Source organism: Theobroma cacao, chromosome 7, assembly GCF_053813885.1.
Source record: "Theobroma cacao isolate CCN51 chromosome 7, ASM5381388v1, whole genome shotgun sequence".
Classification (NCBI taxonomy): Eukaryota; Viridiplantae; Streptophyta; class Magnoliopsida; order Malvales; family Malvaceae; genus Theobroma; species Theobroma cacao.
The window spans coordinates 11,572,997-11,717,175 of NC_142645.1; the positions used below are offsets into that span (position 1 = coordinate 11,572,997).

Here is a 144,179-nt window from a genome sequence, read left to right on the forward strand (position 1 = left end):
CAAATAGAGGAACAAAAGATCGATAAATAGATAGAAAGAAACAAAAGGAAGGAAAAGGAAAGAGCAGAGAAATGAATGATGCCGCAGCAAGTGAAAGTAGGAAAGGTAGAGAATGGGGCAGTCGGTAGGGTAAAGTGCAGAAAAAAAAGAAAGGGAGCAACTGTCAAATCCTGTTCTATAAAATAATTACGTCATTTACATGCTCAATAGAATGTTTGCAGATTTAGAAAGTTCGATAAATCGTTAAAAGACGATATTGCCCCTAATTGTACCATTGAGTCGATTAAGCCTCGAACTAATTCAAATAGGAATTTTAAGGTGAAATTAAGAGTTTCACAGTTCATGGATGACTCAAAATGGTAATACGGAGTTTGATGATCAATTTAGAGTATAAGGGTGAAACGGTAATTTTGCCACCTCGGGGGTAAATCGGTAAATTTTCACCCCCGACACTTGTCAAGACCAAGGGATTTTATTCATCATGGAAATGGATAAACATGAGAAATGTGTGGTGGATAATTAAAGAATTAAAAGTCAAATATTTAAAATTTGAGCCAATAAGGAAATGCCATGTGTCATGTTTTTATTATTTTATTATTTCTTTATAAAAAGGCAAAAAATCAGCCCATTTCTCCTATAGTGATCAACCAAACCAGAAGAGAAGAGAAACCAAGGAAGAACAAACCCTAGGTGGAAAAAATCAAAGAGAAAGTGTTGGAATTAAAGGATTTGATCAAGCAAAGGTAAAATTTCTTTGATTTTGCTAGTGATTTACCTTACCCATGCATTTTTCCTTAATTTTCATGGTTAAATTACATGTTTTCATGATGAAATTATGGCTGGTCAAAATGGGTATGGAGAGAGAAAGATGTTGGAATTGTTTGATTTTGAGTTATGTTGGTGTTTAGAGTTAGTTAAACATGTTTAGAAACAAAACAACAAGAAAAGAATCCATTTTCCCCATGAACCTTCAATAGCCGAAAGTTCTAAGAAGAAAAGTGAAGATAAATTTGCCTAATTGTGTGTTGATTAGTTGTGCTTAGTGAATTGAGGGATTGGAAAAGAAATGGAGAAAGTTGAAGTGAAATTGGACGCATTGGCCAATTTATTGGATGAAAAATCGACTTAGGTCAATACCGGGTCTAGATGGCTACCTGTGCATTTTTCATTTCATATCATGCATATATATCGAGCCTGAAATAGCTTATGACTATTAGACACAATTTAATTGAAATATGTGCCATGGATTATGGTTAGGTGGTGAGCCATTAGATACGAGTAAAGGACTGTACTCGCGGACTAAAAATAGGAGTATATCGACTCCTAGAACAGTGAGTAAACTTACTATCGTCTTAATTATCTAGAGTAGATTTATTTAATTATGTGATTTTATGGAAAAATGTTTTAATTGTAAAATTATTGTGTTTTATGGAAAAATGGGATTTTATAAAATAATTTTATAAAAGTTTTAAAAATTTAATAATGATTTCAAAAATAGAGTAATTGGAGACCTATACTATGATTGTGTTGTTTATCCATGATTTTACATTAAATGGCTTATGATAAATGTGGGTATGACTGGTTATTTTTATGATTTAATGAATATATGAACTGCTTTGATTTGCCTTGAATGTGTTAAGTGAGTCATGTCATACTATTGTGATTTTATTGGTTGGTGGATTATAAAGTGGGCACTGCAGTGACGGGGGTTCCGTGGGCTAGCCTAATTAGAGGGGCACGGTTCCCAATTCTTGAGCTTACCTCGATTGGAGAGGCGCGTAGGATAACTCCCGAGGTAGGATTTGAGTACACTTCACGCTGGCCACCACGTGAAATTGGGACTCAGCCAACGTCAAGGAACAGCTGTGTTGTTAGAGGTGAAATGTGTTTGTGTGTGTGACAATAAACAGCATTGGCGGTCTCGGTAAGATGCCTTCGCGGGGTATCCCCGAGAATGGATTTTTGGCAAGGGCTAAGTTTTTGAAAAGTGCATAAGCCATGTTGAGTAATTGGATGAAATCCAATTATTTATATGGGTTGGGATGAATTATTTTAATTGTCTCCTATTACTCAGCTTTAGATTATTTTGATGATATCTGTCTACTCACTGGGATTTTATAATCTCACCCCTTCTTCCTATACATTTTTCAGGCTCAGGACAATTTGTTGATAGTTGATTAAGACGAGAATTAATCTCGGAGTTGCATCTTAGAAAGTAAGGGTTCGTAACCCTACATCTTCTTAGTCAGTTGGGGGCCCACGTGTCACTGTAAAAGTAATTTTATTCTTCAGTTATTTAATTTAAAATATGTATGAATATATTTAGCTTTTACACCATGTTTTTGGCGAGTTTCGGTATTTTCGAAGAAAAATCACGAAAATGCCCCTATGAGCCAAAAAATAATATTTTATTATTTTAATTTGGAAATAACTTATGATTTTTTTTGAAATGTGAGATTTAATAACTGTCGCTCACTAGGGAGATGCAGAAGCTGATGCTAAGCCTTACGGGGTTTCGATCGGCATTCGGGGTAATGAGTGCCTATCGGGACGTCGCGGTGGTTGTCACGGGCTCGATGGGAGTTTCGAATTGTGACAGCAACAGCCGGCTGTGATTAAAAATGACAGAGGGAGTGGACGGCTGTGATTAGAAGAAAGAAAGGAAGTGGACGGCTGTGAAAGGAGATGGAGTGGACGGTTGTGATTAAAAAAAGGAAAGGGAGTGATGGCTGTGATTAAAAAAAGGAAAGAGAATGAGTGAGTGATGTGGGCTGACGATGACGGATGAGTGGGTGACGGCTGAGTAGAAAATAGAAAAGAATGGATATGACAGCTGGATCAATCAAAGAAATAAGCATTTAAAATTTTTTTTTCTTTTAGCCCGGTGGGCTGGGTTGGTCCAGCCCGGGATAATCCATATTTAAATGGACTGACCCATTTAGACCCGATTTAAATATGAGCTAAAAAAATATCAACCAACCCACCTCATATTTAATAAAAAATGAATTGACCCGATGGGTCAAGCCCATTTTGACAGGTCTATCGACACCCATGTGAATATCACATGTTACAAAATTATTGGTGCATCCATTTATAGGGGATTTTGTGACATTTGGCAACTGCATGTGAGTGCCACGAGTACATATAAAAAGAGTCTCAATGCATTTATTTGTTCATAAGTAACTTATGGGGTTACTTACTCAGATAATCAAGATTCTTCTAAAATAATGAAAGAAGACAATATTTCAACCAAAAAATAAAATTGAGCTATAGTTTGCAAAATAAATTGTAGCAGGATCAAAGCATCATGAATTAATTCATACTTTTTCGATGACTCGGTGTACAACCTTCAAGTTAGGACAATTAATCACAATTAAGTTGTCACGACCCGGTACTCCCCTCGAGCCCGTGACAACCGCCGCGGTGTCCCGGTAGACACTTATTGCCCGGAATGTCAACCCGAAACCCCGCAAGGCTTTACTATCAGTTTCTCTGTTCCCTTGTGAGCAACCATTGTCAAATATCGTGTTCTAAAATATTTTAAGCTGTTTCCAACTTTAAACAAATAAAATATTAATTTTTCGTCTCACAAGGGTATTTTGGTCATTTTTCTCAAAAATTTTAAAACTGGCTAAAACGTAATATACAAGTACAAAACACACAATTCATATTCAAAATGAGTTTAAAAGTCTAAAATCTTCATTTAAAACGAAATTATGGTTATTTGAATATAATAAGAAAATAAAAGAAATATTAAGTAAAATATTCTAGTTTCTTATAAAACAATATTTATAGAGTTATACGTGAATAATTTTTATAACGTAAAAGTTAAATATATTTATACATACTTAAATACAGTAAGCCAAAATATTTAATTTAATTTACAATAACAAGAGTGCCCCCGAATAAACAAAAGTAAAGAGGACTTTGAACCTACGGTTTGGAAAATGCAGATCCCACTGTAGTCCTCGATGAGATCAGCTATCTACAGTCTATACTGAACCTGAAATGGGTGGAAAAGAGGGTGGTGAGATTATAAAATCTCAATGAGTAAACAAACATCATCCTAAACATCTAGAGTTGAGTACATGGAGACAATAAAGTAAATCATCATAAACTGGGTTATAGCATTAGAACACATTTTGTTCGAAACACGTAAAGAGGCTTATGAATCTCATAAAAATCTAGGCTTGTGCCATAAATCCATTCTCGGGGACACCTTGGCCGAGGCATCCTACCGAGACCGCCAAGGCTATTAAAATTCACATTTCACATAAATCATGTTTTTGTTTTGAAAACATAGCCGTTCCTTGGCGTTGGCTGAGTTCCCCCTCACGTGGTGGTTTAGCGTGAAGTGAACCCTAAACTTTACCCCAGGAGATACCCTACGCGCCTCTCCGTTCGAGGTAAGAATATAATGGGGTTTACCGTGCCCCTCTAAAAGGCTGGTCCACGGAAACCCCCTACTGCAGTGATTAATTAATATATAATCCACCATATAATAAAACTCAATAACATGATATGGCAATTTTGTAATTCGTAGTTTTTCAAGGTAACCAAACAATTCGCATTTCAATACAATTGCCAACTAGCCAATCATGCTCAATTTATCATAAGCCAGTTAATTTAAACAATCAAATTGCCACAATTAACAGTCTCCGTGTACTCTATTTTTCAAAATCACTATTAATTTCAAAACAATTTATAATTTAATTTCATTGAAACTCATTTATTCATAAAACATGAAAATTTATCTTTTTAAATTCCTTTTTCCATAAAATTCATGAAAGCATCTAAAAACCACCCTAGATAATTAAAATGACAGTAAGTTTACTCACAATGTCTAGAATGCGGACTTTCGAAGCACTCTGTCTACTGGTCCTCGGATGCAATTTCCTTGCCTTTATCGGAGGACTCACCACCTTGACACAGTACAAAATCAAGAGTTTCACCAAGTTGGTACTAAATCAAAATTAAACTAATTTAGACTACCAATGCATGATATGGAATGCAAAAATGCACTGGTAACTATCTAAACCCGGTATTGGCCTAATTCGTCTTATCACCCGATTAAATTCCTAACGGGTCCGTTTAAACTCCAATTTAATTCTTTTCAGTTTCTATACCTCAATTGCACCCAAATTAACTTAATGTCCCTCAGTGTGGTGCAAATTATCAGTCCCAACAGCAAATTACGAAAATACCCCTAGTGGGTAAAAATTCGTATTTTTGCTCCGAAAATTCCCATTATTTTTCTAGGCTCATAATTCATCATTCCTTAACCAATTCTCCTAGAATAAAATCAAACTCATCCTCACTCACTACATGGTAAATTCAGCCATTAATGGTTGGGGGAGAAAATAAATTCTTTTCTTGTTGTTTTGTTTCTAAATATGCTAAACTAACTAAAAACACTAACATAAATTAAAATCAAATAAATCCAACAACTTTCTCTCTCCTAACCCATTTTTCCAGAATTTAATTCATCATGAAAACATGTAATTTAATCATGGAAAATAAAGAGAAATGCTTGGGAATAAGAAAACTCAAGCTTAATAGAAAAAACTCACCTTTTTCACTTAATTTCCTTGAAAATTCACACTTTTTCTTTGATTTTCTCTCTCTAGGGTTTTGTTTTCTGTTTTCTCTCTCTTCTTGCTGGTTTGGCCGGCCATGGGGTGGAAGATGGGCTGATTTTGTGCCTTTTAAAAAGGAAAATAATAAATTAATAAAGGCATGACACATGGCATCATGTCATTGGCCCGTTTTTAAAATTTTAAAAATTTAAACATTTTATCTCCACCACATGTTTAGTCAAGGGTCAAAGATGAAGACAAGGAAGACCATGTGCTGGAAAAAATATCCTGGTGGTGGAAAATTACAATTTTGCCCCTGAGATGGCAAAATTACCATTTTACCCCTATACTCCAAATTATACCGAAATTAAAATTTTTCACTTCTAAACCTCAAATCATACTTCAATAAGTCAAATTATACTCTAATAAGTCAAATGGGATCAAAAAAAATCTTTTCTAAAATTCCCATTTTGTCCCCAGGTGGCAAATGACCATTTTGCCCCTAGTTAGTGAAAATTCCGATTTGACTCCAAATTGATCCTCAAACTCCAAATTACCATTTTAAGTCATCCATAAACTGTGAAACTCTTAATCTCACCTTAAAATTCCTATTTGATCTAGTTCGAGGATTAAATAAACTTTGTTGTACCTCTAGGTACAACACCGACTTTTGTAAATTTTTCGAGACTCTCCTAGCATGCAATCATGCTATCATCACATGTATGTCATGAATAGTATTTTATAAGGTTGGGCTTTACAGCACTACCCCCCTTAAAATAAAATTTTGACCTCAAAATTTCACTTACCTGATTCGAATAAAAGATGTGGATATTGGTTTCTCATCTGGCTCTCGACTTCCCACGTTATCTCCTCCATTTGAGCATTCTTCCACAATACTTTCACCATTGGAATGCTCTTGTTCCTTAGCACTCGATCCTTTCGATCTAGAATACGTACAGGCTGCACCTCGAACTTCAAATCCTCATGCAATTCAATGGGAGGTGTCTCTAAAATGTGAGAGGGATCGGGAACATACTTTTTCAACATCGAGACATGGAAGACATTATGAATTCGATCTAACTCTGGGGGTAATTCAAGTCTGTAAGCCACTGGCCCAATCCTTTCAATGATACGAAAAGGTCCAATGTATCTTGGATTGAGCTTTCCCCTCTTCGCGAATCGAATCACACCTTTCATCATCCAATAAATACCACAAATTATCACAATAGTATAATCAAATAAGATTTAATACTTGGAAATTTCAAATTATTACCTTTCCAAGGAGAAACCTTAAGAAAAACTTTATCGTCGACTTCAAACTCCAAATCTTTCCTTCGTTTATCCGAATAATTCTTCTGCCTATCTTGAGCTGTCTTTAATCGCTCTCGGATAACTTTGACCTTATCGTTTGTCAAATCAATCAATTCCACATTCACCAATTTCCTCTCACCTACTTCATCCCAACAGAGCGGAGTTCGGCATTTCCTTCCATACAAAGCCTCGTATGGTGCCATCCCAATACTAGACTGAAAACTGTTATTATAAGCAAACTCCACCAATGGCAAGTGTCTGTCCCAACTCCCGATAAAGTCAATGACACAAGCCCGTAACATATCCTCCAAGGTCTGAATAGTTCTCTCAGATTGACCATCTGTCTGTGGATGAAAGGCAGTACTAAATCTCAATTTAGTTCCAAGAGCTTCCTGAAATTTCGGCCAAAATCGAGAAGTAAATCGAGGGTCTCGATCTGACACAATAGAAACTGGGACTCCGTGTAATCTCACAATCTCATCTATATAAAGTCTTGCCAGCCTCTCAATAGAATACGTGCTATGGATAGCCAAGAAATGGGCGGACTTAGTCAATCTATCCACAATCACCCAAATAGCATCCTTCCCACTTTGTGTCCGCGGCAAACCCAATACAAAGTCCATAGTCACATGTTCCCACTTCCATTCAGGAATCGGTAAAGGTTGAAGAGTACCTGACGGTTTTTGATGCTCCGCCTTGATCTGTTGGCATGTGAGACATTTCGCTACAAACTCTGCTATGTCTCGTTTCATACCCGGCCACCAATAACTTTCTTTAATAGTCCGATACATCTTGGTGCTTCCGGGATGTAAAGCGTAGGCGGAAGAATGAGCTTCCTCCAAAATAGCTCGTCTCAACTGATCATCCTTAGGAACACAAATTCGGTCTCTAAGCATGAAAGTACCATCATCGCTGAGTCTAAACTCACTAGCTTCTCCATCTTGCAGCTTTTGAACTTCCTGTTTCAACCAATCATCAGATTTCTGCAATTCTCTTATCTGATTCAACAATGAAGGTCTCACGACGAAACTAGCAAGTAGGGTTCCATCCTCACCATTATTCAACTGGATCCCTAGAGATTTCATCTCAAGTAACATCGGAAAATAAGAACTCCGAAGTGTTGCTAACGACGATGAAGATTTACGACTTAAAGCATCCGCTACAACATTTGCTTTTCCAGGATGATAATCAATCACTAAGTCATAATCCTTAATCAACTCCAACCATCGTCTCTGTCTCAAGTTAAGCTCTTTCTGGGTGAGCAAATACTTCAAACTTTTATGATCAGAAAAAATCCGACAACGCTCACCATATAAATAATGTCTCCAAATCTTCAATGCGAATACTACTGCTGCTAACTCCAAGTCATGAGTAGGGTAATTCGTCTCGTGCTTCTTCAACTGTCGGGAAGCATAAGCTATTACTTTCTCGTCCTGCATCAACACACACCCTAATCCCAACTTAGATGCATCGCTATATACCACAAATTCTTTTCCACTAACAGGAAGTGTTAAAACGGGAGCGGAGGTTAACCGGTTCTTTAGCTCCTGAAATCGATTCTCACAAACATCATCCCACTCATACTTAACTCCTTTACGAGTTAAACGAGTCAGAGGAGCTGCTATCAAAGAAAATCCCTGAACAAATCTCCGGTAATAACCGGCTAAGCCAAGGAAACTACGAATCTCAGTTACCGTTCTCGGTTGCTCCCATTGCAAGATTGCCTCAATCTTCTTGGGATCGACATAAATTCCAGCTCCGGACACCACATGTCCCAAGAAAACCACTTCCTTCAACCAGAATTCACATTTAGAGAACTTGGCATAGAGTTGTCTCTCGCGCAAAGTTTGCAACACAATGCGCAAATGGGCAGCATGTTCATCATCATTCTTCGAATAAACCAGGATGTCATCGATGAATACTATCACAAACTTATCCAAGTATGGATGGAACACCCTGTTCATAAGATCCATAAAAACTGCCGGGGCATTAGTCAAACCAAACGGCATCACCAGAAACTCATAATGCCCATAACGCGTCCTGAAGGCAGTCTTAGGTACATCTTGCTCCTTAATCCTCAACTGATAGTACCCAGATCTCAAATCAATCTTAGAGAATACCATAGCACCTCGTAATTGATCAAAAAGATCATCTATCCGGGGTAAAGGGTATTTATTCTTGATGGTCACTCGGTTCAACTGACGGTAATCAATACACAATCGAAGAGTGCCATCTTTCTTCTTTACAAATAGGACTGGTGCTCCCCAAGGAGAAATGCTAGGGCGAATGAAACCTTTATCCACCAAATCTTGCAACTGGGCTTTCAGTTCCTTCAACTCTGCTGGAGCCATTCTATATGGAGGAATAGAAATAGGTGCGGTACCCGGAAGTAAATCAATAGGGAACTCAAGCTCTCGATTAGGAGGTATTCCCGGTAAATCATCAGGAAATACATCAGGAAACTCATTTACTATTGGGACATCCTCTAACTTAGGTTCCCCCTTTGAAGTATCGATCACGTATGCCAAATAAGTCGGATACCCTTTTTGCACTAATTTTGAAGCTTTGATGGCCGAGATTACACAAGATGGTAATACTCGACGTTCCCCTACAAACATAATCTCTGCTCCCTCCGAATTTCGAAGAACAACTTCTTTTCGAAAACAATCCACGTTCGCCCGATGTGCAGTTAACCAGTCCATACCTAATATTAAATCAAAATCCAAGATCTCTAGAGGAATTAAGTCACCCCTAAATTCTTCCTCACCTACCCTTACCCCACAGTCTCTATAACAAGTATTTCTAATCAACTGTTCTCCTAGAGGGGTATGCACTACAATTTCTTCCTCTAATGGTGACAGGTTTCTATCAGTAATTGATGCAAATGTCGTACTCACATAAGATCTATCTGAGCCAGAATCTATCAAAACATAAGCATCTTTATCAAATAAAGACATAGTACCTGTCACTGCTCCAGGTCGGACTCGTGCCTCATCTTCTGTCACAGCAAAAACTCTTGTCGCGGTACGAGTCTGTGGTCTCGAAGGTGGATGTGACGGGGTATTACTCTCCACACCAGACCGTATGGCTACTCCCTGTCTCTGTGGTAACCCAGAAGAATCTCTCCTCTGTATATCTGTGCGAGCTGGTGGAGATGATGCAGCTACAGTGGCTCGTCCTAACTGTGGGCAATTACTCCTAATGTGACCCGTCTGTCCACATTGGAAACATCTTGTTGGCCCTCTACATAGCCCACTATGATAATTCCCACAATTTCTGCATCTGTCAAAACCTCCGAGACTCTTCCCAGAACCAGTCATAGCAGATCTGCTAAACCTCGAAGGTCTCTGCTGTGATGGTGGAAATGGAGGTCGAGGAGATGTCACGGAAACAGAAGTAGTGCTCCCTGAAGTCGCTGAGTCCTTGCCTCTTTTTACTGGCTGACTAGAAGACATACCAGGATTCCTCCTTTTTGCAAACTCAGTCCGAATCCTTCTATTCTCAGTCGCGAGCTTCTCAGCCCGTAAAGCCATCTGTACCACCTCCTTATGTGGCTCCCTACCAATCACTGTCATTCGCTCTCTGATCTCATTACGGAGCCCTTCCTCGAAATAGCTGGCCTGATCCTGCTCAGATTTCACCAGATCTGGCACATATAACATCAACTCGTTAAAACGAGTCTCGTACTCCTCTACAGTTAGATTTCCCTGTTTCAAACTCAAAAATTCTCTCTTCTTTTCTTTTTGATGGAAATAAGTGAAATATTGACCATCGAATTCCCTGAGAAAATCGGACCATGTCTGAGGAGTAGCGGAACGGGACTTCACCGAATTCCACCAAGTACGAGCCCTCTTCTCTAATAATCTCGTAGCCACCATCAGCTTCATGTCATCATCTAATCCCATATCAGAGAGAGTCTCGGACACCTGATTAATCCAGTCCTTTGCCACAGTGGCATCCAACTCACCAGTGAAAGATACACAACCCAATTGCCGAGCCTCCTTCAGCTTCTTGGAAATGGATACATCCTGTATTGGTGGTGGAACTAAATGAGTAGCTGGAGGCACTACAGGTGGAACTTGACCAGTCTGAGCTTGACCAGCCATTGCTGCAAAGAAAGCTGCCAATGCCTGTGCTGCCTCAGTAGGCATGGCGGGAATACCAGTAGGTGGCTGAGGAGATGGAGGATGTGGAGGACTATCGGCCTGCTCAGCAGCAGGTGCTGCCCGAATGGTAGATGCAGCTGATTCCTCCTCTACTATATCTGGCTGATGACGTTGGGAACGACCTCTTCCCCTCCCAACCGATCTAGTGAGAGGTGGGCGTCCGCGTCGAGGAGGCATTATAATCTATAAAAAAATACGAGCAAGTTTAGGTAACCTTAGGCTCTATATGCAAATGCATGCATTCTATTCAACCTAACCTAACTTAACTTAATCCGGGGCCACACTGATATTGTAAATATTTAAAACAACTTTAAAACTAAAAACTTTGATCTTGAAAACCAAAAGCTCTGATACCAATCGAATTGTCACGACCCGGTACTCCCCTCGAGCCCGTGACAACCGCCGCGGTGTCCCGGTAGACACTTATTGCCCGGAATGTCAACCCGAAACCCCGCAAGGCTTTACTATCAGTTTCTCTGTTCCCTTGTGAGCAACCATTGTCAAATATCGTGTTCTAAAATATTTTAAGCTGTTTCCAACTTTAAACAAATAAAATATTAATTTTTCGTCTCACAAGGGTATTTTGGTCATTTTTCTCAAAAATTTTAAAACTGGCTAAAACGTAATATACAAGTACAAAACACACAATTCATATTCAAAATGAGTTTAAAAGTCTAAAATCTTCATTTAAAACGAAATTATGGTTATTTGAATATAATAAGAAAATAAAAGAAATATTAAGTAAAATATTCTAGTTTCTTATAAAACAATATTTATAGAGTTATACGTGAATAATTTTTATAACGTAAAAGTTAAATATATTTATACATACTTAAATACAGTAAGCCAAAATATTTAATTTAATTTACAATAACAAGAGTGCCCCCGAATAAACAAAAGTAAAGAGGACTTTGAACCTACGGTTTGGAAAATGCAGATCCCACTGTAGTCCTCGATGAGATCAGCTATCTACAGTCTATACTGAACCTGAAATGGGTGGAAAAGAGGGTGGTGAGATTATAAAATCTCAATGAGTAAACAAACATCATCCTAAACATCTAGAGTTGAGTACATGGAGACAATAAAGTAAATCATCATAAACTGGGTTATAGCATTAGAACACATTTTGTTCGAAACACGTAAAGAGGCTTATGAATCTCATAAAAATCTAGGCTTGTGCCATAAATCCATTCTCGGGGACACCTTGGCCGAGGCATCCTACCGAGACCGCCAAGGCTATTAAAATTCACATTTCACATAAATCATGTTTTTGTTTTGAAAACATAGCCGTTCCTTGGCGTTGGCTGAGTTCCCCCTCACGTGGTGGTTTAGCGTGAAGTGAACCCTAAACTTTACCCCAGGAGATACCCTACGCGCCTCTCCGTTCGAGGTAAGAATATAATGGGGTTTACCGTGCCCCTCTAAAAGGCTGGTCCACGGAAACCCCCTACTGCAGTGATTAATTAATATATAATCCACCATATAATAAAACTCAATAACATGATATGGCAATTTTGTAATTCGTAGTTTTTCAAGGTAACCAAACAATTCGCATTTCAATACAATTGCCAACTAGCCAATCATGCTCAATTTATCATAAGCCAGTTAATTTAAACAATCAAATTGCCACAATTAACAGTCTCCGTGTACTCTATTTTTCAAAATCACTATTAATTTCAAAACAATTTATAATTTAATTTCATTGAAACTCATTTATTCATAAAACATGAAAATTTATCTTTTTAAATTCCTTTTTCCATAAAATTCATGAAAGCATCTAAAAACCACCCTAGATAATTAAAATGACAGTAAGTTTACTCACAATGTCTAGAATGCGGACTTTCGAAGCACTCTGTCTACTGGTCCTCGGATGCAATTTCCTTGCCTTTATCGGAGGACTCACCACCTTGACACAGTACAAAATCAAGAGTTTCACCAAGTTGGTACTAAATCAAAATTAAACTAATTTAGACTACCAATGCATGATATGGAATGCAAAAATGCACTGGTAACTATCTAAACCCGGTATTGGCCTAATTCGTCTTATCACCCGATTAAATTCCTAACGGGTCCGTTTAAACTCCAATTTAATTCTTTTCAGTTTCTATACCTCAATTGCACCCAAATTAACTTAATGTCCCTCAGTGTGGTGCAAATTATCAGTCCCAACAGCAAATTACGAAAATACCCCTAGTGGGTAAAAATTCGTATTTTTGCTCCGAAAATTCCCATTATTTTTCTAGGCTCATAATTCATCATTCCTTAACCAATTCTCCTAGAATAAAATCAAACTCATCCTCACTCACTACATGGTAAATTCAGCCATTAATGGTTGGGGGAGAAAATAAATTCTTTTCTTGTTGTTTTGTTTCTAAATATGCTAAACTAACTAAAAACACTAACATAAATTAAAATCAAATAAATCCAACAACTTTCTCTCTCCTAACCCATTTTTCCAGAATTTAATTCATCATGAAAACATGTAATTTAATCATGGAAAATAAAGAGAAATGCTTGGGAATAAGAAAACTCAAGCTTAATAGAAAAAACTCACCTTTTTCACTTAATTTCCTTGAAAATTCACACTTTTTCTTTGATTTTCTCTCTCTAGGGTTTTGTTTTCTGTTTTCTCTCTCTTCTTGCTGGTTTGGCCGGCCATGGGGTGGAAGATGGGCTGATTTTGTGCCTTTTAAAAAGGAAAATAATAAATTAATAAAGGCATGACACATGGCATCATGTCATTGGCCCGTTTTTAAAATTTTAAAAATTTAAACATTTTATCTCCACCACATGTTTAGTCAAGGGTCAAAGATGAAGACAAGGAAGACCATGTGCTGGAAAAAATATCCTGGTGGTGGAAAATTACAATTTTGCCCCTGAGATGGCAAAATTACCATTTTACCCCTATACTCCAAATTATACCGAAATTAAAATTTTTCACTTCTAAACCTCAAATCATACTTCAATAAGTCAAATTATACTCTAATAAGTCAAATGGGATCAAAAAAAATCTTTTCTAAAATTCCCATTTTGTCCCCAGGTGGCAAATGACCATTTTGCCCCTAGTTAGTGAAAATTCCGATTTGACTCCAAATTGATCCTCAAACTCCAAATTACCATTTTAAGTCATCCATAAACTGTGAAACTCTTAATCTCACCTTAAAATTCCTATTTGATCTAGTTCGAGGATTAAATAAACTTTGTTGTACCTCTAGGTACAACACCGACTTTTGTAAATTTTTCGAGACTCTCCTAGCATGCAATCATGCTATCATCACATGTATGTCATGAATAGTATTTTATAAGGTTGGGCTTTACATAAGTCTTCCAAGAATAAAAATGTGCAGATGTGATTCCCTAGACAAAAAATTGTGAGGCTTAGTAAATGATTGAGTTCTAAATTTTTCAACTTGCTTAAAGTGATCTTTGAACATTTATTAATTATAATTATTAATTTATTTTTTCAAAAAAATATATGAAACAATGATACTATATAACAAATTCCAATAAGTAATTAAAATTTTTTTTTGAAAGGTAGCTAATACAAAGGAAAAAACTAAAAAAAAAATATTGAATCATAAAAACTAAAAAGAGAGAGAGAAAAAAAAATACCTCAAAATAATATTTTTGGCAAAGAAATCAAATAGAGGAACAAAAGATCGATAAATAAATAGAAAGAAACAAAAGGAAGGAAAAGGAAAGAGTAGAGAAATGAATGGTGCGGCAGCAAATGGAAGCAGGAAAGATAGAGAATGGGGCGGTCGGTAGGGTAAAGTTCAAAAAAAAAAAAAAAAGGAGCAACAGTCGACTGTGATTAAAAATGACAGAGGGAGTGGACGGCTGTAATTAGAAGAAAGAAAGGAAGTGGACGGTTGTGAAAGGAGATGGAGTGGACGACTGTGATTAGAAGAAAGAAACGAAATGGACGGCTGTGAAAGGAGATGCAGTGGACGGTTGTGATTAAAAAAAGGAAATGGAGTAATGGCTATGATTAAAAAAGGAAAGAGAGTGAGTGAGTGATGTGGGCTGACGGTGACAAGTGAGTGGGTGACGGCTGAGTAAAAAATGGAACGGAATGGATAGGACAGCTGGACCAATCAAAGAAATAAGCATTTAAATTTTTTTTTCTTTTAGCCCGGTGGGCTGGCCCAGCCCAGTCGGGGATAAATCATATTTAAATGGACCGACCCATTTAGACTCGGTTTAAATATGAGTTGAAAAAATATCAACCAACCCACCTCATATTTAATAAAAAATGAACTGACTCGATGGGTCAAGCCCATTTTAACAGGTCTAGCGACACCCATGTGAATATCACGTTTTACAAAATTATTAGTGCATCCATTTATAGGGGATTTTGTGACATTTGGTAGCCGCATGTGAGTGCCACAAGTACATAGAAAATGAATCTCAATGCATTTATTTGTTCATAAGTAACTTATGGGGTTACTTACTCAGATAATCAAGATTATTCTAAAATAATGAAAGAAGACAATATTTCAACCAAAAAATAAAATTGAGCTGTAGTTTGCAAAATAAATTGTAACAGGATCAAAGCATCATGAATTAATTCATACCTTTTCGATGACTCGGTGTACAACTTTCAGGCTAGGACAATTAATCACAATGAAGTCTTCCAAGAATGAAAACGTGCAGATGTGATTCCCTAGACAAAAAATTGTGAGGCTTAGTAAATGATTGAGTTCTAAATTTTTCAACTTGCTTAAAGTGATCTTTGAACATTTATGAATTATAATTATTAATTTATTTTTTCAAAAAAAATATATGAAACAATGATACTATGTAACAAATTCCAATAAGTAATTAAACTTTTTTTTGAAAGGTAGCTAATATAAAGGAAAAAACGAAAAAAAATATTGAATCATAAAAACTAAAAAGAGAGAGAGAGAAAAAATACCTCAAAATAATATTTTTGGCAAAGAAATCAAATAGAGGAACAAAAGATCGATAAATAGATAGAAAGAAACAAAAGGAAGGAAAAGGAAAGAGCAGAGAAATGAATGGTGTCGCAGCAAGTGGAAGCAGGAAAGGTAGAGAATGGGGCGATCGGTAGGGTAAGGTGTAGAAAAAAAAGAAAGGGAGCAACAGCCAACTGTGATTAAAAATGACAGAGGGAGTGGACGGCTGTGATTAGAAGAAAGAAAGGAAGTGGACGGTTGTGAAAGAAGATGGAGTGGACGGTTGTGATTAGAAAAAAGAAAGGAAGTGGACAGCTGTGAAAGGAGATGGAGTGGACGGTTGTGATTGAAAAAAAGAAAGGGAGTGATGGTTGTGATTAAAAAAAAAAAGAGAGTGAGTGTGTGATGTGGGCTGACGGTGACGGGTGAGTGGGTGACGGCTGAGTAGAAAATGGATAGGACAACTGGACCAATCAAAGAAATAAGCATTTAAAATTTTTTTTTAGCCCGGTGGGCTGGCCCAGCCCAGCCCGAGATAATCCATATTTAAATGGATTGACCCATTTAGACCCAGTTTAAGTATGAGCTGAAAAAATATCAACCAACCCACCTCATATTTAATAAAAAATGAACTGACCCGATGGGTCAGGCCCATTTTGGCAGGTCTATCGACACCCATGTGAATATCACGTGTTACAAAATTATTGGTGCATCCATTTATAGGGGATTTTGTGACATTTGGCAGCCTCATGTGAGTGCCAGGAGTACATATAAAAAGAATCTCAATGCATTTATTTGTTCACATGTCACAATTTCGTTGATTGACAATTATATAATCAATTTCCATTAACTATGTTTAAGGTATTGAGATAAATACATGGTTGTTGAGTTCTGAATGAAATTTGTGGTACAAAAATAGATAAATTTTTAGTACAAGTGTCATGTTAATTTTTTTTAAAATGCACAGACTAAATATAATATTATCTAGTTATTAAAAAAATAATATTATCTCATATTAATATTGTATTAATTAGTATGAAAGTCACTAAGAAATATTTATAAGGCAACATTCACATATGGCATAATTGGAACATAAGGCAGAGGAGAAAATGACAATTGATAAAACTTTATGTATAAATAAGGTTATACAAATCCAAGATCTACCATAATAAGAATTTAGAACACCAACCGTCTTGATTTTTAATTCATGATTTAACAGCAAAACAATATTGACCAGATTGACTTTCGGTACTCAATGCACTAGAATTATCCTCTCTTTTTCTTTGTAACTCTCTAATGAGTGAGATCTTTATGTTTTGAATGACAGAAGAGGAGACCTAGTCTTTCCTTTATATAATGAATCCTTAGTCTCACTCATCATGAAAGATAAGGTTTCCTATAGGCCTACACATTAATTCCACATTTATTGTATACATGTATCACTATTGCATATTTGAATCAATAGATTCATGTATCTCTGTTACATACATGAATAATCAAATCTAATTATAAGGTATAATTAATTATCACTTTATCAAGACCAAGTAAGCTTAGTTTATTTTATAAAAGATAAAATAAATATAAATAATGTAAGTCAATAATTCTATATTGAGAACATCTAACCATCTCACACTTAGACTACATTATTTAAATTTTAAATTTTGAAAACACTTTTATTGAAAATAACTCATGGGATAAGACAACTTAAAACTTTATGAGCTCAATCAAAAATAGCTCGTCTTGAGATATACTTCAATAACCCTTCTATCCAATAAGATTTATGATATAGGAAAATAATAGTAACTACGTCTATTAAGATATAGCACCAATTATAATCACATATGTCACTAAATCTTATTGACATGAAGTAAACGTGGTAGTGTAGCAATAAATAACAACATATCCTTAATGATCTATAATCATATGTCTATTCATATGTCATATTCATATGTCAATTACTTCATTCTCTTCTTTATACAGCTCATGCATGTAAGTCAAATACTTTATGGTTTATTCACTAAACCTGTATGTCTATTTTACATGTCTCGAGATTATTTTGTGTGTCAAAGATATACTTCTAAGGCTATAAATTTATGTTCCAGCCTATGCGTAAAACTGACACATGTTTTAATTTTTAATATATGTAAATATGTATGTATACGAAAAATCTGTATGATTGAATATTATTTGAATAATCATTAAAATAAATTCAAATACATTATTAATGACATGTGCCAAACGAAAGCCAATAAAACACCATAAAATCCTCCCACTACGTACATCAAAAAACTCTAAAACACCCATATCATGAACATGTTTCTTAAAAGTAATAGGGCGCAATCTTTTTGTTAGTGGATCAAGCTTGATGAATGTCCAGCCTTGTGCAAACTTGGGCATACATCAAGCTTCCTACTACACAAGCATATGGTATTGCTTTTATTAATTCCCTTTTAACATCATTTTTCAGACATTGTGCCAAGTTCAAATTATCACCTTTAACAATTGGCACATCTCCATTTTTACAATCAACCATGAAAAATCTATTTAATACTCGATCAATATATGCACTTTGAGAAAGTCCCAATAAGTGACAAGATTTATCCTTATGTATTGCAATTCCACGAACATAAGATGTGAAATACCCCATACTTTGATATGGTGATAAATAAAGTTGATCGAATACAAATTGAGGTCAATTAAAATGTTTAGAAGTGATAAAAGATGAAAGGAGTAGTTTAGGATAAAATATTTTGCAAGTGAGAAAATAATAATAAAATAATAATAATTTTATCGGAGGAGAATTTGTGAGATAAAAGGCGATTTGGAAGTCAAGTGAGGCATAATAAGGTATTTTGGGCACCAAGGAGACAAGATAAAATTTTTAGAATAAAATGATATTTTATTAATGAAAGAATATTAAAATATTAATATTTAACCAGATGTCGAAGTCAATCAAGAAGAAGGATCATATGGTTGATCCAAGTGGGGGAGAAGATGACAAGCCCGACTCTATAAAAACATTTATCATGACATACATGTGATGGATAGCATGTTTGCATGCTAGGAGAGTCCCGAAAAATTTACAAAAGTCGGTATTGTACCTAGAGGTACAATAAAGTTGATTTAAGCCTCGAACTAGATAAAATACAGAATTTACGTTGAAATTAAGAATTTTAAAGCTGATTTGGAGTTAAACCAAAATTTTCACTATCCAGAGGCAAAATGGTCATTTGCCACCTAGAGACAAAATGAAAATTTTAGAAAATATTTTTTTGGCCCCATTTGACTTATTGGAGTATAATTTGACTTATTGAAGTAAGATTTGAGGTTTAGAAATGAAAAATTTTAATTTCGGTATAATTTGCAGTAAAAGGGTAAAATGATAATTTTTCCACCCCAGGGGCAAAATTGTAATTTTTCACCACCAGGACATTTTTCCAGCACATGGTCTTCCTTTATCCTCATTTTGACCATTGACTAATTGTGTGGTGGAGATAAAAAGGATTAAAATTTTTAAAGTTTTAAAAACGGGCCAATGACATGATGCCACGTGTCATGCCTTTATTAATTTATTATTTTCCTTTTTAAAAGGCACAAAAATCAGCTCATCTTCCACCCCATGGCTGGCCAAACCAGCAAGAAGAGAGAGAAAATAAAAACAAAACCCTAGAGAGAGAAAATCAAAGAAAAAGTGTGAATTTTCAAGGAAATTAAGTGAAAAAGGTGAGATTTTTTCTATTAAGCTTGAGTTTTCTTATTCCCAAGCATTTCTCTTTATTTTCCATTATTAAATTACATGTTTTCATGATGAATTCAATTCTGAAAAAAATGGGTTAGGAGAGAGAAAGTTGTTAGATTAATTTGATTTTAAGTTATGTTAGTGTTTTAAGTTAGTTTAGCATATTTAGAAACAAAACAACAATAAAAGAATTTATTTTCTCCCACAACCATTAATGGCCGAATTTACCATGTGTTGAGTGAGGATAAATTTGATTTTCATTCTAGGAGAATTGGTTAAGAAATGATGAATTATGAGCCTAGAAAAATAATGGGAATTTTCGGAGCAAAAATACGATTTTTACCCACTAGGGGTATTTTCGTAATTTGCTATCGAGACTGATAAACTGAATCTCATTCACAACCATTAAAGTAATTTAGGTATAATTGGAGTGTAGAAAGTGAGAAGAATTGATTTGGAGTTAAGTTGGAGATAATAGGCCGAATTAGGTCAGCACCGAATTTAAGCAGTAGTCGGATAAGTTGTATATCCTATCATGCATATATACCGAGCCTGAATTGATTTTATAATGGTCAAGCATTGATGTGATGAATTATGTATTATACATTGTGGATAGGTGGTGAGCAAAGTATACTGGTAAAAGTACAGAAATTGTGCTTGGAGACTGGGATTAGGAGTACATCGACTCCTAGAACTGTGAGTGAACTTATAATCGTCTTAATTATCTAGAGTAGTTTTATACAACTGAGTGATTTCATGGAAAATGGGTTTAAATGGTAAATTACTATGTTTTAAGAGAAATTGTAATTTTATAAAATGATTTTATAAATTTTCTGGAAAATCGAATATTGGTTTTGAAAATAGAGTAATTGGAGACTGCTAGTTGTGTTGCAAATTTATGGTTTTGAATTGAATGGCTTATGATAATAAATGAGCATGAATGGCTAAACTGATTTTTGTGTTAGAATTATTTATACTGTGTATTCAGCCTTGAGAGGCTAGGTTGCGATAAATTGCCATGTCATGCTAGAATGAATTTTATTGATTAGTGGATTATATATTAATTATTTACTGCAGAGGGGGTTTCGTGGACCAGCCTATTAGAGGGGCACGGTAAACTCCATTATATTATTACCTCGAACGGATAGGCGCGTAGGGTATCTCCTGGGGTAAAGCTTAGGGTTCACTTCACGTCAAACCACCACGTGAAGGGGAACTCAGCCAACGCCAAGGAACGGCTGTATTTTTCTCAAACTAAAAATATATTTTAAGTGTATACAAAATTTTAACAGCCTTGGCGGACTCGGTTGGATGCCCTGCGCAAGGTATCACCGAGTATGAGTTTTGGCACGAGCCAAAGTTTTAAGAAATTCATAAGCCAAGTTGATTACTCGATTTTTATGGATTGATTTTATTTGGTTGAAATAAGTTGAAAGGTAATGAAATTACAGTATGATCATTTATTTTAATTGTCTCCATTTACTCGACTTTAGATAGTCTAGATGGTATCTGTTTACTCACTGGGATTTTATAATCTCACCACCCTCATTTCCTCACATTTCAGGCTCGGGGAATTCCATAGTTAGCTGACTTTTACAAGGACTTTCATTTGGACTCGAATCGGTAAAAGCTGTAGGTTTTCAGCTTCCGATGCATTTTGGATAGATATGGGCCCACGTGTCACTGTAAAAGAAAGTTTATGCTTTGGTTATTTGCTTTATAGTATATATGAATATAATTATCTTTTACGTTATAAGAATTATGTAATGATAGTTTTATGAAAATTATTTTACAAGAAAATAGTTTATTTTATTGAATATTTTTATTATATTCAAATGGTCAAATTTTTTCTTCAAATGAACGTTTTAGATACTTAATTTTTTTAAATCATTAAATATATATTTTCGGCTTACCTACTACATTTTTAGCAAGTTTCGAGGTTTTCGACAAAAATGACGAAAATGCCCCTGTGAGCAAAAAAAATGTTATGTTATGATTTGGAAATGATTTGTAATCCTTCGTATTTTGATTATTTGATAACTATTGCTCACCGAGAAAGTGCGAAAGCTGATACGAGAGCCTTGCGAGGTTTCGATCAACATTCGGGGTGAAGAATGTTTGTTGAGGCTTTGCGGCGGTTGTCACGGGCTCAATGGGGAGTTCCGGGTCGTGACAAGATGCTTCTCCAAGATCTTTCATGTCAAACTACCTGGACAATAACTTCTTAGTCTCTTGTAGCATCTTTAAATCGTTGCTTGTGAGCAAGATATAATCAACATACAAGATAAGAAAAATAAACTCACTCCCACTAATCTTGAGATATATGCATCTGTCTACCTTATTTTCAACAAAGCCCAAGGAAGTGACCACTTCATCAAATTTAAGATACCATTGACGATAAGCATATTTAAGCCCATAAATAGACGTTTTGAGTCTACATACAAAGTGATCTTTTCCATCTTCTTTAAACCCCTCAAGTAGCAACATGTAGACTTTTTCAACAAGATTCCCATTCAAAAATACAGTCTTAACAACCTTAATGATTTTTCCCAACCATTTCTTAACTTCAATCTTAACGATCTTAAATTTATAAAGAGCTTCAGACTTTTCTTTAATTAAGAAATGAATATCATAACGAGAAAAATCATTAATGAATATCACAAAATATCTACGATTACAAATAATAGGGATATATGGTTCACTTATGTCAGTGTGAATCAGTTCAAATAAATCAAAACTTATATTTGACCCATTTCCTTTTATTTTGGTCATCTTGCCTCTATAGCAATCAACACATATCTCCAAGTCATCAAAAAGAAGAGTAGGCAAGATGTTATCCTTTATCAACCTTTCTACTCTCTCTTTGGAGATGTGACCAAGTCTTTTATGCCATAACATGGATGATGTTTCCTTTATGCGGGGCCTTTTGGCAACTTTTTCAACATTATATACGGTGGCTTAAATATTAGTAAGAGACAAACACAATCTATATAATCCCTAAGTTAAAGAACACATGCCAAAATCTTTTGAATCAGAACATATTTTAACAATTGAATCCTTAATATCAAAAGCATGACCAGTAGTGTCTAAAATAGAAACAGAAACTAAATTCCATCTAACTGATTGTATATAGAAAGTGTTTTCTAACAAAAGTATATTTCCAGTACTTAAGTTTAAGCAAACTGTTCCTACACATTCAATTTCTATCTTCATATTGCTGCCAACCTTGACTTTGGATTCATCCTGATTTAGCTTCCTCTTGTTTATGAACCCCTGTAAGGTAAAAGCTACATGGTTATTTACACCACTATTAAGCCACCAAGAACTAGATAGGACTTCAAGTAAATTAGATTCATAAACAACGAGAGCCAATGAGCTACCTACACGTTCACGCCTCTCAAGCCAAGCCTTATATTTGAGACAATCTTGTTTCTTATGTCCCTTTTTCTTGCAAAGGAAGCACTTAAGTTCTTTTTTTAATAACAGCTTTAGGACCTTTCATACTGACAAATTAACCATGTTCTATCTTTTTATCCGAAACTTGTCAAACCCTACTTTGTAAAACAATTATGATGTCATTAACATGCTCGATAGAATGTTTGTATATTGAGGAAGCTCGAGAAATCGACAAAAGACGATATTGCCCCTAATGGTACCATTAAATCGATTAAGCCTCGAACTAGTTCAAATAGGAATTTTAAGGTGAAATTAAGAGTTTCATAGTTCAGGGATGACTCAAAATGGTAATTCGGAGTTCGAGGATCAATTCGGAGTTAAATCGGAATTTTCACTATCTAGGGGCAAAATGGTCATTTGCCACTTGGAGACAAAATGATAATTTTTAGAAAAGATTTTCTTAGCCCCATTTGACATATTTGAGTATGACATGAGTATTGAAGTACAATTGGAAGATTTAGCAGTGAAAATATATGAATTTTTGGTATTTTTGGAGTATAAGGGTAAAATGGTAATTTTACCACCCGAGGATGAAATTGAATTTTTCGAGAGAATTTAGATCAAATTTGATTAAATGGGGCATGATATGAGTATAAGGAGTGAAAATTATGCATTTTGGTAATTTTTCAAATTTTGGGATAAAAATGTAATTTTTCACTTTTACGGGGGTAAAAGTGTAATTTTTAAAAATTTACTCCACCAAAACTTTGGAAAAGTCTAGAAATTTCATGGAAGACATGGATAAGTGAAGAGGATTGAGTGGTAGAAAAAGAAAGTCAAAAAGATGGCTAGAAAAAAATAAAATATTCAAAAGGTAAATAAAATAATAATATTTTATTAAGCCTATTAAAAAGCTTGAAATTTTCAGAATTCTTCATTGGGAGGGTCAGCCAAAACCAGCAGGAGAGAGAGAGAAATAAGAACAAACCCTAGAGTGAGAAAATTCAAAGAAAAAGTGTGATTTTTCAAGGAATCAAGTGTTTAAAGGTATGATTTTTCAAGCTTAGCTTAAGATCTATCATTTCCATGCATTTCTCCTTATTTTTCATGGTTAAATTATGTGTTTTGATAATGGATTCAAATCTGATCATATGGGTTTAGAGAGAGAAAGTTGTTAGATTAATTTGATTTTGAACTATATTAGTGTTTAGTGTTAGTTTAGCATGTTTATGAGTAAAACAACAAGAAAAATATTCATTTTCTCCATGAATTTCTCTAGGCCGAATCTAGCCAATGGTGTGTGAGGATGAGGTTGACTTTATTTTAAGAGAATTAGATGGAAAAATGATGAATTATGAGGTTGGAAATTAAATGAGAATTTTTGGTGCAAAAATTGAAATTTTTACCCACTAGGGGTAAAAGAGTAATTTGTGGTCCGAACTAATAAATTGGACCACATTCACAGTCATTGAGGTATTGTAGATATAATTGGATAATTGAAATTAAAATGGATGGAATTGGAGTTGAATTGGAGATTTTAGAAATTTACACCGTGTATAGGCGAGTTAGGTCGGACACCGTAATTAAGTGATTGTCTAAACATTTCACACCCTATCTAGTGCATACGCATGGATAAGAGCCTGAAATAATATATATTGATTTGACACAAATTATTGAATTTTTTGTGTCATGTATTGTGGATAGGTGGTGAGCTATCTGATACGGGTAAAAGACTACACCCGAGGATCGAGAATAGGAGTATATCTACTCCTAGTACAGTGAGTAAACTTACTATTGTCTTAATTATCTAGAGTAGATTTATTTAATTGTGTGATTTTATGGAAAAATGGTTTAATTGGAAAATTATTGTGTTTTAAGGGAAAATAGGATTTTATAAAATAATTTTTGAAAATTTAATAATGATTTCAAAAATAGAGTAATTGGAGACCTATACTATGATTGTGTTGTTTATCCATGATTTTACATTAAATGTCTTATGATAAATGTGGGTATGACTGGTTATTTTTATGATTTAAAGAATATGTGAACTGCTTTGATTTGCCTTGAATGTGTTAAGTGAGCCATGTCATACTGTTGTGATTTTATTAGTGGGTGGATTATAAAGTGAGCACTGTAGTGACGGGGGTTTCGTGGGCCAGCCTAATTAGAGGGGCACGGTTCCCAATTATTGAGCTTACCTCGATTAGAGAGACGCGTAGGATAACTCCCGAGGTAGGATTTGAGTACACTTCACGCTAGCCACCACGTGAAAGTGAGACTCAGCCAACGCCAAGGAACGGCTGTGTTGTTAGAGGTGAAATGTGTTTGTGTGTGTGACAATAAACAGCCTTGGCAGTCTCAGTGGGATACCTTGACGAAGGTACCCACGAGAATGATTCTGGCAAGGGCCAATTTTGTGAAAATCATAAGCCAGGAAATTTTAATGAAAAGAAATTGTTTGGTATAGATTGAAACAAATTTTGCGTTATGAATATTATTGAGATACAATGTTTTTACATTGTCTCCTATTACTCGGCTTTAGATTATTTTGATGATGTCTGTCTACTCACTGAGATTTTATAATCTCACCCCTTCTTCCTATACATTTTTTCAGGCTCAGAATAGGCAGTAGACTGTCAATTATATCGAGAAGTAAATTTCAGAGTTGCATCCTAGAAAGCAAGGTTATAGACTTAAACCTTCTCAGTTACTTGAGGGCTCACATGTCATTGTAATTTAAATTGCATACTCTAGTTTTCTATATTACAGTATGTATAAATTTATTTTGTTTTTATGTGCAGAAAATTAATATTTGATGTTTCAAAAATATATATATTGTTTTGCATTAAAATAGATTATTTTAATTAATATTTTTATTTTATTTTATTATTCAAAAAAAAGAGAGAGGAGTGGAAAAACTAGTACAAAAGCCTTGCGAGATCTCGAAGGGCATTCGAAAAAAGAATGTCTGTTGAGGCTTCCCGGCAGTTGTCACGGGCTCGATGGGAGTTCCGGATCGTGACAAAACTTGTTTAGGAGTATTAAGATTTGGTTTCTTACCTCTCTTGTGATGAGCCTTGATAACAAGAAAAACATTGTTGATCTTTTCAGTTTTGATATTTACTTCCTCAGCAACACATCTAGTGATGAGATCATTAATGCTCTAAGCCTCATCTTGTGAGTTGCAAGCAATCACTATGTACCCAAATTTAGAAAAAAAAAAAAAAAAGGTGTTCAAGGCTTGATAAACAATACAAGTATTGGGATTAGAAATATCAAGGGCTTTTAGTTTGGTTTGATAATATACCATCTTAATGATGTATTCCCTAACTCCCTTTATCCCATCATATTTCATGGAATATAGTCCCTTTAGAAGAGTGCTAATTTCGATAGTTAATGACACTTTATATCTTTGGGCTACTGTAGTAAACAATTCTCTTGCAATGGTTGTATTAAAGAGTCCACTAAGTAGGTATTTAGGAATTGACCTCTTAATAACAAGCAAATAGAACTTATTAGATTTATCCCAAGCTTCAAAAGCTTTCTTTTGCTCCGCAATGCTTTTAGTAGTAGGCTCTATAAGCCTATTGTTATTCAATGCCAAATCTATATATGTCATCTGAATGGTAAATTTAACATCTTTTTTCCAATTCCTAAAGTTTTACCTAGTCAAAATCTCAATGGTGGCCAAGTTGTTATTGACAAAAAATGTGACTAAAAATTTAAACAATGTAACTTAATTAGAATAAATAGAGTAATTAAAATACTCTAAAACCATAAATAAGTATAACCAAAGAGTCCAGGCACATTATCATGTAAACACCTTTAGGTTGAATGCATGACACGTAAATAGGACTTTTTCAGATAAAAATGGTTATGAGAATATAACACAGCCTTCGTAACTTACCACCTTTAGGTGAATAAATTACTAGGACTAGTCAATCCCCAATCACAAATGCTTTTATGTGTTACCCTCTAATTTTAATATAAAAACAGCACCTTTAGGTGAATGAATGTACACTAAAATCAGAGACATCCCTAAAACATATGGGGATGATAATTCCACAACACTAGCCAATTGGCCACTTTAGTGATTACGAATTAACTAGTATAAATGAAACTTATCCCATAACAAGATATTCTTTATATTACCCATATAAATTTATGATATGATTTTATTTACTTTATCAAGACTTTAATGAGTGTGGGGCATTATACTCTAAAATCATATCTACAAATGTAACATAACCATATAGGATATTCAGTCATTAAATCTTTCATCTATGTCACAAATAAAGTTGTTACATTGAAACAAGTTGAAAAATATCACTTTATATGGTTTTAATTATTCAAATTTGTACTCTATAACTTTATCCTGAGAACACATAAATATCTAAGACAAGTACATGCTACTTTCAACTCAAACATATGCATATTATTTTTCTATCATATTTATTCTAGAAATATCTCACCAAAATATCTATAATAATCATTTACATGCATATAAATATAAATACTAAAAGTGCATTAAAATTCAGAAAAATAGCACAAAATGTAGTGTTGGGAGAGTGCAGGGGAATAGCCAACATTTTCGAAAAAAAAATATGGGTTTAAAATTTATTCTAAATCACATAAATTAATGTTTAGTTAGATCCTAAATTCAAACTATGGTAGGCTTTGATATCTATTGATAAAAAAGTTTCTGTATAAATAAGGTTATACAAATCCAAGATTTACTTTAATAAAAATTTAGAACACAAAGCGTACCTAATTTCTGATCTATGGTTTGACAACGAAAATAATATTGACCAGATTGACTACTAGTCTTCAGTGCACTAAGATTTTCCTCTCTTTTTCCTTATAACTCTCTAGTGGGTGAGATCTTTATGTTTTGAATGATAGGAGAAGGAACCTAGCCTTTCCTTTATATGGTGAATCCCTAGTCCCAACCATTTTAGGAGATAGGGTTTCCTGTAGGCCTACACTCTAATTCCACATCTTACACATTAATTCCACATTTATTGCATTCATGCATCACTATTTCATACATGGACCGACAACTTCATGTATCACTATTGCATATATGAATCAACAAATTCTTGTATCTCTGCTACATACATGAATAATCAGATCTAATTATAGAATATAATTAAGTGTCACTTTATCAAGACCAAATAAGTTTAGCTTATTTTACAAAAGACAAAATAAATATAAATAATGTAAGTTCATAATTCTGTATTGAGAAAATCTAACAACAATTGTAGTTCAGATTGCACATGAACATCACATGCCTTCTCGAATAGCTGAAGCATGAAGTTGTGTGGGTCAAATCCATGAGTATCGATTGCATAAAACGATTTTTATGCAAAAAAAAATTATTTAAGGTATAGATATATCTCAACAAATACAAACTCTAGGAAACAAACGCAACAAAATTAACCCAAAGGACAGTTGAGATGCTGTTGATTGAATGTCCACACTCCATATATAACATAGCTTCCTTCATAGCTGGTCTTCCAACTGAGGAAACTGTTGCAACAGCCACATTACACCCTTCATAGCTGCCTGTATATTATATTCAAAATTAACCAATTAATTAAATAACAAGTCTAAAAATCTTATTTTCAAAGTTAGAAGCAAAACTTGATGCAATTTTAAGATTTTAAGCTTTATTATATATATATAGTGCCCATTTGGCCTAATTTTTTTTCACCTTGTCTATCTCTTAAAAGTAGAAATCAAGCTAAATAAAGATTTTGGGAAGCTCTTGAAAAAAAAAGCTTTTTTTAAAGAATAAAATTTTAAAAAAAAAGTTTCTCTTCTCTTTTTTTAAAAACATGGCTCCTTTTCAAGAGAATTTTTTGTTTTTGTTTCAAAAATGTCCTCATTCATTAAAAATAAACCCAACATTATCCATTTCTATTTTTATATGATTTATTATTAATTATAAATTTTATGTTATATAAAAATACTTTTATATTTCTAAAAATTTGTTTTAAATAAATAAAAAAATAAAGTTAACTTTTTTTCCATTGTGAACAAAGGAGTTTGTGATTAATAAAAATTTATTTATGAAATACCTTTTATAGTAATTTTGATCAAAATTAAAACTTATATAAGTTATTTTGTCAAACAGTTTATCTATAAAAAAAAGCTTATAAAAGTAAATTTACCAAACAAATTTAACTTAATTTAAAAATTATTACTTTTCATAAGAACTTTATAATAGCTTTTAAATTAAAAAAATAAAACCAAACAAGCTCATAGTTTTATTTCCTTGTTATTTGTTCTTATTAATTTGATTCATAATTTTATCAAGACTCTACTTTGTTACAGCCTGACTGATATTTGGCGTTTCTACTTATCTTGTTGTTTAAAAGGTTATGCATGTAATGGGTAGGGACGTAGGGTAATTTACATACCAAACCTGCCTCCCCAAGCTTGATTGAAGGTTCAGCAACATCTCGTCCATAACTGTTCAACAGGGAAATAATTTAATCTCTTGGACTATTACTAACATCGTTACAATCTCACCTAAAAAGAAGAATAAGAAATTATATATATAATATTTATTACATAAAAATTAAATACAAGATGGACTGAAATTTGATGGCTGATAAAATAGGTCCTCAAACACGATGACATGACTAATGATGCCATAGTTGAGCTCGTAGAATAAAATGATTATTCTATAACTATAAAATATGATACACATAATTATTATGTAATTTGGTTCGTAGAATAGAATAAGATAAGAATTATTATATATGACTCATTTTGATATTTAGTTAGAAAAAATAACGTTGGAATGGCAAAAGAATATGTGATAAAAAAAATATCTTTTATTATAATATTAATTTTTAATTTAAAATATTTATTTTTTATAATTTATTAATAATATTAATAAATTTTTATTCACAGCTTTAATATGATTATTTATTTTTACTTTCTTTTATTTTAAAAATATTAATAATTTAAAGTTTATTTAAAATATTAATAAATTATAAGCTATTTTCAGAGCTTAAGACTGCATGAGGTTGGATTTAATAAGTTCCAGTTCGTGATATTTGGTATGAGAGTAAACCCAGCAAACCTAAATCTTCACTGATGTAGGGCTCTCATGAGAGATATAAGGGTCGATGTAAACCCAGACTAATGTAAGAGTCCCTTCCCTCTACGGGTAAAGAGCTAGTGCAACGAGAGTATTGCACAATTTGATGGGGTAGAATGTCGTGGATTCCACATCAATAAGAGATGGGGTGGGTCTTGGGAGTATAAACGTAGATCTTTCATCACCTATCAAGTATGTTTTTTGGACTAGAAACGCGGGCTTATGATTTATAGACTTATTTAAACTCTATTTTCAAATTTAAGACTATATAAAGTTAGGTTTAAATTCCAATCCATAACACTCGAAATAACTAATACCTAAAGGGTTAGTGTTAATTATTTTATGTTTCTATGAAATAACTATTTTGAGGAATGACTATTTCATATTGCAAATATAAACCAAATGAAATAATAACGGTCACCTTAGACATGAGGCAGTAATGGGACAAATGTATATTTTTCAGCCCATCTAGCACTTTTCGTAATTAGACTAGAAACGAAAAATTCAAAATTCGACTTCTATTTTACTTGTGGGTAGATGTAACCACAATTGAAGCAATGCCAAAGTCAAGAAATTAGTAGTACTATATGTAAGAGCAGGAGAGAAATTATAAAATACTAGTTTGTTGCCCGTGTAATGCTCTCGAAATGGTAAATTTTTTTTTTTCAATTGAGTTGAGAATAGTTTGTGAAATAGATATGAAATATAATTATATTATCATATCTAATTGTTGGTGCACATTGACATGTACAAATATTATTTTACAAAATTATGAACCACTATTATTCTAGTCACCCATTACTTGTATTTTTTTTTATCAATTTTTATAAAATATCATGTCTTAAATATATTTTTAATGTTATATATTTTATTTTTATTTTTATTTTTCATTATAAACTTATATATTTTATTTTCATTTCTTAATATAATTTTTTATATTATATATTTTATTTTAATTTTTTTCGTTTAAAAGATAATATAAATTTTATTGACAGTCATCATGACTACTGAGAATAATAAAAAGACTCATTGAAATACATATGAAAAAATAAATTATAGCATTATAAAATATTTTTAACAAAGTAACAAAGTTGAACGGTAAAATTGTCGTTAACAATATTGCAGAGTGTAATACAATTTAATTGTATTGGTTTTAGACTTCAATCATATTACATTCATTGACTGTAATGTAATTCATTACAATCTTATATTACAGTGGTTTGTTACAAAATAAACACTACAATATAATTTAATTGGACAATTTGTAGGGAATGTGATCCCACCTCCTTCATACCAAATACTACCTAAGGGCATACATATATCTTAGCAAGACTACATATAAGTCCATCATTTCTTTCTTTTTCGTTTTTCCTCCATCTTGCTATGTTTGCAAATGGATACTAAAGTTATACCAATGGATATATTTAAATTCTCTCATATTGTTATTTTATTAGTTTGTATTTTTTAGTTTAGAAAGTAAAAAATAGAGAGTACATTTAAATATAAGAAAACTTACTTTTTAAAATTTAAGAATTAGCAAAATTAAAATTAAACTTTTACAAATAACAGTTGCATATTTTAATTTGATAAAGAAAATTATATTATATAATTTGATTGAGTAATTGACATGTATATATTTTTTTCTCAAGTAAATAGTTGGATTTAAATTTTTTAATTTTTAATGTAAAGAAAAGATAATTACATTTCAATTGTTATTTTAATATTTATTAAATATAATTTGATATTTAATAATAATTATTAAAAAAATAAAAAAAATATAATAACCATATGGAAGGAAGGTAGCCTTTGGGATTTTTCTTCAAATATAGTTGTAGATAGATAGATGATTGATTAGTCAAACACTTTTGTCTTCCTTGGTGGGTTTTCCATGGGCCCCAAGTGTATTAAATATGAGATATTGACCTAGCCATTTGGTTTGCCATGAGGGGTGGGAACCGAGCTGGTGGCTTAAAGCGGCCTGTGGCTGGGCATTTCTCTATGACTTTCAGACTGTCAAGCAAGGAATGCCTTGGAGTTTTCTTTAAATATAGTTACAGATCACTGATTAGTCAAAAGCTTTTATCCTGCAAGGCAGGCTTTTCGAAGGCACTAAAGTGTATGAAATATGAGTTATCGACCAGGCATTTGGTTTTCCAAGTGAGGTGGGAACGGAGTTGGTGGCTCAAAGCAATGTGGCTTGTGGCTGGGGCTTTCTCTATATCTTTGCCAAGTGTCAAGCAAAGAAGGCCTTTGAGTTCCTCTTTATATAGACTAGATTGTGTTCCGTGCGTTGCACGTGGTTTCTTTCTATTTGTTTTTTTTTTTTTTTCTCTCTCTACTTTTCTTTTTTTTTTTTTTTTTCTATACCTTTCATGTGGTTAAATGAGAAAACTCTTTTTGATCTTTTGTATATATATATATATATAGATATTGCTGTGTATTACCACCATAAAATCTTTGTATTATAATTTGGTAATTGGTTAATGACCAATCATTGATCATACAAGCACTCAACCCATTTAAGTCAACAATCCATATATGTTTCCCTTACGCAACTAGCTGTATTCAAATATTCCAATCATTCAAAATAAAAAAATTATAAAATAAAATAGAAAAAGAAGAAGAAATCACTTACATTATTTGTCTTATGCCATCTACCATTTGTAGTCGATAAAAACTGCAACCTTTGCTGTAAGGAAAAACCTTTCCCTTCCATTCTAATAAATTATGTTAATTCAATTAATATACCAAAAACAAAAAAAAATAAAAGTCTTAAATGGAAATTCAAAAATGGTCCAGTGCTAACATACCAAAATGCCATGCAACTCCAACAGTAGATGACTCCTCATTAGACGCGATATCATCAATAACAAGTTGGAGGTCCATGCTCATGGAATCAACGAAACTTTTGTAGGCTTCTAGGAATGCCTAATCCATTTATATATAATTGTAATTTTCGTATCAGGCAATTGAAAAAAAAAATTAAACTAAAGAAAGAAATGAAACCAGAGGAAATTTATATATAACCCGACCAGCCTTTAGTAGTATTTAATTTTTATTTCTTTATTTTTGATACATAGTATATTTTTTTTCTTTTTACAGATAAAAAATACATTTAAATACAGAATAAATAATATTGCTGTTAATTTTGACAGAAAAGGGAGGATTAATGTTCTATTTGTTCAATATTTACAAAGCAAAAAAAACAACAAAAGCAAATAATTCTTTTACTACGTACCTTGCGACCGACGAAGGGACGAGGAAACATAAGATCCTCATACACACATTTCTCGGCAATGAAGAGCTCTACGGACGCGAGATCATGGCTATTAATTCCTGCGTAGAAACTCCTAATAACTTCCACTGCACCCTGCGATCCCGGCAAAACGGTAGCTGGCGGATGATTTTCCACCGCCGAGGAAGATGAAGAGACCTTGATCATCAAGGTGTGGGGCATCCATTTTCTTTTCCTTCTTCTGCAGGGAATAAATTTATTGGCAAGGAGCTTTGTTGAGCAGGGAGTAGCTTTGTGGAGATGAAGGAGAGTGGGGGGTGGGGAAGGGAGGGGAATAATTCTAGAGTTAATAAGCAGCATGCTTGTTGACTTTAGGATGGGATGAGTCTGGGTATGTCTGAACTCGGGATGAGTTATATATCTTTTTCATTAATTACCAAACTTCCCATGCTACAAGTTGGATCTAAAATCAATAAAACATTTTTCACATTTATTTTTTAGTGAATAACTTTCATAACACGTTTAATTTTTTTTTAAAAAAAAAAGACGTTATGCAAGCATTGGGATTAAAATATGTTGTTATTTATGTATCTACTATATATATATATCTATAACAAACTTAAAGGAAAGCCCCAAAGGGGCTTCCTCTTTTACCCACGTAGAGGGCATAGGAAAAAGAGAAAAAAAAAAACAGATAAAAAGAGATCCGTGTGCAACGCACGGGCCATAGTCTAATATATATATATATATAGTAAACCTCCTGTACGTAAGGGGTTTAGAGACTAATACCTTTGTTAGTCTTTTGGAATTTTCAAAGGGATATTTTGGACTTTGCAAGTAAAAGATGTTTGATTCGGTATTTAATTTAGATATTGGGGTTATTTTAGGGTTTCTAGATGTCAAGCAAGGGCTTTTTGAGTTTTTAGTTATTCTAACCTTTGTTCTAACAATCACCAGTGGTCTCCCTCCCCCCTCTCACACTCAGCGTTAATATCTGAGAAAATCTCTCTTGCACCCTGATAAAAGTTTGCTCTGGATCCATCTCTCTCTCTTCCAATCTCTCAGTCACTCTGTATTCCACAACTTTCAGATTAAAGGATATGAGTAGTTATCAAGGGAGTTGTTTTGCTGAATGGATTCTGACCATACTAGATTCTTCGTGCTGCTAGGCAATGTGGAAGGTGCCATAATTGAGAAGAATGTTGGTTGTAATTCTGCAAGTGTTGGTTTGGTTCTATGTTCTTCAATCTTGGAAGCTAGTTTGCTGGTGGAAACAAATGGAAATGAAGACCCATGGAAAACAAAATGTCGAGAAATATAAATTTTATGAGTCTTTAAATCATAACACTTGAATGCACTCTAGGTTGGTGAGTAGCCTAAGAAGACACATGGTTTAGATTTCAATTAGAGTTTATTCTGATTATAAAGCTTCAACCAAGGGCAACATAAGCATCCAAACACTTTTAACATGTGATAATTAAGAGAGGAGCTAAAAAAGCTTCAAGGGAGATTTGAGATGAAATAGGAGTGGGAAGCCTATTAATCAAATAAGGTGTTGTTTGAAATGCATGTGATCAAAATTTTAAAAGCATTGAGGTAAACTGTAACAAGGTTAATCCTGTCTCTACAATATGTCGATGCCTTCTTTCAACCATTCCATTATGTTGAGGTGTACGTGGTGAGGTGGTTAAGTATAGGATTCCATTTTGTTTTAACAGTTGTGACATTTTCTGTTATTCACCTCCATCATCAAAATATATAGTCTTGATTTCAGTTTCAAATTGCTTTTCGATGAGTTATTTAAATGGAGAAAAAAAGAATGTAAATATCAAGTTTAAGTTTCATTTGAAATAACCATATGAATTTAGTGAAGTGATCAACGAACAATATATAATAAGAAAATCCTTCAACAGATTTTATAGGTGCAAAACCCCAAACATTGGTGTACATGCATTTGAGGGTTTTAAGCTTTTGAGGCTTGAGATATCAAAAGGGAGTTTCTGACTTTTATTGCAATGACAAGAATTACAAATTGACAATTGTTGGAGGAATTAAAAGATAGTCCAAATGACTTTAACATGTAATTTAATATCCTAGAAGAGGGATGTCCCAATCTGTTATGCTAGGTGTCTTACATCCCAACACATGATCAATTAGCAGATACTTTAACAAAGCCACTTCCAAAGCAAAGATTTCTTCTGCTAATAACCAAAACAGCTATAACTTATGACTCCACCATCTTGTAGGGCATATTAAAGATAAACACCATCGACAGATAAATGCAACTTAAAGACTTCATTTATCTTGACAGTAGCTATCTACCTAAAATGTTATCAAGATTAAGTTAACGTGTAAATAAGATTTCTTCTCTTATCACATCAAATTCAAATGTTGAAAAAATTTATCATCTATCAATAAGTTTTATCATCTTATCATTAGCATGCTATAAATACTTGTATAACTCACATCAATATGTGTGTAGTTCATTTTTTAATTCAATACAAAATCTTTTTGCCTACTTTAGTTAAGTTTTCTTTTGTGTTTCGAGAGTTGGTATCAGAACGGACTCTAAAATATTTGCAATGTGTCATTGAGGAGAATAAGCCCATGTGTCACTGACAACAATGAGCCCTTGTTGGAGTAAGAGAGGATGTTATATGCTCCCAACGACAATAAGCCTTTGTTGGAGTAGGGGGAAGATGTTATACGCTCCTAGCGAGTAGAGCCATAAATCCCAAATCAAGAAAAGATGTTGATAACTCTTTAATATAGAGTTATTTGAGCTTAATTTTGATAATAATTTAGCTTAGTTATTGTAGTAATGTATAAAAATTAGTAAGTTTTATTTAATTATTTTAAATTAGTTATTTTAGGTGAGTCAATCTAATTATGGTTAATTTTATACTTAATTTGGTGTTAATATGGTTAAGATAGATTGTTGTTGATTTCTTTGTGCTTTTGTAGGTGTTTGAAAGAAGAATTTTAGCAAAAGAAGGAGAGCAATTTTGAGGTGCAGACTTTCACTACATATATTTTAGTATTTTGGCCATAACTTTCTTTACAAAGCTTTAAATGAAGCGATTCTTTGACCATTAGAAAGATAAGAGAAAAATTTACAACTTTTGTGTTACCACTTTACCCAGTTCCACTTGTAGGATGGTCAAAAATCTTATCGAAGTTGACATGCTGTAGCAGTCTTAGAGCAATTATGATTTCTATTAATTAATTGGGTAAGGCTGTGATGTACGTAATCTGATGAGGAAATCTCAGTTGAAATTGACTTTTTTTTTCACCCAACTTGGCCTAACTTCAAAGCCTATAAAAACAACCTTTCGGGGGACTTAAGAAAAATGAAGAAATACCATATTAACAGCTAAGAGTCAAACTACAGAGTCATTGAAGCTAAGAAGAATTTATAGGATTCAAGAAGATTTGGAGATCAAGAACCCAATTCTTGAGTTTTTCTATATTTTCTTTTATTCTCTTATTTTCTTGGTTTTTATTGTAATGTTTAGATTTTATTCGATGATAATGTATGATTTAATGGGGAACTAAAGTTTTAATCTAAGATTATGATTGAACTCAATATGCAGTCTAAATTATTTATCTCTCTTTTAGTTATATTTGATAGATTTAAATTGTTTATTTTATTCTATTCTTAATGTTTCTAGTTGACTGGCCACCAATTAGATTGATTTGGAAACCTAGGTTAAACCTTAACAAAGGAGATTTAAGTAGACCTTGAATAGAATAGCGTATGATTGAATACACTTAATTGATTAGGTGGTTTGATTTGCACATAGAGTAGACATATACTAATAAGCCATACATAGCCAAAATTAGATGACAAACTTAATGAATCTTTCTTTAGTATAATTTGCATAGACATAGAGTAAATTAATTGGGAAAAGTATTTTTATGAAAAACTCGACAGAGACTTATGAATAATTTAGGACTCTAAGTTAGCAACTTAATCTATTAAACTAAGTTAAGAGAGAGAGACAATAATTAGATAAAGTATTGAGGGATATCATAATCTTAGGTATAGTTGTCATTCACATTTAATAAAGTAAATTTGCATAGATTAGTTTTCGTTATTAGTTTATTAATTTAAATTTTTCTTTTTTAATTTTAATTGTTTAGATAAAATTAAGGTGTGTTAATTTTTGTAGTTAATAATAAGGATTAATTCAATTCTCTATAGAATCGACATTCTACTCATCTCTATATTATCTTTACGATATGTACACTTGCATGAGTAAAAAATTGAACAACAGATGTTATGGTCTTAGAGAGGAGCCATGAATCTCACATTGGTGTTGGTACTAGAAAGTGAGATTGAACATTTAAAGGTTCACACCATCTTCAACTCCAGTGAGTCAAAACGAACAATACCTCGTAAGTTGCTGTAGGCTGTGACAATATCAACGTTCCAAAGGTTAAACACTTCCAATCAGTTCAACAACCCAATCGATTTATCAAGGTTGATATTTTCAGCACTGTCAAAATCTAATAAGTTTACCTTCTCGCATTTTTGTATTTTATTTTCCATAAACTTAAGAGTAGATATATGTTGCATTGGTTACCACAAATTCAATCCCTGATATTATCAAAGATTGATTTATTCTCCAACATGCGCTTTAGGTGTCCACAGAAAAGGAGTTATTCTACTTTAGATGTGGATAACTTAACTATGTTTTTTGTTTAGAACATTTAGCCTATTGATCTTGATGATCCTAAATGGGATGCATTGTTTAGTATACTGTCCAACGAACTATTTGACATTTACTGCTCTTAGAAGACAGCTTATGAAATTTGGGATGCTCTGAATAAGAAATATAAGATGTCAGAATTCAAAGATATGCTATTTGTAATTTTCTGCAATTTAAGATGGAAGATGATAAGGATGTTACAGCTCATGGTGATGACTTTCAAAAGCTTATTATTCAATCGAAAAATGATGACTTTCAAAAGCTTATTATTCAATCGAAAAATGAGGATATTGTGGTGCAAGACTCTTTGTTGCAGGTTGCTTGATTGAAAAAGTACTTCTAGAATTGTGGAAAGACTATAAGAATAACTTGAAGCACATGTCACTTGAAGATGTGCTCGTGCATATTAGAATTAAGGAGCAAAATCATATCAGAAACTAAAAGGAGAAGGCGAATGAGATGAAAACCAAGGCAAACTTCAAGGAACTCGAGCCAATCGTAAGAAACCATACCATCATAATCAAAAGGCCAACAACACCACCTTCACTAAAAAAAGGAAATTGCTATGTCTGTGGAAAACCGGGGCACCATGTTGCTCAATGCAAAAACAAAAAAAAGAAATGACACTGTTGCTAAAGCCAATCAAGTTGAGGCAAAAATTATTGTTTTGCTGGTTTATAAGGCAAACATGATGATGAGTAGACCTGGTAATTTTGGATACGATACGTTAACATGACATGAGAAGATACGGGTTAAACAGGTTTTGGGTTTACCCTTAACGTGTTTCGTGTCTAATCGTGTCTAACACGTTAAGACACAAAAATTTTCGTGTCTTAACATGTCAGACACGACAAACACATTTAAACACGTTTACTTAATCGTGTTATCGTGTTTAAACGTGTATACTTGACACATTTATTAACCTATTAAACATTAATAGTTAAAGACTATTTTAACCTTATATAAATAATTATTTGATGTGTATTTTAACCTTATATATGATAATAAATTTTATGTATATTATTTATATTAAATTTTATTAGATTTGATGTTATTATTATTATTTTTTTTTTTTGTTATAAGTATTTTTATAATTACAGATTTTAAATTTAAATAATAAAATTATATGTAATTGTAAATATTTTTATTTAATCGAATTAAACGTGTTAATCGTGTTTAAATGTGTATACTTGACACGTTTATTAACCTATTAAACATTAATAGTTAAAGACTATTTTAACCTTATATAAATAATTTTAAATAATTATTTGATGTGTATTTTAACCTTATATATGATAATAAATTTTATGTATGTTATTTATATTAAATTTTATTATATTTGATGTTATTATTATTATTTTTTGTTATAAGTATTTTTATAATTACAGATTTTAAATTTAAATAATAAAATTATATTTAATTGTAAATATTTTTATTTAATCGAATTAAACGTATTAATCGTGTTAAACTTGTTATTAATTGTGTCGTGTCATATATTGACACATTTAATAAACGTGTAAAACGTGTTAATCGTGTCGTGTCGTGTCGTGTTACATGTATATTAAGCGTATACGTGTACATGTTTTAAATTTAAGACACGAATATTAAACGTATTGTGTTCATGTTTAGTCTTAACGTATTTTATGTCTAAACGTGTCTGACACGTTTAAGACACGAAAACACGAATTATCAAGTCTAATGATGAGTGTGAAAGAATGGGTGATAGACTTTGGGTGTACCAAGCACATCTATGCAAATAAGAATGCTTTTGTATCCTATAGTTTGATGAAAGAAGGCAAAAAACAAATGTTCTTAAGTGATTCTAGGTCTTCACCTCTAATTAGGAAAAAGCTAGGTCCTTCTGAAGTTGGCTTGGGGGAAAATCCTTCAACTTAATGATGTGCACTATGTACTGGTTATTTGCTATAACTTGGTGTATGTTTCTCCCCATTTAAACAAGCTTATGGGCAAAGATGTCCTCCTAGGCTTGCAACTCAACTTGAAGTCATTCTGTTATTTATTTATTTATTTATCGAGTAAGGACATAATATTCAAAAAAAAACTCTAAACTAGTCAAAAAAACTCAAATAAATATTTATATTTTTATTATATTCAATTAAGTTCTTATATTTTTATTTTGAGTTAAATAAATCATTATATTTTTATTTTGAATCAAATAAACTATATAACTAATAGTTAACTTAATTAAAATGCCACTTGTCGTTTTATACAACGTGATACTAACATGATATTATCATAACATGTTAACATGTCATAATGAACGATGATATGGTATGTTATAGTTATATCGCATTTTTCACCCTTTACATAAACATTATATGGATATAAAATAGCAAGAGATATTTTAATTAATAACAATTAATAAACTGTTAGTAATAAAAACTTATTTTACTCAAAACAAAATTACAGAATTTGATTGAACGTAATAAAAAAATAAAAAATTTAATTAAATTTTTTATATAGTTTAAGAGTTTTTTTAAACATTATAACTTGAGTAAATAATCATTATTGTTAACATAAATATAATTTTTATTTATTTTAATAATAAACTAATAGTCCTAAGGGCGTCCCTGTCGGCCTATGTGAATGCTCCAATGTCCACGGGTTGGGCCGAAATATAGCCTGGCCCAACACGATCAAACACATTCACGGAGATTTTACATCTATCCTCTCAATATAGAAAAGGGTAGAACTCAAAACTCCAGAGCTAGCACGCGCCCTTGCTGCAGGAACTGAAGTCACAGGCTCACAGCCACCGTCCTCTGCTGCTAGCTTCAAGCTCTGTCGATTCACATTTTAGTCATGCTTTCAAGTCTAAAGCCTACCCCATAGTTTCATTTTTGGTGGATTGTTCTGTTTATAGATTAATAATGATGCTATTCCTCTAAATTACCTAATCTAATTATCATTTGACTTATAGGCAACTAGTGTTTGGCATGCCTAAATAGTAAGTAGTAAATACTCTACCCTTCTTCATTACCTCTGACTTTTTCTTAGTATACCTCAATACCTATTAGGCTTGAATTATATGAGAGGCTATAGGTTTTTTTCCATCCCATTGTTTCTCAACCTTAGTTATTATTTTGTAATTCCATTGCCTAAGTAGATAAAGGACCAAAGCATCTTTGGTCCTTTTATCTACTTCGTATATTTCATTGATATTTTTGAAGAGTTTGAATTTCAAATTCTAGTTTTGGTTAAGATAGTAAACTACATAAATATTATCCTATACATACCCAGATGGGTAACGAATTTTAAAACTCTATAAAAATTTAAATGTTTATCACATATATCCATATAATTAATTATGTAAAGTGTTAAAACATAGAATTAGAAAAACAATAAATGATTGCAACATGTGTATCAATATCGACATGTCGTTATCCTTCAAGTTTTAGGTGAAAACTTCAAAAATATAATAAAACTGAGTGATTGATTGCAATTTGCGTTAACAAAACTAGTTCATTGAGCATCCACCAGTATATCCCAAGATTCCAATTTCTATAGAATTTTTCCACAATAAAATGGTTTATAAAAAAGCAAGGGAATATTGAGAAAAAAAAATGAAAGATTGTTATTTATTGGTTTTGTATCTCTTTGGAACCACGGAGAGTCATAGATGTCTATTTCTAACTGGCACAACTCTTTATTTTCAACAAACATAATTGTTTATTTCCAGCATACAAACATATCTGTTGCTAATTAAAAATAAATATAATTTATTATTTAACTATGTGTCCAAGTGCCAAGTATCTTTATAATATATTAATTATACATTATTAATTTAATTACCTTTTAAGACCAATCAAAGTTAGGAAACCCTAATTACGATCTAATTTACACTCTAACCCACATTAATCCAACTATAAAGAACTTCTTCTTCTCTTCATTTTAAAAACTCTTTCTTTTTCTCCTCTTTCTCTTCCATTGCAAGATGGTATCCCACACTTATTAGTATTATTGAAAATTTCCAACATAAATTTAATAATTCCTTATTTATAATTGAATAAACACATTACATGTATTGAAATTCATTGGTAGAGTTCAAAAATTCAAATGTCAATGGATAGGAATAGAAATTTATCTTAAATATAATTTCGTGAGAGGGGATGTTATGTAATTTAAATCAAGAACTAGAACGAATGAAGCCAATGAACTTTGCACAAGCGGGTTAATGGAGTGAGAATTCAATAGAGAAATAATAATGAAAGAAAAAAAAAATCCCTCTTGACCAAAAGTTCAAAAGTACGATATTTAGGTAAGAGAAATAATTGTCAAATTGTATCGTATAGTCTTCATTTTATTTCCTTTTGGCTTTTAGTGCGTGTAAAGAAAATATCAAAATAATATGTCTCTAAGTTGTTTTTCATTCGTACATATATTTATATATATGATCCATAAGTTGTTGGGATATCTAAATATCTTATTCGTCACAATTTCCATGTGGGAAAAATAGTGTCTTTTTATTATATAATGTAAAAAATAATTACTTTTTTCATCTCATTTTTTTATCAATCTTTCTTTTATGAAATATATTAAAATCACATCTACTCACCTAATACATTTATTTTTTTTCTATATTTTAAATTTATTTTATCAATTTTAAATTTATTTATATTGAAAAAAATCATAAAACTTATATTTTATAAAAACATCTTAAAATTTACTATACAATACACTAAATTAATAATTCTTTTTTAAGTTTTGAAAAATTCAAAGAAAAAAATAAGACGGAAAGAATAGAGATTAATCAATGTTTCATGTAAAATCAAAAATAAAATTCAATAAAGAGTGTAACATTTAAGTTTTAATATAGTTATGGAGTTGGATAATCTTTTTTAAAGAAATAGATACTAGTAACTAAAAATTTGTGAATGACTAATACTTATTGTCTCATGTTTAGTTTTTTATGTATTTATAAATAATATAAATTATATATAAAATAAAAAAATTACAAATAAAAGATAAGTATAATTGAAAGACAATTATATATATATATATATAAAAGAGAAGTAACATGTCAATTATATATAATCGAAATTATTAAAATTAGGAAAATATTTTTAATGAAAGTTATTCAATGTAATTAAATGTTATATATTCACAAATTAAATAAATTTTATTAACTATAGATATAAATATATAAAAAGTATGGTAGGAAGAGTGAGGAATAGATATTTTGAGATAAAAGGAAAACACAACGATCCAGCTCATGTGGACTCAGGAGATTCGATGATGTGACCCAAATAATTCACATGCGTCCCCATTCTTTCTCTATCAAATTTATCTATGACTATTTGCAAATGTGATTCTTAGAAAGGGACATGAATATTTCCCCATGTCCCGCCAGCCTGCTCTACGACCCTAACTTCCTCCTTTTCCTAGCCTACTTCTACTGACCATAAATTCCCCCATTTATATTTCCATACCTAACTTCTTCCCCTTTTTATTTGAAAAAAAGAAAAGCCAAACTTTAACCTAACACCAATTTAAACGTAATTTGTCTTCAAACCTTTGAATATATTTCATCATATACTGTATTCATGGATATTAATGATAATTGAACTTTGTTGATAAAGTCCTTCATCTCTATGGATGTTAATGGGTATTTTACAACCGAGTACTATAAATTACCCAACTCGATTAAGGTAATTTATAATTAGGTTTAGATAGTAAAATTATTACCCATTACAAGTTTGGGTAATGATCTTAGGGTACTCATTGCTTGAATCGGTTATAAATAGTAATTTTTAATATTAAATTTTAGTTATATATATATATATATATATATATATATATATTTTGTTATAAATTTATTGTAATTAGTGTAACATTTGCTTAATTTCATTAATGGTTATAAATATGATTTTAAACTTTAATATATTTTTTATGGATTATTTTTAATTTATTAATTTAATTTTTATTAATAATATAAAATAAAAATTTATTTTAAATTTATTTTAATCGAATATTTAACAAACAATGTCTAGAATATTTGAATATAAGTTCAAATAGTAATTAAAAATTTAATTGAGTATTTATAGGTTTTCTTTTATAATTAGAGGATGGGAGATTCAAACTTTACTCTTTAGGTAAAAAGATTATGCACCAACTAATAAAATAAATGCTCATGTGCAAATGGGTATTTACAAGGTTCAAGTACTTATATGCCAAAAATTGCAAGTACCTTTACTCGGTGACATCTTTATTGATCTCAATAGAAGTAACTTTGGTTTTCAATTTTTTTTTTTTTTTTGTGTGTATTAGTAAGAAAGTATCCTTATAGCTAACTTGAAGAAATGTAAAAAATTTACTTTGTAAGTGAAGGTGAAAATGTACGAATTTCGAAATAATCTTCAAAAGCCTAGCTATTTAGATCTATACAAAGCAATGACTAGTTCATCAACGGTTAATGCATGAAAGATAAGAAAGGGCCAAACCTTTTGAATTCAAAGAATTTTAATGATGTTTATTAATGTTTGTGCCCTCTATGTTATTCACCCTTTTTCTTTCTAGTTCGTTATGAACCCACAAAGCCAAAGAGGTTAGTGATATTTAATATCATTAATATCGTTTATGGATTTTAATGATACTTAAACTCTATTGATGAAGTCCTTGAAAGAGCTGGCAATAGGTACTTTATAATCAAGTGCCTTGTATTACCCGACTCAATTAAAAAAAATTAAAATATCTTATATTTTGGTTCGGATAGAGTTTAGATGGTAAAACTACTACTTGTCATAAGTTTGGGTAAGATTTTAAGGTAGTGATCTTAAAAGTGACCATTATTCAAATCTACTTATAAATAATAATTTTTAATATTAAATTTAAATTATATATATATTATTTTTATTTATAAATTTCTTATAATTAGTGTAATACTTAATAAAATGTATTAATTGTTGTAAATATGATTTTAAATTTTAATTTATTTTTATGGATTAGCTTTAATTTATTAATTTAATTTTTAATAATAATATATAAAAATTATTTTAATTTATTTTAATATGATATTTAACCAGTAGTGTCTAGAGCATTCGGATGTAGATTCGAGTAACAATTCAAAATTTAATTGAATACTTATAAAGTTCAAGATATTTTATTCAAAAATTGAGTTCGAATTAGAGTACTTAAAATAAGAAGGGATATGGTGACATGTCTATTCATCTAGATATAAGTAGTTTTAGTTTCTAAATTTATTTGGTGTGTATTAGTAAGAAAGTATTCTTATAGCTGACTTAGAAGAACAAAATTTACATTGTAAAAGTAGGTGAAAATGTACTAATTTCAATATAATCTTCAAACGAATTGTAATGATGATTATAAATATTCACCCTTTTTTTTTTCTAGTTAGTTACCAACCCACAAAGCAAAAAATCAAAAGTCAGCTGAACGGCAAAAATCTGATTAACTTTAAGCAAAGGCAGATGAAGGTGCTAAAAAGTACAATTACAAAAAGTAGAGAGACAAATCTTGCAGAGAGAGAGAGCGATTGGAAGGTTGGGAATCTATGCAGAAAAGCACGTTGTTTCATTCATTGATGCCCCAATTCCAGGCTTTGCAGGCAGGCAGGGAGGGCTCCTGTTTATTTATTTTATTTGTTTATTACTATCATATATTTCTTCATTTGGCAGCAAATGGGAGTGCAAAACAATACATCCGTTACACTGCTCCAGATTAATTACCCTACTCATTCATTGAGCACTGAGGTTGGCTTCTCTTGCTTGCTTCCACTCGTTTTCAGCTTTGATTTAACTCAACAAGCCCACCAAAATGGACCCAGAACACTGCCTTGCCCGCCTCTACTACCTCTTCCCATCTCTTTTTGGCTTAAGCCTCTGCCTTTACCTTTAATAAGTTTTAACAAGACACGCCATTGCCGTGACTTTGTGAGCTCTCACTTGTGCCTAACCAATAACCTAAGGCCATGAATGCACTCCATAAATGGTTTTCATCTTTAGGATCATATCTCTGTTTTTCGTTTCCAGCTTTTCCTTTTTTGTACTACGTTCTGGCAAGTTTTTAAAAAGCCAAAGAAAATTTAAGCTCTAACTTTTCCTACTTTCAGCTTTGGGAAGTACAAGGCAAAAATAATAATAACTGGAACACTTTTAAGTTTTGTAGTTATCGATTGAAAGTACAATTAAAAACCATATTGATTGTTTAATTTCCATTGGTTAAAAAGAAAGGGGAAAGGGCGGGAATATTGTGATTTTGTCACAAGAGCTCAGATCTCTAATGGGGACAAAGAGGTTGGTCCCACGGGAGGCTGGGAGACCAGGTCAAACAAAACATCATTGGCTTTTGAAAAACAAAACAAAACAAAACAAAAATAAAATAATAATAAGAAGAAATGATCCAATGGCTATGCAAGTAGGTGTGGAGTAAAAACAGAGTAAGGTGAGCCATAGATGCGAGACCACTCCCAAGAAAAAAGATTCTATGCTATGGCTATCACCGACCTAATGTCAAATCAAAAGCAGCAGCTGCAACTCTTACCCTTTTCATTTACTATTTTACAATAACTATTTCATTTCTTTTTAACTTTGGCAATGTATGGGTTAATATCCGGGGGGGCATTGGCCTGTGGACAACAACGGTAGTCTGAAAACTTGGGCAAGAAATGCAGCAGCAATCCACCAGGCTGCATCTGTTGAATAAGTTCTCGATTCAACCCTTTGCATATTTCATCAAAGAATGGTATTAATATTCTTCAATTGAATATGCAATTGAACCATATCCAACTACTTTAAAAACCCTTTGGAGGAAAATCCCCATCTCTTACTTCATAGTTTCAAATCAAACCCTTTTTCCCACAACTATTTATTCAGAAAATTCTCCATCGAAAGTGATTTGGTACACTAATTTTCATAACTTTTTTCCTTGTTTTCAGTGTAAGGGGATCAAAAATGAGGAGAAACAATTGCTTAAGTCTTTCTAAGAAGTCCAATCTAAAGCTTGATGATTACCAATTTGAAAACCCCACAATCCTTGCTTTTTCTCCACCTTTTTTTGTGACAAAATTTGTTCTTTTGAAAATCTGATCATGCTATATGAGGAAAGTTGGAAGCTCAACTAATCTAATGTGAGATGATAAGAGTAAGTGTGTGTGTTTTTTTTTGTTGGACAAATTAAGAAAGGAAAGAACAAGTAGAAGAATGGAACAAATAATATGACATTAATATGACATTAAGATGGAAACAAAAAACGCATCTGAATAATTTAAGTATTAGTTGAATGATATCCCACATGTTTGCTCATGCTGAAGGCATGTGGTCCTATTGCAACCCCTAAAGTTTAAACAGATGAGCAAATCAAAGGGGGGGAAGGCCTCCAATGTGCAGAAGATGAATATAATATAAGAAAGAAGAGAAAAAGAGAGTAAAAAGGCTTAAAAAAAATCAGCAGAGCTGGTGGGCTGGGGGACTCTGATACACCAGCAAAATGTGGCATCATTTCCCAAATTCCATACTAAACAACAAATCTCAAAAAAGCTTTTAAAATAAAATATTTATTGAAAGAGACAGATTAGATAAGCTCAACATGACTATTACCAAGACTGACAAAAAAACCTGACAGACGCGCTTTTCAAGCGCGTGAAGTGCCCAAACTCATCGCCCCGGTACCAAAATTCCTTCTCACCCATCCCCCCTCCAAGCAGGCACTCTCAACCCATCAACAACAGCGAAAAACAGAGATTCCATACCTTTCAGGTCAAGGTTAAAGCAAAACGTAACAATCTCAAACACAAACAGCTTCCAAACTTCCAAATTTTTTTTTCATTGAAAGGTCAGCCAAATACCTTAAAGAAAGTCTTAGAACAGGTAAACAACCAGAAACAAGAAGAAAATTAAGGGAAAAAGAAAGGGTATATACATCTAAATTCTACAATTTTTTGTTACCGAAAGAGGAGAGCTACAAGAAAATGTGGAATTGTGAAAGTTGTATCACTTAAGAGAACCCTCATAGGATATTAAAAAAGAAGCCATGACATAAAATCTCAAAAATTACACATGAAAACGTTAAAAATGTACTACTAATTGGTACTAATACTAGTTTGTTACCAAATCTCTTTTTTTTATTTTGCTTTTGGTTCTTTTTAATGGTTTCGATCGGATGTTTTGTTTCTGCTGCTGCTGTTACTCTGATGCCCTTTGCTGCTTCCTCCATTAGCACTCTTTTGTGGTGAAGATGAAAACAGCTGTCCGAATCCAAATACTGAGCCTGACTTTGAAGATCCTCTCAAGGAACAAACGGGGACGTTAAGAACTGGGGTGATCCTAACATTAGCTGAATATGACCTTTCCATCCCTCTTTGTTTAAACCTGGGACCACCATTGAAACTACTTGGACTGCTCGAACTTCTTTCCAGGCTTTGAAACACGATTTTCCCTGAAGAGTTCATTCTTGGACTATCTACTGAAACTCCCCTGCTTGTTACTCCACCCGATGAATCCCTACTTCGGATCGGACTTCGTCCCATTCGAGTGCCACCAGCCGCCTTTTGATTACTATCAGACCCTGAACCTGGTCTTGGTTTAACCATCCTCATTCTTGGTGGGTTTGGGTTTATACTTCTACAAGGAGCAAAAGGGTTCGGGCTGGGATTGTTCAAACTTGGCTTATCGGAATCAAGTGACAGCCTTGGAAGATCCTCGTGTTCGTGGCCGGAAGATGAAGAAGAAAGCGATAACCTTGATGAAGATATGGAGACTGACTCACAATCCGAGTCTTTCAACAAGGGAAGGCTTAATGAAGAGTCCGCCCACGACGCAGTGGAAGAGGAGGAAGAGGAAGATTTCGAGCTTCTATGAAGAAAATGCTTGAGAGATTTCGAGTTATTATTAGATAATAATGAGATTTTGCTTTGAGACTCGGATTTGGGAGGTTGATTGGTGATTTGGGAGAACTTTTTAAGACCCAGAAGTTCCCTCCACCTACTGGAACACCTTGGAGCTTTAGGAGAAAACAAGTAAGGATCCGTGCCAGAAATCTCCATTTCTATTCTCCGGCAAGATTTGGCTGTTTCGGGGGACCTGATCTCAGACAAAACATTCACAGGAGGACGCTGTTTCACAGTTGAGAAATGTAAAGGCACGAGCTTACCATCAGAAAAAAGCTCATCAGCTGGAAGCATGGTGACAGGATCTTCAAGCCGGAACTCAAAGTCACCAGCTGGGTTATCTTGGATCTCTGGCGGATCAGACGCAGGAAGAGGATCTGCAGAAGATGTATCAGTTGGAGACTTGGGTCTAGACTTGGACGACTCCTCTTCTCGGCTGAAGGACATCCTGGGACTCAACCAACCGTATGAAGAGTAACTTGTTGTAGGCTGGAAACTCTCCGGCGAGACGCCGATGTTGTTAACACAAGCTGAAGCCATAAGAAACAAAACAAAGAAAGCACCCTGTTAATAAACAAGGGAATTACATTTACATTTGGGGTTGACAAAAGAAGTAAGAGTTGAGATCTAAAGCATTTAAAAGCAAGGCCGAAACGGAAGGGTTTTTGCTCGCTGCAGCTTTGGTTTTAGTTTGGTTTGGCTTTGTTAGGGTTTGAGGAAGAGATTTTGTGAGTGAAAAAACTGTTAAAACACTGAAGGGTACATTTATTTATAGTATTTATAAATACATTATAGGGGTAAGCTCAGGTTTTTGAGGGGTAGGGCCACGTGGCTCATTTATATATATATATATTTATTTATTTATTTTAATATCTGAATTTGTTTCTTTCCACGTCGAAGTAGCTGTCTTCAGTTTTGCTCTCTTGAATGTTTTCTTGTTAGACTTGTTTCCTTTTCGTTGTGTGTTATCCTTTCTTTTCTCGTGACGTGTGATATTTCCTTTGTTGATATTTTTAGTTTCACTACTTGGGAAACTTAATATTATGATTACGCTCTCTCATCCGATATTTAGCATTTTAATTGTTTCCCAAATTATATACCAACACCCCCCTTTATTTTTACCATTACTTCTTTTACTTTATTTTTTTGTTAAATAAATAAACAAAAAAAAGTTAAGAAATCAGGCGAAAACTAAAATCCAGAGCATACCTTGACAAAAATTTAACCACGATGTTTTACTTTAGCACATGGCTTTAGATTGTCAATTTTATTCAAGGATTTCGTGATCTTGTAAGATTTTAATAATTTTAAGTTATTCCTTTTTTATGTATTATTAAATTTTTTTATCAAAATGTATAAAAAATCTTACATAAGACTATGATAAAATCAAGTGTTTGTTAAATATGGTATTGCGTTATTTTTTTTTGTTAAGTATCATTATCGGGGTTTTCTTTTTATCATAACGTTATATATTCATGAGATTTGTGAAGTTGTCATAGTCTTAACATTTGAGTCGAAGGAATAGTTTTCAAGGAGTGACAATTATTTGATTAAGCCATTGAGTAAGGATTTTATATTCTAAAAAGAAGCTCATTGCATAGACGATGCAAAGTTCTTCCTTGTATTTATTCCATCATAAAGGAGGACATTGATTTCAAATCCCTCAACCCTCTAGTTTATTTTAACTATGAAAACGCACAACTAAAAGTTTTGTTGAATTTATTCCAATGTCGAGAGGACACAATTTTCCCTTTCTTGGAAAGGTTTCCATGAATCAAGAACAAGTCCCTCTAGTCTCTTCCGTATCATTTAATCTAATTGCTCTTGCATCTCTGGGTTAACAGCACCAAGTCTAAAGCAGGCACTGTGTTGGATTGATTCCTGCACCATCTTTGTTCACCTTCGAACTCTAGTTAAGCCTCTCAAAAGCACTTCATCAATCTCATCTCTCTGTAGCAAATGGAGAGATAGATTAAAGGTAGTGATAGAGATGACGATTATCACTCTTCATTTTTTAATTTTTTTTATTATTATATATACTAACAAAATTTAATCTTTATATAATCACTTTTAATCACTTTTCATGTAAAATTCTGAATCTATCACCGAGTAAATAGTGTTCAAAAAAATGAGGTCAATTTTTACTTGTCCTTTATCCTCTAATTGCAGCTCCTTTTACCTTAGAAACAACATCCTTTTGAGGCATCTTTGTGTTCTCTTTCCTATATTGTAAAACGTGGTCAAAGAATGGTCCAGAAGGAAGCACTTCATTATAGAAGGTTGCCAATTATCTTAACAGGAATGTTGCCGGTTTAATTTGGCACTCCCAACTTGTTTAAGAAGTGCCAGAAGGATACCAAGGTATCCTTGGGATGACGAGCAATGTAAGCAATCTTGCACTTGGGGTTTTGGATTGAACTCGGTAGCGCACTACAAGGCAAATGAGTTCCAGACATCCTAGGAGATGTCGTGTTAGTGAGATCAGGAAACTGATTTTATTTTCTAACTTGAGAATACAAACATGGGGAGTTTCTTGGCTAGCTAGAATGTCATCCTCTTCACCATTTCTTCCATTGCTCTGGCCTTCCATGACGCTGGCAAAAATTGGATAAACACACATTATCCATGATTTGTGAAAATGCTTGATAAAATTTGTTTATTTTTTGGGCTAATAAATTATTAATTAAGATATATGCACACATTATTAATATATATACATATTGATGCTAGTATAGGCTATTTGTGAAAATACTTGATAAAACCTTGTTTTATCTTTTCCTAGACTAACAATTTTGAGTTAAAATTGCCCTTTAACCATGGGCGGAGCTAAAACATTTTTAAAGAGGACCAAACAAAAAGATACTTGATAGTCAATGAAAACTTTATATATCATCCAATGACTTTAGAAGATTATCTCTTACAAGTAATACAAGTAATACACAAGAGCACAACTCACATAGAAGATGGAATTGAGTTAAAAAATTTACTTTTTGTTTTCTTAATGGTCGAACGGAATTATGTAAGGAGTCTCTTTCACTCTCTTTGTGCAAGAGGAAAGAGAAAGCAATTTTTCAAGCTCAAATAAAATGCCTCTTTACTTTGTGTGTTGTACATGAAATGGGTAATTTACTGAAGAAATTCTTATCTTATTTTCTATTTGTCTATTCAATTACTAATTAGCATATTAAGTTGGATTATTAAGATATAACATGTTATGATAGGTTTAGATTTATATTAAGATTTAGTAGATTTGAGTTATAATAAGTATAAGTTTTACAATATTTTGAAAGATCAAGTTAAGAAAATTAAAAAAATATATATTAATTGCATACACAATTACAATATTTGAAGGGTAATGGTCCCCTTGTTATCAAGAGAAGCAGCCCGTCTTTAACAGAAATAACATTCTGTCTAGTTTTATATTTTTCCATACACACTTTTTAGAGTTAATGAAAATTAATGTGTTTGCCCTCTCTCTAAAGGGTGAATGGCGCCTGAGCTAAAAAGGTTTGTTACAAATGGGGACCAAGCCCCAAGCTCAACTCTTTGTGAATAGCTTGAGATCGACTCTCCAATTGAACTCGGCTCAAAATCATGACTTCCACCGTCTTCAACTTCATAAGAATTCTTATAACCCACCAGATGTTCAAAACCTTTCTTATATTAAGCTTTCCTTTACAATCCCAATATTACATTGCAAAATAATGGTTTTGCTTGTGTAAAATCTTCCCCCCAATGAGGTCGAGCTTTAAGCAACAAGGATAGGGTTCGATTTTGGATAAAAATATTAAATTTAACATATTATTTAAAAGAGGAGAGCTACAAGAAAATGTGGAATTGTGAAAGTTGTACCACTTGAGAGAACCCTCAAGAGATATTAAAAAAGAAACAACGGTATATATAAAATCTCGAATCTTACTACTACTAATTAATAATATTAATTTGTGCCTTAAAAAAAATACTAGTACTAATTTGTTACCAAATCTCTCTTTTTGTTTTTGGTTATTCTTAATTGTTTCCACCGGATAAAGATACTAAATTTAACATATTTTTAAATTTTTAAAAAAAATTACTTAAAAAAATTTAAATAAAAAATTGATTAATTGTTTTTAATCAAAATATCACTTATCATTTTATTGTATTTAATAATGTGACATGCTATATTACATAATGAGTATGTGATATTTTCACTTATTACATCAATGTTACCTAAATATAAAATAACAAGTGTCATTTTGATAAATGACAGTTAGTCTACCATTAAGTATTTATTAAGTTAAAATGAAAATATAAAAACTTGATCGGACGTAATAGAAAAATAAAAATTTATTTAAATTTTTTTAAATATTATATGAGTTTAATTGAATATAATGAAAAAGATTTTATTAAAATTTTTTTAATAGTTCAAGAACTTTTTAAATTATTATGTCAAATTTAAATTACATGCTTTATTTTGAAAATAAAAAAAAAAATACTCTCAAAGAAAATTAAAGTAAAAAAAGAAATTGGGCCTGTGGCAATGAGAGCATTTTGGGCCTCATCAAGCAATATTAAAGTAGCCATGTTGGAAGGGGAAAATCCAGAGAAAAACAGAAATAGGTTCAGCTCGTTAGCTGAGAAAGTGGGAGTCCAGGGATGGAGAAGCAGTGCAAGCATTCATGCGACAGCGCACCTGAAACCTTGGAATGGATCAAAGCCATTGTAGATTTCGTTAAACCTTACTCTTTCTTAATCAATGCTCACGTTGTCAATTTCTTCAAGGTTAGTTGAAATTAAAAATTAAAAAAAAGACCACTTTACTTTCTTAATTTACATTTATTTTTTTATTTATTTCAGGATAGGCTATGGGAAGCTGTTGACAAGGAATGGATTGAATGTCTTAGTAAAGAAGCTGTGGAAAATCTTCTCCTCATTCCTTCTGGAGTTGTCCAAGTAACATATTTTTCCTTTTTTTTTTTGATTGAGTGATGTGTTATGATGATAAATCTGAGTAATTAATGTTTTTGAATTATATTTGAGGGTAGGATCATTGGCCTACTTCGCTTAAGGACTTCATTCTTACTTTGAAATCTCTTGTTTTTCCTCGAGAACAAGCTGACTTGGGAAAGGTTAGTTTCTCAAGCTTTATAATTGAGTTTTTGGTGTATATATATGTATATTATGTATATTCATGCATTTGTTTCTTGAGGAAAGAAAGTTGCTAAAAACTAAAAGCAAAGAGTAAAATGCAAAATCGTATTTGATTAGGAATGAGCAGATCACTTAAATGTAGCCCGTTGTATTGTTCAACTTGAAAGTAAGATCATGCATTTTGCAATTCATTGAAATTACTTTTTTAATTTTTCAATATTATTATTTGCTTTTGGTATCGCCAATGTACTTTCAGTGATTTGCTTTCAAACGTAAAAAAACGAGTAGCAAAAGTAACAACTAAACTGAGTATTTGCTCTTATTCATGTTCTTTCCCACACAACTTTATTGGACAAAACAAGATTAGCTTCTTCTCTTTTTTTTAAAAAAAATTAAAAAAACCTTGAAAAGGAAAAAGAAATCAAATTTTCCTCTCTGGTTCTTGGATTAGTAAGAAGTAACCTGTTTTTTTGGTCTTTATTCAAATTTTCGTTTCTCTAAATCATTTATTATTTCTCTCTTCTCTTTTGGATTTTTACCAATAGAAGGTACTGTTTGTTTTTCACCGGATGAGGATTACTTTCTCCTATCAAGAGAAGGTTCTGTGTTTGCATGTGGAGTTGTTTTTAAAGAAGATACTTATCATTCTAGTTTATTGTAGGTATTTCCTGGCTTTCACACAACATCACTGACTAGTGTTCTTGCTCAAGGGATGAATCTCAAGAAGAAACATGAGGTAGCTACTTTATTCAATTTTGGAACGGAATTCATCTCTTTTCCCATAAACAATGATGTATCAATCTCTTATGTGATGCACAACAGTTAACATCAAAGATTAATTTATTTATGTGGTTTACAGGTAGAAGTTCTTTCTGCCATTGTTAGTTCTATTGCCAGTACCATGACAGCTGATGCAGTAATTGATGTTGGTGCTGGTCAGGTGCATTCCTCTTTCTCTCTTTGTGATCCTTCCCCAGTTTTTCCCTTTCTACTTTCTATAAAGATGATGCTGCATTTGGGGTTGAGACTGCTTAATTGATGCTCCAATGGATAGAGAAGCTTGCAGCAATTTGGAATCTAGCAGCCTGTTTTGTTTAAGCAATATGGACTTAATGGGTAATGCCTACATGTATTAGGTTTATTAGCATGCTAGATAGAACGGCTTTGTGGTGGGCATCACTTTTGGTGCAATTTTTATGTAGCTTGTTATATGGTCAAAGAATATAGGGTTGGGAGTTCTTGATTTGTGACTTTTTTCTCTCTCATTGTGCCTTAGCAACTTCATCATGACCTATCACACCATTCCCAACCCTCAGGTGCTGGGACTCAGTCTCACTCTCTTGCACTTGACTGAACCTCCAGGAATAGTCATATCTCTACAAGATTTTATGTGACAACTAGTTCAGTAGTCCGAATCTTTTAAACAATCTTCCCATTGCCTCACTATAGCTAGCTCTTCTCATGATGAATCTCAAGCCTATTACAAAATTCAAACTTCAAGGTAAGCAAAACATCCTAGATTTCCTTTTCAAAGTCCCATAATGCTTACTCTGGTGGTTGCATCAGGCACTCTCAATTCTTTGGCAATAGCTTTTTCATTTAAATGAAGCAGTCCACCAACTTGCCAAGGTGTTGCCTTTGTGTGCAACTCAGTCTCCCCATGCTTCCAAGCATCATGTTACTTGACCTTCTGCATCCCTAATGTTGGACCTCCCATTAGTGTCCGCATCATTTTGTTGCCTCCTGGAGCAACAAAAACCCTCTTTACCTCATCCCACATTAGCTACTTCTGCCCAATACACATACATATGTACGTACACACAAGCACATACATACATACATACATAGGCACACACATATATATGTATGTATTTGCCTGAATATATGATGTGGTGTTTTTTATTTTTGTTTTTCTCTTTGGATTCATAACTTTAATCTTAAATCTCAATGCTGCCTCAATAAAAGTTTATGTTTGGTTTGACTGTGTTGACAAAAGTTTTAGGACATTTTGAGTTTGACCATGGGTTTGTTCCCTTTGTTCCTTCCTAATTTGCATTATGTCCATTTTGTATATATTAGTAATTGGATACTGATGTTTGCTTCACTTTAAAACTGTAGATTTGGATCTTAATCCTGATTAACATGATTTTCTAGGGTTATCTTGCACAAGTCCTTGCCTTTGAGTACCATCATTCTGTAGTTGCGATAGATGCTTGTTCTCATCATGGAAAGGTCACAGATGCACGTGCAAAGCGAATCAAGAAGCATTACACAGCTCAGATGTGGAAAAATGGGTATGTGAGGGATTCAGCTTACTCTATCTTATCTTGGAAGGTTATATTTATTTTAAATACTGAAGCCTGTGCTACTTTGAAGTTAGCTATGTGAACTTGTGCATGTTTCTCATTTTAATGGCCAAATTAGGCTGAGTTTGATTATCATTGAAGCATATGATGATGTTCTGTTGTCAGACCAAACAAAAATTTTGAGAAGGCTGTTCATCAAGTGAACAATGTGACCGGATTATTTCTTTTACAGCACATTTTCTGTATTATTGTCTCCTTCTTGTAACGCAACTCCAATTTGAATTTAACTCTTAGCCTTAGCATGGATTTTATTGTCATAATTCTAGTTTTAATTTAATTGAATCACACCTTTTGCAAGTCTTTCACTTGTTGACAGATTGTGGCATTTTTCTGTTAGATCAGGGAACAAAAAATTAAATGTGCCCCAGACAATTACGTGTCGCATAATGTCCCTGGAAACATTGAAAGCCTTGACCACCTTGTTGCCACATAAAGGTGATGTTGAGCAGATTGAGCAAGACCTTGAAAAATTTGGTTTGACAGGAAATAAGAGTTCATTGGTTCTGGCTGGACTTCATGCTTGCGGAGATCTTTCAGTAACAATGCTAAAGTGAGTGTCAAAATATGCTTTTGAGCTATTCTTTTCCGGCTTGTTCCTATTTTAAGTTAAACTGCATGTATGTTTTGCTCCATTATTGGTAGGCAAGGGAGAGGTACCTTCTACAAACTAGTTTCGGATTATAATCATTATAATCCCTCCTTTTCTACATTAGTATTACAAAGTAGATAAAACTTTGAGGATTATTAGAAGTATGCCTTGTTATAAGTACGTTGCTCAAACTTGGGTAAGGATGTCGAATATGGGTATGTATCTAAGTATCAGACATGTTAACTACCCTAAACCTAAGATATCAGGATATGGCTGCAAAGGGTCAGCGAAGAGGACATGGGTGAATGGACTCTTAATTGGATGATTGATAATAATTATAGAAAGCTATAGTACCTCTAAAATATTAAAAATTTCACATTCAAATATGCAATAGTATTTTTTTGAAAATTTCAAATATGCAATAGTTAAACGTAATAGATTGATGAAGGTAAAGTAGGAGCATCAAGCATATCTAATTTAAGGATGTATCAATCCACAAAGAACAATGTCAACTATCATTCTATCAAGTTGTGGTGATGAAAATTGAGATGAGAAATAAATAACATATCTAGTCAGTGCTCAATGCTCATTGTTTGATTGCATTGTTTGATGTTGGCTTAGTTCTACAGTTCTACATCTTTGATATAGGAGTTTGAATTTGTTTTTTCACAACACCAAAAAAGAATGACTATCATTAGAGATGTAGAGTCCAAAGTTATAAAAATAAACTATAAAATTTGGAAATTATAAACCAAATTCGAAGTTAAGAAGAGTAGAAGACCAATTGCTATGGGCCAACAAGCTTACAAATCTGTTGGTCCCAACACAAACTATTAGTCCACAATACATAAGTTACTTTTTTTTTGGCCTATAATACATAAGTTACTTTCCCTTTCTCTTTGAAAACCTAGCTGACTTGTCATTACCTAGCAACCTGTTCTACCATTTTCTCCCTTTTTTCTTCTTTGATGGCTCACATCAATCTTGTGTTGGTAAAACCACGACTGCCTTTGCGATACCCTGGCCAACCTTCTGTTCATTTCTTTTGTTCTATTTGTCTTTTTTAAGGTGGAGCCATTGCTACCATGCTTGATCGGTAGCAGGCCAGTTGTGTTGATCCTTGTGTGCGATTGTGTTCGGATAAATAATATTATTTTTGTTTTGTTTTCTCGAATCCAGTTGTTTTGGATATGTTCTCAACATAGATGTGTAGAGGGGCGATGTGCGTTCGTGGTTCATTGAAGGTAATTAGTTGACCATTGAAGGTTTGAAAGAAAGCTGTGAATGACCATGATGAGAAAAGTAACATAGCTTTTTGAAATTTTTTAAGTTTTGAATTTTTTGATAGTGTTCATAATCATAGCCTATAAAGTACGGATATGGCTCACCCCCATGCGTGTATGTGTTGTGTCTGACACATACTCACGTTCGACACATTAGGATACATATTCAACAAACAGATACAAAAAAATATTTTATTCGAGCATAGTTGGACATGGGGATCAATATTGAAATTCAAAAGAGAAATAAAACAAAATGAACAACAGAACATTGTTGGTTTGTTGCCAGTGAAGCATGGTAGTAGTGGCTTTACCTTGACCGTAAGGGTAAGAGGATTCTTGAGTACAAAGAGGAATAGAAGAAAAAAAATGGAGGGAAGGCTGGCTTGGTTTACCAGCACAACATTGACATGAGCCATCAAAAAAGAAAAGAGGAAGGAAATGGTATAGGGGGCTATTGGGTAAAGACAGGTCAGCTAGGTTTTCAAATGGAGGGGAATAGTAACTCATGCATTATGGGTTGGACAAAAAGTAACTTATGTATTATAGGTATTACAAAAAGTAACATGTATTAAGCTTGTTGGCCCATAGCATTTGGTCTTAACATATTTAAAGCCCAAAACTGAAGACTATGCTGCCTATTTACAAAAATTTTTTGTAAGACAGTTAAATTACTCAATAATTTTATTAGTGTTAATATAAAAAGTTTTATATCGATTTAAATTTTTTTTTAAAACTTTTTAGTGTTAAAATTAATTGTGTATTGCTGTGTCGTATCCTTGTCTGTTTCCGTGTTCTTGCTGTCCAAGTTCAATTGCTAGCTGAACATCCTCATCCTCATTATCATCAAATACCCCTACTTCCAATTCTGGGTCATCAAGAGATAAAATTTTAAAATTCAGCTGAAGTGTTTCCCCTGTATCGAAGTGGTCTCCACCTATTAGATAAAATATATAAGAAAAAGGTCAAAAAATATAGATGATGATGGTCAATAATAAATTATTAGTCAAACTAAAACTTTAATGTATCAAAGAAAACAACCAACTAAACGTTAATATTACCTAAATCTCAATATTTAGTTGGATCTTTTGTGTAATCTTGGACAAAGATTGCAATGAACAAATGCCAAGTCTTCAACTTTAGTTACAGCAGGTCTATTTCTTTTAACTGTTTGAATTAGAGAATATTCTCCTATTCCTTTTACTGCATGAGGATGCTGCTGCTTGGGGAAGCAAATTGAAAGCAGATGTTTAGCAATGGTGTTGAAGCCCCATAATTGGCCAACCAAGATAAAGGCTACTCTCTAGCATCCACAACATGAGGTTCATTGAAGAAGTCTGAGCCACTAAAAGAGGCTCCATATTCCTCACAAACTTTCCGCAAATCATTTTGATTTGGAAAGTACCTTTTAAAAAGCATTTGTCTCTAGTCATAAAGACTTCCTCGTTAGACATTGAACACCACTGCCCTCATCTTGAAGCCAAACCTCACTTGCTATTTTGGAACTAGTGAATGAGCCACACAATGTAGAGGACTGTGATTCTTGTTCCAACTAGCCTCCAATATTAGGTGAATGGCATCAAATAAGAAAATTCTTTTGATCTAACATGCAAGCCTTCATGTTCAAAGATGGCCTTCTTCACATTCTCTATCATGGTATCCCACATATCATGTATGAAGTGGAGTATTGGTGGAGAATCCATACCAGCAGCCCTTAACATGTCAATTATAAGCTTTGTAAAACTCAAGAAATAGTCCAGCTTATCCCAGCAACTATGACTAACAATGCATTCTTTAACTGCACGAACTTACCATCTACTACCTTTCATATTCTTTAAATGACCTCCAATCTGAATCCATAATCATCTTTTTAAGTGCATCCTTGTTGCTGTGAAACGTTCTGCCACTATAACATTAGATGCAAACCTTGTTTCAATTGAATAAAAATCTCCTGCCGCCACATTGTGCCCCATTTGGTGCTCCTTTTATACTATTTCGCTACGTGTCCAATATATATTTTCTTAATGCTGTTTATTTGGATGAAAGAAGTGCTACTGATGGGGTATAAAGGGCTGACAAAGTTGTCGCCCCTCCAACTTCAACTTTTCGGATTGTTTCTAGCTTTTCCCATTTAACCTTCTTTGATTCTTAGCTTTGCTCTAAATTGCTTGAAGTGGACAGCAATGCTGGGACTAATCTATTCCCTGTGTTTCAGATTTATGTCCATTCTTTAAAGTACCTGTGCCTAAAAATTGTGATATACTGGTTTCATAGCAAAAAATCTAACAGATGCCATACCGGAGATTATGAGCAACAATGTGATAAGGGCTATGAAAATGCTTTAGTTTTTGTTGTTGCTTTTCTTTTTTGGACATAATCAATTTTTAAGCATATAGAATGATTAACTAAATGCAATTAATGAAAAAGTTATACACTAAATTGGAATTAAACAATACACACACACACATTAAATTAAAGCAAAAAAAAAATGTCAAACCTAGGAATTAACCTTGGTTTATAGATTATATTACAAAGCTATGTACTCTGTTATAAATACTAAGGTTTTGATTCACAGCTCAAGAGGAGAAACTCTCCTAATCCAGACAGATATGTCTAGATCTCACACAACCATACCCAAAACCATTCAATGGCATGAAGTACAACTTCCAAATAGATGGAAACTTGAAAGAGTCACAACTCTTATTACCATCCAAAATATTGAAATAAATCAAGTAGCAGAATATAGAGATGGATTTGTAGAACTTGTGTTCAACAGACTACCAAGGATGCCCCCAAGGTAGTCTTTTGATCTAGGGCATAGCACAGCCTCTATCAGAAGGCTAAACATTTTAGGAGAAAACTTGTCTACCCATGAAATAAACTTTAGAACTGCTAAAGCTTCTTTTTCTTCAATACCTTCCACCATTAGGACAAATTTATAGGGAATAGATAATTCCTCAAAGATACCTCAACCCATATATAATGGACAAGAGAATAATCCAACAAACTTTCCCAATATGTCTCCAACATATTTATCAATGACTAATAATTTGAATATAAACACAAATGATAGAGAAAATTTAAAAATATTTGTATTAGAAAAAGAGTTTGCAATTGATAAGGAATGGTGTAGAAAACATTTCTACACTAAACAAAACAAGCAAAAAAGAGAAGATTATTTCAACACTTACAAAAATGAAAAGGAAGAAATCTTACAAAAATATTACAATTTTATGAACAAACATAAAATTTTAATAAAATTCTTCGAATGGTTTGAAGAATATTAGTCAAAATCAATAAATGCCACAAAAAATATAACCAAAGGGCAAACTACCAGAGGGGAAGTTGAATCTCAACAACCTCTTTTGGCTGAAGTTCAATATTCACACAAAAATACAAGAATAAGAGCAACTCTATTAAGAATGAGATCTTTTGATCTAGGAGAAACAGTTTCTTCGAGAGACATAAAAATGATAGTCGAACAAAACAACTATACAAATTTAAATCTCTATACTATTTCAAAACAATTGAAACATTTAGAAAATTTGGTAGAAAACCAACCTAAAGCCATACATAGTTTACCAACAAACATAGGAAACATTAAAACTGAGGAGCCAATTTTCAAACCTTTTGAAATTTCAAAAAGATTCCATCAAGAACAACAAAATCAATTCTCAAGAGAAATTCAAAATCGAATTGATGCTTTAGAAAGCCAAAACTCAGGAATAGTAATCCCTGAAACACCATTACAACAAACTCATTCAATCAATATGGTAAATCAACAAACAAATTCAGATATTCTGATAATCAACATATTAACAAAATGGTTTGAAAAGAATTTAAAAAACTTTATAACCCAAAAGTTACAGCACCAGATTTAAACATAGAAGAAAAACCAGTATTTTAGAATAAATACAATGCTAATACAATCTACGAGTGGAACATTGATGGAATGTTTGAATACAACATTCTCAATACACTCTAACAAATGACAATGGTGTCTAATGTATATACAACTCAAAACCAAACAGGCCAAATTACAAATCATGCGATAGCAATCCTTTTGGTTGCTGGATTTACCGGACAACTAAAAGGCTGGTGGGATAATTATCTTATCACAAATCAATAACAAGAGATATTAAAAGCCACAAAAAAAGACAATGAAGGAAATAATATCTTAGATGAACAAGAAAGAGAAATACAGGCTGTTGTTGCAACCCTCATCTTCTCAAATATCAAAACATTTCATAGGAGACCCTTTCCATCTTAAAGACAAAAATTCACAATTATTATCAAATTTAAAATGCAAAGAATTAATAGATTTCAAATGGTACAAAAATATCTTTATGACGAGTGATGCAAAGATCTGATAACCAACAACCTTTCTAGAAAGAAAAATTTCTAGCAGGACTTTCTACTTTATTAGAAGATAAAGTTAGAAATCATATAAGAGAAATTTACAAAGGAATAATTGCTTATGAAAATCTTACATACTGTGAGCTTATAAGTTTCACTTAAAAAGAAGAATTAAAAATCTGTTAAGATTTAAAACTCCAAAGACAATTGAGAAAAAAAAAAACTTTATGCAAAAGAATTAGGATCATTCTGCTAATAATTTGATATTAGGCATGAATCATTTTCTTCAAAAGCTTGTTGCTCTACAAAACCAAAACAGAAAAAATATAAGAAAAATCTTCCAGAATATTATCAAAAACCAAAATACAAGACGTATAGGAAAACAAAACAAAATCGAAAGGAACCAGCAAAAATAGATAAGACTAAAATGTTTTAGGTCTGGAAAAATTGGTCACATTTCAAAATATTGTAGAATTAAAAGAAAAATTAGTCAACTTCAATGAGAAGAAGAAATTGAACCAAAAATTAACGAAATACTCATAGGATCTACATCTGATAGTGAAACATCTGCAGATAGTGAATCTTCAAAAGAATTACAGGTAGATGAAATACAAACTACATCTCAATCTTCAATAGAAAATGAAACTCTAATTTATGTCTTAACTAAAGACCAAGAATTTATGATTGAAATCATTGATAAAATTCAAGACTCAACCCTAAAAAGAAAACACCTTGAAAAACTAAAAAATTCGATAAAAGAAAAAACTGATAAGCCCATTATAACAAATCAAGGACATATGTACAATATTAAAAATATCATTTTTGATAAATATGAAAAGGTTAAACCAAAACAAATAACAAATTTCTGGACTAAAGAAACAACAATTAAAAATAAAACATCAAGTCGAATGCTTAAAAAATCCAACAGAGCAGTCCTCCTCAGACACAGAATCAAAACAACAAAAATTACAAGAATACATGATGATCCTTACAAAAGTATCCATACAAAGATACCTAATCAGAATACATTTCTTAATCAATGATGAATTTCAAATAGAAACAATAGCACTTTTCGACACAAGAGCAGACCAAAATTGCATCAAAGAAGGAATAATTCTAACAAAATATTATTATAAAATATAAGAAGGATTAAAAACTACCAATGTTGGAAAACTCAAAATTACATACAAAGTTCCTAATGTAGAAGTATGCAATCAGGGAAACAAATTTAAAACTCCTTTTCTAATGGTTAAAAACATAACCCAAGATGTCATATTAGGAACTCCATTCATATCATTACTAAAACCATATAAGGTCACCAATCAGGCAATTACTACCAAAATGCTAAAAACTAAGATAATCTTTTCTTTCATAGAAAAACAAAAATCTGAAACATTAATTTACTATAATCTTTGTCAATACACGTAAACCAACTCAATTCATTAGTCAATCATAAACAAAGACAAATTGCTTATTGAGAAGAAGAAGTTTCTTTTGAAAGGATAAATGAACAATTAACTAGTAAAGAAATGCAACAACGAATTGGACAAATGAAGAATGAAATAGAAAAAACATTTTGTTCTGATATCCCAATGCTTTTTGGGATAAGAAAAGACATGAAGTAGAATTACCTTATCAAAAAGATTTTAATGAAAGACAAATACCTACAAAAGCAGAACCAATCCAAATGAATAAAGAAATGGAAGAATTTTGTAGAAAAGAAATCCAAGATTTATTAAAGAAAAATCTTATAAGAAAAAGTAGTTCACCTTGAAGCTATTATGCTTTTTATGTCATAAAGAATGTAGAATTAGAAAGAGGAACACCAAGATTAGTAATTAATTGGAAACCTTTGAACAAAGCATTAGAATGGATGAGGTATCCGATTCCAAATAAAAAAGATCTTTCAGAAAAACTATGTAATGCAAAAATTTTCTCAAAATTTGACATGAAAGCGGGATTTTGGCAAATCCAGATCAAAGAAAATGAAAGGTATAAAACAGCATTCACTGTCTCGTTTGGACAATATGAATGGAATGCTATGCCTTTTGGTTTAAAAAATGTTTTATCAGAATTTCAAAAAATAATGAATGAAATATTTAATCTATATTCTCAATTTACTATAGTATACATAGATGATGTTTTAGTTTTCTCAGATAATCTAGAGAAACACTTTAAACATCTTAAAGTATTTATCAGTATTGTTAGGAAGAATGGTTTAGTCATTTCTAAATCCAAAGTTCATTTGTTCCAAACAAAAATTATATTCTTAGGTCATTATGTGACGCAAGGAACCATAATTCCAATAGAAAAGTTCATAAAATTTGCTGAAAACTTTCTTGATAAAATCTTAGATAAAAGACAAATCCAAAGGTTTCTGGGAAGCCTTAATTATGTTGTTGACTTCTACCTAGGACTTAGAAAAATCTGCAAGCCTCTGCACGAAAGATTTAGCAAGAATCCTGTCTTCTAAACAATCACTCATACTGAAGTAGTTAAACAAATAAAGAAATACATTAAAGAAGTTTCCTGCTTACATCTAGCGGATCCTAGTGCTCCAAAAATAGTAGAAACAAATGCCTCAGAAATAGGATATGGTGGGATTCTCAAACAAGTCAAAAACCAAAAAGAGCAAATAGTCCAATTCACTTTCAGACATTAGACCCACACTCAGCAAAATTATTGTACTATTAAAAAAGAGATTTTATCAATAGTTATGTACTTCAAAATTCCAAAGTAATTTAGTAAATCAAAAATTTCTTTTAAGAATTGATTGCAAATCTGCCAAAGAAAATTTACAAAAAGATGTCTAAAACATTGCATCAAAACAAATTTTTGCTAGATGACAAGCAATTTTGAGCATATTCGACTTTGACACAGACTATATTAAAGGAGAATCTAATTTTTACCTGATTTCCTCACTAGAAAATTTTTACAAAGAAAATTATGCCTCCAAAATTGAGAGAGCAGAAAAAGAAAGGAAAAGAAAAAGAAGAAAAGCGAGACAATTCTCCCAAAAATATCACCCAAAAACCAATTAAATTATGATACGAGATATGTACTCAAGAAGAGCTAGAGAGTTCCTCCAAAACCCAAAACCTATATCAAGATGCTCCAGATCCAAATGAGTTGGATTTACAAATCAAAATATAGATAGAATCCTTTTCCCAATCACCAGAGGTAGCCCTAGCATTGGCCTCCCATTCAGAGAAAGAAACCCTTTAAAAACAAATTGCCATTTCAGCACTCGAAGCATCCAAAGGAAAAGAAATTGTCCTACATAAACCAAAATCTCTTCATACAATTTTTTCAACAATTCAAACAATTTCCCAAATACAGTCATCCTCTCAAAAAAGTTCAACCCAATATTATCGAAAAAAGTCGACCCAAAATGTCTTGCTAATAGAAGAAGGCTTTTATTAAAAATCTTTCAATATTTCAATAAGAATATCTTTTCAAGGGTGGCATTTTAAACCATTAGATTTACAAAAACTCTAGTAGTATTATCAAAATATTTTAATCCAGGTAGGGTCTGTTTGTTTTAAACATTAAACAGATAAGCATGACCCTAGTCTAATCACCCACTCTACAGCTCAAATTTTAAAAGTAGTTAGACCCATTGAGTGGGGAAAAAAATTTAAATCAATTTAAAAAATTTTCAAGTAATTTCATAATGACTGTAGACTATTGTCTTATTTTTAACTATTGGGATTATCAACAGGTTTGGTTCAACACTTTTCTCTTTAATAACAAACATACCAGGCATTCCTGGTTAATGTTTTTTAAATTTGAAAACCAATATAAATTTTCACTATGGTTTTCACACTGGCGGAATTGGTTTGGTCCCTTAAGGGAAATACTTTCCCCAAAATTTGATGAATTATATAAAAAATTTTCTCAAAATTTTCAATCTGAACCAGATCAAGATAAATTGCATGTATCAATACATTTTTTTTCAAAATTAATTATTTCTTGGATTACATCATGGGATTATGCCTATGACATTGATCCCCACTCTGGAGCACTAATAGTCATTCGAACATTCAAGACCAAGTGGTGGGACAAATTTGATGAAAGAAAATATGACAATCAGTTCCTGGATACTTGGTTCAATAATCCAAGACTCTGTAAAATCGCTCAAATGTCACAAGAAAATGCAAGATTCCTGGATACTCTAATACATGTATTAATCTTTCTAAGGATATTTATCAAGTTCAACCATCATTTCTATAACAATAACCTAGCATATGACAGCAACTATAAATTTACTTCTATCAAACATTTTCTAAGTCTACATGTACTACCATTCTCATTTACATGTTGCCACCAAGTATAACATCAATATTCATTCATACGCACCAACATCCATAACCTTTTAATCCTTTCTTAACAACACATATCCACACATTTCATTTTTTTTTCCAAGCTTCCAATTAATATAATTGCTTTCCAACCATACCAATGACATCACAATAACACTACATATTGCACAAAATCATTCTCACAATATTAAACTAATTATAAGGTTCAAATTGTAGCATTAAGCTTACCACTTAGTTTTAGCGTGGATTTTACTCACAAAATTCACCATTTCCTCACACCCATGGCCACCATAGCTGCCACAAATATACTTACACAATTACCAACTCCTTTCGAAAAATTACTCAAAGGTAAAATCAAAATCCTTACCTTATGCCTCTTGAATCTTGAAACCCACTTGATATTCCTTCAATTGCTCTTGAATCACTCATTACCCAAGCCTTCCACTTTCCTTTCCTTTCTTTCCTTAGCCGATCCTCTCTCGTTTTCTCTTTCTTTCTTCCTTTCTCTCTTTCTTTTTCTTTCTTTCCTTTCTCCAAGCCATTCTTATCTATGTTTTTTCTTCTCATGACCAGCTAGTTCCTATCCACTCATTTTCTACTATTTTGTTGATTTTTCCTTTCAACACAAAGCAATTTTTACTTCCTCCATGGCCACCCACATACTTTTTCTTTACTTTCATATATTTTTATTATTATTATTTTTTTAATAAACTTACATTCCCAATAACCCCACACAGGATGGCCGGCCATAGAGGAAATTAAAGGAAGTCAAAGCTTCGTTTGGAAGTTTTGACCAAGCAAATGGTAAAATTACTATTTAGCCCTCTAAGGTTTTCATCATTTTTAATTAAGTCTTCTTAATAACTTTTTAATTTCCATTTTCTTCTATTTTTCTTTCTTTACATGTGTACAATAAAAATATCAAAGTTGCACTTCAACATGATATTACCATAATATTTAAATATTCATTTACCCCGTTCTAGCTCTATTTAATAAAAATGTGGGCACAATTATCGTCATTTTTCTTCGAAATTCTTTCTTATTTCTTCTCCTCCACTAAATCAGTCATATAATCCTCTTTCATGATTAATTTCGATAATAGATAAAATATTAATATTTTAATATTATTTTATTTCAAAATATTTTTTTTACTTGTTGCTGCTCTCTGGCACTTAAATTGATGTTAATTGACCTTTCATCTCGTCGATAAAGTCATATTGATTCTTATACGAGGGTACAAGGTGTTACAAACCAAGCATGTTGATAATCCCAATAGTTAAAAACAGGGTAATGATTTGTTGTCATTGTGAAATTACTTGGGAATTTTTCGAATTGATTTAAATTTTCTCTCGAATCAATAGGTTTAAACACTTTTAAAATTTGAGCTGTAGAGTGGGTGATTAGACTAGGGTCATGTTTATCTGTATAATGTTGAAAATATATAGATCCTGTCTGGATTAAGATATTTTCATAATACTGCTGGGGTTTTTGTAAATCACATGGTTTAAAATGCCACCCTTGAAAAGCTTTTCTTATTGAAATATTGGAAGATTTTTCATAAAACCCTTCTATTAGCAAGACATTTTGGATATACTTTTTTCGGTAATATTGGGTTGAACTTTTTTGAGAGGATGACTTTATTTGAAAAACTGTTTGAATTGTTGAAAAAATTGTCTAAAAAGATTTTGGTTTATATAGGACAATTTTTTTTCCTTTGGATGCTTTGAGTGCTGAAATGGTAATTTATTTTAAAGGGGTGCCCTTTTTTGATTGGGAGGCCAATGCTAGGGCTATCTCTGGTGATTGGGAAAGGGATTCTATTCATTTTTTGATCTGTGAATCCAACTCACTTGGATCTTGAGCATTTGGGTATAGGTTTTGGGTTTTGGAGGAACTCTTTAGCTCTTCTTGAGTACATATCTCGTATCATGATTTGATTGGTTTTTGGATAATATTTTTGGGAGAATTGTCTCTCTTTTCTTCTTTTTATTTTCCTTTCTTTTTCTGCTCTCTCAATTTTGGATATATAATTTTCCCTATAAAAATTCTCTAGTGAGGAAATCAGGTAAAAAATTAGATTCTCCTTTGATATATTCTATGTCAAAGTCGAATATGTTCAAAATCGCTTGCCATCTGGCAAAAATTTGTTTTGATGCAATGTTTTGGACATCTTTTTGTAAAATTTTTTTGGCGGATTTGCAATCAATTCTTAAAAGAAATTTTTGATGTAGTAAACCACTTTGGAATTTTGAAATATATAAAACTATTCATAAAATTTCTTTTTTAATAGTACTATAATTTTGTTGAGTGAGGGTCCAATATCTGGAAGTGAATTGGACTATTTACTCTTTTTGGTTTTTGACTTGTTTGAGAATCCCACCATATCCCATTTCTGAGGCATTCATTTCTCCTATTTTTGGAGCAATAGGATCCGCTAGATGTTAACAGGGAAGTTCTTTAACGTATTTCTTTATTTGTTTAACTATCTCAGTATGAGTGGCGGTCCAGGGGACAGGATTCTTCCTAAGTCTTTCGTGCAGAGGCTTGCAGATTTTGCTAAGTCCTGGGTAGAAGTCAATAACATAATTAAGGCTTCCCAGAAACCTTTGGACTTGTCTTTTATCTAAGATTTTATCAAGAAAGTTTTCAGCAAATTTTATGGACCTTTCTATTGAAATTATGGTTCTTTGCGTCACATAATGACCTAAGAATCTGATTTTTGTTTGGAACAAACTAACTTTTGATTTAGAAATGACTAAATCATTCTTTGATGCAATTTTGGTCTGCTCCTGTGTCGAAAAGTGCTATTGTTTCTATTTGAAATTCATAATTGATTAAGAGATGTATTTTGATTAGGTATCTTTGTATGGATACTTTTGTAAGGATCATCATCTATTCTTGTGATTTTTGTTGTTCTGTTTCTATGTCTGAGGAAGACTGTTTTGTTGGATTTTCTAAATTTTTTAAGCATTATATAAATAAGGCCATATATATAAAATACCAAACCTTCACCCATTCATCCTAGACAATATATATATATATATAATTGAAAAAAAGCAAAAAAAATAAATTATATTAGTAATAATGGTATTGGAAAAATCTAGGCAAGGACCCAAAAGTGCATGCCCCGTGTATCAAAATGGTGCCAAAAATCTATAAAGATGATCATATTCAAATGGACCATGTAGTAGATAAATAGTAGTAAAGATGGTAATAATTCTCTTGGCATTTTCGCTAAAAAAATAGTTCTAGTAGTTAGTTTTTGACCACGTTTGATTACACAAATACAACATTATTTTAAAGGCAAATTGTCTATTTTCTTCGAATTTCCACATGAAAAAACTCGGCCACACCCTTAACAACCAGGCTTAGTGCCCTTTCCGTGTAGAAATTCCAGCTCTAAGACCATCCCCAGTCAAGAAAATTTTCTTTTCGACAATCTCATTCATCCTGGACAATACATACATACATACATACATACATGCATACGTACATTCTCTCTCTCTCTCTCTCTCTATATATATATATATATATATATATATATTGAACAAGTGGTGCAATACTATAAAAGGGGCACCAAAATGAGGCACAATGTGGGGACATGAGATTTTTATTTGTTTCAGCCACATTCAACAAATTCAACTTCGAATGCCTTATAGATATGGATAATTGCACATTATAATTAGCAATAAAGTTTTGAAACTGTTGCACATCATTCACCAATTTACTTATCCATTCGCTTTCAAGAAAATTATTTGAGTTCTGGGATGCTTTAAACATACTCTTCAAAGCAAACGACAAGCTATTCACTACACAAGGGCTCCATTTGGTTGATGCTTTAGCTATTTGTTTTTTTATTTTTATGCAAAAAATGAATAGAAAGTAAAAAGCAAAACAAAAGATAATAGAAAACAAAAGGCAAATAGCAAATGCATTAACCAAATGGAGCCAAGTTGTCCAAAATATATGGGGTATTTTGCTTCCATGATTTATCTAGCTATTTTAAAGCTTGTTGCATGTTCTGTTGCAATTTGAACCAAATTTGCTTTTTCAATTTCCTCAATAGATTCTACATAAATATTAACAATATATTCCACACTCTTAATATTACTATTTGCATCAATTGCTTTCGCAATTATTTGTCCTCCTATAAAAGCTATCATAATATAGATAACAGGCCTTTTTACCTAGATCATTCATCAGAATAAATGAAAACTCCTTTTTCTTTTTCCCAAGTGTCCGTTATCGGGTGAAGTAGCCTCTGCATATGGGCTTTTTCTTTTACTAGCAATGTTGCTAAAGTCTGTTATATGTGGAGGGAGAGTAACCAAACAAGTTGTTGCCCAACCTTTGGGAATACCTCTTGAAGTCAGCATTTTTGGTGAAATTGAAAGATAAAGCTCCAGTAGACATTCTAGAAGGTATAATGTCTTCCTCTACTCTTTCTACAAAGAAACAAGAAAAGGAAAGGGTATACTGCCTCCACCGGGCAGTGTAGAAGCTAAAACTAATAAGAAGCCATTGTAAAACAATGTTACTGTGATTGCTATGCTTTATGGTGGAGGTGGAAATAGAATTTGGTCTTGTAATTACTGCGATAAGCCAGGTTTCTGGTTCATATCCTAAGGTGAAAGCATATTTGTCAGAGTCCTAATCAAGGGGTGGAAGGATGTAAGGCTCTTTTTGATGATGCATTTATGGAGGTCAAAAGAGAGCATGGTGAAGTTGAGCGGAAAATATATCAAGCAATGTTGAAAGCAAGAACAACATCAGCATATGTCAACCTTCCTGCTGAGTTAGAGATGTCCTACAGAATAAACATAAGAGTGCGCTAGGAGCTCTAGAGAGAAGTTTTAATATAGCAGAAAGAATCGAGGATGATTTTATTTGAGTCATATTTGTCACATGTTGTGTTCTTGTACTAGTTGTTGTACTCGAGTGTTACACTTTAGTAATTTGATGTTATTGAGTTTTGTTTCATGTAACAATGATGCAATGCTAGATTATGCTTTCTCAATATTATAGTATTATGTCATTGTTTAATTAGTACTTATTCTAATAGAATGCGTATGTAATTGATCAGGACCCTTTTAGAGTGTGAAGAAGTTAGAGCAGTTATTAGCATTGGCTGTTGCTACAACTTACTATCTGAAGAAGGGTTTGAAAATGCTGGCATTCAGTATGGTTTTCCAATGAGTTGTGGTGTTAAAACTGTTAGTTTCTCACTTGGAAAAAGTTCTCGTGATCTTGCTTGTCAGGTTTGTGTGCATCTTGCCTTCGTTGTCTTTCAAAGCAATATGATGCGAATGCCAAATGCATGAGGGCTATTCTTCTTCTTCTTTCTTTTTTTTTTCATTAAGCTAAGATCACCTTAAAACAGTATAAGCTGAAATGTAGGTAACTATAAGGAACATGCTACTTATAAAAGTGGCGAAACAAATAACAGTTAGATACTAAGCAGTCCTTTGATTGTGGATTTCTACTTTGACTACAGAAGAAAGAAGTGTAACAGTCTGCCTGATTAGAACTGTGGTGGGTTACAGATTTACAATGTATGCTTACAAAGAATGGGGTTGAAAGTCGAATACTGTCTACTATATTGCTTTTGGTTAATTTTTTTCATCTTTTAGAGAAGAAATCATTGATCATGCTTTTTTTGTTTAGAGTGCAGAAAGATGGAAAGGTTTAGGAAAGGATGCTGGTCTCCACAATTTTGAGCTGCATGCTTTCCGTGCTGCTTTCCAAATGGTATATGAACTTGATTTTCTTGTTGGGTTTGCATAATTTAGCATGCATGATGTCAACTAGTTATTCAAACCTCCACCTTAATATGAATGCTAAATACCTTGAAATTGCTTTTTTTTTTGTTGCTTTGCATTCATGTTGCTTCTCTCCATGTCTCTGCATTGAAACTTTGAGTAAATCAGGTATCTGCTGCCTGACTGTTCTTTTAGTAGTCTTCTCATCTTAGTATTTACGATACCTGTTAATCTAAGGTTGTGATGAAGTATCCTCAAACTTTGATTTCTTTTTTCACCAAAAATATTTCCATGTGAAAGTGTGTTTAAGAGTATTTATGCATGAGTTTCAGAAAAAAAAAACTGTATTTATGCATGAAGCAGACTTTGTCTACGTGTCTTGCTGGCTGTATGCACGTATGTTGTCCACATTGTTAACAAAGACAAACAATTGGAACAAAGGCATAGAAAATTTTCTTTCTTTGGGGGAAAGGTCTTTTACCAAAGAACTCAACACAACATTTAGAACTCTGTTTGCTGGAATGGCCTTTGTCGTTGCCCATTGGGTCTTATACAGTGTAGTTAAGTTTTTTCTGAGCTTTTACAGAGTCTTGAGCTCAAATATGCTAAAGTCTTATTCCTAGTTTTAAATGATTTAGAAATCCTAATCCAATTAGTTATTGATAGTTCTTGGACAACTTGTAACCCACTACAGACTTCTTGGGTTACTGTTTCAGCATGAAAACAGAACTCATAAACTTGTTTTGTTTGTGTTTGGCTGCTACCCAAGTTTACCCTTTAGTTTCAACCCTCTCTGGCATCTAATCTCAATTGACCTGACCCTAATTTCTACCTAAATCCTAACCCTGATTTCCTACCTTAGCCATAAATCCTAAAATCACTAATTTTCCAGCCCTTGCTTACCATAGCTTACCATTCAACCTGAGTAAGCAGACTCTCCCAAATCTATCCTACATCACTTACCTTTACAAGCAGAAGTGTCAAGCATAGAGCAATCCTCTAGTTCTATTGTTTCTGCATTCAAATTATAATTCCTTAGTTGACTGCTAAAGACTAGGGTCAGTGTTGCTTTTACGTGGTACAAGAATCTGACATGATAGTGATCTAGGTGTCTGACTCTCATTTTTAAAATTTTGACTCAGAACTTGGTGAAAAGGATCCAAAATTGTGATACAGGTAAGCAGACGCACACATATTTGACCATTAAACGCTTTTTTTTTCTCTTTTTGAAAGAAAAGAGAAGGTATAACTAATTTGAGATGTCACGAAGTTATGAGGATGTCTTATGCACTTTCCAGCCTTCGTGTCTATATTGCTTAATAGTGTTAGCCATGGTGGTTTGTGAAGTGCTCCAACATCATGTGCTTATGTTCAAGGTTAACATGTTTATGCTGTGAAAGACATGGTGATTGTGAAGTGGGCCATCCTTCCATTATTTGAGACAGTTCGTCCACACCAATTTGTGAAAGATTAGAAACACAAGCAAAGGCCCAATTCTCATAACTAAACCCAAAATAACAGAAACCATAACTCACATTATTTATAATATTATATATACTTTCTTTTGTTCTTTATTTCTTGTTGCTAAATCTGCATTATCTGGAATTCTTCCTGTTTCACTTGGATGATGCATATACCATTAAAAAGCCTAATTCAAAATCTGATCACTTTTTTCAGCTTTGTGCATCAACTCATATTATAGCCAATGATAATAGAAATGTATCCTAAATCTTATTTTTGTGGATAAGTGCTGTTAATTTGATTTCTCTATTGGGCCTATATTGCTTTCCCATCAAAACTTGCTCTCTTTGGCCTATCAGACCACATTCTCCTTAGCAACCCCACGTGATGTGGCAAAGATATACATGTAAGTGGCCACTTGGTGTACATTTGTTATGTGTTAAAAATCAATAAAAGCAAAAGCTTACCTGCGGGCTTCAAGAATTTTTGTCCCGCTTCTGCCTGACTGCTCTAGCGTGACAAAACATGACATTGAAGATTTTCGAAATTACTAGTATGTTTCATATAGATTTATAACCTGTGTGCCAAGTGTGGCCAGCAGTAAACCAATGGTACTGGCAGCTGAGCCAACAGATTAGAAGTAGTAAATAAACATGATAATCAGATGAAAATCAAATAGCAACAACTGTTAACAGATTTGAATCACTAAATCAACAGTAGAGGCTATTAAAAGCTCAAACACTATATACCTTTTGCAAACCAAAGAATGTACCTGAAATTTGAGCCATATCTTGTCTGCCAGAGAAAGAGCAGCAGAAAGTTAAAGCTCATGCTCAGTAATGCCATGCTGAAGGGATTCAGGGTGGCATGGGTTGATTCCCTAAACCTATAACTTATAAACTTGAAACGCTTTTATAGATTTAAGAGAAGAAAGAGTCTCTCTCTAGGGTGGCAGCTTCTTTTGAAAGGACTCAACAACTTCTGCTAGAAGTTACCAAACAGATGACTGTATTGAGGCCCCAAAGAAAAATAATCACATCCAGCACACCCTTTTCTGCCTTCCTCTTCCCCTTTCTCCTTTTTTTCTTTAGTAGAAGATAACTTTTAGTGTGAAAACACGTAATGAAACCACAATATTATAGGCCTGAATGGATAAATCTAACAACTCGACACTGAAATTACAGAAAGTTCCCAAGTCTTACTGGGGAACAGCGAATTCCCAGAATATTTATTTGATTATGAAGATGAGATTTAAATTAAGACATTCTCCATCAGCTTTTTTAATCGATTTACAAATATTGTTTTGCCTTTACTTTTTTGCTTTTTGCTATATGTTGGTTTTTAATACATTTTTTATTTTTTAATTTTCCTTTCTTTTCATTTTTTGCAAAAACACACACACACACAAAGCTAGAAGCAAAAGCATCTACTAAACAGAGCATAGAAAGTTACAATAAATCTATTTTCTGATGTTCTTATAGTTGGTTTATCAGTTCTTATGGTTGTTTATCTCTCATTGGTTTCATTTGAGTCCTCAGATCTACCATAACTAACATTCAGTATCTTGTAAAGGTTCTTCATAAATATTACCCTGAAGTTGTAATAGCAAGTCCTTCAATTGGCCGCCAAGGGAAGGCTCTACGCCGCAAGCAGCAAAGGAGGAGGATGGAGTCTGAACTGCACGATGAAGAAAGTACTTATTCGTCTCCACCTCAGAGGCCTTCTAATATGGGTGAGGCTTGCTCTATCAAACAGAGTGGAGAATCTGGAGCAGGTACATAATGGTAAATGCAATTTTAGGTCTACTAGCTCATGGCTCTTTTGATAACCTTCCACTCCATCCCTTTTTGTGTTTGTTGCTTAGTTATGGTAATTGCCTAGTGAAGGTTCTGCATGGAAAGAACGCAGAACAAGTTTCTTCTTGCTGACCAATTTATATGCAATATATTGGTGGGGAAATCTGAATTACTTATAAGATACTGCAACTTTTCCTTGTGCTGCAGTTGACAGTTCAGGCATAAGGTTGGATGTGGATGCCTTATTCAATAAAATGTCCTTACATACCAGTAGCAGATGTGAAGAGACAATTCCTGATGATAAGTATTCACTTTTTGAGAAATTTTGCCAGTCTGGATTATGTCGTCTTGGGCTTAAACCTTCGGATGATATAAATTTTCGTGGCATTTGGAAGGAAGTTGAGCCCTATGTTGTATGTCTCTCCAACTACATTTTCACTGCTGCGTTGAGAATATGTCTAAAATTTAATTTATCATCAGAAATGGGTTGCAAGTTTTTAGTAGATTCTTTGTTAATGTTATGTCTTCAAGATTTACTGATTGTTGTGTCTATTTCCTCTATTGCCTTGTGATTATCACCATCGATACTTCGGAATTGCTTTGATAATACATATTTCTTGCATTTTATTTCTGAGTAGGATTTAGGACCATAAAGAAAAAATATGATGAAACTGTATTTGGTGGTAATGCTCATCTTCACTTGGAGCTGCATGGCAAATCAAGGCATCATTCTTCACTTGGAACTTCTACGGATCCTTTAATGCCCATAAAATTTGATAATGAGGATAATCATCATTAAATCAAAGTATGACAGCTGAAATTTAAAAAATGGTGAAAAATTTTGAGCTTTTAACTGGCAGCAAGAAAGCAGATTCATTAAATATATTTTGATATGGACTTTATAGTATTGTAGTTTCTTGTAAATTAGGCTTGTCTAGGACAAAGATGATACTTGTGGTTTTTCTTTCCCATAAGAATTCTCCTAGATTTCCATCTTGGTGTTTGAAGATTTAATCCTCTTAAAACATATACTGTTATTGCCTGATTTACACACAAAATGTCGAGTGCAGGAGAAAATATTTGGTCCTGGTCAGAGAAGAACAAGAGAAATCCATTGGACCAAAAAAGCGTGAATTTGTTAGTGGATTGAAGAAAACTCAAGCTATCTAAACTAACCATAATTCATATTTCCACATTCAAGAAGAGGAATAAAAACCTGAATGTGGAGTATTGTCTAGAACCCAAAATCTTGCATCATAACTTACTATTTGCTGTTTATCTTCAGTTATTTGTAGTTTGTGAATTTTTCATGTAAACTGATATCAGTTGGGATGCTTTCAAATATTAAAAAAATGTGGAATATAGCTCGTGTAATTACTTGCATGTATTACAACCTCTAATCTCTGTTAGGAAAGCAAGAATACAAGCATTCATTAATTGTATATATATAAGCTAGTGGAATACTGCCTAATTTGTTTATTACACGCAGGATCTTATCGGAGTTTACTGGTCTCTTCGTGCTGCTTTTGGGCCTCTCTTGGAAACTTTTATTCTTCTGGATCGATTATTGTTCCTCCAGGAGCAAGCTGGTAACTTGGAAGCAGTAATGTTACCTATTTTTGATCCAGCATTATCCCCTAGAAATGTTGCCATAATTGCTAAAAAGCTGGATACAAGTGTGGCATCATAATATAAGATAAGGTAATGGTTGCATGCCAAAGTTGTGTTATAGGTTGTATCTGACTTGTTTTGGCTTCATTTGCTTTCTGATTCAGCTTTCTTTTTGCTTGATTGACTGTGATTTACTTTATACAATTCCCTAAATTTCTCTTCTATGAAATCAAAGTTTACTGTTGTTTAGAACTGTATTTCGAGGTTATGCTTAAAATTGTTGCATGCTATTCTTCGTATTAAGAGCTTGCTCCTGGGGTATAAGACACAATGTCTTGTTCTCATTTCACTTCATGAACGTAGAGTAATTCATTGATAAGGATGAACCAAGTACTGGCTTAGTTGAAAATTCATTTGGGTCAATTTTTAATTCTTTTATACAAATCCATCCAAAATTGCTAACAGAGATGCCCATATCCATCCAAAAGTTGTACTAAGAGCTTGTGGAGTATGGACTTGGATGGACGGATGACTTGACCTTAAAACACCTCTAGCTTGAACTTACCTGCTTGCCTTTTAGGTTATCCAAAGTTCAAAGTTCAACCAAAAACAATTGAAATTCTATCCATGTTACAGAAAAATACAAAATCTATTAATGCTTTTGAATCCATGGAGCCTTCCCAAAGAATATTTTGGAAATATTCTCATGTTAGTATATTTCGGGTTTACATTTTTTTCTTTGATGTGATAATATTTTAAGAATGCATCGTATTGATTGGGGTTACAACTTAAATTACTTTGTAGAAAAGATCTATGTCATATAAGAATTTCTTCCAGTTAGGATTGGTTATGAAAGAAGCAAGCAGGCATAAACGGTCACTGCAGCTATTCGTTGCTTTATAAAGAATTGACCTGTAGGCCTCATGACACGTGCCATGGTTTGAACAATTTTTGTCGTTTTGAACACCTGTCTCTCTGTCTTGTCTGTTTCTCTTCTTCTCTCGTCCTTCCACCATGAAATTTTTGGATAATATTCCTTGGTCTTTTCCTGCATGACGACAGGAGGACTCACCATCTCCAGACACAGATTTTCATTCTAACTTTTTATCCAAATGCAAAGTACACCGTAATGAAAAAACACTTTTGTAAAACTAGAGTCAAACTTGGTGTTAGGAAAATTTACTTGATTTGTTGAGGGAAATACAAGCCAAGAGATGGATGTATATCGCAGTGCCTTCTCTTTCAGATTGATGGGTTTTGTCTAGTAATCATCATCAGAATTATTGGTGGAAGGAAGAGGTCGTTAAGGACTTGAATTTTGACTGAGGTTGCGGATAAGGATTGCTTAACTTATCCTTGGATATTCACTTTGGGGAATGGGAGAGGGGAGCTGTTCCTTTCACAGTATTTACGATCTTCTGAACTTCCATTGCGTCATTTACCTCCTTCCTTCTGCTTCTTCAATCTTTGACCATTCATACATCGACTTCTTTCGCTATAGCCCAAAGCTAAAGTTAAAACGATATTTTGTGGAAACCTTTCTTTTTTGCATTAATTATATCAAGTGAAATTTTGTGGTTTTAATGGAGGGTATAATTACGTATGTAAATTGTTCACGTTTTTGTTTTTAATTGTTGAATAGTTATATTTGTTTATTTGTGTCCCGACGGGGACATTCCAATTAACACTTGAAATTTTGTTCAGAGAAAAATCCTTAATCTTGGGCTTTTAATTAAACTTCGAGAGAATGAATAGTTGTTAAAAATTTCAATGATTTGGTTTTTATTCCTAAGCTGAGTCATTCGTATTCATGGATTCTGCCTCTTTTATGAATGAAAAGCTAAACGAAATTGCAATTTGCATAAAAGACTGATAAACTCTTTATCATATCATACATTATTTTGAGCCTTTCAAACGAATCTAGAGTGTACAATTTCTTGACAAGGGAGGTAGCATCTCTCATAAGTCATGACTAGGGTTGATGGACCAAGTCGCATGTTGAAACCTAGTGTCGTGTTTGTGCAATTAAGAAATTAAAGTTGCATTAGCATTGCGTCGCGTCGCAAAGTTGATGTTAATGTCACGAGTTTACGTTTTCAATGTAAACTCAAAAATTATTTTATGTATTACTGATTTGAGATCCGTGACATTAAAAAGAGATTGTTAACAAGGAACCAATCATTATCTCACTGCAAAAGTCGGCGGACCAAATCTTAGGTCAAAATGTGAAAATTGGACACGTTTGCTGATGAGTGACTTTTTGGTACCAAAAATTGTTGAAATGGTAGCTATTGAATCTATTACAAAAATCTTTTGATTTGATGTCCCTTTGAGTTGAGGTAGTGTTAAGCCGATGAAGTCATACACGATTAATATGGGAAAAGTTATTAAGTGTGTTCAAACTTGATTTGTTTAAATTATATTTTTATTAAATTATTTAAAATATTTTAATATTAACACATTAAAATTAAAATTAAAGAAAAAAAACTACAAAAAGGTTGAAATTTGAATTTTATATTTTTACTATTAATTTCATAGTTTTAGTCTTTCTACTCTAATTTTAATAAATTTAATTCTCTACTTTTTTAAAAAAAGTTAATTTAAGAATATTCTATAACAATTTATTATTAATTTCTGCCACTTGCCATTTTGTTAATGACTTTGGATGCCATCCTGATTTGTTTTGACAACGCGGCACATATTAGCAACAAAAATCCTTTTTTAATATAAAATATAAAAATTTTCTTAGAATTTAAAAAATATTAATCATTATTAAATAAAAATAAAATATGCTTTTTTTTAAATTGATATGTGCTATATGATATAAAAATTAATCCATCAAGTCATACTATATTATCATCAAAATATCAAGTCATCCAAATTAATAACAAAATGCTAATATTACTATCAATTGCACTTAAGTCTATTTCAATAAAAAAAATTATCAGGATTAAATTTATTTAAATTGAGGTAAAGAAATTAAAATTATCGTATTGAAATAATAGAGGAATCTACACTCGAACATTTTGCTTATTGGTTGATGCATGATTTTCCTGCTTAAGAGTAGAATTTTAATATCCATCTCTATATAAAAAAAAACTAGAAGAACCAAATTCAAAATTTGACCAAATAAAAACATAAATCTAGCAGCCTCCATTGAATTTGGGAGAACAAAATTTACCAACAAATTAAGAATAAAATATCATTGAAAATCATAGGTTATTGAAAATTAGGTAAAGCACAACTTATAGTGCAAGTATTAAGGGATTACAGGGGTGTGTGTACACTAGAAGTTGTTCCAATTTTTATGGTTCCACTTGAGCATATTAAAGCTATTATTCCCTCCAATCCCATATTGTTTGTCTCTTTATTGCAAATTGAATATATTTGACCCAAAAAGTTAGTAAGAGACAAAGAAAACAGAACGGAGGGAGTAGTTGAATTCTAAATACAAATTTCTAATATAAATGCTTTTTTCATTAGAAAATATCTTTAAATCTTATAAAGGGGATGAAACTTGAAAAATAATTAGTAGTTGAAAACTTAACGAAAGAAAAGGATATAAGAGAAACCTTGATTCTTTTAATTAATCATGTTAGTTGCAAAAAAATGGAGATGATATTATTTGAAATACCCTTTTAATAGTCAAATTCCAAAGGAGAAATAGTATATATATATATATATAACGTAGCTATACAAATAGATGTAATATTTGAAAAAATCTCTAAACTATTCAAAAAAGTTATTACATTTCATTACATTTAATTTAATTTTATATTTTTATTTTGAGTAAAATAAATCCTTATTAATTAACAGTTGATTAATTATAATAAGTAAAAATGTCATTTGTTATTTCATATTCACGTAATCTGATATGAAGAAGTGAAAAATGTCATATGACCATGTCACTGTATCACGTTATCTTTCATTATAACATGTCAGTATGTTACATCAATATCATGTGATACAAAATAACAAATGTCATTTTAACTAATTATAACTAATCAACTATTAATTATAAAAATTATTTGACTTAAAATAAAAATACAAACAGAGTATTTTTCTGTAGAGTATTGCGCAGGGGTTTGAATTCATTATGCCGCCAGTGCTGCATAAAGACAACAAAACCTCCTCTGTTATTTTATTGGCCACTGGCCCTTTAATGAATTACAACTTTTGAAAAAAGAAAGATTTATTTGAATGTTCTGAGGATTTTTTGAAACTGTTGCTCTTGACTCTTACTCTACAGTCATATCTCTTTATCTACGAAACTCTCTTAAACTGTTTTATAGATTTCCCTTTAGTATTGGTTAGGGCCAACTTTGTCTTGAGAATATTTAGAATTTTAAAGAGAAATGAGGAAGGGAAGTGTATATGCCTATGTGGGGTTACAACCACGCACACATCAGCAGGTTGCCAACAAATACAATTGGTGCAAAGGTCTTAATCACCTAAATAACAGCTATGCATTAGGAGCCATTTTACCAAGTTGACTTTAAAGCCCTCTCTCTCTCTCTCTGATTAATCATCCCATCCGTCCTCCCCTTTATTTATTCTCCCACACCCTTGCCTTCTCCTTAACTGGAAGAGACTTTTTCTTTTCAATACCTCACTTTTGCCACCCTCCAAGGTCCTTTCTTTCTGAGTTCCCTCTCCTGAACCCAAAAAATGAGTAACATAAGCTTGGTAGAGGCCAAGCTGCCACCAGGGTTCAGGTTCCATCCTCGAGATGAAGAGCTTGTTTGTGATTATTTGATGAGGAAGGTGGCTACTTCAACTGATGCCTTGCAACTCATGATCGAAGTTGACCTTAACAAGTGCGAGCCATGGGATATTCCTGGTGAGTTTATTATACATATTTTAATTTGTTCATGGAGTTTTTAGATGACGTTTAAGCTTGGTGGCTTTACCTGCATTAGCTATGTCTCCTAAGGAAGGAGACAGAGAAGAGAGAGGGGATGCTATTTTCAGCTTAGTTTCTTTGCTTAATTAATTAGGTGGGGGGGGGGGGGGGGGGGGGGGGGTGAGGTGATAGCAACTGGACCGGCTATAAATGGATATATATATATATATGTATATGTGCTGAAGATGATGTACTTCTTCTCCATTTTTGTGGTAGGAAAATGTTTAATTTGGACCATAATTCTCTAGAAAAAAAGAAATAAAAGGTCATGTTAGTTATAGTAATGAAGTAGATATTATTGAAAGATATTTATTATTATTATTATTATTGGCATTTTCTATATTTACTGCATTTATGTTAGTTAGTCAAAGCATATTAGTGACTTGCTAGAATTACCATCACTTACAAAAACTAGCCTGTAGTTAGGACTAGTATTTTGTTGGTGTAGTTTCTTATATATACTATAGTAATTATAATGTTTTTCCAATAATACAAACTAAAATCTATATATATCTTATAACTAATAATTATTATCTTCATAATATGATCTTATAGCAAAGAGAGACTTCCTATCCAAAAAAGTGAAAAACCAAATTAAAAAGGAGGGTTCTTATTTATTGTTTTAATTTAGATACTAATTAAATTATCTTGTAATATCCAATTAATATGGAGATAAATTAACTTATAATCGGTGTGTGTGTATATATATATATATATATATATATATATATCCAATTCATAATGAGCTGTTTTGAAAGGTCATGAATAATTAGTTCTAAATTAATTAATATCTTGAAATTATTATTATTATTTTTTTTTTTGGAATATGTTTATCCAAGAATTTCATATTCTATAGCTTTTGAATGAAATTGACAGTCTTGGCATTGTCCCAAGCAAAAGCTGTGACAGTGATTGAGATAATAACAATGAAAAAGCCTCAAAAGTTATTCATCTCCCTTATTACTAATTAGGTTTTTCAAGGAATTGGATTACTTCATTTGTTCTCACCAAATCCCAATAGGCCCTTCACCCTTGTCTCCATCTCATCAACTATGCAAGCTCAAACTCTCCTTCCTTTTTTTTTTTTTTTAAAAAAAAATAATATTATTTCTGCATTTTTACACATAGGACACGTGTAAGCAAAGCAACCCTTTTTTGTCCTTTGGGCAAATTACCATTATCATCTTCAATAATTCTCCATCAAGAGACAGAAATTGACCTCTCAACTGCAAAATTATTTGATTGGGTCACCTATTTTAAGCCTTGCTAAGTAAACAAACCCCATTTTTGCTGCTCATAAATTTGGACTGCCACGTATTTGATCTGACCCTAATTGGCCTTGACAATTGTTTCCACGTCACCATCAATTTTTTTTTTTTAAATTTTGTTTTGGATTTTATACACGAATATATTATAATTATTTATTCCAATTTTTCAAATATAACCCAAAAAATCACATACCAGGAAAATTGTTTCCAGCAATCCAATTGAAAAATTAATTACTAGAAAAATGCATAATAGGAGTTGGAATTATTAGGGTTTGGATACATATTCACTTCTTATTTGGGTATATTCCAACTTAACCAAAAGGGATAATGACCTTTTCTTTTTCTTTTTTAGGTGCAACCAACTATAATTCAGACTTGATATCTTTTATAATTCAACTTCAAAATTATCCATTTCAGTGAAATTATTCAAACCCTATAACAATAATAAAACTATTAAGAAGTGATGACCAAGCATATTATATTGTTTTTGCAAATGAAAATCAAAGCATGAAGTCATTCAAGAATTTGATACATATATTTCCTAACCATGTGAAACATGAAAATCAAAGTCTACTGTTTCAAATAAGACTAAAACTTTGGATATTGACTTTGCTTCTTAAGGATTGTTAATAATTCGTATTGATATATACCTAACAATATATTTATTGTGGAAAATGTTAATGGCAGAAACAGCTCGAGTGGGAGGCAAAGAATGGTACTTCTACAGTCAAAGAGATCGGAAGTATGCTACTGGATTGAGAACAAATAGGGCAACAGCATCTGGGTATTGGAAGGCCACAGGGAAAGATAGGGCTGTCCTTAGCAAAGGTACCCTTGTTGGGATGAGGAAAACCTTGGTGTTTTACCAAGGTAGGGCTCCCAAAGGAAGAAAAACTGATTGGGTCATGCATGAATTCAGGCTTGAAGGACCCCTTGCCCCTCCCAAGCTTTCTACTCTCAAGGTATTAACATATATATATCTCCTTCAGAGGGATACGAATCTAATTTTTCTGAGTAAAAAATACTTTCAATGAAACAATCATTTTCAAGTCCCGAAGATTCTGCCTGGATCTTGGGGCATGTTGCAGTATAAAACCATTGATCATAAAAATATGTCAAAGTCAGATCTCTGTATGATTTTCTGTTATCCATAGCCAAAACCACATTTGTCATCTATCCCCTACGTATTAAGAATTTTTTAAATATGCCACAAGCCGACTCATTTCTTTAATTTGATACTTGTCCTTTCGGCAGTTTTTATATTGTGTATATAAAATCAACTAAATCTTTTATTTTATTTTATGTCTACTTGATGATACAGGAAGACTGGGTTTTATGTCGAGTGTTCCACAAAAACACAGAAATCACCGCCAAGCCTAGGAGCATGGGAAGCTGTTATGATGACACGGGCTCTTCACCTCTTCCACCATTGATGGATTCTTACATCACTTTTGACCAAAGTGAACCAACTTTAGATGAGTATAAACAGGTGCCCTGCTTCTCCACTTTCTCCCAAAGCCAAACCAACCCGTTTTTCACAAACACCACCTACATGGAACCAAGCTTACCTGCCAAAACCCAACCAGCACTTGGACAAATACCGATGAATGCTTGTTTAGACTCTTTCCCTTGTGACCAAAAGGTGATAAAAGCTGTGCTGAATCATCTTACCAAGCTGGATAGCTATCTTAACGTGAAGGAATCACCAAGCTTTGGAGAAGGATGTTCGGAGAGCTACTTATCTGAAGTGGGCATGCCCGACATTTGGAATCATTAATAATACTTAGGAATTCAAATCTAAAACTTGGACTTGCTACTTAGGCTTTAGAAAATGATTTTTCTAAAGAATATACAAACTTAGGGGTACATTGATTTCCCCTTCCTAGCATCTTGCACTTTTTTCCAACAATAGGGTCGCTCCTAAAGTGAAAACATTTGTAATTGATTCAAGTGGATGAAATGTATAATTGTGAAAAGTTCATATTGTTGTATAAGGTTGCATGAACAGGGAATTTCCTTTACAATACGTTTAGATTTGGAGAAATGTGGGGAGAGGGTTTGGATAAAATGTTAAAAGAAAGGAAGGGAAAAGGTTGGGGAGCCCTGTTCCTTGTCCTGAGGTGGTGGGTTTTCCAAATTGGAAATATCTGCATCAATGTATTAAAATTATCTCTGAACAGGATGATAGATATCAACATTCAACTTGATTTGTGGAACTGAAAAAGACTTTAGAGAAGCTGAGAAGAAAATATATAAGAGGAAAAATCAGAAAAAGAATCTGAGTTTGTAATTGAATTATGTAATCTTTTTACACATCATTTTATTACAGAATTCTTGTATATATTTATATGTGTTCCTAACCACAATGGTTATCCAACTAACAGAAATAACAAAAGTATCCAACTATAGTTGATATTGCTAACTATAATCTAACTAATTAAGTTAAAGTACAATACTTCTCACTTGAAATCTATCTTTTCTTTTCCTTTGTAATTCCTTTCTTTCATGGCTTCTTTACACCCCCCTCAAGATGTGTATGTATGTTCAGAATACACATCTTGTTAAGCAAAAATTGAAATTGCCCAAGCAATAATGCCATTGTGAAGAGATCTGCTATCTGCATTATAGTCTACACATGCCTTGGTTTAATCAAACTAGCAATAACCTTTTCTCTAACTAAGTGACAGTCTCCATCAATATGCTTAGTTCTTTCATGGAAAACAGGGTTTTTACATATACTTAATGCTGACTGATTATCACACAAATCATCCCCACAGTATCTGTATGTTCAAAGCCAAAGTCTTTTAACAAGAATAAAAGCCAAATGATTTCTCTACTAGTAGTAGACATAGCTATGTATTTAGCCTCTGTTGAACTCTTAGCCACAATAGTCTGCTTCTAGGATTTCCAACTCATTAAAGAGTTACCAAGAAAAATTACAAACCATGTTATTGACTTCCTTGTCATAGGGCATCCTACCCAATCACTGTCACAATATACCTTTAACTGCATATTAAGTGCAGATGAGAGAAGTATACCTTGTCCTAATGTCCACTTTAAATACTTCAAAACTCTATAAGTAGCTTGTAGATGTACATTTCTGGGCCTTTCCATGAACTGAGATAAAATTTGTATTGCATATACAATGTCGAGCCCATTAAATGTCAAATACATTAGTTTTCCCACCAATTGTCTATTCATTGAACTATTTTCCAGCAAGTCAGAATCTTCTGTACTGGTTATTTTGTGATTGTAGTAAATCGGTGTGGATGTAAGTTTGGCTCCCAATAGTCCATGTTCTTCAATCAAATCCAAAGCATTTTTTCTTTGACACAATAGAATCCCTTTGTTTGATCTAGCTATTTCTATCCCCAAGAAAATACTTTGGCTTTCCAAGTTCTATCAACTTAAACTTTGATCACAAAAACTGCTTTGTTTCAGTTTCAACAGCAGCAAAAGAGCTGGCCACCATAATATCATCAACGTATACAAGTAATGTTACAAATTCTCCTTCTTTGGTTCTTTTTGTAAAAAGAAAATAATCTGATTTCGATTGTATGAAATTAAATTGCACCAATGTCTCTGTGAACTCGGCATTCCACTGTTGAGAAGCCTATTGAAGGCCGTACAACGACTTCTGTAACTTGGAAACAAACTTAAAACCTGATGGTGGATACTCCCTCTTAAGGTCATAACCTTAAGGAATTTCCATGTAAACATCTTCAAGTAAGAATAAGTCACTATTAAGAAATGCATTGTTAATATCCAATTGGGATAACAACCAACCGTTTGCAACAACTAACGCAAAGAAAACTATTACGGCAGCTTGTTTGGGCACAGGACTAAATGTGTCTTGATAATCAAAACCTTCTCTCTGGTTGTACCCCTCTGCCACCAATCTAGCATTAAATCTGTCAAAACTTCTATCAGCTTTGCCCTTGACTTTATAAACCCATTTCCAGCCTATGGCCTTAAAGTCAAAAGACACTGTTTCTACTATCTAAGTATTATTCTCCTTTAAAGCATCTAATTCATCATTCGTAGCAATGATCCACTTATCATACTAAATAGCTTGGGAGAAAAACTGTGGTTTTGAGATGTGGTTTAAGGCTATTGTAAAAGCTTTATGACTAGAAGATAATTGGTTAGCAAACAAGTAATGATGAATAGGATAAACGGTAACTAATGAATTTAATGATGGACATCGATAAGATTCAAGATATTTTGGTGGTTTCTTTAATCTAGTACTTCTCCTAGGAGATATATGTGAAGTACTAGGGTTAGATTGTGAATGAAATGAATCAGCAGGGGCAGAGCCTCCTTATGGGATGGGAGGGACCAAAATTTTAAAAAAATTTTACATACTATATAAATTTTTTTAATTCTTTTGTAAATTTTCTTAATGCCCTCCAAAATAATTTTTTATTTAATAATTAATACAAATAAAGAATAAGAAAATAGTTTCATATGCTTGACTCAATTTTATTTTTTTTATTTTTTCTTTTAATTTATATTATTATTTGTATTTATTTATTTCTTTCTTGCTATTCTATTTACTCATATGTTTTAAATCTCTATAAATTTTCTTTCACAAATATTTACAAACCATCAATCATATTCTTTTTCTTTCTTTTTTATTATGTCATATGTGGATTCTATCTTCTATTTGTTATATTTTTCCTTTTTCTGTTATGTGAATTTTATTTTCTATGATTTTAATCTTTAAAAATAAATATATTATTATATAATTTTCAAATATAAGTTGTAATGTTATACTGTTACTTAGAATTTTATCAATATATCATTTTTTTATTTAGAAAAACCAATGTATTCTAACATGTATGTTGCAAACTTTAAGTAACAAGGATATACATACAATTTGATAGAATGAAATAATTGTATTTTTTTTAATACAATTTTATTTATTATATATATTTTTAATGACTCTCAAAATAAGTTTTTATTTAATAATTAGTTTTAATCTTCAAACTGTTTTATAAAATTAGAGTCATTATGGTTAGCATATTGCTAGTTAAACTAAGCAAATAAGTTCTAAACTAATATGTTTAGCCTATCAAATTTTTTTTTAAAAAAAGTGAGTCTATTAATCCAAACCCATTAAGTTTTAATATAAATCTAAACCTATCATAACATATTATATTTTAAAAGTCTAACCTAACATCCTATCATAATATATTATATCTAAATAGTTCAACTCAATAATCCAATATGTTAATTAGCAATTTAGAAGGCAAATAGAAAATAAGAGAAGAGCTAAAATACACAAAATAACGAGGCAATTCATTTGAATTTAAAAATTATTTTTTCTTCCATTATTGTGCACAAAGAGTGATAGAGACTTCTTTTATAGTTCCATTCAGTCATATATATATATATAACTGATATCATCGTTACTGTTAATGTGTATTTTTTTGTATGTCTAACGTCTTTGAATTTTATTTAATTTTTTAGATGAGTGATAATTGAATTATATATAAAGTTCTTTTTAACTGTTTAATGTCTCTTTCTATTTAGCTCCCCTTTTAAAAATGCTCTAGTTCTGCCCTAGTGAATCAGTGTCTTGATTTGTGATATTAAAGTTTGATTCAGGTGAAACAGGTTCAACAATAGGTAAAATAGGTTCTTAATCAATTTGAATTGAAGGTGTTGGTGCAGTAGTTGAAGTAGTATGTAAATGAGAAGAAAGAGCATTTCAATCGAGTATAAAATAAGAGGGTTGTGGTAAAACAAAATGATGAAAATCAAAAGAAGCATGTATAGTATTTGATTTGTGAAAGGGAAAACTATTCTCATGAAAAATAACATCCTTGGAAATAAAACACTTATGAGTTGTAAGATAAAAAAGCGTATAACCTTTGACACTCATAGGATAACCAAGAAAAATACAACATTTAGCTCGAGGTTCAAATTTCTTCTCGTTATGAGACAAGATATAAGCAAAACACAAGGATCCAAATACTTGAAAATGAGAATAAGGTGGTTTTTGAAACAAAATTTGAAATGGTGTTTTATTTTTTAGAATGGGAGAAGGAATCCTATTCACAATATAAGTAGCAGTAAGGATAACATCTCCCTAAAAAGAAATAGGTAATGAAGCTTGAAAAAGAAGTGCTTTAGCTATGTTAATAAGATGTTGATTTTTCCTTTTATCATACCATTTTACTGGAGTGTATCTACACATGTAAAATGATGCACAATGCCATTTTTTGAAAAAAAATATGTCAAATTAAATTCATATCCATTTTTAGCCTTTATGCATTTGACATGTTTATCAAAATGATTAATTACCATTTTGCAAAAAGTAGGTAAAATGGTACCAACATCGGACTTTACTCTCATTAGATATATCTATGTATATCTAGTAAAGTCATCAACTATGGTTAAAAAATAATGAAGTCCTCTTAAAGTAAAAGTTGAATAACGCTCCTAAATATCAACATGAATTAATTCAAAAGGTAATGTTGTATTTATAACATGTAAAGGAAAAGAAAATCTCTTTTGTTTTGCCTAAGAACAAAGATTGCATTGAAAACTTTCCTTGAAATTCACATCAATACAAGTGTCATGAATCATCTTCAACATTTGTGTAGATACACGACCTAAAGTGCCATATATTAAAATAATTATTCAAAGTTGTACAAGTATTTACAAACTTCAAAGGCATTGAACAAACATTTTGTGAATGTGAAGAAACATCGGAAAACTTATTTGGTAAAACGGAAAGTAAAACTTCAGTGAACTATGCTGATAATTGGGCATTCAATTCTTTCTGCAAGATATACAAGCCAACTATGGCTTTAGCATGACCAGTCACTATCCATGAACTGGTTTCTCGGATAAAGCAATGAATATCAATAAAAATAAGGATATGTTCTTTTGCTTTGTAAATTGATTCACTGATAGCAAATTGAAATTGAAGGAAGGTACCAAAAGCACAGCATCAAGAATCAAATTATTGGATAGTTGTATTGTTACAACATGAGTAACAATGGCCTTAGTGTAGACACTAAAAAATAATAATAATAATAATAAAATAAAAAATAAATATATAAATATAAAATATAAAACATATATAAATAATTAAAAAAAAAAGGAGATGAGGGGGAAAGGAGAGGTACGACTGGCAGGGTGCGTCCGCACCCTGCCAAGGGCCACCTTCACCCTGCCCGACGAGAAAAATTCGCGTCTGGCAGGGTAGTGGGAGCGTGCCCCCTTTAACCCAGTATAAAAGGGGCACTGTAGCACCCATCCGGAGGAGGCTCGAAACTTGCAAGCAAAAGAGAAAATCGGCAATCAAACAACCAGCAACAAGCCACGACCTGCAAACCAAAAAACCCTAGAAAAATCCCTAAGCAACTTGCAAACCTAGAAAATCCTAGCAACCAGCAACCAAAAATCCCTAGCAACCTTCTAGCAACCGAAAAAATACCACAATCCAAATAAAAAAAATCAAATCAAAAAAATAAAATGAGAAAGGAGGATTGATAGCTCGTTTTAAGGGAAACTTTGGATGGGGTTTTAGTACTGCTGATTGGGGGAGTCGGATCTTAGTTTTGGGTGTTTCAAATCTGGTAAGGGAGACCTTTTTTTTATCGCCGGTTGAAAGAGAGATTTTGGGGTTTTGCTGCTGGTAAAGAAGGAGCTTTGGAATCGACGTCGTTCGATAAGGGTAGGAGTTCCCTGTCGTCGATTAGAGGAGTTTAGGGTAAGGGGTCTTGTGAGCCAACGTCGAGAAAGAGTTGCTGGGGGCGACGTCGAACGGCGAAGAGATCGGTGAAAGAGCATAAAGGTCGGCAAAGGAAAAAGAGAGAGAGAGAGAGTTGAGGAACCCGGGGCTAGTGAGGGAGAGAGGAGAGAAGAGAAGTGAAATTTTTAGAGTGAGAAGAGAGAATCCTACGTTAGAGAGAGAAACAAGTGAAGAAAAATAGGGAAAAGTAAAAAAAGAAGGATTATATACTAGGGCAGGTAGGGGTAAAACGGCGTCGTTTTGAGGAGGTAGGATTTGGTGGCTCAGAGGCTTTCGAAACGGCATCGTTTTGACTCAGAGAAGCTGAATATTTGGGGCAAGCTCATGGGCTTTCCGCCAGTCTGAGGCATCTTGGACTGGATTGGGCCTAAACCTTGGGTAAGATTTAAATTCTTAATTTATTGGTTTATTATGTGGTATTTGTATTGATTGTTTTTTTATAATTAGAAAATATTTTTAATGTAGCTTTGTGTTAATGATGGTAAAATAGTAGAAATAAAATATATTAATGTTGTAGTACGAATTTTAAAACATATTAGGAAGGGAAATTATTGGAAATAGAAAATATGAAAATGTATAGGTATAAAAAAATAAATAAAAATAACAATGACTAAAGAATCTAAAAAAGGGATTGGGATAGATAGGAAAATATAAAAAAAATAAATTAATGAAATAGATGATAGGTTAAAAAAATATTTAGATTAAATTAAGGTAAGTAGGGAATTATTGGAATATTGGTGGAGTATTCTTGGATAAAAAGGAATATATGTATAAAAAAGAGAAGAGTTTGTAAAATATGCTTATACATTAGATTATAAAAATATATTTAGCAAATATAAAATATAAAAGAAACATTTTATGTTAAATATAAAAAAATATATGTATAGTTGAGCTAATTAAATGATTATAATTGAATAGGTATTAGAATTGGTCTTATAAAAAGTGAATTTTAAGACGTCATAATATTAACCATAGGAATAGTGAATAATCAATGTCGATGATGGGATGATCGGTCGGGACGCGAGAAGTTGCAATCCCGAGCTTATGTTCCCTAGACTCGAAATCCGAATCAAGGCTCCACCAGTATGATAGGAGGGTCTCAATTTCAAGATTCTGAAGTTTTTAATAAATAAAGAATTTGACTATACAAAAATTACTCAATAAAAATAATAAATAAATAACAATAAAAAATCATGATAAAAATAATAATAATAATTCGAGTATATAGTAAATAATTAATTTGTGAAAATGCAATATACATGACATTAAATAAATAAATAAAAAATCTAAGACAACAACTCATGGAATCATAAACAATTTATCTAATTATAAAAGTAAAATATAAGAGTAATTTAGAATAAAAAATGTAAGGTATAAAAAATAATAATTAGAAATAAAAAAGAAAATATGATAATAAAGAATAAAATAAAATAAAAATAAAAATTAAATAATAAAAATAACAATAACAAAATAGATAATTGCATTAGCCCAGCATATATATGTTGCATCATGCATATCATTGCATATAAATATTTCTGTTTTCGAGTTTAAGCTCCGATGATGGGACCTTCTAAGGATCTTGCGAAAGCGGGTATTTCTTGAAAAATTCCCTAAGTGAAAAGATGTCCTCGGGTCCCACCAGTATGATGGGAGGGCTCGAGAAACATCTTTAATAAAAGGCTTTTGCCCAAATTAGGTTCATTATGCACGAAAATATTATTTAAAAAAAAACGTACGATGACCCCTATGACGGGATTTATTCGTCAAGTTTGTGATGGCGAATTTCTCGAATAATTCCCTAAGTGAGAGAACACCTTGGATCCCACCAGTACGATAGGCGGATTCGGGAAAACGTCCTCAATAAAAGGTTATTCGTCCGACATTTTTATCTCACGCCATGCATCTTATCTTGCCTCCCATTTGCATTCTATTTTAGATCAAATAAAAGATAAAATAAGAGAATAATAACTAAGAAAATATAGTGAAATTAAAAATTAAAGCCTAATAGGATAATCTAAAAATGGTACCGTTCATGGAATGGGCGTTCTGGGGGTGTTAATCCTTCCCCGGGCGTAACAGTACTCCCGAGCCTAGATCTAAAAAACCGTAAACCAGTTTAAGGTTCTTTTCGGTGGGCTTAAAATTAATTTAAGGCTTCATCGATTAGAATTGAGTCAATAGGTGACCAATCGCACCTAGTAAAAAAGATTGGTGGCGACTCCTAGTTTTTAGTGAGTTTTCACACCACGTCTGGCGGTTGGGTTCCCGGACCCGCACGTTACGACACTTAGTTTTGTTAGACATATGAATAAACAAATTCTTAACTGGTTTATAAGACTTGAACAGATGCAAAGAAAAAGCTATATGATTAGTGACTCCTGCATCTACTATCCAAGTGTCATTTTTAAGTAACAATTTATATGAATGTAAAATAGAATTAATAGCAGATAAACACGTTAGATTGGAAACCATACCTATAAGAGTAAAGTTCACAAAAAAGGGCTTATTATTGTGTTGACTGAATGTAGGTGGCTCATTCTCACTTGTTTGTCCTTCATGTGCAATAATCATTGCCATTAAAGTTTGAAATTGACCTTTTGTAAGAGAAATTTGTGAAACAGGACCAGCAACATTTTCATCATCTTGATCCTCTAAAGCATTAATAACAACATTGTTAACTGCTACTACATTTTTCCTGAAATTACCCTTAGACTTAGAGAACTTGAAGTTTTCAAGAAAACCCACAAGCATGTAACACTTATCCTTGGTGTGACCTTTCTTTCCACAATGTCCACAAACCAGATTACCAGTAGCTTTCTTTTTATTGTCTGAAACAGCAACTATAGCAAAAGCTTCTATTAATGGTTGAGATTGCATTAACAAAGACCTCTGAGATTCGTCACGAAGTACTAAATTATAAGCTTTATTCAAGGTGGGAAATGTCTTAAACAATAAAAGTTGAGACCTTAGTGTTGCATATGAGCTATTCAATCCATTAAGAAAACGGAAAACTCAATCCTTATGATACAAATCAGTAAACTTCTTACAACAATTTTGCTTACATCCTCCACATTCACAATAAGACAAAGGTCTGTGGTTGCGTAATTCTTCCCACAAAAAGCTTAGTTTGAAAAGTAAGAATTGATTGATCTAGTTCCTTAAGTGACATTACATAATGGATATTGCATATTGCAAATACGAGTATCATCTGGTTGGTTAAACATTTTCTTCAAAGCTTCTTAAATTTGATGTATTGTATTCATGTATAATACTGTGAAGATTGATTCTGGAGTCAAAGACTCTATCAACTAGGAAATAATTAAGTTTTTACACCAACTCCAAGCCACAAAAATCTCGTTGTTAGGCTTTGGTTGTGTACTAGTGCCATAAAAAAAACTAGTTTTGTTACGAATGGGAAGTGCCAAAAGAAATGAATGACTTCAAGAGTTATAATTCTCGATCGATAATTTGGGATTTATCACCATTGAACCATGATGTTCGGTGTGATGAACAAAATAAGGTGAAAAGTGATCTTCCAAAAGAGAAATTGAAGATTTGGAAGAAGAATCAACCCTTATCACTAAAAAATTCTAGTAAATTAAAGAAAGAAATAAAAGAACTTGACAATTGACGAATTTTTAAGGATTTCTCGAAATTTCAACATCTTCTGATCACCTCTTCAGCATACTTTGATTACAATTGTAGTGATACTTGAAATTTGGATCGATGATAGTTGGACCTGCTCTGATACCATGGTAGATATCAACAATCAACTTGATTTGTGGAACTGAAAAAAAATTCTAGAGAAGTCTAGAAGAAAATATATAAGAGGAAAAATGAGAAAAAAAATCTAAGTTTGCAACTAAATCATGTATTCTTTCTACACACCAGTTTATTACAAAATTCTTGTATTTATATTTGTTCATAACCACAATGGTTATCTAACGAACAAAATAACAAAAGTCTCAAACTATAGTTGATATTGCTAACTACAATCTAACTAATTAAGTTAAAGTATAATACTTCTCACATGCAAACGATTTTCTCTTTTCCTATGTACCTACTGTCAGTCATGACTTTTTTACACAGGGTATAATGATAACATCGATCATAAATATAATATAAAATGATAGTGTTTTTGAAGGTTTTGCTTAAGTTGTGTTTCTAGAAATTTTGACCTGGTTTTTCCTCATTTTTTTTGACTTTTTTCTTCTGTCTTTTTTTTTTTCTCAACTTAGATTTTTAGATATATTGTAATGGATGGATTTCTTCTTCAGTTTTTCTTTGTCCCTTTCTTCCTCATTTGTAGAGGTATTGTAATGGATGCAAATTGGGTAGTTGTCCATTAATCAAAAGATCCACAACAGGATATTGCGCATTCTTTGGTGATAATTGCATCTCATAAAGCTCAAAGAAACAATATCAAGTGCAAAGACAAAAAATACAAGACATTAACTTCCATAACAGCTGAACTTACATGGATATCTTACCTTTCCAAGAGCTTGGCCTATACACATCACAACCAACTTTCTTTCTATGTGACAATCTTTCTATGATGAAGGTTTATGATAATTTTTATTAGTGAGAGAGATGATTAGCTATATGATCCATTACCTCTATGCCTCTTGACCCATCTAAGACAGTTAAAGTTTAATGGTTTCATGGATATGAAAAAGACGTACATGTGCTCAAGACTATAATCAAATTTGCATGAGTCCTAGAGATAATTGATCTTGGCACTAAGGAGGAAAACAAGTTTCCTCTCTCTAAAGAATGCATGAATATCCTGATATAGTTTTATAGTGAATCTCTAACTAGCTGAATTAAAGCTGCAATTGTAGAGCTTTTGATTGTAAATTCTAATTATAGTTGCTTTTTTAAAAAAAAAAATTTAATTATAGTTAGTTTTGCATTGACACACTAACCAACTCAATTAGAACAGCAACAATAGAGCTTTTGTTTGTTTTCTATCACAACTCTAAGTGGTTCAATTAGAGCTTTTGTTTGTCAATTCTAATATGGTTTTTCATTGGAACTTCATCTAGTTTAGTTAGAGCTGTAAATATATTTGTGCTTTGCTTTTAACTTGTAAAGCAAGGTAACTTTATTCAGTTTCTTGTGGGTAAAACCCAATAAAGAAATAGGTCTGGCGTGTTGTATTGTTCATATTTACAACTTTTGAGAATATTTTTTTGATGAGTAGATTTTTCAATATTTTTAAAATTAAAATTACTTGTGCTGGAATTAATAGAAATAATTTTTTCACTTCTATTTTGTGTATATGCAATAGAAAGTGGTGAAATATATAACAAGTCAAATTTCTTTTAATCATGTATTTTTTTTTATAGATGCATATGATTTCTTTTTTATACTCAAGTTTAGGATGAACCAAATATGATATAGCATAAATTTAATTATAATAAAATAAACAAACAAATATGAAATTTTTTTTAATAAATTTCATTTTGCATGTTTTAAAATTTAAATTTTAGATTTTCATGATGAAGTCTTAATTTAAAATTTCTTGATTGGTGTATAATCTCCTACTCAGAGAGCAGACTTCCAATCTCTCTTCTCTCAATTCAAAGAAAAATCTCAATTTAAAATTCCTTTAAAAGACTCATATTATTGGATAGTACTACTAATACTATGAATCCCTAATTGATTATAATTAGGAAATTTCATCAAAATAAATTAAAAGATGAAAAATTTATTTTCATTTTACAAAAATTCATACCCCTTAAGCTACTTCAACTTGCTTATACCAATAAGTCCAAAAAAAATCTATAGAGACTTTGGGGTGAAACTAGAAACAAGCATATACATTCATAAACCCCCGCGCCCAACAGGAGCTGAAGACTGCTTCTTCAATCTTTCAACTTTTGTTAGCAATGAATTGCATTAGAATGGATTCTTCTTTATTTTTCCCCTTAAAACTGAAACTTCACCACCGCTATCTTCCCCTCCAAAACCATTTTCGACAACGCCCACCTCTCACTTCCTCCCACTTGCCGTTGGCAGCCGTCAAGAAACGACTCAGAAAAGTTCACTGTGAATTCGAACCCAGAGTTAATGGCGCTCTTTCTCCGAACTCTGACTCCCGTTTCCTCGACCGGGTATTTTTTTTTTTTCTTATGCTTTCTTCTTTTACTTCTATTTATTGTTTGAAAGTCTTCTTTTCATTGCTAGGCTAGTTTAACTATTTAGAGCTGGTCTTTTTTGTTGCTTTCTTGGCTCAGCAAGTATGACTTGCCCATCTTAAAACTTGGCTGTAATTTCTTTGTCTGCTGTTTGGTTTGTTGCTTTTGGTAGCCAAAGTGAAGACTGCATTTGGGTATAAAAGTAGATAAGCATTTCTGGAGAGTTGGAAGTTAAAAATGTTTTTTTTTTCTTTGCTTTGGATGTTAAACTATATTGTTTTTCTTTTATATAGAAGAGTTAAATTGGAATTAGTATTTTATTTTATTCATTTGTTCATTATTAATCGATCATGGTTTTGGTTTCTATCATCTGCCTTTGCTTTCTAGCAACTTTTAGCAAGCAGAATGCAAGAGCAAAAGTGCCTTAATGATAGACTTTTGGCTAAATTGTCCACCCATTTTGTTTTATTTTGTTGTATATATTGGTCATTATTTATCATGTTTTGCATGCTTAGTATCATATATGTTTTAATGCCAGCAAAAAGCATTGGAGGCTGCAATGAATGATATAAATAGTTCATTTGGAAAAGGAAGTGTTACAAGATTGGGGAGCGCGGGTGGAGCACTTGTGTATGTTTTCTAATTTGCAATAACATTGTATTTGTTGTTAACAAACTCTCATATTCATTTGCTTTAGTATGTTGAGTTCAGATTTTTGTTCCTTATTTAATTCTTGTTAAGATGGGGAAAAATTTATTTTTCCTGCTTCTTGTGAGTTTAAGTAATATTTCAAAATTCTGTAATTCCACATTTTTATAGAGTTTGAATTAGAATTATACTTATTCTGACTTCATTTGGTAACAATTTGTCCATTGCAGTGAAACTTTTCCTAGTGGTTGTTTGACCCTAGATTTAGCCTTAGGTGGCGGTCTTCCCAAAGGAAGAATTGTGGAGGTATCAATGTCCTCCATTTTTATCATGCTTCTTCTATTCTGTTATAATTTTACTTTATTATTTCATGAACATTATTTGGTTTTTGCTGTTTGGCTTTTTGGATGTTCATTTGGTGGTTTTTAACAGTTTGATGTCCCTTTTGAAGATGGTAAAGAGGAAAAAAATGAACTTATAACTGATTCTGGATTTTAGATTGAACACTATATGCAAAGTAGAAATTGTGGATTAGGATTGGGAAACACTTTAACTGACAAGGAGGGAATACAGGAACACTTTAAACCATAAATAGTAAGCTGTGACATACTTATTTGTCTTAAGGATGATTCACAGAATTTACTTAATGATGTCTTTCCTGCTCTTACAATTTCAGCTTTCTTACTCCCAGTATCTGTGAATAAGTTTCTCGAACTTACATTTTTTATTATGAGAAACTGAAAAACTGACTTAAAGTGCCATTCATGGTGTCGTTAATTGAACTAACTAAACAATATAAAGTAAAAATATTGTAAAAGCATCATTCATTTGATAAGAAAATAATAAATAGATTGATAATTGACAAACTGGTTCGATATTACTCCTAAAATTTTCTGTCCATCATCTTATTTCATGACAGCAAAGGCCCTTAGGCCATAAATATGTCTCTGAAACTTTCAACTTTTCTATTGACTCCATATTGGACACATATAGAAGTGGAAATAGATATTAAAACATGTCCTCCCTTTTCCCTCTTCTTTTGATATTGTTTAACAATGTGCGTTGGTGCTTAAATTGAGTAATTGCTCTCAGAAAAGATTCAGTGATTTGGACATTTGAAATTAGGGATTGTGGTTTAAGCAGCAAAAGAGCGAATTCAGTGCACAAATTAGGGAATTAGTGCAGAGAGTAAAAGCTTAAAAGAATAAATGTAAAACTTTTAAGCAAGGTTGCAAACCAGTCTTCAAAGTTGAGACTTGACACTAAAGAATGTACCTCTATAGAAAGTTTGTGCAATATTTTATGAGATTGCTGTTCTGCTACAGCATATTACACTGAAACAAAAGGTCTAACTATCTAGCCAAGCACCATTATGATGCAACCTTTGATGACAAGTGACCCTGGATTTTACTTGATTTAATTGGTGTGCCCCACACTTTGGTAGCTTAAATTTCTGACTGAATTAAGAATACTAAAAAAAAGATAGATTTTCTTCCAATGCCTGCATGATTAGATCGTTTTGGTGCTTCTTCTCAAGTATTTTACAGACCTAGAACCAGCACGAAGTAATCATGGATTCATGCAGTAGATTTGGACGTTTTGGTCCTTTTGGAGCCCTTCATCAGCTAGAATTGATGATTTGACCTCAATGTCATATGTAGAAAAGTGACTCAACCATGAATATGATGTCTATAAAACAAGAAACATATTATCATGAAGATAAAACATTTGAAACAAATTTTTTATGAGAGAAAATCCATTTCTATTCCCTTATGGAATCAGAGAACTTACAAAAATGACAATGTTGTAGTGAACCATGGTTCTAACTTTTTATTTCCTTTAACATTCCTTTGCTTCCCAATGTCTTTTTGCTTGGTGTTTCATGACAGCACATCATGTTTTAATTTCAATGTCATATTAAAATCTGCTTTGAATGGCATCATAATATCTGCTGTATAACCTGGCAGGTATATGGACCAGAAAGTAGTGGAAAAACCACCCTAGCACTCCATGCCATTGCTGAAGTGCAGGTTGATAGTTTTCTGGCCTTTCTTAAGCCGTTTGTTTCTGATTTATTATTTAACAAAAAGGTCAATGAAATGAAATACTATATGCTGTGTTTTTATGTTAATTATGCAGAAACTGGGTGGCAATGCAATGCTTGTTGATGCAGAGCATGCTTTTGATCCTGCATATTCAAAAGCATTGGGAGTGGATGTTGAAAATTTGATTGTCTGCCAGCCAGATAATGGGGAAATGGCACTAGAAAGTAATCTATTTGGTTCCTTTTTTATGCCATTGTGTGGAAAGTGGTCATGATTGAGCAAGCCTGTAACTGATACAGCACCTTCACGATGCTTTAGGATTTTTGCTATACATATAAGCTCAACAAATAAGACTAATTAAAACATTATGTTTCAGTTGCAGATCGTATGTGCAGATCTGGTGCCATTGATTTAATTTGCGTTGATTCGGTGTCAGCTCTCACTCCACGAGCAGAGATTGAAGTATGCTCACTTTTTCCATCTTTTTATTTCTACTTTGAAAATAAATTACATTTTTATCATTGCGGTTTCCTGAATAACTTTGTACTCACAAAACTACAATCCCCCACATAATCCTTATTATCCATCAGTTTCAAGTCAAAAGGCACCCTTCCCAGAAGGATGCGGATACTCTTTATTTTCTTTTGATATTTTTTTCTCTGAATGATTCTGTATTTGATTCAACAATAATGAGTCAAACAGATCAAGTAGTGTAATGAATGGACAGTACAGACCTGGAAGGGAGGCTAACATCTAGCTAACAAGCTGAGCACCTTAAAAGGACCTCAAGAACATGTGCAATTGAGCAGCTACCATGCAACTTTTTGAAGATGAAAACTATAACCTCAAAATTATTAGAACAAGTCTATAAATCATAACAACAGCTACCAACAAAACTATTATGAAAAATACAACATTCGATCAAGTCCATAAATCATAACAACAGCTACCAACAAAACTATCATGAAAAATACAACATTCGAATAAGCTGAAACAGAATCCATCAAAGAGACCTTGATTTGAGGATGATTAAACATGTCAAAAAAGCATTGCAATTCTGAAGACGAAGTTTATGATTTGTCTAAATTTGTGTAAGGACCAATCTTGAATTCTTGGGTTTGTAATGAATGATCAATATGGGATAGCTTTGAAAGAGGATCAAAGTGGGAAAAAAAAATTCTCCCTTTGGAAATTGGTTCCTTAATTCTTTGGAGTTTCTAGTTATTTCTTTCAGTTGATAAAGAGTTTGTCAACTCAAATTAGTAATTCAAAGAAGATGGTGAGTAAGAAAGGGTAGGAATCAGGAAGAGAGAAAGAGAGGAAGGATGGAAAAATGAGAGCGAGAGCGTTGCTGGCATAGAGATTTTCCAGCAATGCTGTAACGGTGAGAACAAAAGACAAATAGTCTAGATAGATAGCAAGAGGTGAAGAAAGAGTGAGTGCAGAATAGAGTTTAATAGGTGTTATGCTTCTGCATATCTTTTTAGCTGACTGATATCTCTTTCTTTTTATTTTTCTAACTTTTAACTCCTAGAAGAAAACCATCTTTGCAATATTTTAGGAATAATAGACTCCTATTTCATGGCACACCGCCATCTCTATTAGAGACTTTACTAGACATTAACAATATGGACCAGATTGTTGAGTTTGATGTAATAGGTAAGGGCTACATTCCATTTTCAAATACATTATCCTAAACTGTAATTTTGGGTAAAAGCTGTAAGAAATCAGTATTTAATATACCTTGTTCTTTTCTTCTCTTTTCTTTTTGTACACCTCTTTTTGCTTTGTCTTATTGTATGTATTTTTATCAGATCTATGAGCTCTCCCATATCTAAGTTCTTTCTTGTTGCATTTTATTGCATAGGGTGAGATTGGGATGCAGCAAATGGGATTGCAAGCACGTCTTATGAGCCAGGCTCTACGTAAGATGTCAGGAAATGCCTCTAAAGCTGGTTGTACACTAATTTTTCTGAATCAAATAAGATATAAGGTACTTTGGATTGATTATTAATTGTCTCCTTGTTGATAGATGAAATAGAAGCAATTGCAGTTGTAATAGAGAGGCCATTGATGTGTCTAATCCAAACTTTTTGTTTGGAACATCTTTATATGCATTTTGATTTTGTTGCATCTCTCTATGTTTCTACACTAGAATAACATGGTGTTTTTCAATTTTCTTTTTCTGTTTACTTTTCTTTCTTTTTTTCTCCCTTTCTACCAATTGATAGTATTGCTTTTGCTGAAGATTGGAGTATATTATGGGAACCCGGAAGTGACAAGTGGAGGAATTGCATTAAAGTTCTTTGCTTCAGTTCGTCTTGAAATACGTCCTTCTGGGAAGATAAAGTCTGTAAGCACAGTAGCTACTTGATCGTCCACTACAGATTTCTGTTTTATTACTCAATATATAATCATCATCATAACATAATTCATATTATTCTAGGTTAAAGGTGATGAGGATATCGGGCTTCGGGTTCGTGTAAGAGTGCAGAAGAGTAAGGTAAATGATAATTATATCAGCGAATTTGAAGTTATTAGGAAGTTGTATTACACTTGATTCTACTTGTTAGGCTTAAAATAAAATATTGATCATGGGTGCCAAAAGACCATTAGAAATTGTTATATTGCTTTCAGGTAGCCTAGGCTTGGCCCTTGTGGCCTTATGGTATCACTCTCATCAGAAATTCAAGGGAGACTCTAAGTCCTATGATCCCAAAATGGGAAGAGATGAGGGATAGCCCCAAAAGCAGGAAAAAGAAAGGAACGTAAAAAATCAAATCTGATGCTCTTTTGTGTTAATTACAATATTATGCTGGAATCAAGCTTTCTGAAAAAGAAAATTCTAAATTTATAACAATTAACTAATATTCTCTAAACTATCCTCATTATTCAATGTTGTGGTAAACTTTCAATAAAATATTTGTTTATGAATGAAATGACTTGAGTATGTTTCAAGCTGCTTTATATTTTTCATAAACCTTCATAGTAGTCAAATCATATCCATGGCCATAATGACATGATAGCACTTTATTTTTCTGGTTAACATGTGTGTCCCTACCCAAATTAGCTGTTGGTGTAGGTCTCAAGGCCATACAAGCAAGCAGAGTTTGAAATCATATTTGGAGAGGGAGTGAGCAAACTGGTTAGTAATGCAATACAAAGTTTTACATTCATCCAAAATTGCAAAGTTCCTCTTTATTTTGACATTGAAAGAACCCACAGGGATGCATTCTGGATTGTGCTGAAATGATGGATGTTGTTGTAAAGAAGGGCTCTTGGTACAGCTATGGGGAGCATAGGTTTGCTTTCAAGCTTGTCATTACTACCTCACCTGTTAAGAGCAATTTGGATCTTTTTATCTGTTTTCTGTTGTTTATTATTTCAAAAGCTGATCCCTAAGAGTTAAACTTAGTAATATATGTTTGATTTTAACTTTGTTATAACTTAGCAATACTGGGTGGCAGTCGGGTATTTAGTAATACTGGGTGGCAGTAGGTAATTTACTATTTGAGTACATTTACTCATAAAGTACTAACTTGGTTTTTTTTCTTTTTTGTTCTTCTTCATGCTCTGAAGTTTTTAAGTCTTACTGTCTCAAATTATTTGAACTACTGTTAAGTATTTGCAAGTTTGTTAGAAATTAAGCCCGTGGAGCTGTTGTCGGCAAGGCATGTTTCTAGGCCTCATACATAAGCAAATTGCCAACACAATAGCTGTGGAGTTCTCTTCATTGCTTTAAATTGATGCATTTTGCCTTTAACCTTATTTTTTCAGAGTATGATTACTATTAGTTGCCTTGCAAAAAAATTAGTGCTGTCAAAAGTTTTGTTCACCAAGACTATTAGGAAATATGTCAGTACACTACACTTTGGGAATTTCATTTAAGGAGGGAATTGGGATTTAAAAACATGTAGCCTTGGTGATTGAAAATCTTTAGTTTGACCATTCTCCCCAATCCCTTCCCCTCCTACCCTATGCTAAAGGTTATATGTTGTACAAAAAACAATATCTTCTGTCAAGAAAGGCAATGGTGGAAATGGAATGTGTCTGAAAATCGGAGAACGAGAAATTTTTGGAGCCCCCAAGCTGGGACCTTGAAAAAGAGTGTGTTGACTGGTTCTACCAGGAGCCTTCTAGAGTCTGACCTGCTGTTGTGAAAAAGAAATAGTAACTTTTGCACTGTGCTCCTCAAACATTGAAAAGCAAATATTCATAATTGAGGTGAATAATTTTAAAATTCAGGAATAGTCAAAACCATATTGATCAAAATGTCTTTCAATAATGTATCTTATATGTTTTTCACTGCTTACATCTGGTGGACTCTGCTAAAGATGTTTGGGCCAGATCCATTTTAACAAGGCTTGGCAATAGTTAATTTTGAGTTCATGGTAGCATGTGGCACATATGCTAATTAAGTGATTGCTGACAGTGACACTCATCGAGAAAACCTATGTTACCAAATGCTAAGTATATGCTTTATTCTGGCTAGTACATATTTTCTCAGTTGATGCAATATGTTAAACTTGTACCCATACACATGAAACTTTGTCTACCAGCCAAATTTTTTTTTTTCGCTTAGCATGTACCAGCCAAAATTGTTGATTCTAGGGACTTTAATTGGAAATATCAGGCTGGTAGATTCAGCTATTGTATGAGGTAATTTCTTGGGTTGCGTTAGTGGCATGGGTGTGTTACATACGGTCTTCTATTCTCTCAGCGATTATATATTTTCAATTATTTTCACAGTTTTGCAAAGACTTTACTTGTTTGCTTGAACTAGCACCCTTAATGTTCAGAGTTGTCTCAGAGTTACAGATGTTGGACTTACTGTGGTCCTCTTTTCTACATATTTGTAAAGGTTGGGGCAAGGGAGAGATAAAGCACTACAATACTTGAGAGACAACCCTGTTCTTCATGGTGAAATAGAGAAGGTTTGGTTACTTCCACCCTGCACATATGTGTTCTATTATGCTATTAATTGAAACTTGGTCCACTTTAATCTACTCATGGGAAATGAAGCTCCAAACTGCTTTTTCTTTTGTTATATGACTAGTTGAGGAGGAACATGCTAACCCCTTTATCAATATTCAAAAGCTAGTAAAACAGAAGTAATAACCCCTGTTCTTAATTTTTGCTCTTCTGGTTTCATTTTCTCCAGACTCCTCAACCCCCCTCTCCCCCCTCAATTTCCTGTCCTCTCTTAGATCTGAGTTCTCTTCTTTGCATCTCTTCTCTTTATGTTTTCTCTACTCCATTGCCCTGTTAGTGATAAGTGGTTTGCATTTTCTTCTCTTCCCTTGACTTTTCTCCTGATTTTGTTTTTGAAACAAGGAATTTCAGCAACATTGCTCTGCTTCACTTTCCCTTTTTCTCCACTCCCCTTTATCCAAACAAATTGTAAGAATAATTGCTTTTAACAAGTGGAATTTTGAACCGCACTGCATTTTCTTCTCTTCACCTGACTTGTCTCCTGATTTTTTCATTGAAACAAAGAATTTCAGCAACATTGCTCCGCTTCACTTTTTTTTTCTCCACTCCCCTTTATCGAAACAAATTGTAAGAATAATTGCTTTTAACAAGTGGAATTTTGAACCACTGCTAATTCAAAATTGATGGGGACAAATGCTTTCTACAGCCCAGTCAAAATAAGGTGATTCCCTATGTATGATGGAATGGAGATTTCTTTGGTTGTTGGTTTATTCAATTCTACCCCACTTATCTTGTAGTTTTGCTCTTTTGATGGACCATTCTTCTGTCAGTTGTGACTGACTACTAACTAGAAGCAGTTTTTTCAGCTGCAATTATCACAATTGCCCTTGTTCTTTTTCTTCATATCTGCAGATAGTACGGTCAATGATGGCTGATGGAACTTTACATATGAGCTCAGCTCATGTCAAGAGCTTGTCACTGCCTCCTCAAGATGAAAATAATTATGAGGAGATTTAATAAGATTGAACCATCCTTGCTATCAAGGTTAACATTCAATAGCAAAGCAGGGACATGAATGTGGAAGTTGAATGCAGAGGTGGCCATATTTTAGTTTTGCCTTCACGCATTAGATCTGAGGCAGAGAGTTTTCACTAATTGGTGTTATTCTTCAGACGAAGGTGCGTATTCTGTTTGAGGATGGGCGAAAAAACATCAACCATGATTTGCAGGAGAGAACTTCTATTGTACAACTTTAAATTGTTGTTTATTTTGCATTTCAACCTTCTTAGTTTTACTTCCCCCATCCCCCTGACCCTTCTTCTGTTTTTCACTAGGAAATTAAAGTAAAGAACCTTCTCATTGTGATACCAAAATGGGAGTTAAAATTAAATTGGAATTCAGCGTCAAGTATCTGCCATTGTTGATTTTAGGTTGGATCTTAAATTAAGCCCTCCGAATCAAATAATAAAACCTTCAATTACCTTCAATTGGATCCCAAATTAGCCCCTTGAATCATGTTACAACTACCTTTGTTTGGTAGTGAAAAACAACTCTTCTTGAAGTTTGCTTTCATATTATTTTGGGGGGTTTGGTTACACTGTAATCTATAGTGTGGAAAATTTCTTGCTCTAATGGTTGTGTTGCAATCTTATTTGTTGCTGCATAGTTTTTCCACTTTACAGTAGGAGCTTATGACTTTGCCATCTTTCTGAAACCATCACCAATCATTGGCAAGACCCTTTGATTATCGTTGGTCATAATTTCCTTCTTCCATGTCCTGGAAGGATGAGCAACTTATCTACTCCAGGTTTTCACCATTACCTTCTGCAACGATAATATCTATGGTTTCTCGATGATCTTTTATCTTTTATTTATTTATTTTTTTTTTGGTAAGGAAAATAACTGACAAATGCAGCACAAAGCACAGTAACAGCTAATAGTAGACCTCAATTCAATCCAAGGCAAAACTTTATACATATAGATAATGCAAAGTAGTCCTTCAAGGTGTTTTCAAGGTGTTTTGATTAGAACAATTACATTGGACAGGCTATAATACAACACCGATTACAATAGAGAAATCTACTGTACCAAAGCACTTGTGTTGTAAACTAGAAGAGCACCACCGGCCAGAATACCGGCAAGGGTGACTGCCCAGATTGCCAGACCGGTACTCCCTGCAACGGTGTTTAAATCACATAATTAGTTCCAATATAGGTTTTTAAAAGTATGGCGATACTTTGAATAATGGGATTACAGCCTTGCAACTGAATTTATGGTGTCTAAAGCTACATACCGCCAACATAAACATCACCGGAGGGAGACCAGTCCCTGGTGTCAAAGATAGGGCTGCGTTACAATCATCAGAAAAAGATATTAGGACTTCCATGGCAACAACATTGCAGTAGTTAAGCATATCTTTAAACAATTCATATGCAATGGTTGAACCCAGACTTTGGAAACTCTGGAAAGGAATATGTCAACTGTTAAGTAGCAATACAAATCAAGCAACAGACCAAATTAATGTTATTGTTGCAACCATTTAAATGGTTATAGTTTAGCAATGTTGGTAGGAGACATAAATGTTTTGTTTAAGCAAAGAGTTGCACACATTTCACTTCAAAACTTGAGTTAGTGAATTGTATCTGAGAATAGTTAGGCCGATTTAATACTAGTTCAAGTCTTATAGCTTATACAAACACTTGAGATTGGCCTCTCCTTCATCTGAAAGAAGGAGCCTACATCTTCTACCCTATATATTCAGATCCCATATATACTAAAACTTATATGTTTGAATTATGACAAGCATAAGCATTATTATTGAATTAAAAAGAGCAGATCATACCTGTACCCATCCACGTTAGCACCATACTTGTCAACAAATTGGTAAACACCCTTTCCCTACATCCAATTTCAAGACTGAATTGTATCAAAAGTGCAAATCAAACAAGACTCTACAACCTTTTTATACTAAAGTTGAAGGGGATTAGTTGTTGATTTTTGCCTAATTATAACAATTAAGAGACCATTTAAATAATTACTATAAAGGAAATTTAAAAAGAGATTCAACCCTTTTTTGTTTTTTTACAAGAATCAAAACTTATTCATGGGTTTTTCCTCTTCTTTTTGGGCACAAATGTATGGACGAGAAGAATATTGTCAATTTGTATTACATCAAGTTAAAAGGAGTCAAAGAGAGAAAATGGTAAGGAGTTTGGCTGTTGAACAAGAAGGAAAAGATCCAATTAGAAGAAGAGACAAAAAAGCAACAGCATACCAACCTTGCCCTTCCTTCCAGAGGCATCAAGACCACCCCTCAAGCTCATGCCACCATTGATTCCTGTGAAACCAAGCAAATTCATCATTAAAGTTTATAAAATTTCAAACATAGTTGAGGTAAAAAGGGTAATTAGAAGAAATTAGAGATTGATACTGACCATAAGGCTTGTCAGTCTTGATCTTGCCACCCTTGGCTTCAACCTTGAAAGAAGAAGGAGCCCTGGCAAGGGAAGGGACGCCTCTCACACCTGATTTCTCAACACTGAAGCAAGGTTTGAGGCTAACAGAAGAAGCCATAACTGAGGCTACCATTTCTGAGTATTACTATTTGCAAATGCTTCTGCTTCTCACACTCACCTCACCAAATGTGGGATTTGTTTCTGCGTTTGCCTGCGTAAATAAAAGATAATAGCGTGGAAATTCTCAAGGCAGTGACTGTCATTTTGACACGTGGAGATGCATATGTGGCTCATGTCTGGATATTATGTTTGCAAACTGACAATACGTTATCAGGAATCCCAGCTCCTTCTGCTCTCCAACACAATCTTCACAGCCTCATACCATCTTCATTTGTTGCCACCTGGACTTGCTTGTATTGTTTGCATATTTGTCTTTGCAAATCTATTCGTCAATGGGTATAGATTATCCTATGTGTAATTTTAAATTTCTTTTAATCAAATATTTCAAAAATACGACTATTTAACGAATAATTTTTAAGATAACAATTTAATCAAATATTTAAAAAATTTAAATACTCATTGAATATCCACAAAAATCACCTCATAAATTAAAAATAATGTAAACTTTTAAATATTCAATATTGCCCCACTACTACTTAATTCGGTGTAAGATTTATAGCTTTCTTTTAAATCTTTACTCACTAAGAGCAAATCTCTTCAATGTGAAATTCACATGACTCTTCGTTGAGATTGTGACATCTTCTCCACTTTAATAAAAACCCACTATCCTCGTTAACATTTGTTAGTATCTCAAAATCTTCTCTAATAAATATTTTAATTTTTAATAAATCAATATGAAAATAAAAAGTTTGAGAGTTGGATCAAACCAAGTAAAACAAAATGCAACTTAGAAAGTGATATCAACCTTTACAAAATTCAACAATTTAATATGCTATAATAATCATAAAAAAAAAGATTGACATTTAAGGTAAAATTATAAAATAGTAATAATTCCAACCCGCATGCTCAACATTGAGTTGAGCTTTATTGCAATTGAAACTTATTTTTCTTTGGAAGAACCAAATCCGGTTTGCTCAATCATTATTATAACTTGGACTTGTAGTTGCAGCCAACATGAATGGAAAGCAGTCCGCACAATCAGAATAGGCTCCTAAGCATGCCTTTCAGCTTTGAAGCTGCAGCCAAGCCGCTGAGGATTGCACCTTCAACATTTGGACTAACGCAGAAGTCTCCACAGATGGCCAGTCTTTTCTTCTCATCCCACAGGCATTTCTCTTCTTTTGCTATGCTTGCAGCTGGGAAGGCACTTCCCCTAGAAAATAGACCACAAGGCAATTAAAATGTTGTACATCAGTCACCAGGAGAATGCAAGACAACATGACATGATGAGCTCATACTTTGTTTATAAATTTTGTGGAACGTGACATGATGAGATAAAAACATCCTCGTCGTAAATGAAAGAAAAACGTTCTTAATTCTGTAACTTGTTTCCATATCATATGAGAAGTACTTAGGAAGAGACAGACAAAGAGAGACCGTGGTCAGGATGAGTGCTACACTTGTGGTTTGTTGCATTTAAGCATATTAAAAGAAAACGATGACTTTCAAAGCATTTAATACAAGTAAATTGGTAACCAAATCAAAGCAGGTTGGTTTGACGATGAGAAGAAAAAGAAAAAGAAACAGGGTGAAAAACAGCAACAAATTCTGAAGTAACTAACAAAACAGACAACAAACAAAGAAAGGAATACAATAGAAATATCAAGCAGGTAAGAGAATTTATAGACCCCAATTCTGACAGAGTGTGATGATGCAGAGCAGCTGTAATATGCATCCCAGAGAGAGTATGAATTTTGTTGTTGAACAATGATTTTAACATGAAAGATGAAAATGCCATCCAAAGCTGAACCAGTGATGCAGGACAGAAAGCTGTTAAGTATTTTGAAAGTTATTTCCTAGGGTTATTCGAGGGAAAAACGAATGGAGATTAATATATATAATACTTCGGGTGTGCAAAGGACTAGTACAGGGTTTAGACTGTACAGACAAACCAGGTGTTTAGCTGATTCCTTGAATGCTATCCAGTTTTGTGAACAGCACCCAAGGAATGTGTTTTGGATCCTAGAGTTGAATTTCAATAGCCAATTGATTTAGTTATGATTCATCCTTGGAAAAGAGGTATTTAGGGTCTTATGGAAGTAAAATAATTGCTTACAGATAAGAAATTTTAAGTTGAGTTCCAGAAATTGGAGAAGAAAGAAAAAAGACATAGAATTCTAAGCTTTTCTCTAGGTTCTCCAAGTGTCACATTTAAGGTTGATAGCTTGCTTTACTTTACACAAACACAAGGAGTACAACCGCTTGTTAACCACTTGGACAAAGCTGAGTCTTTATTGATGACTCAGACACTTTATAGGAAACTAGCAAGATTAATTTCTGAACTACTCATAGGACATAAAAAAAAGACTCAAATAAATCCTACTTCTTAACTCAAATATGCATACAAGTAAAACTCAATGTCAACTAATGAAAGCCTATTCCAGCTCACAACTAAGCTTCCCATCATAGGACATCATCCAAACTAAGGCTTGGACATTAAAACCAGCTTAGCATGCCTTTCAAACACCTTTGATAGTTGCTGCCAGCATCCTCCATCAGTCAGCCAACAGAGGACAACAAAAATTTATCTGAGCTTGAATGCCAATACAACTTATTTAAGAACAAGGGTCATTTATTCATTAAGACAGTCACAACTACAATATTTAGCATTTAAATACACTAAAAACAAACTGATCTGCTGAATCCAGCAGGATTATTATTAGATTAGTCTTTATTTCAAACATGACAATTGAACTCATAACATAGAACAAAAAAATATAAATCTATATAAAGATCAGAATTCAACTCAAACAATTACCTAAATCTATATCAAGATGACAATTTAACTCATAAAGTAAAACAACATTACAAGCTAAGATCCTTATTTCAAACATCTCCTTTCCATTCTCCATCATTTCCCCTTCTAGTTTCTTCAATTTTTTTTTTTGCCATTTAAAATGTTCTTAATCAGTTGTAATATTAAGCCAAAAATTGTCCTGAGTATCAGCTAGAAGAGAAACACCAGGCCACATTCTATACGAATGCAAAGTAATCTCAATCAGTTACCACTGCATCTGTCAGGGAATAAACACATTGCAAGGTTCAATCTTGTTTTCACACAGAAGAGAAAAGAAGATTTATAGCTTGACTCACTAAACAAAATGATAACAAACTGCTGCTTCTGTGTTTGAATTAATGACTTTAATTTATGGACTCACCATCTATGAGCTTTCTTGAAAAATGGTTGCGGAATACTGAGACCTGTGCCTAGAAATTCTTGGACCATTTCATTGCCCACTTTTGATAATGTTTCTCTTGAAGGTTTCTGAAGGCCAGTTTGAGCAATCACATCCTTTGCATACTCCATTGTTGAATGCAATACCCATCGTTCACTGTGCAGTTAAAAAGCAAGCAAGGTAAGAATGCCCCAAAAAAAGGGACTTCAATTGCTTGGCTCAGAAATTGGGTCATTATGCAATATACAACAATGTACCTTGTGGAAGAACGCCCTGGCTTGCTGCTTTCACAGTAAGCCCAGCTTAAAACCTTAGAATTGGTGAACGAGAAGCCCTGTGCAGGTACCTGAATTATCAAACTTCAATAAGATGTCAAGAGCACATTGGTCAATCACAAAATATATGGGCACAGGAAAAAATATAAATAAATAAGAAATTAATAAGAAAATGTATCTAGAAGCAAAAGGAAGAAGAAACAAAACAAGGGGGGAGGGGATTTATACAAATAAGCAGTTTGGATCAACCAACCACATTAATTTTGCAGAATAAAAACTCTTATCTTCGAGTTGGATGATATCTCACCATAGGCAAAGGATCAGCGAATGCTAGCATTAGAGCAAAACAAGGATTAACAGGAATCTTTTGCAGTTTCACCAACTCTGGAGCCAAACTCAAGTCTGCATGGAATACAACAGACTGATAGTGAGGAAAACAACTTGTCAATAACATATGCCATTTTCTTTGCTTTCTATTTTCCTTAAAAAATAATAAAAGAAGATGCCCAAACTGTTGGTTTGAAGAAAATAGATCGGACGTTTACATAGTTATGAGAATATATTAAATGAACTTTGAAGGTTACTTAATGTAAAGGATACACTTCCTTATCACATAGATGCAATGAATTCACTTCACATTTCCCTCCTAGATTACTAGGTCTAATTCGGACCAGTAGGTACATGCCTATATATTTTTGTACCAACATATTGGTAGAGTTTACTTGCTGAGTTTTTGGAGAATTTTTGAGTTGCATCCACAGTATACAGTTTATAGAACAATAAACAAGTCATTTGAGTTTAACCTAATTTCTTCCTCTCTTATGTAATTCAAGTAAAATCTGCTTTCTTAGAGTTGAAGCCCTAAAATCCCATCCGTATGATCTATTTCTGCCACTTAGACCCTCCAATTATTTTATTTGAATGAAAGTATGTTTCTGCCCTGAATTTCAAACAACTCAATTGCCAGGTTCCAACAACTATATTACATCAAACTCTAATCATTTCACAGTAATACAACTATTAATCTTCAACCACTTTATTTGTAACCAACTAATCATCAGCAGCAAAACCCACCACAAGCCAAGTACAGAGATCATACTCACGTCACACATTAGTTTTAGATAAATCCAGTGGCTGAGATTGATTCTCTAGATCTAACTGTTCTCAGATTTCAATCTAGCAAATGGGCTCCAATGCTTGATATGAGAAACAGTTGTTTACATTTCAGCCACTTGGGCATGGGTTTTAGGATGCTTAGGAGGGTCATCACTTTTTTTCTGTATGCAATTCTGCCAATGAGTATGAGTATATGTAAACTCTACTCTGGTTTGTATCATGCTTTTGCCAATTTGGTTATGACAAGGGGGGAGAAACTGTGGAAAATAACTAAAGTGATAGAGGGAAAGAAATGAAAAGGAACAAAAAATGTGAGAGCTAAAACTAGAGAGAGAAAATCAAATATAGAATAGGGGAGAACAAATAATTAAGCTTACCAAAGATAAACCACAAACCCAAGCAACCCATATAAACACTGATTAAAAAAACATAAAAGCAAAGCATGCACATGGACCTTTGATGGGTGAGAGTAACTATGAAATAACTCACCTACAAAAACATTTATTGCAGCATTGTTCATTTAAACCAAAATTGATGGCTGGCATCTAAACTCTAATAATGATGATTTGCTAATATTTTCCAAAAACTACCAAGAATTAAAAGAAGATAGAAAGTGAATAGAACAGTGTCATCTGAAAGATCCAGAGCAAAAGATGGGAGATAAAGCATAATATGCATATCATATGTCTTTGTAACAGTTCTACCTTATAGAAGATTAAAATTGTCTAATCTGTTAGCTAGACAGGCTTATCAAAATTGCCAAGCAATAAGACACATAGTGCATTGACTATAGCCACAATAATGCCGCAGCATCAGACAGACTGTCTCCTTAAAATATAGTCCATGGTTGCTTCAAAAATTATGCACAGTCCTTAGTCATATAAATCATAAAGGATATCTAAACGATGAAGTAGCATGCACATGCAGATTTGCAAGAAGGAACTAACAAACATCCAAAGATAAACTTTCATACCAAGAGGGGGTGATTGTCCTGTTATCTCTGTAAACCTTGGGGAAACAATGTTTTTGTCTGATGCAACCACTCCCTTAAAATGACCAAGATTCTGTCCATCCAAACCTGTCAACAACCATAAATTCTCGTTCTCCAACCATTCAAACTTCCCGACACCCACATTAAATTTACTTTCTACTCCTGAAGAACAGATAAAGTAGAAAGCAAGGAAATTTAGATGTCTACCCAACCTTGATGAGTAGTTCAAAAATAAAACAGTCATCTTGCTACACACCAGGCTCATGGCATAATGCTTTGCAAATGGAATTCATTCCAGGCACGCCGACATATTTCTTGCTTTGTCTTTCCTAAAGGAGAATTAGTACCAGTTGAGAAAGAAAACATAATGGATGCGTACAATTTCCTTGGTGATAAATGCAATGAAACTCGCACATTTAACTTTTCCATCTAGTGAAATAAATGTTCGTGAACAAATTTTATTACAACAAGACTTAAAATAAATATTTAGTTTTAATATGCAAACACTTTTTAGTTGGCATAAAATTATAGCCATATATAGCACAAGACAGAAGCCTGAATCGAATGGTTCCCCCTCCTTTTTCTTACTTGAACATACACCACAAGGAAAAGAGTCTGTAGTGACCAACGAGCTTAAGAAATAATAGAAAAATAGTAGAGTCCTTGCAAATGAATAAACTATCACCAGTTTTTAAAACAAACCAATTAGAAATCTGTACAGAAAAAATTTTCTACAATACAATAACAGAGCTGGACACTAACCAACAGTGCAACAGTTTACATAGATGTACTGACTTTTGAGTTGAAAAAATAAGACAATCGTAATGTCCTAAGCTGATGAATGGTTAAATAAAAGAAACCCAGACCAACCCAATAGGTAGATAGGACAGAAAATCTAGATGAAGAACACACACACACAAAAAAAAAAAAAGAAAAGAAAAAACAATATTGCAAGCAGCACAGCTTCTAGATATAATATCTCTGTTCCAGGGGCTGCAAGCGCTTCCGAAACAGCTATATCAACCATCATTAACATCATATATAGCTTTAAAAAGGAACACAAACGTTTCAGGCTGTTTCAAATCATACAGACTGCTATAACTTTTATTTCAAGAAATTCAAAACATCACTGCCCTCGTAAACAAGTTAAGATATATAACCATGCAAATAAACAAATACTAGTAAAAGGCAGTGGACTAAAAGAACTACTTAAAATATACTACTTTAAGCTACAGAGTTATGGGCACGTGTATCTATTATAATAATAGTTGCAAGAACCTGGTGTTCAACGTTGACAAATTTGTTGGAGAAACAATCAAAAGACCCCAAATTTATTTTCCACTCAGCAACAAGGCCACTTGATTCCCACGCAGCCACAACACTCAGCACATCAGGATTTGTTACTGTAAAATAAGGAGCACCATGGTCGAACAACAGCTCTTTCCCATCTTCGGTTATCTCTCTAATTTCAAAGTTTTTCCAACCAATACCAATTGTAAATATTATAATAGCAACAAAAATCCACTCAACTATCAACTTTTTCTTCTTTTCTTGGTAAATCCTCTAAACTATTAAAATTAAAGTATTAAAAAATCATTTTTGCTCTCAACAACCAGCAAATAATAAAAATATAAAAAAGGGCAGTCAAATTTTGTCAAGGAATTTGAAAAAAGAAAAAGAAGAATAATAAAAGGAACCTTCTTTGAGACATGCGGCCACCAGGACCTCTAGCAGAGTCAAAAAGGGTCACAGAAATTCCATTCCTTGCCAGAGTGGCCGCACAAACAGCTCCTGAAACTGTCAAATTAAAATTCTCAATGTCAAAAAAGGAAGGAAAAACAATCATAAATTGTGAATATTGCATAAATAGAGATGAGAAAAAGTGGGTTATTGTTATTTTACTTCCGCTTCCCACAACAGCAACCTTGGTGACAACGTCTTGCATTCCGTCTCACTGTTGTAATGATTTGCGCATTCCTTGAATTGTGTGTGGGTTTTTTTTTCTTTTATAAGTCATGCTAATTATTAGCAGAAGATTTATTTAATTAAGAAAATAAGATTTTTTTTTACTAAAATTAAGAAAGAAATAGAAAATGAGAGAAAAAGAATTCATAAGTAAATATTATAAATTAGAAAAAAATAATTAATTTTATATAGAGGAAAAAAATAACGATTGTAAATCATTAGATACATATTATGGTTAGTTGATTGAGAATAAAGGAAATAATTGAGTTATTAGGCACATAATCACTTAGATAAGAAAATATGTTATTTTATTAATTATTTGAATTTTTACATATTTTTAATAAAAGATAAAATATATAATTGAAATTAATAAAGATGTGAGAAGTGAGAGAAAATAAATATTTATTAGAGATAGGAGGAGAGATAGATATTTTATTAATTACTTTAATTTTGTATATTTTTAATATAATTAATTATATATTGTAAATTTATGGGATCTATAAAAATTTGAAACATAAAATATGTCACGGGTCAGAACTTAAGCTCAACCTTAAGTGACCTTAAACTCTGAAAATGAAGTTTAAATAACTTATAAATAATGAGTCTTCGTTCTCAAACAAAAAAACATGTTTAATAAGTTATTGAAGATCCATGTTTATATTCTTAAGACCCATCCTACTTCTTAAGGATGTGAGATTCACATTTTATCCCCCAATTATGCAATGCCCTCGTTGCACTAGCTCTTTACTTGTAGAAGAGAGAGACTCTTTTACTAGTTCGGATCTATCTTGACTCTCATATCTCTTATAAAAGCTCACATTAGTAAAGATTTAAGTTTATTCTTATACCATTTGTCACACCTCGAAACTTAAGTGAGCTTATAAATTATGAACCTACGTTTTCAATTCAAAAGACATGTCTAATGGGTGGTAGAAGATCCATGTTTATATTTCCAAAACTCACCTCATTTCTTACTAATATGGAATACGTGACAAAGTAAAGGTTTTGCTAGCTTTATCTTAAAACCTGGTTATTAGCCATTCCAAAGTTAATGAAATATGATAAAATATCATCGAACGAATATGTACCTGTTTAATAGAAATAATTACTACCATAACCTTATAAAAGATTTTTTTTCTCATTTTCTTTTTTTTCTTTCTCTCTTCTTGATTTGCCTTCGCCTCTTCTTTTTTTAAGCAAGTTAGCAACCGTCCTCTTCCATAGCCATCGTCGTCATTCATAGATATCATCACCAAGTTCTCCATCACCGACCATTGGAGAAACCACGGTGATTTTGGAGTGCCAATTTAGCATTGGTTGTATTTAGATATAACCTTTGGAATGTTAATTTGGCACTAGTTGTGACCAAATATGACCTTTGGAGCGCTAATTCAACGTTGATTGCGATCAAATCTGACCGTTAGAGCCTCGATTGGGCACTGGTTGTGACTAGATTTGGTTGTTGGAATGCCAATCCACCGCTAGTTGTGACCAAATCTGGCCGTTGGATTATCAATCTAGCACTAGTTGCAGCCTGACCTAGCTGTTGGAACGCCAATTCGACATTGGCTGTGGCTAGATCTAGTCTTTGGAGCACTAATTTGTCATTGGTAACAACTAGATCTAGCCATTGGAGCCCCAATCCGACTTTGGTTGCCACTAGGTTTGGTCATTAAAGTAGAGATCTAGCCTTAGTTGCGACGAGATCTGGTGTCAAGCCCAGCTCGACAATATGTTTATTATGTCATTCCTATATAAGAATACATGTTTGCTTACTTAGGTACCTCGAAAATCGTTAAAGGACGGTAATATACCAAATGGTACAATTAAGTTGAATTAAGATTCGAACTAGTCAAAATAGAGATTTTAAGATGAAATTGAGAATTTTAAAACCCCAGAATGACTTAAAATGGTGATTCGGAGTTCGAGGATCGATTTGGAGTCAATTTTGAATTTTCATGACCTAGGGGCAAAATAGTCATTTTGCTACCCGAGGTTAAGATGTGAGTGTTGGAAGAAGTTTTTGATCAAGATTGACTATTTAGAACATAATTTGAGTTTGAGAAGTGAAAAATTTTAATTTCGGTATTTTTTCGAACATAAGGGCAAAATAGTCATTTTGCACATCAAGGGTAAAATTGTAATTTTACACCACCCAACACTTGTCCAGCACATGGATTTTACCCAATATTATCATGGATAATTGAGAAAATTTAAATGGTGGAGAGATTGCTTGATGAGTAAGAATGACACAGGGACCAATTGAATGTTGACATGTGTCAAATTCTCATTCATTTATTATTTTCCTTATAAATTAGCACAAAATCAGCCCATTTCTCATTCATATGGCCGACCAAAGGAAGAACAAAGGAAGAAAAGAAGAACAAAAACCCTAGGTGCAAAATTCAAGGGAAAAGTGTGAAAATTCAAAGAAACAAGTGAAAAAAGGTAAGATTTTTCAATTCTAGCTTGTGATCTACCTTTCTTAAGCATTTTTTCTTATTTTTCATGGTTGAATCACATGATTTCATGAGGATACCCATGCTGACCGAACACTTAGATGGAGGTTTTGATGCTTGATTTGGTTAGATTTCAATGAATTTTAGTGTTTTTAGTTAGTTAGTGATGTGTAGCATGAAAATCAAGCAAAAAAATTCATGTTCTTCCATCACCCATCATTGGTCGAATTCTCCATGTGGAATATTGATGATGATTTTGATTTTATTTCAAGTGATTTTGTTAGGAATTAGTGATTTATGGTGTGAGAATCAAGCTTGAAAAATTATAGTGTTGATGCACCCACCATGGTCGAATTTTTCTAAGAGAAAATGTGAGGATGATTTTGCCATACTTCAAGTTATTTAATTTGTGTTTGATGATTTGAAGTATTGGGAGAAAAATGGAATTAAATGGAGTTAAATTGGACATATTGGCCAATTAATCGGGTGATAGATCAAATTAGGCTAATACTGTTTTATTTAGGTACACAATTGAATTTGTGTAGAACACCGTGTTTAGACGATAATCCGAACAATTTGCATCTCATTTCATACATTAGTATAGAGCCTGAATTGGTTTTATAACAATTTAGCACAAATGTAGTAAATGGCTTATTGTGCATTATGTCTAGATGGTGAGCATTCTGGCCAAAGTAAAGAGATAGTACCCGAGGATCAAGAATCGAAGTACTTGAAATTCGACTCTCAAAATAGTGAGTAACCTTACTATCGTCTTAATTATCTAAAGTGATTTTTATCTGATTTCGTAATTTTATGAAAAATGAGTTTAAATGGTAAATTTTTATGTTTTATAAACAAAATGTGTTTAAATGAAATGATTTTATAAATTGTCTTGAAATTAAATGATGGCTTTGAAAATAGAGTAATTGGAGACCATTTGATGTATTGTGAATTTATGGTTCTAATTGATTGGCTTATGGCAATATTGGCATGAATGACTGAATTGGTATTTGTGTTGTAAATGTATAAACTGTTGTTTGCTTTGATAGGCTGGATAATGATAAAATTGCCATGTCATGCTGTTAAATTTTATTGAATTTGTGCGTTATTGATTAGTCGCTGCAGTGGACGGGTTTTCGTGAACCAGCATATTAAAGGGGCACGGTACCCTTATTATATTCTTACCTCGGTCGGAGATGCGTGTAGGGTAACTCTCGAAGTACATTTTTAGAGTTCACTTCACGCCAAACCACCATGTGAGGGTGAACTCAGCCAACGCCAAGGAACGATTATGTTTTCAAAATAAAAATATGTTTATGTGTATACGAAATTTTTAACTACCTTGGCGGACTCGGTTGGGATAGCCCTTTGTCAAGGTATCCCTGATAACTGAGTATAAGAATAATTTTGGCACCAGCCAACGCTTTTGAGAAATTTATAAGCCATGTTGACTACTCGATTTATATGAATTGATTTTATTTGGTTTAAATGAGTTGAAAGGTGATGAATTACAATATGTTAAACTATTTTATCTGTCTCCATTTACTCAGCTTTAGATATTTTAGATGTATTTGTTTACTCACTGGGATTATATAATCTCATCACCCTCATTTTCACCCATTTTAGGCTCAGGATAGTCGGTAGATAGCTCACTTTGTTGAGGGCTACAGTTGGACTTGCATCCTCAAAAACTGTAGGTTTACCGCTTTTAATACTTTTGGTCATTCGTGAGCTCACGTGTCACTGTAAATTAAATTTTATACTTTGGTTATCTGTATTACAGTATGTATGAATTTATTTAGCTTTTATGCTACAAAAATTATTTACTAGTAATTCTATAAATATTGTTTTATAAGAAAATAGAATATTTTATTGAATATTTTTATTATATACAAATAGTTTTAATTTTACTTTAAATGAATGTTTTAAACATATAAACTTATTTTTTATTATGAAATATGTGTTTTTCACTCGCATACTACATTTTTAGCTGATTTCGAGACTTTCGAAGAAAAATGACAAAAATACCCTTGTGAGACAAAAATTATTTTTCTATCGTTTTGATTTGAAAATAGTTTATAATCTCTCAAAACATGATATTTAACAACTGTTGCTCACAGGGGAGCTGAAAAAAAACTGATATAAAAGCCTTGTGAGGTTTCGGTCGGTATTCCGAGTGATGAATGTCTATCGGGACATCACGACGGTTGTCACATGCTCGAAAAGAGTACCGAGTCATGGCATGTGACCATTAGAGCACTGATCTAACGTTAGTTGCAACCAGATCCGATCGTTGGAGCACTAATCTAACACTGGTTGCGATTAGATTTGGCTATTGGAGTATCAATTTGATCACAAGAAGTGCCAAATCTAGTGACACCATTAGGTATATCAACGTTTCAACAACCAGATCTGATCGCAGCCAATGTTAAATTGATGTTCCAACGACCAGATCTAGTAGATCGGCACTTCAACAGCGCCAGCCAAGTATCCAATGGTTGATGAAAAATATGATAAAAGAAAAGAAAAAAATGAAAAAAAAAGAAAAATATAAATTTATATTAATAATTTAATAATAAATTATTAATATTTAATACAAATAAAAATTAAAAAGATTAAAAATAAAAATACAAATAGAAAACAAATTAAATAATTAAAAAGCATATAATTAATTTAATAATAAATTATTCAATAATTTAATAATAAATTAAAAAATAAAAAAAAATTACATTAATAATTTAATAATAAATTTTTATATTTAATAAAAAAATTATTTTGATTTTTAATTAAAAATTATTATTATAATAAAAAATAATTTTATCAATTATTTTTTAATTATTTTAAAAGTCATAATAACAATTCTTATAATCTACAGAATAATTCTCAATGAACAAAAAGCAATATATTCTTTTTTTTAAAATATAAGTACCAAACTTTATCGGGAACTCGAGAAAAGAGTAACTTCATGGAAAGAACAAAAGGGCAAAACTGTTCGGCGGCTTTATTCCACTGAAACGAATGATCTTCCTTCCTTCCCTTGGATTTATTTCTCTCCTTCTTCCCTTGAGGTATTATTCTCTTCTTTTCTTTCTTCAGCTTAAACTGGTGTTTTCTTCTTGTGCTGAGCAATTTTCTTTTTCAAAATTTTGTCGAAACAAAATATCAGTAATCTGTGTGAATTCGCTCTCGTTGCTTTGTTAGTTGGTGGTTGGTTTTTGAAATTAAGAAGAAAAAAGATTCTTCTGGCCGAGATATGCAAATTCGGCCGATTCAGCTGACACAAGGACGATGTAATTGGCGTTGCCACGTCGCGGTACGAGTGGTAAATTGGGCGGAACAAGACGATGGTTGATGATGCTAGCGGTGGCGGTACGTTACTGAAGAAATTTGATTGTGAAGCTTTGAAGAGGATCCAATGCAAATGAAATCAACCGTAAAGGTCAGAGAAGGTAAGGACAGGTAATATCTGGGCTAAAGGAAGTTTACAAGGTTTTGGAGGGTATTTATGTAAAATGCATATATATAATATATTAGGGTTAGCGTGTAGCGGGAGATGTCATACATGAGCCGAAATACTAATAACCCCTCGAGCTCGAGTCGCTTTGGTGGGCAAGATGGAGTGGTGGAGGCTTTGCATTTGCTCGCTTGGACAGCAAGTGGGTTTGATTGGTACGTATTAAATTTGGAGAATGGTGTAATCAGTCAGACTTTGAGCAGGATGCCACCGAAGGCTCGTCGAGGTTCAACCGCCGTTGCGTGTGGCAACCAGATTTTCGTCCTTGGCGGAGCGTGCGGGCGGGACCCAACTTGTCCCGATGGAAAAATACATGAAATCCACTTGCATGACTATGTTTTCTGCTTTGATTATCGGCATCCCGAAAATGGGTGGAGAGAAGCCTCTCCTATGTTGCTGCAGCGGATGAAACCCTCTGCTGTTACTCTTGACGGAAAGATTTACGTCTTTGGAGGATCTGCTGTGGGTCGTTTTGCCGAGGTGTTGGATATTGGTCAGAATAGTCGGGCTCTCCTGCGGCCCCCTTATGCTTCTAATATCGATCCTGTTTCTGTATCTTACCCTGTTCTCTTGGATTCTTCTCGTTCTCGGATTTTGGTGCATTTTGCTTGCAACAATTCTCTTTACGCCTACAATGTGAATGATAAATCATGGCACTGTCTCAATGAAAATTTTGGTAAGTGGTCTTTTGCAGCGGTAATTGTGGATGATGTGCTCTATAGTCTCGTTGACAGTCGTGAAGACTTGTATTGTTTTTCCGAAACGGAATGTTCTTTACGTGGGTACGATGTGGTTGAGAATAAACACTTGCCCGCTAAGTGGTTACCTGAATTCCAAGTTTGTGTACCAAACCATGCTGATCTGTTTCATCTGGGCAATGGCAATTTGTGTTTAGCCTGGTACTCCGAATTAGAAATGCATTTTTATTACATAAAATTCAATGTGTGCAAGAATTCTGGGGAGGTTCATGCTACTGGAGAGTCTGATTCTGTCACTTGTGTTGAATTTCAAACCAGCTATTGTCAGATCTCACTGCTCGAATTGAAGGTTAGTATTCCCTAGACATCACTGCTATTGTCTCCAAGATGAATGATGGATTTGCTTTTATTACAACCATGCAGTGCTAACTTTTAATTCGTTTATAGGTCTAAGGCTCCTAGTTCCCTTTGGAGAATTAGAAGTCAGAGTTTCTATGAAGGGATTGCTTATAGATTTAGTTGCAATTTGAATTTTTTGGAGCCTATGGAGGGTATTGGAATTGGAGGAGATGGGTAACAACTATAGGTTTTAGAGAGCAAAATAAATTTTATTTTATTTTTTTTATCAGCAAAGGATGCACTATCATTTATATGGCAAATTTGTAATCTTTGGGGAATCTTGTCTCATAGACCTTACAATCAAAAGAATACATCTTTGCATTTTTGCAGAGCCATTCGCCTGAGCATTCAATACTGGCAATTTAAGTTACCTATGGAAAATGCAACTTCAAACATAGCACATTTATGGAAACTAGAAAGTGAGATAACCATTTGGATTCCTAGGAATGTGGCTGCCAACTGAGTAGGATCATCATACTCGAGTCAGCAATACAACCTACAATGGAAAAGAGCAAGATAAATTTTATTTATCATAGGATTCTCATGTTAACTTAAAGAAAATGAGAAGGTTTGGGAGTGATAATGATCTCTCTAACTTTTCTCTCTTTTTCTTGTTCTTTCCTCTTCTCTTCTTCCTTTTTTCTCTTCCTTCACACAAGTAATCAAATTGTAAAATTGTCTACCCTTTCTCAATACATTTCTTCAGACAAAGACTCCAATTTTTTTTTTTTTTTGTTTTGCTTTTCAGATGGTAAATATTTCTCAGAATATAGAGTATGAATCAAAGCCATGTTTGTATTGCAGAGGGTATGAAATTTGTTTATGGAAATGGGTATGGGTCTGGATGTATGCTTATGATGTATTTGGTTGACAGGGATCGATGGAGAAAAACTTGGGAGTTTGAAGATGAAAGGTGCATATATTTGAAAAAGAAATATGGAGATTGATTTTGAGATGTGTGTGCTGGTGCCTGGTGGTGAGGTTGAGCCACTGGAGCTGCTCAATGGGCCTGGTTTTCGACTTGGATAAATGGGAGTGTTGATAATGTTTCTGGGAATGGATTTTGATATCGAGTGAAAGGATTGGCTATATTTTGAGAGCAAAAAACAAAACAAAAATAGAAGAAAAAAGGTTGCTCGGCAGCTGGATATTTTCCATTTTCCAATTTCCATCAATCCCCGGATTCTTTATTGTTGTTATTATTATTTTTTGGCTCTTAAATAGGGAATGGAAGTATATAGTTATCTTTGTTATTATTTTTTTAGTAGCCCCAAAATGAATACATTATTATGTGCAAAAAAATTTAAAAAACCATATTTTGTTATTCTAATTTTAATTTTAAAATTAGATGCAGAGAAATTCAAAATGAGTGGAAGCATGAGGATAGAAGCCCAGGAGAGCGAAGGAACAAAAATGCAACTGTTATTGAAATGAATTGAAAAACAAGGATCTTAAAATGGAAAAAAAAAAATTAACAAATAAAGCTTGTTATCGCTCCACGGGGAGGAATGGGGGTTTCGCTAATTCAAAAGACTCTTAAAGATAAAATCTCCTATTTCTTTGCAAATTTCATGATGTACTCCTAAACTTTTATTTTAATATAAATTAATAATTGATCAAGTTTTTATAATCGATGAGTTTTAAAAATATTATTATAAATTATAAATTTTTAAGGAAAAATCTCAAAAAATAGAGGAGAAAAAATAAAGGAAATGTAAAAGTGGAAAAAAACAAATAATGAAAAGATTTTTTTTGTCTTCTTTTCTTTCTGTCCTATTTATGTCTCCCCCTTTCAAAAAAATCCGAAGTCTTCACTCAGTTTCAAGGTACAAATTAATAAACCAATTGTGTATGCATGATTTTTTTTTATTACAAAAATAACCATAATTATTTATAATGAATCTGAAAAAGAAAATTTTTTAGAAAAATTGCAAGTAACAATTTTTTCAAATTTTCTTAAGGACGGATAATTATGAGAATGTACCAAAAGTGCTGTGGGGGATTCTCAAAAGTTATCTTTACAAAGGCCTCCTCATTGAGTCATGTGCATATATTAATAAATTTTTATGGTCTCAAGAGTATTAATTTATAAAGGTTTAAATGTATAACACATTCACATTAATGTGCACACACACACATACAAAGACTTTGTGAGTGGATACAGGAAAGAGAACAAGCCAAGTGGGAGAGTTTTTACAATAAACCATTTTTTGCAAAAACACATGATAATTACAAATCCTTTTAATGACAATAATCTAATTTCAACATTTCCACAAATGCATTTAAAACTCAAATTAGTATAAAGAGGCAATAACACAAAAAGCTTAACTTACAAAACATTTGCAAGGAGAAATTAGAAAAAAGTTGTTAGACTCACGTATTCAACATCATTCATTCATAACATGAATGTATCATCCCATAATGATTCATATCATCATTTCCACTTAAGCACAACAATCGTCAAGTCACTAATTATAGGCATCACAATATCCATTATACAAGTAAGGTGTCAATGCATACTATTAACAAAGTCAAAGGGGAGAATGGATGTTTTTGCCTAATTCATCCTTATGGTATTCTTACCCCCACATCGGGGCTTAAGGAGGGAAAAGTGGTATGTTCGCCCAATTTGACCTTTTAGTATTCTTACCCTTACACCAAGATTCATAAAGAGGAAATATGACAAATTCATCAATCTTGACTCTGTGGTATTCTTACCCTTACACCAAGATTTTATAAGAGGATGTTCACCAATCTTGTCCTTGTGGTATTCTTACCCCCACACCGGGAGTTTATAAGGGGAAGAGACGATACATTCATCAATCTCGACCTTATGGTATTGTTACCCTCACACTAGGCTAAAATCAACATATCACATAATTAAAAAAATTCATATGAAATCTTACCAAGATCAAGCATCAAATATCCAATCATGACATTCATCTTTTGGATTCAACAATGGCGTCATTACATTCACATGAAGCTTAAAATGGTGGAGACCTACTCATCCACATTCTCATTTCTTACAATTTATGGGCATTTTACCATCCACATTCATTTTCGAAATAGAGGTGTCTCGTTACCCACACTAGCTCGTAGGCCGAAGTAATTAAGAAACTTTTGAACAAAATCATTTAAAGGGCTTGTCCCCCTCATTGAAAACTAATACATAATATGGATATTTACTACATAGTTGTCACGACCCAATCTCGAGTTCATGACTAGTGCAAGGGAATCAATGAGAATTACCCTCGTAATCCATGTAAGCCTAAATATTAAATAAACTATGTAACTAATATAAACATGTCCTATATATATAAATTATATAAACGAGTTTGCACGCTCACGTGCTCAACATGCGGCAAAAAATAAACATAATATGATATATTGGCCATCCTGTGGTAGAAACAACACATCAGCTGTCCCATGTCAATAATATAAAGCATTAGTTATTGCATGACATTAACCGAGCCATAATCACAACAACCTGAAATATAAAGACAGACTTGACCAGCGGAGTACGACACAAAAGGAAAGGCTGACATCTACTAAATGCCATGACGATCACCTACCGGACCAACCATAGAAGACTACTCTTCCCAAATAGACAGCGAGCCAGACTATCTACTCTATTGATCTAAAAACAAAAATAGTGGGGAAAAATAACGTGTGGGTCATAAAGATTCTGTGAACAGATATGAGGAAGGGGACTAATTAGGGGGAAGAGTATTTAGAAAATACACTATCAAAAACATGCAAATAGATAATTAATCAATATCTACAAAGCTCCCATTTTTCAAGCATTAATACAAACCGAGTCTCGCTAACTAAACGTCTTCACCTGACAATCCTACTTACCAAGTGTGTCAATAATCATTTGGTCAATACCCCGACCAATTCCTTTGTTTTCAAGTTCATTATCTTTCAAACGACATTAAGAAACGTATAACTTTACCTTTTTATAAAACATTGATTATAAAATGATTGTAATTTTTAAACATTATGTAGATATTGAAATCTAAGTTTAAGAAATTTGGAGAAAACATCATTTCACTAGCATTAGAACAATAATCAAGGTTTCTAAAGATTCAGTGTAAAAATCAAACACATTTAGACTTTAGAAAAGCTTTTGAAAACATTAAATTTCAAAAATATACCTAATCTATTGATACATGAGACCTATGTATCAATGTTAGTCACATTTATCGATAAATTCCTTGAATCTATTGATAGATAAAAGATAAAATGCAATTCTGAAAGTTCTGTGTTGAATCTATCGATACATGATGAACAAGTATCGATGGATTTGCTATAGAGAGTAAAAATTCAGCCTAAAACTAACCACTAGGACCTTAAACAAGTATCTAATTCAACCATAGACAAATAATTGACATGTAAACACTATGTAGGCAATAAATATGATATAATTCATCAATTCAATCATGAATTTCATAACACTTAGTCTAAATTTCCACATTAGACATTTATTCAAAGAAGATAACTTAGTCTAACTCACCACATTAGACATTCATTCAATCAAAAATGGAGCTCAAACCAAGGACAGCTAATCACCTAATGTCGTCACACTAGAACTAAATAGTTTGTTACTCTACGACCGACAACTATTTATAAAAAAAAAGTTAGCACTTTGTTAGCTACCAAATCCAGCGAGTCTTGAGAAATTCTCAACCGACTCAAGTTGCCTCTCATTTTGCACAATGACCAGTGTTCCTTGCCACTAGTTACAGGTCCTTATACTTATAGGCTCCATCAACTACAATACAATTATTCAGCATACAATATATAATCAATCAAAAGATGAAATATGTTTTGCCACATGCATAAAGGTTGAGACAACATAGAACCATAGTCAATCAACCAAACACATTACCAAACAAATGACCATAATTACCATGGCATTATCAAGGAGAAAATATTTCTCATACAACATTTAAAATCTAGTAATCATACATTAGTCATACACAAATAAGATGTTGAGATATAAACACAATTGAAAGGCTTGTTCCTTATTTTCAAATACCATATAGTAGACTATATATATTTAGTCTATAATTTTTCATAAACATCTTTAAAAACATTTGTTTACCACACAAACGTAATCAAAACTCATTTATATGCAAGGCAAAGGATTGGCATGCTTAATTATATCCAAATAATCAAAAACACCGCATCCATCCACCTCAATGAAGCATGCCTTGTTTTTCAAGGATTTTTGTTAAACACTTAGCCTTTCAAAAGTTCAATCATTCTCCACAAAAACTAACATAATGTTACCAACTTTAATACTTGGTTCTTCTAAGCTAATAATCATCAAATCCTTAACTAAACAATTTTCATCAACTTAGAATCTAAAAACAATGGCTAAACCAACCTCTAACTAAAGGAATTAATCAGCTAATAGCTAAAGTTAAGCAACTTTACCTTAGTGAGCTTGTGAGTTCCAAAACCAAACCAAATCCTAGGTTTCCAAGAACAAAAACAAATTTATGAGAATCCAAATAATTTTTGAAAATCTAAACTCGAGATTAATCGGTTAAAAATCGATTATTTACCTTCCAAAGCATTTAAGATGAAAAACCAAGCTTAAGGATAACTTAAAATCTTTAGAAACCTTTGATTTGATGAAAGATAGGGTTGAGAGCATAAAAGCAAGAGGGTGGTTGTGTTCCTAGCTAAAAATCTCGTTTTTACCAAATAGAGAAGGGTATGAGAGTTTTAGGGCTTTTAAAATAAAGGTGAAAAGACCAAAATACTTATTCTTTTCCAGTTTAGATGTCATCAATTGATAGATCGAGCATATCTATCGATAGATTTGGTCATCTATCGATAGATATTCATATTTATCGATACATGTTCATCTGATTTCAAATTTTAGGATTTTGTGGGTTGATCTATTGATATATGATGAACATGCATCAATATATAGATTACACTTTAAAATGAAATTTTAAAGTCTAAAATAAACTCTTTGGACCTAAAAAGATCTCTTTTACAAACATATCTAGTTATCAAAACATGATATTTTAGTTCAAATTAACTCAGAATTTACGTTTAAAAATATTAAATCGCTAGCTCACCAAGTTAGATTATAATTTTAACCTTTATCTAGGTATAAGGTTTCACAATAGTAGATTGAAAACATCCTTGAAAACTCTATATCTCATACAATGTGATTTATTTGAAACCAAAATAGCATTAGCTTTATGCAAGGTAATTCCATTGATAAGTCATGCTCAACTTTGCCGTATCAAATACTTTAAGAGGTGCACCCACTCACCTTCGAAAAGTTGATTTCTACTGACAGGTGAAACTCTAATCCAGCAAATTTCTTAGAGTTCCAATCGTTCCTAAACATCCAACAATCATTGCAATTAATACTTAGTCTAGGAATCACATAATAGTCATTTTAGGCTATTTCGAAACTATTCGGGTCCACGTAAAACTAATTTTCTAGACTAAATCTATTACTCCTCAAATACCCATGTAATTAAATCTATAAACTCATCATCCTTACCTTAGATGAGCTCTAATCATAGTGGAAAAATCATCAAATCCTTTGGTTTGAAGGAATCAATAAATCTGGAACAACAAACAACATTTTTCAAGAACCAAATTCAAGATTTAAAGAGTTAAAGGGTGGAAAATGTCACCTTTACTCTTAAAACTCAAAACTAAGCTTTCAAATCATCAAAAATGGTGATTTGGGTTGAAAATACGTTTAAGAGGGTTTAAGGTTAAGAGAATACCTTGCAAAACTGACTGAGGGTTACAAACCTCGTAAAATGTGATATATTTATAGTTTAGAGTGTGCAAATATGTTTTTACCTTTTTTATTTTTCTGAAAACAACATCATTTTAAGGTAGGTTTGATTTATCGATAAATGTTATTTTAAAAAGCTCTCAGGTTGCTATCTATTGATAAATAGGTTTGATTTATCGATAGATGTTCTTCAAGTCCCTTTAAAAACTTTTTAAGTTTAATATATTGATAGATGATGAACATCTATCAATAGATTTTGTTCAAAATGCACTCTATGTGTCTTTAACAGGCTTTAAGCTTATTTAAGTAACTGTTTTTATTTTTATTTATTTCCTTTGTACTCGCCATTTACTTAAGGTATTTAATGTAAATAAGCAAACACCCTACATTTAAATTCAATAAAAATATCTAAAAAATCAAATTCCAAAAGAATCAAAATCTAATTTTTGGTTTCAACAACAAAATTGATTGAAATTAAATTTGCAACTCTCATTTACCATAGCAAACGTACATAAAAAATTATGAAAAAAAATCATTTTTGGTCATCTAAATATCAAGGGAATCATTCTCGTCATTTTTTATTTTCAAAAGATTGTTTTATAAAAATCATATATTTTGACTCCTTTTAGACTTAGAAAATTTTCTATTATACAATGACAGCCAACTAAAATGGTAACTACAAAGAATAAAAGAATACGAGGGTATAGCCAATAGACGAAATCAAGTATGATAGATGTTCAAAGATTTTCTAAGGATTTGTCCAACTAAAGTTTGAGGTTTCACACGTAGGTTTATCTATCATGATTATTCTTGTCTAGAACTCTTGTTTGTAAAGGTGGAAGATCTCAATCTTGACAAAAATTCAAATATTGACTATCAAATCCTTTCAGCCAACAAACAAAATGTACTGCTATTGTTGAGGCTAGTTGATATTTCCTAATACTCATTCATTTATGCTTCTTTTATGCCTTATTATTTTTATGTGGGTACATATATAAATGTTGGAAATTTTAACATTTACAAAGGATATTATTTCCAAATAGTCATTCATATATTTTTTTTAAAAAAATGAATGATTGAAATATTTAATATTTTGAAAATTATATCATGTTTATTTGTGCACTTACCTTCAAAAATATAAATAAATAAAAATTCTCCAATTATAAAATTTTAAGAAAGTTATAAGTGATAATTTTCTTGAAAATTCCCAGGTGAGAAAAATTCTACTAAAAGTATTGGGCCATTTGGGAAAGATTTTAATACCAAAGGATTTTATATATTTTTAGTTAAATAAAATAACAAATAAATAAAACATAAAATATGCAAATAAATAAGAGTCCTCGAATGATGGAATCATAGGAAAGTTATAAGTAATAATTTTCTCGAAAATTCTTAGAAAAGTTTTTAAATTTTACCAAAAGCATTGGAGAATTTGGCAAAGATTTCAATATCAGAGTATTTTTATTTACTTTTAAATGAAAATTATAATAAATTTAAAATAAATAAACATAAAGGGTGTAAAATATACAAATATATACAAAAGTTGTAAGTGACAATTTTCTTTAAAATTTGAAGGTGAGAAGTGTTTTCTTAAATTCTGCAAAAAAATATTGGAGAATTTAGTTCAAATTTCAATAGCAAAAGATTTTTACTTAAAAAATATAATTAAATAAAAAATAATAAAAGATAAAAATAATCCAAAAATAAAAATTTGAAAAGAGCAAGAGATAAGTGTTTATCCAAACATATTAAAATAGTTCCGATCATGAAATCTCTTTGAAAAATAAGTGATTTTCTTTAATGTTTTTGAGTTGAGGAGAGTTTTCTTAGTTTTCATCAAAATTATTGGGAAAACTCAAGAAAAATTTTCAATATTTAAATAATGGATAAAAAAATGTTAAAAATAATATCAAAAAGTGAAAAATGACAAAAATAAATAAAAAATAAGGGAAATATAAGCAAATATGAAATTAAAGATTATTAAAACTAAGATAGGATAAGACATAATCAATTGGTATTGTTTTTTGAACGAACATTCAGGGATGCTAAAATCTTATTTACATGTAACTGTATTCCAAAACGTTAAAATTGTTCCGTAAATCAAAATAATTCTTAAGATGTACTCATATATACACAAATGATTATGGTAACTAATTTTGATTTATTTCATTTACTTCGCTCTTTTGAAAATAAACATAATTTTTTAAACAACTAAATATTTAAATTTATATTTTCCAGTTTAGAGTATTTAACTGTTTATAAATTTTAATTTATAAATGAATAATAGTAAGATTAAAAATAATTATTGTGAAAATTAGTAGATGAAAAATTTTAACATAAAGTTATAAGAATTAATGTAAAAAATTAAAGAGGTGGAACAAGTGTTGTGAAAATATTAACGTAAATATATGAGATTTAACGTAATAAATCAATTATGTCAAATAAACATAATTTTTTGAAAAATTGAACATGTAAATTTATATTTTTGAGTTTAAAGTATTTAACGGTTTATAAATTTTAATTTATAAATGAATAATAGTAAGAATAAAAGTAATTAAAATGAAAATTAGTAGTTAAAAAATTTTAATATAAATTTGTAAGAATTAAAGTAAACAGTTATAAAGGTGAAACAAGTATTATCAAAATATTAACATAAATTTGTGAAATTGAACATAGCAAGTTAATTTTGTCAAATAAATATTATTTTTTTAAAAAATTAAATATTTAAATTTATATTCTTGAATTAAATATTTAAATTTATATTCTTGAATTAAATATTTAAATTTATATTCTTGAATTAAATATTTAAATTTATATTCTTGAGTTTAATGGTTTATAAATTTGAATTTATAAATGAATAATAATAAGGATAAAAATAAGTAAAGTGAAAATTAGTTGTTGAAAAACCTTGATGTGAACTTATAAGAATTAACATAAAAATTATAAAGGTGGAGCAAATATTGTTGGAATATTGATGTAAATGTATGAGATTTAACATAATAAGTCAATTATATCAAATTAACATAATTTTTTAAGAAATAAATATATAAATTTATATTCTCAAATTTAAAGTATAGAATGGTTTACAAATTTTAATTTATAATTGAATAATAGTAAAGCTAAGAATAGTTATCGTGAAAGTTAGTAGTTGAAAAAACTATACATAAATCTCTAAAAATTAACGCAAAAAATTATAAAAGTAGAACAAGTATTGTCAAAATATTGACATCAATGTGTGAGATGTAACGTAATAAGTCACTTATGTTAAATAAAAATAATTTTTTTAAAAATTAAATATTTAAATTTATATTCTTGAGTTTAAAGTATTTAACGGTCTCTAAATTTTAATTTATAAATGACTAATAGTAAGGTTAAGAATAATTATCGTAAAAATTAATAGTTGAAAAACCTTTATGTAAACTTGTAAAAATTAACATAAAACTTTATAAAGGTAGAGCAAGCATTGTCAAAATATTAATGTAAATGTGTAAGATTTAACGTAACAAGTTAATTATGTAAAATAAACATAATTTTTTGAAAAATTGAACATGTAAATTTATATTTTTGAGTTTAAGGTATTTAATGGTTTATAAATTTTAATTTATAAATGAATAGCAGTAAGAATAAAAATAATTAAAATGGAAATTAGCAGTTGAAAAACCTTGACGTAAACATGTCAGAATTAATGTTAATAATTATGAAGGTGGAATAAATATTGTTAAACTATGGACATAAGCGTTTGACATTTAATGTAACAAATCAGTTAAGTCAAATAAATATAATTTTTTTAAAAATAATCATTTAAATTTTTATTGTCGAAGTTAAATTATTTAACAGTTTACAACTTATAATTTATAAAGGAATAATAGTAAGGATAAAAATAATTATAGTCAAAATTAGTAGTAGAAAAACCTTAATGTAAACTTGCAAGAATTAATGTAAAATATTGTAAAGGTGTAACTAGACCTGTCAAAATGGGCTTGACCCATTGAGCTGACTCATTTTCTATTGAAAATAGGGTGGGCTAGGCTTGAAAATTTAAGCTCATATTGAAATCGAGTCTAAATAGGCCTCCCCATTTGATCAATGGGCTAGGGTGGGCAAAGGCGAGCTAGCCTTGTGGGCCAGAAAAAAATAAATAAATTAATAATTTTAGTTAATTTAATAATTTAGTTATCAATGGTATTACTTATTTTATATATGTCAATGTCTTTAATTTTTACTTGTCAAATTAATAATTTTAGTTTAGATTAAAACTCATTATCTCTTGTTCTTTTATGGTAATAAATATTAGATGATAAATTGATAATGATTCAGACCTTAAGACATCATTGTTATCCAAATAATATTTAAATGTTCTGCTTGAGAATGAGGATTAAAGACATAAATGAGTCTTGAAGTTTCTATTTATTTGGTTATATACTTATATTTATGGGATGGTAATTAGTGTTAAAAATTGAAACTTTATTTATGTAATTTATTTGCTTATTTATATTTGGTGTAATTTATTTGTTTGTAACATATTTTTATTATTCAATTTATGAATTAAACCATAGAATAATTTTATTGATAGGAAGTTTATTAGGTAGAATTGTAAAAATGATTTTTTTTTTGAAAAAAAAAAGGGCTGGCCCAACTCAGCCTATGAGTTTGCAAGGTGTCATGAACTGCACTCCTTCACCTAAGTATGTGATGGTCCGTACAGCACTTGAGTGCACACTTCCACGCAAGTCAGCCAATACTCTGTTATATCTGATTAAACATCAATAATAGTAACAAATCAGGCCAAGAGAATGTGCATCAAAATCATGGGGCATACCGAATGCCATATATGCAACCATTAAGTCATAAAAAGGAAAAATATTTTATTAATATGAAAATAATTACAAAAAGACCAAGACATGCCATCGTCAGGTTATAGGGGCAGCTCTAGATGATTCGCTGCAAGCATACCTTTATTAGTGAGGCATCCTAACAATTTATTGACTACTCACCCCTTATGAAGAGTTTACGAGATTTTACACATATTCTACCAATAGTCATTACAATGCTTGAAATGAGGACATTTTTTTTCCTAAAGGGCCTTTTCTCTTAAAGACTTAACAAGTATTTTTAGAGATGTCGTCACGAGCCATTACAATATTTGAAAGAAGGATATTTTCCTTACAAGTACAAAAGACTCCATCTCTTAGATAACTCCACTCTATCATTGTCCGATACAAGGTTGGCTCATGACATCCTCCCTCACTCAATTTGTAGACATCCTCATTAACTAGTTGACTTGGAATTCATTAATCTTCTATTAAAAGGCGTAGAAGTCGACTTCTTTTTCCCAAGTGATTTTATCAGGCCCCAAACCTTTTCATTTCACTAAGTACTCCTGTGTCAGTTGTCGTTTAATTATCGTCATCTTCCCTGCCAAAATCTCATCCATTCGACGTTGTGATAGTGGCTTAGTGCTAATGGCAGCTCTTATGGCTCAACTCCTACTTGCATCTGTTGGATCTGTATGGAACAACTTCAGATTGCTGACGTAAAACACTGGGTAATTTGAGTCGATCAATCTTGTAAGAAGTCCTCCTTACCTTGGCTACCATCGGTATTAGACCTTTCATACTTTTGTACTAGTCTTCGATTTCTCTTCTTTAGGAATTGAAGTTATTTAGGTACCAACTTCACCAGCACCAGGTTTTCCACCTTAAAGTGTTGCTCCCTTTGACCTCTATTTGCCCACTTCTTCATCTGGCTAAAGGCTTTCTCTAAATAAGCTTTGGCGATTTCAATGTTTTGTCTCCACTCTTTAGGAAAGTTGAACATTCGTGGACTCTTCCTAGTATACGATTCCACTAAAGTATGAGGAAGTCTTAGTTGTTGTCCGGCGACAACCTCGAAAGGGATTCTATTGGTGGTTGAGCTCTTCTATGAGTTGAAATATAGTTAAGCCACATCTAGTAGGTTAGGCTAATTCTTCTGGTTTGCCTATACAAAGTGTCGCAAGTATTCTTTCAATAACTCATTGAAACATTCTATTTGACCATTTGTTTGTGGGTGATAATTGGAAGATATGTTGAGTTCTAACCCCAATAGCTTGAACAACTTTTTCCAAAAAAGCTTGTAAACCTTGGATCCTTGTCTCTGATAATGTTCTTAGGAACACCCCAATATTTTACCACATGTTTAAAAATCGTGTGAGCCATTTCTTCTACAGAGCCAACTTCTACACAGGAATGAATATCAAGTACTTCGAAAATCGATCCACCACTACCAAGATCACTGTCATATCTCCCACTTTAGGAAGTCCTACAATAAAGTCTAAAGAAATACTTTCCCATGGTTTGGTCGGCATTGGTAGAGGTTCAAGCATTCTCATCAGTCTCTATTTGTCTACTTTGTTCTGTTGGAAAATGAGGCACGCTTTCATATAATCCATCACATCTTGTTGCATATGAAGCCAATAGTAACCCTGTTTCAATAGTGCAACAATCTGATGCCAACTTGGATATCCTGCCCAAAGAGTGTCGTGACATTCTTACATTAATTTCTACCTAAGATCTCCTACTCTTGGAACAAATATGCACGATCTCTTCATTAGTAGGAGTCTATTTTTCACCCAAAAGTATTTCAATTTTCTACTCTTCACCAACTTCTTAATGGCAATTGCTTGGGGGTTTCGATGCAAAATTTTCTCAATCAATTTACAGATATTTGTGGTCACTCTACTGGCTATCATTGGTGCAATTACCCTTAGAACTATAAGTTCGGCTTTTCTACTAAGGGTGTCTGCCACATGGTTAGCTTTTCCAACTTTATGCTCGAAAAAGAAATCAAATTCAGCCAAAAACTCTTGCCATCTTACCTGTTTAGCTGTAAGTCTTGACTGTGTGAAGAAATGACTTGTGGTTGTATTGTAAGTCTTAACCACGAATTGTGATCCTAACAAGTAGTGTCGCTAGGCCTGTAAACAGTGAATTAAATTACTGTAAATAGCTCTTTCTCCTGTGTTGTGTATCTTCTCTCAACTTCAATTAACTTCTAACTTTCAAACACAACCGAGTGTCCTTTTTGTAGCAATATTACTTCATGGGTAAAGTCTGATGCATCCGTCAATACCTCGAAGAGCTTTGCAATATCGAGGAGTGATAAAACAAGATTCGTCATCATCGTGTTCTTCAAACCTTCGAAAGCTTCTTGGCACTGTGGCATCCAACTTCACTTTTATCATTTTTTTAGCAATTTTGTCAATGCTACTGTCCTTTTTGAATATCATTCCACAAATCTTCGATAATAATTGGTGAGCTTTTTTGCATGTCCATCCGGATGTGCCTTTGTTCAATTATGTGGCTAAGAAACTAGATTTGGTTTTGTGTGAATGCACATTTCTCTTTTTTTACATATAATTGGTGGTCACGTAACCTTTGGAAGATTTGCTGCACGTGCCATTGATGCTCCTCTAAAGTTAAACTGTACATAACAATATTGTCTAAGTTGATTACCACGAACTTGTTTAGATAATTTGAAACACCTAATTCATCAGTGTACAAAAGGTAACAAGAGTATTGGTTAGTCCAAAAGGCATAACAAGAAATTCAAATGCTCCATACCGTATTACATAGGTGGTTTTTCGCTCATCTCCCTTGCCACTCTTACTTGATGGTATCCCAATCTTAAATCTAATTTGAAGAAGTACTTTACACTACTTAACTGGTCAAAGAGATCTACTATAAGAGGAATATGATATTTATTCTTAACGGTGACTTTATTCAAAACTAGGTAATCCATGCACAATCGTAAACTCTCATCTTACTTCTTTCGAAAATGTACTGGGGCTTCAAAAGGTGTTTTTAATGGTCAGATAAATTCGACTTGAATCGGTTCATCTAATTATTTCTTTAGCTCCGTTAACTCTAGGGGAACCATCCTATATGGCCTCTTTGTAGGCGGCTTAAATCCTGAAAGTAATTCTATTTCGTGATCGATAGCTTGTCGAGGCGATAAGACCCTTGGTAGTTGTTCTGGCATCATATTTTGAAATTCTTTCAAAACTAGTTTCACTTTTTCGTGTATTGGATTTATATTATCTTCGCCTTTGTAAATGGGCATGACCATGTTAGAGGGCTCACCTTTCTTGATCTCCTTCTTAAACTATATAACTGATATCATCTTCTACTCGTTTTTAGGTAGAATTGAAGCCGATACCACAAATGGTTGTTTTCTAAAAAATATTAAACAACTTGCAGCAAGGAAAGGGAAAACTTATGCTTTTGTCATAAAATTCAAGCTCAAGACAAAATCAAAGTCATTTATAGTGGCTACAGTCAAGTTTATCTTTACTTCCCAAGAGCCAATCTCAATCTTTACTCCTTTAGCATTTTCCATGATAGCTGAAGTTGGTGAGTTAATTGCTTTCATCTATTCAAAGTCCTTCTCGACTTTAAGACCTCATCTCTTTGCCTCCCCCAAGGTGATGATGGTGTTTGAGGCTCCCGTGACGAGCTTGGGTTTAGTACCTTTCTCATTCAATAACACCTCTACATACATTAAACCTTGTTGGGGCTCATTCTCCATCTTTTTTAGTTGTGCTTGTAAGGCATTGAGAAAACGAATAAAACCCATTCATATTGGCTTTTTTTTTTACTTCTTCGACTATGGGATGGGGTAGGGTTGTCTCAACATTGACAATGTATATCACATTGAGAGTTGCTCAGTGAGGACAGTTAATTATTCGATGAGGTTCCTTGCATAGAAAATAAGATATCGGAGGTCGTGGATTGAAGTTTCATGGCTTGTTTGTTCTCAATTAAGGTGAGTCTTTAGCAAGTGGTATTCTATCGCCTCCCTTACTCGAGAGTCTGCATACTCTATGAAATTATACCTCACTATTTGAGCTAGAGCCACTGGTCCTCGATGGAAGGTCTTTCTTTTTGTTAGAGTTTTCACTATAATCAGTAAGGTGTTCGACAGTCGTCATTGCCAAAGTCACATCTTATATCTTCTGTCGCTGTAACTCTATCCTCACCTATGATTTAAGCCCCTCGAAAAAATAGAACAGTCCATCTTGTTTAGTTATATCCCTAATATCTAACATTAAAGTAGAGAATTTCATCACGAACTCCTTTACTGATCTCGTTTGTGACAACTCTTGTAACTTACGTCACGCCATATACTCAATATTCTTAAGGAAAAACTGGTTCTTCAATTCCTACTTTAGGTCCGTCCAACTGTTAATGTGACACTCACCATCGATGAATTTGGAATGCCACCATAACTTCGCGTCCCCAACAAGATACATTGAAGTCATCATCATGTTGTCCTCCTCCGACTCCTTGCGCACAACTCAAAAATATTGCTCTATATCAAAAAGGAAGTTCTTCAACTCTTTAGCATCTCTGACCTTTTTGTATCGCTTGGGTTCTAACATTTTGGCCATTTTCCCTCAATCTCTTGAACTTTCACTAGTATTACTTGCAGCAATAACCAAAAGATTTACTTAAGCTTTCAATTCTCCAATCTAGCCTTGGAGAGTGCTCAATGCATCCCTGGTCTCATCACTCAGGGTATTAATCATCTCGGACAGTTTTCACTGGACTGTCTTAATTTCATTTATTCGTTTGCACAGAACCATCTGAACTTTTACTACGACCATTGCGACCTCTAGCTCATCAATCCTCTAATGGTCCTCTGGTGTACACTGTGTGGTCACCATTTTTACTCTTTAAATCAACACGTCTCGCTCATGCTCTGATATCAACTGTCACGAACTACGCTCATTCACCTAAGTATGTGATAGTCCGTGCGGCACTTGAGTGGATGCTTCCATGTAAGTCAATCGATATTCGGTTATATTTGATTAAACATCAATAATAACAACAAATCAGACTAAGAGAATGAACATCAAAATCATAGGGCATACCGAACACCATATATGCAACTGCTAAGTCATAAATGGGAAAAATGTTTTATTAATATGAAAATAATTACAAAGGGACCAAGACACGCCATCATCGGGCCATAAGGGCAACCCTAAATAATTCGCTATAAACATACCTTTACTAGTGAGGCAGCCAAATAATCTATTGATTGCTCACTCTTTATAAAAGAGTTTATGAGATTTTACACATGTTTTACCAATAACCATTACAATGCTTGAAATGATGTCATTCTTTTCTTAAAGGACCTTTCCCTCCAAAGACTTAACAAATATTTTTAGATATGTCACCACGAGCCATTACAATTTTTGAAAGAGAGACATTTTCCTTATAAATATAAAAGACTTAATCTCTTAGACAACTTTACTCTATCATAGTTTGATACAAGGTTGCCTCATGACACAAGGGGTGGGTTGGGCTGAGGTTTTGATGGCTTATGTGAAAAAAGAACTGACTAGGCCTAACCCATATTTTCTTAGCTCACAAGGGTTTAGGTTGGGTTGGGCCAGGTCAGCCTATATTGACACCTCTAGGTGTAACAAGCATTGTCAAAATATTGATGTAAATATATGAGATTTAATGTAACAAATCAATTAAGTCAAATAAACATAATTTTTTGAAAAATTAAACATTGAAATTTATATTTTTCAGTTTAAAGTATTTAACGATGTACAAATTTTAATTTATAAATGAATAATGATAAAGATAAAAATAATTATAATAAAAATTAGTTAACGTAAAACATTATAAAAGTGGAACATATATTGTTAAAATATTGACGTAAATATGTAAGATTTAACGTAACAAGTTAATAAATCAAATAAATATAATGTTTCAAAAAATTAAATATTTAAATTTATATTCTCGAGTTTAAAGTATTTAACGGCTTACAAATTTTAATTTATAAATGAATAATAGTAAGGATAAAAATAATTATAGTAAAAATTAGTTATTGAAAAAACATTATAAAGGTGGAACAAACATTGTTATAGTATTGACATGAATGTGTGAGATTTAACATAACAAGTTAAATAAATCAAATAAACATAATTTTTTGAAAAATTAACTATTTAAATTTAAATTCTTGAGTTTAAAGTATTTAATTGTTTACAAATTTTAATTTATAAATGAATAATAGTAAAGATAAAAGTAATTATAGTAAAAATTAGTAGTTAAAAAATCTTAACATAAATTTTTAAGAATTATCATAAAAATTATAAAGGTGGAATAAATATTGTTAAATTATTAATGTAAATGTATGCGATTTAATATAACAAATGATTGAAGTCAAAATAAATATAATTTTTGTTAAAATTAAAAATTTAAATTTATATTATCAAGCTAAAAGTATTTAACGGTTTATGAATTTTAATTTGTAAATAAATAATAACAAAGATAAAAATAATTATAATTAAAATAATTATTTATTAAATTTAATTTTTATTATAATATTTTTTGAAAATTTCTGAATAGTTAATATTTTTTATTTAAGGAATGGTTGGTTGTCGTTGAGCCTGTTGAAACTCTTAAATCTCTCTTTCGAAGGATTATGGAGGATTGGATACGTACGTCTCGTACAGGAATCCCAGCTACCGATAAAGCCAGATGGTGGAATCACATAAAAGATTTATTTACTAATATATTCCGAAATGTTATAAGTGCTTGTTGTACTGTCATTTGTGAAGAGAAGTTCATGAACCAAGGGCCCATTTACTTTAACAATTTAGAAAAATGTTTAATGATTTCTGTTGCTGATAAATGTGTGAAGCTTTTACCAGATTGGGGTGCAAAAAAGGGTAGAGGTATTAATATTGACAAGCTGCAACAACTTATGTCAAGTATAATTGGGCTTCCCTTTGAGTTGAATGATGTTGCAGCAGATGGTGATTTCAAATTGCCCAATGAGCTAGTCTCTTTTCTTCATAATCTGCCAACGATAACTTGTAAGTTAATTGTATCTTTGTTATAATTCATGGTTTCCATTTTTAAAGGATGTCATCTTGTGGTTTGTTTGTGTATTTGCATATCTTGTTTTTGGTTGTTTTTTTTTTGGTTTCATTTGTGCTTTTATCTTATGATTTCATTGAAAAGGGACATCATATTAGGGTTAACCTCCGTAATAATTAATGATTTTATTACTCTACAAAGAAAAGAAGTAGTTGCTACTTGATTTTTTAGCTAACTAACTATTGTAGTAATTGAATCTTAATCTTTGAAAGCATGTGTAGTAGACAAGATTTGCTGGTTATCCTGTTTTCCCTTTTTTATTAACCTCCAATAAGAAAATCAAGTTTTAACATATTTTGTAATACGATAAATAACCTAAATAAATTTCATGACTTTTCTCTGTCCCCAACATCAGGAAATATGTGGGTTTGAAGTTTCTACTTGATGCTCTATACTTTTGGAGTGGCAACAAGAGGTACAGATTTATTGAAAATCTGTATGACCTCATGAAGAGAGATGTGATTCAAAGGAAGCTTCTCAATGACAAATTGAAATGTAGGCATGACGAAGCTAGATGGGTAAAAAATATTGCACAATATGCGGTGCTTTGGGGGATATATAAATATGCTGGATCATCAGGTGTAGCTCCTGCAAAGTATGAATTGGATATCGATGTTGTACGGTTTTCGTCCAATGTTTACCGCCATTATAATGATGAGCAATATAAAAAGCTGCGAACTAAGGTATACTTTGGCTATTGTTTTTTTTTTTAAGGAAGATATTGGATTTTTCTTGTAACTAATCAGTTTTAATTAAATTGTATATTGTGTAGGCTTTGGAAAGAGTTAAAATTGAGGATGAGTTGAGAGCTGCTATCCCAAATTTGTATGTCAACCTTTCTGAAGCTCTTTTGTTGTATGCAAAATCCAATCGTGGCAAGTAAGCAATTTATAATTTATATAATAATCATGAAGTTTCTTTTTTTAGTTCAATTCATATTAAACAAACAATTTTTCTTTTCTTTTCTTTTTTTTTTTTATGTAGGCGAGAAGCAATTTTTGAGAAAGCATTAAGTTCGAAATATTTGTAAATGTAAGTTGCTTATCGTTATAAAAACTTTGGTAAACACTTTATATGTAAACCATTCGTGTTATGATTGAACCAATATTTTTAAGGTTTTGTTTTGTCATACCAGTTTTGTTGGGAAATTACGGAATTGTCTCTAAAGAATTGCCCAAGATCTAACCCAATCAATAGAATAAAGAAAGAAAGAAATCAAGCACACCCACAAGAACACAAGAATTTACGTGGTTCGGTCTTTTGATGACCTACGTCCACGGGCACAACAACAGAAAAAAATTCACTAAGAGAAAAATCAGGAGATTACAAGAATAATCTCAAACTCATAACCCTTATCCCACGTACACCTAAACACTCTCTCTAAATCTAGGTGATCATTATTCTTTAACCCATAGGGTCCTTTTATAGTGCCAAATACAATAATCTTATCCTAATATAATTAGAAATCTTATCCTAATAGAATTAGGAATTGTTATTCTAATCTAACTAGATTTAAAGACTATTTTATAAGGTATACTAATTTAATTAGAATTAAACAATCCTAATTAAATCACAATTCAAGACTATCCTAACAAATCTCCACCTTAGGCTTGAATTCACCAAGCTCCACCTTACGAACCAATCTCTGTCGACACCGCCACTGCCCCAATGAGCCTCAAGCACTACGAACACCGATCAAGTCCAAGCAATGCTTGAACTTTATCCCAGAAACTGACTTAGTTAGTATATCTGCCGAATTTTCATCTGTAGCTATTTTCTTTACTACAATCTCACATCTAGATTCTTGTCCAAAACAAAGATCACTAACCAAGTC

The 144,179-nt window shown here is 32.6% G+C and overlaps 9 protein-coding genes across 20 annotated transcripts in view; 5 read left to right on the forward strand and 4 right to left on the reverse strand.

The window, feature by feature from the left end:
- Positions 1–28,318: 28,318 nt before the first annotated feature.
- Positions 28,319–33,850, reverse strand: LOC18594614 (uncharacterized). Its single transcript, XM_007022229.3, has 5 exons — positions 33,457–33,850; positions 33,029–33,146; positions 32,854–32,935; positions 29,530–29,581; positions 28,319–28,672 (listed from the first exon to the last, which is right to left on the reverse strand). Exons 1-5 carry the CDS (start codon positions 33,811–33,813, stop codon positions 28,610–28,612), a joined length of 672 nt encoding a protein of 223 aa, XP_007022291.3. The 5' UTR covers positions 33,814–33,850; the 3' UTR covers positions 28,319–28,609.
- A 14,278-nt stretch (positions 33,851–48,128) lies between these two features.
- On the reverse strand, positions 48,129–49,773 carry LOC18594616 (uncharacterized). Its single transcript, XM_018125249.2, has one exon. The coding sequence runs from the start codon at positions 49,567–49,569 to the stop codon at positions 48,286–48,288; it is 1,284 nt and encodes a 427-aa protein (XP_017980738.1). The 5' UTR covers positions 49,570–49,773; the 3' UTR covers positions 48,129–48,285.
- Positions 49,774–53,616: 3,843 nt separating this feature from the next.
- On the forward strand, positions 53,617–77,956 carry LOC18594617 (S-adenosyl-L-methionine-dependent methyltransferases superfamily protein). Of its 2 annotated transcripts, none has more exons than XM_018125211.2 (12): positions 53,617–53,790; positions 53,866–53,961; positions 54,054–54,137; positions 54,821–54,895; positions 55,019–55,099; positions 56,314–56,453; positions 56,863–57,075; positions 72,156–72,330; positions 72,737–72,820; positions 75,865–76,066; positions 76,296–76,501; positions 77,578–77,956. In XM_018125211.2, exons 1-12 carry the CDS (start codon positions 53,665–53,667, stop codon positions 77,776–77,778), a joined length of 1,683 nt encoding a protein of 560 aa, XP_017980700.2. In that variant the 5' UTR covers positions 53,617–53,664; the 3' UTR covers positions 77,779–77,956. The 2 variants fall into 2 exon arrangements, with proteins under 2 accessions (XP_017980700.2, XP_017980701.2); XM_018125212.2 differs by having other exon boundaries at positions 53,617–53,730.
- Positions 77,957–82,231: 4,275 nt separating this feature from the next.
- NAC1 (NAC domain containing protein 1) lies at positions 82,232–85,864 on the forward strand. 2 transcript variants are annotated; one of them, XM_088808444.1, is made up of 3 exons: positions 82,232–82,539; positions 84,564–84,832; positions 85,192–85,864. In XM_088808444.1, the coding sequence occupies exons 1-3, from the start codon at positions 82,368–82,370 to the stop codon at positions 85,645–85,647; spliced, it is 897 nt and encodes a 298-aa protein (XP_088664570.1). In that variant the 5' UTR covers positions 82,232–82,367; the 3' UTR covers positions 85,648–85,864. The 2 variants fall into 2 exon arrangements, with proteins under 2 accessions (XP_088664570.1, XP_007022298.2); XM_007022236.3 differs by having other exon boundaries at positions 82,234–82,539; positions 84,558–84,832.
- An 11,563-nt stretch (positions 85,865–97,427) lies between these two features.
- RECA1 (recA DNA recombination family protein) lies at positions 97,428–106,810 on the forward strand. Of its 2 annotated transcripts, XR_001928836.2 has the most exons (14): positions 97,428–97,754; positions 98,317–98,408; positions 98,657–98,732; positions 100,394–100,456; positions 100,566–100,695; positions 100,848–100,933; positions 102,339–102,464; positions 102,720–102,824; positions 102,918–102,974; positions 103,554–103,616; positions 103,697–103,773; positions 105,054–105,130; positions 105,333–105,405; positions 106,316–106,404. XR_001928836.2 is itself a non-coding variant. In XM_018124940.2 (13 exons), exons 1-13 carry the CDS (start codon positions 97,530–97,532, stop codon positions 106,418–106,420), a joined length of 1,278 nt encoding a protein of 425 aa, XP_017980429.2. In that variant the 5' UTR covers positions 97,428–97,529; the 3' UTR covers positions 106,421–106,810. The 2 variants fall into 2 exon arrangements, 1 of the variants encoding a protein (XP_017980429.2); XM_018124940.2 differs by lacking the exon at positions 105,054–105,130 and having other exon boundaries at positions 106,316–106,810.
- Positions 106,811–107,330: 520 nt separating this feature from the next.
- Positions 107,331–109,067, reverse strand: PSBR (photosystem II subunit R). The gene is made up of 5 exons (XM_007022243.3): positions 108,838–109,067; positions 108,682–108,740; positions 108,246–108,301; positions 107,697–107,749; positions 107,331–107,577 (listed from the first exon to the last, which is right to left on the reverse strand). Exons 1-5 carry the CDS (start codon positions 108,989–108,991, stop codon positions 107,483–107,485), a joined length of 417 nt encoding a protein of 138 aa, XP_007022305.3. The 5' UTR covers positions 108,992–109,067; the 3' UTR covers positions 107,331–107,482.
- Positions 109,068–109,749: 682 nt separating this feature from the next.
- Positions 109,750–116,628, reverse strand: LOC18594626 (uncharacterized). Of its 2 annotated transcripts, XM_007022244.3 has the most exons (9): positions 116,499–116,628; positions 116,294–116,393; positions 115,875–116,058; positions 114,853–114,925; positions 114,579–114,758; positions 112,797–112,891; positions 112,472–112,560; positions 112,197–112,370; positions 109,750–110,191 (listed from the first exon to the last, which is right to left on the reverse strand). In XM_007022244.3, exons 1-9 carry the CDS (start codon positions 116,539–116,541, stop codon positions 110,017–110,019), a joined length of 1,113 nt encoding a protein of 370 aa, XP_007022306.3. In that variant the 5' UTR covers positions 116,542–116,628; the 3' UTR covers positions 109,750–110,016. The 2 variants fall into 2 exon arrangements, with proteins under 2 accessions (XP_007022306.3, XP_088664629.1); XM_088808503.1 differs by lacking the exon at positions 109,750–110,191 and having other exon boundaries at positions 112,193–112,370.
- A 5,302-nt stretch (positions 116,629–121,930) lies between these two features.
- Positions 121,931–124,796, forward strand: LOC18594627 (F-box/kelch-repeat protein At2g29600-like). 6 transcript variants are annotated; one of them, XM_088808533.1, is made up of 5 exons: positions 121,931–122,088; positions 122,187–123,581; positions 124,076–124,145; positions 124,378–124,438; positions 124,506–124,796. In XM_088808533.1, the coding sequence occupies exons 2-5, from the start codon at positions 122,574–122,576 to the stop codon at positions 124,576–124,578; spliced, it is 1,212 nt and encodes a 403-aa protein (XP_088664659.1). In that variant the 5' UTR covers positions 121,931–122,088; positions 122,187–122,573; the 3' UTR covers positions 124,579–124,796. The 6 variants fall into 6 exon arrangements, with proteins under 6 accessions (XP_088664659.1, XP_017980710.2, XP_088664662.1 ...); XM_088808534.1 differs by having other exon boundaries at positions 121,934–122,088; positions 122,222–123,581; XM_018125221.2 differs by lacking the exon at positions 124,076–124,145 and having other exon boundaries at positions 124,380–124,438.
- A 17,036-nt stretch (positions 124,797–141,832) lies between these two features.
- Positions 141,833–144,179, forward strand: part of LOC18594628 (uncharacterized) — an 8,161-nt gene continuing 5,814 nt past the window's right edge. Inside the window, exons 1-4 of one of the 3 annotated variants that reach the window (XM_088807896.1) lie at positions 141,833–142,281; positions 142,701–143,028; positions 143,118–143,224; positions 143,330–143,377. In XM_088807896.1, coding sequence (XP_088664022.1) covers positions 142,792–143,028; positions 143,118–143,224; positions 143,330–143,375 — 390 coding nt within the window. In that variant the 5' untranslated portion in view covers positions 141,833–142,281; positions 142,701–142,791 and the 3' untranslated portion in view covers positions 143,376–143,377. The remainder of the gene's footprint in view (positions 142,282–142,700; positions 143,029–143,117; positions 143,225–143,329; positions 143,378–144,179) is intronic. The other 2 variants (XM_088807897.1, XM_088807895.1) reach the window with 2 other exon arrangements.

Coding starts and splice junctions, on each gene's coding strand:
- LOC18594626 (XM_007022244.3), bottom strand. CDS start 116,541: ATGCAAGACGTTGTCACCAAGGTTGCTGTTGTGGGAAGCGGAA. Junction 114,926..115,874: donor TTGTCAACGTTGAACACCAG/GTTCTTGCAACT, acceptor ATTCTCCTTTAG/GAAAGACAAAGCAAGAAATA. Junction 114,759..114,852: donor AGCATTATGCCATGAGCCTG/GTGTGTAGCAAG, acceptor TCTGTTCTTCAG/GAGTAGAAAGTAAATTTAAT.
- PSBR (XM_007022243.3), bottom strand. CDS start 108,991: ATGGTAGCCTCAGTTATGGCTTCTTCTGTTAGCCTCAAACCTTGCTTC. Junction 108,741..108,837: donor CAAGACTGACAAGCCTTATG/GTCAGTATCAAT, acceptor TTGGTTTCACAG/GAATCAATGGTGGCATGAGC. Junction 107,578..107,696: donor CGGTGATGTTTATGTTGGCG/GTATGTAGCTTT, acceptor ACACCGTTGCAG/GGAGTACCGGTCTGGCAATC.
- NAC1 (XM_007022236.3), top strand. CDS start 82,368: ATGAGTAACATAAGCTTGGTAGAGGCCAAGCTGCCACCAGGGTTCAGG. Junction 82,540..84,557: donor CGAGCCATGGGATATTCCTG/GTGAGTTTATTA, acceptor TGTTAATGGCAG/AAACAGCTCGAGTGGGAGGC. Junction 84,833..85,191: donor CCAAGCTTTCTACTCTCAAG/GTATTAACATAT, acceptor TTGATGATACAG/GAAGACTGGGTTTTATGTCG.
- LOC18594614 (XM_007022229.3), bottom strand. CDS start 33,813: ATGCTGCTTATTAACTCTAGAATTATTCCCCTCCCTTCCCCACCCCCC. Junction 32,936..33,028: donor TGGAGTTGCATGGCATTTTG/GTATGTTAGCAC, acceptor ATAATTTATTAG/AATGGAAGGGAAAGGTTTTT. Junction 29,582..32,853: donor GATGGCATAAGACAAATAAT/GTAAGTGATTTC, acceptor CCTGTTGAACAG/TTATGGACGAGATGTTGCTG.
- RECA1 (XM_018124940.2), top strand. CDS start 97,530: ATGAATTGCATTAGAATGGATTCTTCTTTATTTTTCCCCTTAAAACTG. Junction 102,975..103,553: donor TAAGAGTGCAGAAGAGTAAG/GTAAATGATAAT, acceptor CTGTTGGTGTAG/GTCTCAAGGCCATACAAGCA. Junction 105,406..106,315: donor TTCATGGTGAAATAGAGAAG/GTTTGGTTACTT, acceptor TCATATCTGCAG/ATAGTACGGTCAATGATGGC.
- LOC18594627 (XM_088808533.1), top strand. CDS start 122,574: ATGTCATACATGAGCCGAAATACTAATAACCCCTCGAGCTCGAGTCGC. Junction 123,582..124,075: donor TCTCACTGCTCGAATTGAAG/GTTAGTATTCCC, acceptor TTGGATTCCTAG/GAATGTGGCTGCCAACTGAG. Junction 124,439..124,505: donor CCATGTTTGTATTGCAGAGG/GTATGAAATTTG, acceptor TTTGGTTGACAG/GGATCGATGGAGAAAAACTT.
- LOC18594616 (XM_018125249.2), bottom strand. CDS start 49,569: ATGGCTTCAGCTTGTGTTAACAACATCGGCGTCTCGCCGGAGAGTTTC.
- LOC18594617 (XM_018125211.2), top strand. CDS start 53,665: ATGGAGAAGCAGTGCAAGCATTCATGCGACAGCGCACCTGAAACCTTG. Junction 56,454..56,862: donor GCTCAGATGTGGAAAAATGG/GTATGTGAGGGA, acceptor TTTTTCTGTTAG/ATCAGGGAACAAAAAATTAA. Junction 72,331..72,736: donor CTCGTGATCTTGCTTGTCAG/GTTTGTGTGCAT, acceptor TTTTTTGTTTAG/AGTGCAGAAAGATGGAAAGG.